The 144,179-nt window shown below is 38.2% G+C and overlaps 1 protein-coding gene across 1 annotated transcript; it reads right to left on the bottom strand.

Moving 5' to 3' along the window:
- Window positions 1-42,781: 42,781 nt before the first annotated feature.
- On the bottom strand, window positions 42,782-130,185 carry LOC131056772 (uncharacterized). The gene is made up of 18 exons (XM_057991031.2): window positions 130,069-130,185; window positions 122,997-123,245; window positions 122,693-122,839; window positions 122,377-122,491; window positions 121,557-121,744; window positions 121,325-121,444; window positions 121,139-121,193; window positions 76,348-76,514; window positions 76,084-76,174; window positions 69,755-69,813; window positions 69,541-69,645; window positions 61,889-61,997; window positions 45,260-45,372; window positions 44,886-45,084; window positions 44,517-44,645; window positions 44,280-44,308; window positions 43,892-44,181; window positions 42,782-43,082 (listed from the first exon to the last, which is right to left on the bottom strand). The coding sequence occupies exons 1-18, from the start codon at window positions 130,183-130,185 to the stop codon at window positions 42,782-42,784; spliced, it is 2,583 nt and encodes an 860-aa protein (XP_057847014.2).
- Window positions 130,186-144,179: the final 13,994 nt, after the last annotated feature.

Here is a 144,179-nt window from a genome sequence, read left to right as displayed (position 1 = left end):
GTCATTAAACTAGTTTAAAAATGTGTGCACATTTTTGTTACATAACACTTCTAGCATATGTGTCATGGCTATAATATTTTGTTCCCCTTCGTGCGTAATGGAGGCGATTGGATCTTAACTTCAAAAAGAATGGTCATTAATATACTATAAAGGCAAGTACTTCTAACTTTTGGTTTCTTCTTAAAATGGCATCATTCTTTTTGCTTAAGATTAAAAATTTGATGTAGTTAGAATAAGCAAATTGTGGCATTATATTTCTAGAACGTTCCTAGAATCTAAATTGGCTAGTTTCATGCAAGCATGCTTTATGGTTATGTTGTTGGCATGAATTGGGTGTTTTACTTAACTAGTTGACCTAGTAGGTCTTCTTCACATGTTAAGTTTACTTAGGTCGTAGGAATCTTTCTAGAAGTCTTAGTTGTCTCATGTTATGAGATCTTATCTTAAATCTCATTTAGTTATTGTGTCCTAGGTTATTTAATATTTGTCATGCTAGTTCTCTCATGCTATAGGATTAGGACACATGTCATGATCTTGTCTAATCCTATCTCTCACCCTCAAATATATAAGAAAATCCTGTTATATACTTTGTATCGTAGATCATAGACTTAAAGACCATAAGTCTCAATGTGGCTAGTATCTATTGTTGAATCCTAGTATCAACAAGTTACACAAGCCAAGCAAGTGCACACTCCATCTATGCTACTAAAACAACAATTCAATACAAATATTGTATAAATGAACAAAAGTATGTAAGTAAAATGTATAATTCAAGCTTGCCTATATAGGTAAGCTAGTTAAGGGAGGCAAGTAGTAAGCAATAAGTGACTAATCATCCAAATGTGGGAAACTTGTGAGCACAATTGAAAAATGTGTGAGAAAGTGGTAAATGACCATGCAGTAGGTGTTTCAATAAGTGAGTACACATGTCTCACCCACATGAGGTGATTACACGTGTCTCAACTAAATGAGTTGAGATGAAATATTAAAAGTCCCTGAGTGGAGACTTAATCAATGTGAATAGGACTCTCTACAAGTAGGCTAAGAGATAACTAGTTGGATAAAGTCAATATTTACACTAAGAGTAAGATTAATAAATCATCATTTTATCAATGGTGTATGTACTACAATTTGATCCATTATTGATTATTGTACATTATTGGAATCCCTATTCATATCAAGATATTGTGCAACCATACTCTATCGTAGAAGGTTAATTTGTGTTTTGTAGATAATCATATGATGTGTGAGCTAGTCATTAGCTCTTACATGGTGTCAAATTATTTTATACAAACTCCTACATGCTATCAATGCTCTAGCTTTGTGAACTCCTTGAACTTGAGGATGATTTTGGCATGATATTTTATGAGTGTATTTTGGTGACAAAAAAATTGGTATTTTTAAAATTTTCATGTGACTATCTTAAATTTGATAGTCAAATGACCCAATGACTAATTGACTTAAATTTAATGGTTAAATCACCATCTATAGATGTAGTATGGTCCAAACTAAAGGAACAAGGCAAAAAAATGGTAGAACAACTTTTTTTAAAACAATAATTGACAACACTAAAGATATGACAACGACATGTCACATTCACATAACAACATGCACACAAGTATCACAAGAACAATACAACATTGAAGAATAACTTCACAAGACCTTACCATTTTACAAGAAAGTTAGTACCAATGAAAGACTAACCGTCAAGGGACAACACACTACAAAGAATTGGAGATAGAGGAGAACACTTTGATGATAATCGATAAAATTCACAATCATGTTCTCTCACAAAATGACACCAGGATGGAATGAGGGGATCATCAACCTCCAATCCACATCAAAAAATGCTTACACTTAGCCATGACACTTACAAAAAGCTCAAAATATTGACTACAATGAAGGGTACTTAGGAGCCAACATTGCTTGACTAGATAACAACACTGTCAATTTCTAAGACAGGGAGTAGGATGAGGGTATAATCACCTCTAATCCTCTCAACTAGGGTCAATACAAGCATCCAATATGAGGTTCAACCTACACGATAGGTCAATCAACCAAGAGGAAACAAATCGAAATATGACAAGTCCCTTTGAAGCAATGACTTTCTTCTCAAGAAAAGGAGATGTCCTAAATCATAATGTAGGATACTTGTCAGCATCATGATGACTTGTGAAGGCTTTAGAGACCAAGGGGACCAACTCCCATACACTACTTCATCTTGAGGAGTGGTTGATAATAGGTTTCAGACAATTAAAATATAAATATGGAAACCCTAGGGATACTAGCACCCAAATAGAACATTAGTGCTCAAAGAGGACACTAGCATTCCACACAAGTGTCCCTATTTAGTATCAATGTCAAAGTTTAGCACTAGTGTCTAGTTCTAGTGCTAGAGTCTTGACAACATGTTGTAATCCAAACTATGTGCTAGTGTTCAAACCATTGGGCAATCTAGAGTTAGGTATTAGTCATCAGGACACCTCATACATAGAGGACATACCCCCAAGGACTTGTAATACCAAAAGAGTCTAAAAATGACAAAATTGACTCAAGGGAAGAAATTGACAAATAGACTTGACAGTGACAAAAAGTGATAGTGATGTTCGATGATTTTATCATCTTGACTTGGAGATAATGGTTTTACTTTAATATTGATATTTTAGTTGTATGTGTGTAGACTTGGATGATATTTAGGTGGTTTTACCATGATTCATAGAGAGATCAACAACACAATTTAGTGGGATCTTTAGCAGTGATTAAAAATCCATCATTTGGTGATGGATGATGTTCTTTAGTGTGAAAAATATTTTGGATGATCTCTTGGATCTTTTTGGTGTATAAGAGGGTTCTTTCACACTTGCATGATCACTATTTCACCCAAAAATTTCACAATGCCAATTGAAATGCCACACTAGGATACATGGAAAAGGCATGGTAGGTCTACAACACCACCCAACATGACATCTAAACACCTTAGATTCATTTTAACCCCAAAAACAAGTTCCTACATTCATTTCACTTTGAGCAACATACGTAATTTCACTAAATCCTAAAGAAAGTGTGCTTGGATCCAACACCGAGACATGAAATCCAATTCACATACACTGTCATGATCCATCCAATATGATTACATCCACCTTCATGAAAGGTTCATAAAATAAATTACATTGCAAGAGGATTCAAATTTCCTTTCAATATACAATTAAATTTCATTGAATCAATTGAAAAGCATAAGCAATACATGAGAAATGGATCCATTGAGCAAGTTCAGTTCACTATCCTTTAGACCCCAATAGTGGTATACATGCCACTCAACTATATGGAATCAAAATATCCACTCACTCTATGCTAGGAGATAGTCAGAAGGGCAAAAAAACTCACAAGCGCAAGACACACGAGGAGAGTTGTAAACACTCATCTAAAATGAAGCATACATAGCATCAAGGTATGTAAATACATGACATATAAGGACAAGGGATATAACAACATCTGAAATTTAAGAACATGTGGCATCCACATAAGCATCAATAAGTTAACACCAACAAAAAAGGTGTGATCATCTTTTAGGTGCTACCCAACTATTCAAGGGGTTATATATTAGAAAGAAAGAGAGTGAAATGCCATCATATAGATCAAAGGAATGACACACATGGAATTGAGTAGTCCTTTGTAATAGATGAGGAGAATTGATCTTACTAAACCAATGCCCCACTAATGGCTACCAAGTCATTCTTTGTCTTTACAATCACTCAATGCACGAGAGGGGCACACATTAACTTGGTTCAATTTAATCATGTTTTATTAGTTTTCACTTTTATCATAACTTCCCAATGAATTATCTTGAGGTCCCTTTTGTACCTTGGCTCCCATTGGAAGCCACTCCTAACATTGACTCTAATACCTACAGCCTAGGCTCGTCACGTTCTATAATGAATGTAGCACAAGAAATAATACAAAATACAAGATTATACCAATTTTAACAACACATTTCAATATATTAGTTTCCACATTTAACACATTTCAATATTAACTCAAATCATATGACATTCCTTTTTCTCATTTTCAAATTTTCTTAAGTACATGACACCAAAAACAAGTAAAAAAATTAAGCTTTGTCCAAAACTTACAACATCATTCCAATTGACTTATCTCAACATTTCATACATGAAAACCTAATTCCCCCATTGCAAAACATCCGCAATCTCCCAAAACATTCAAATTTTCTCAAATTTTTTCCAACATAAAAATCACAATTTTTTCAAAAACTCCATTCAAATTAAATTCAAAATTTCAAATTTCAAAAAATGAAGAATACCCTTTAAAAGGGCCCAAAACCCCCCTTTTAACATAAACTAGACATTTTCATCATTTTATAAAAACTAGGGATAGTAAACCCGTTTTGGAAGTTTTACAAAAAATTTAGAAATAAATTCCTACTTACCAAATTGAATGAAACAAAGGGAAATAATGAATGCTAACATTTTCTCAATGCAATTGCAAACTTTTAAAACAATTAAAATGAATTATAATGAAATATTTAACAAAATACCTCTTTTGAAATCATGAAATTCAAATGAAAAGAACTTTGAGCGCACAAAATGAAAGCATGCACAAATGAAGTAGCCACTTTCCCTCTTGATTCCTAACCAAATGAAGTTGATCCCATCCAATTCAGTGGATAATTGTTCCCATAGTGAATAAATCAAATTTCTTCTCAAAGAGGGTTTCTCTCCCCCCAATTTTCTTAAAAAAACATGCCGAGGATAAAAATGAACTCATTTGCTTTTAACCCCTGGAATACTTTTTTCATAATTTTAAATTACTAATAAATAAAATAATTCTTTTTCAATTCGTGATCGATTTATTTGTCCTAATTTCCCAAACACATAATAATTAATAACACATACTCCACATAAGCCCGAATGGGTAGGTGAGTTGGCTTGGACGGTGGGTTTGCTCCCCATCGGTCTCGGGTTTGACTCTCCTCCCAGATTTGAGAGGGGGGACCGTTTGCGGGCTATAGATTCTACCCCCTAGGGATTAGTATTGTCTCGATGCTCGCCCTTTAGTGGAAATGTTGGGCTGGGGCCGCAAGGATTGGGGATACCCCGGGTAACAAAAAAATAAATAAAAAAATAACACATACGCCACATTTCAATTTAAATTAACGAAAATATCAAATTGCATAAAAATACTCACACTCCATTTACCAGGCAACCACCCAAGGGTTAGGATTTCCAAAATGCTACCAACCATGGTATCCGAGGTAATCACTAAACATAATAACGTGAAATAGTACTCGAATTGAGTACAACAAGTTAGGGATAAATAGTTTGTAGCGTCCTAAAATTGCGACACTTGCAATTTCGACTACATTTGGGTCTTCACGATGGCAGCGCAACGTTGAACCTGAATGGAGACCCCGAAACCTGCATGCAACATCAAAAACTGCATGTTTCTGCACCTTGGCCTGATCCTTCCTTGCACCCTGCTGTCCCGGGAGGTGGGACCATGGCGCCCAGCGCCCTGGTCCTTGGCCCTATTTTGGGCCCGGTCTCTTGTTGGGCATCGGGTCTTTAAGTTTGCAATTCGGAAAACAATGCTTCTAGGTCGGCCTAAGGTCGGAAAAATCAGTCTCTCAACCCTAATTGACAAGTATATAAACTACTTTTCCTCTCCTAGAAAGGGAGGAAGGAAGAAAATAAGCAAGGGCAAGGCGCGAAAGCGATATTCAAGCATACAAACATTCAAGCATTCAAGCATTCCTTCAAGCAATTGAATATTCTAAGTCTCCATTCAAGGCTAGGTGTTGCATTCAAGACAAGGATTCAACCATTGAAGAGGAGATCACTTACAACGTACAACATACAACATAATTACACCTTTGCATGTAAGAATACAAACATTCTTACAACAAGGTATCAGTACTTGTTTACATTACAAACATTTACATTTACAGCATTCTCATTTCTTGGTTAATTCCAAAATCGGGGTTTGACCTAAAGTCAAACCCCTAATCCCTAACCCCCAATCGTCCTCTCTTTTTTGTGTGTAGGTTGCAGGTACACGGCTGCAATTGAAGATCTGGAATCCTTGTGCAGAGACGAGCAGGTCCACCTTCGTTTCGCGGATTTTTCGGAGGACCGTGTGCACTCCGGGCGCCATCGTCCCGCCAACTTTCGCTCAAATTTGCAGAACAACATCATCTCGACATTTTACTGCTAATTTTAGGTCCGTAGCTTGATCCTGTGTCCCTATCTCCGTTTATAAGCGAATCTTTCCTACTTTACATGCATTCCTAGTTCAATCTTTCTATCTACATTCTTTAGAAAAGAGGGTATCCTTGATGTCTTAACCCTTGAAACTCATTTAGAATCAAGTCTTGCATTGTGTGGGATTGGATCTTGTGAGTTTCAACCCCTCTTTTGAATGTAAAGTCTCTCCTAAGTGAAAACCGTCAACCCTAGTGACCCTCCTTTCTCTCTCCTTGGAGTGGAGTGGGGGGGAACAACTAGGGTTCGATTTTTCCGCTTTACATAGTTATGACCAATGTGACATCTCCCATACACCACATTGGGGTATAACTTAGGCCCATGGAACCAAGTGAAGAAATACCCTATATTTGTAATCAATCCACAAACCTAAAGTGTACCTATGCATCTTCATAATAGCCAAACCATAAAAAAAATCATCTAATGGGATTTAAATATCATGATCATAATCTCATCACATTAAATGGTGTAAATCACCTTATCATTTTATTTCAACACAAATATTAATGTCTCAAAACATCATAAATTCATAATTAAATTTTATCCATAGTTAACCAATATCTCATGCATCATTAAATTGAAACATAGGAAAGTCATGCATAATACCATCTCATACACATCATGTGAACTATCATCACCAAAGAATGCATTGTCTTTATAAGGAACTTTCCACAATAGTATACATGTATCTCAATGCAAAAACACCATGATTGAGATGTTGAGGAACACCATCTCGAACATGTGGGTAGTCCATATGCACCATTATTCATAGAGGTAGTGTAAAAATACTAAAATAGAGCATATAATGATCACCCAGGAGCAAAACACAACCATAACATATGCATCCCAAGATATATAGTTGAATCATTCCAATATCAACACATCTCCAAGCTGCAAATAAGAAGGGCGTTACAATGGAACTTAAACCCTCTATGCCAAAATTTAGTTACATGGGAACTCAACCCTTGGCCTTGAATGGAGCTTAATTTTGGCCCCTTAACCCTTAATTGGGATATTTTATTTTGAAATCCATAACATTTTACTCAAGTATTTGATTTTAGCAAACAATATATCATAAAAAAAGTTGATTCTAAGAAATTTCTAGTGGTTTAGATCTCATTACTAAATTTTATACTTGGTGATTTTTATTGTTGTTTCTAGTAAGATCTCCTTTTTGAACCTTCGAGCTCATAACTTTTTGTGTAGATCTTCAATTTTCATGATCCTTGCAATGTTGGCAAGCTATTGAGGAGCTTTATCATTGTGTTCATGCATTTTCTCTAGATCCACCCATAGTTACATTCCATTCAAAAAATTTCCAATATCATATTATGTTTGATTACTTAGTCATCACGGGTTTCTATTTGTTTTTAAGAGTTCTTATCTCTTTGTAATTTTGAAGATTTATCTAGGTCATTGTGGGTTTTTCATTTCATCCAAGTTCTTTGGTCATTTTGAAAAGGGAAAACTATTAAAAAAAGAGATGTTATCATTAACTTAACTGTTGGTTTCATTTGTTGCCACATTTATATGGTCTTGTTTCCCCTCCCAGCACACCCAAATAAGAAGTTTACTTGGAACTGCAAAAGGGATCATGCCTTAGGAGTTTCCTATGCATTTTTTTGATATATTTTTAATGGTCTTTTTCATTCAAAGTGTCTTGATGGTCTTTAGACTAAATTTTGGGAAATATATGACAATCTTGATGCTCAACCATTCCCAAATGATCCCATTTAAGACTATATTGTACCTCTTCATTTAAGAAATGATACCATATGACTGATACTATTCCAAAGTTTGATTCTTTAGAGTAATTTGAGTCTTTAGAAAACAAGGACAAGTTTTTGTTAGATTCTCCTTCTTCTTCTCTAGATACAATTAGTGTTCCTTCACCTTCATTGATTTTTTATGTGATGGTCACTTGTTTGAAAGCTTCCAATGATTATTTTCAATAGGTAAAACATTGTCTTTCAGATACATCTTTGTGGGATTTTTTTTTATGGGTATTTTAGATTTGCTTGCAGAGTCTTGAATTTCAGATTTGGAGGACATATTTGAGAGGTTATATCTCCTCATTGATGGATGACATTACACTATTATTAAATTATCATTATCTTCAGAGCTTTTTCTACATCAATTTTTGCAGATTCATAGTTTCTCACCTTTTTCTTTGATTGGGCATGCACCTAATTTGATTGTGGCATCATAATCTTTCATGGATAGCACATCACCTGAGTAGATTTTAGAGACATCATCATACTTTTTCATGCTTATTTCTTTCTGTATATGGTGAAAATGGATAACAATAATAACGATATTGAAAGGCTAAATGAATTCAACCACAAAAACCCTAGCCTAACAACAACAAAGATCCACCATAACATATGAAGACTACCTAAGACAATGCAAATCAAACGAAATCACAAAGATTATACCTTCACATGTCCAATAGGGTTTTGATCTCCATTCTTCCTATCTCCATTGATCTTGCTTGATATATTTGCTCTCAGATTTTATGTGCACAAGAGCTCAACAAAGAACGGAATGTGGTTGCAAGTAGGATCGTAGTGTAGTCAATTGCATAAATTGATTCATTAGGGTTTGATAATGAAGGAAGTATCTCCTTATATAGAAGACACTATATGAAATGGAGGGATAAGATTGAGAGGTGTAAAAGGAGGTCGGCTAAGATTAGAGGGTAGGTAAAAGAAATAATAAAATAATGAAAGGGGTAGGTAATGTATGAATTAAGAGATGAATGACATGTGTCATGGGTAGAAAAGGTTAATGAATTAATTAAATAAATAAATATTTATTTAATTAATAGAAGAAGTGGGATCAATTAAATAAATAAGATATTTATTTAATTTAGGAAAAGGATAATTTAAATAAATAAATGTATTTATTTAAATGAGAAATAAGGCTAGAAGAGGATAAATGAATTAATTAAATAAATAAAGATTTATTTAATTAATAGAAGAATTAAGCTTAGATAATTTATTTAATTAGACATGACAATTTTAGGTGTCTACATTTTGCCCCTCTTTGAGACAATGCGGCTTGTCGCGTTGTTTCAAAGAAGATAAGATGAACTGATACAGAGTTGCCCCAAGATGGGAATGATATGCCCCCTCGAGAGATTGGATGAAAAAATGTCTGAAAAGATTGCAGACAATCTCTTGATAAGAAAGAAAGGCTAGAATGGACTGACCGGATAAAGTGACAGAGTCACGGGATGATGAAGACTGACTCGGGAAACGAGGGCTAGGGCAGTCTATAAGATAGACCATGGGGGAAATACATCCTCATTGTCATCTACACATCCACGAGAGTAGAGTGCAGAGCGAAAATAGAGCAGCAGCAGTCAGCAGCGATGGCCTTCGTTCACAGATTCAACCGCGTTCGCCAATTTCAGAGGCCAGCAGAGGCAGGAGAGCTGGTAAGTACCATGAAACCTCCTCGTACTTTGACGCATTTATTATTGTCATTAATGCATGGTAGATAGGGCAATAAATGCGCTTAGAATAGGGTCCAAAAAAATGTCCAAAAACATCCAGGCGCGTCTGCGTTGGTGCCAGGCGTGTCTATGCTCGCGAGGCACATCTATGTTTGTGCCAGGCGCGTTTGAGTTTGAAACTGCGTCTGTGTCAAATGCGACCGCATTTGTGATGTTTAGGTGCGTTTATGCCAAGAAGGCATGTCTGTGTCGCCCAGGCGCGTCTGTGCAGAGCATAGGCACGTCTGTGTTGGTCAGGTGCGTCTATATTTTTTAGGTGCGTCTGTGAAGTCTTTAAACACGTTTATGTCAGGTAAGCGCGTTTGTGTTAAAAAAATGTGAATTTTTTTGTCTTCTAAGTCAAATCGACAGCTTTGTGATGAACATACGTTGTCGATTGGATAAACTGCTGAGAGGATACACTCAAGCAGGTCCTCTAGGGAAGACTAGGATAGATCAAGGCACTTTGTGATGAACAGTGAGTACCAAGATATAGTACTTTGTGATGAACAGGGAGTACTAAAATATGAGCAGCACTTTGTGATGAACAGTGAGTGCAAATGTGAGTAACACTTTGTGATGAACAGGGAGTGCCACACACGTAGTACTTTGTAATGAACAGGGAGTACCACTAGGATAGAAGCAACACTTTGTGATGAACAGTGAGTGTCACTAGGATAGATAGTCATATGCATTTAGATAAAAAGTAGCATTTTGTGATAAACAGGGAATGCCACTATGACTGACATGAGTGATTTGCTTGACTGCAGGAGTATTTGTCGATGCTGGAGTCACGGGAGAGATTCCCATCGACTCAGAGATTGCGACCTGAGCTGACAGCCAAGGAGCGAGCTGCTATCGAGGCTATGGGATTGAGACATGTTCTATATGTGCCTGAGTTTCGGGCAAACATGGGACTGTTGACTGCACTGGCGGAGAGATGGCACTCCGAGACATGTACTTTTCATTTGTCGATGGGTGAGATGACAGTCACCCTTGAGGATGTATATAGGATCCTGTGGATACCGATCGATGGGGAGCTGATCCCATACGATCGAGATGCAGATAGGGAGGCCCTGAGACGAGTGTTCCAGGACCTAGGACTAGAGATGAGGGCTGGACATGTGGCTTAGGATACGATGACAACTACAGGGCTAGCGCTGCCAGCAGTTATAGGAGGAGCAATCAGTGGGTTCCTGTGTCCAGATAGGGTGACATGGGGGTTAGCTGTAGGCTAGGGAGGAGCATTGGAGACACTGGTGACACAACACACCAGATATGCCTGGGGACCATGTGTGCTGGTACACCTATACTATGAGCTGCATCAGTTTGTATAACACGGATCAGTGGGATTGGGCTGTGGGGTGACATTGTTGCAGGTGTGGGCCTATGAGCATCTGCCAGTGACGAGGCCGATACACTTCAGAGGTAGAGGTCATGGACGCAGTTTTGTGCACTTATATGACATGATCACGTCACAGCCACGGATTGGCAGGTTAGAGCATTGGCGGCGAGTGATAGATGATATTGACATGGTCATATGGAGACCATATCTAGGATGTGAGCAGTGGGAGGATGATGCGGTTGAGCTTCCCTACACCTTTCAGAGTAGGTACCTAATTGGGCGGACGCCCTATGTGCTAGAGAGGCAGCTAGTGGACAGGGTTGGCAGGCAGTTTGGCAGGATCTAGAGGATGCCATGAGGCTCAGGCATGTATGCATGGACTGTGAGAGATCAGGCGCAGTTTGGACCCCTGCTATCATATGATCAGGCAGTTACGCAGCTGGTAGAGATGATGCCCCTACCTTGGGACATGTGGCCAAAGATTGAGGATGCCAGCATGGATGCCGAATATACAGCATACTGGGCGGAGCATCCATTTCCACGCCTGACGGATCCGGGAGAGGCCTTAGATGGAGATGGTGGTGGGGATGATGATGATGGTGGAGGTGATGGGGGCAGAGGCCGACAGAGGAGGAGGGGAGCAGTTGGAGAGAGGAGGGTTGCATCGTGGAGGGAGGGTGGAGAGGAGAGGCAGGCTCGGGTGGTGAGGGGTCGCGATGGATTGCCGCTACAAGTGCCAACAGCACAAGGTCCCAGACAGGTACAGGTATAGGGACAGATACAGATACAGGGACAGGTACCAGTACAGGCACCCGTACAGGTACATGCACAAGCACAGGGGCAAGCACCCATACAGGGGGAGCCACAGGGAGAGCCGGAGGGGGCTGATGCAGAGGAGGATGAGCTGATAGAGCTGAGGGAGATCTGTCAGGGATAGGCAGATGAGATCCAGGAGTTGGAGAGGGAGAGGGATTGGCTCAGGAGGAGGCTCAGAGATACTGAGCGGGAGCGGGATCAGGCTATTCGACGTTATACAGAGGCTGAGACAGCACTGAGGGCTGGGAGGCAAGCAACAAAGGATACAGGGGTCGGATATGCCTATGTCCTACGGGCAGGGGAGGAGATTGCCTACTAGCGAGATCTCTATTATGGTGCAGTGCCAGTGGATTAGCGGGCGAGGAGCTTCCGTAAACCGTCGCGTACAGCGACAACTACGGGAGGGAGCCAGAGGAGACAGGCATCGAGTGGTGGGGTTATGGGTCCTCCACCACCACCAGATAGAGGGGACAGGAGGGATGATCCTGGGGCAGGTCCTTCAGGGGCTCAGATTCCATCGAGGCCAGGCGGCTCCAAGGGAGGGAGTTCATCATAGCCATAGAGGACTCCCTATGTATCAGTATTGTACCATTTTTGTATGATGATGTAGACACCTGTGGGTGCTTTTGTAGCCATATGATTGTTTTGACATCATTGTATTATGACACTTTATATATATATATGAGATGATTCATCTTTGCGGCAGCTATATGCATGTGTACCTATATGATGAGATGTTCTTATGTGATGTTTATGATGTGGAGGCAAATATGTATATGATGCAATGCAATATTTTTGTTCTTTTATGTTTTATATGTTATGCAAATGCAAATGTGACTGTATGTGATGCAAATGAATATGATAATACAAATGTAAATTGTGCTAACAAGTGTTGTGTGTAGGATGTGATGCAATTGTGATATCTATATGTATGTATGAAATGCTTATATGTGGTAATGTAGGTGCAACTACATGAAATGCAAATATTTTTGGTGTGTCATTATACTCAGTCATGTGATAGCAGGCTATGTGGACTCGAGAAGGACGATGGAAGTCAATCAAGAAAGGGGATGAAAGTGAAAGAGCTTCTTGTGCGTTATCATCATTGAGCTTTATTATGGCAAGGAGGTTATGACAATCGAGGCATATGTTCGACCCAGAAAGTCATTGTACCTGTTTGCATGGAGATAAGACAGTCACAAACAAGGAATGCCCCAGTTCATACTAGACTCACAGTGTCCTCATATCCTTGGACAAGTCATAGCATTACTAAGAGACAATCCACAGACAGCAAATACAAATAGGTGATGATACCCCATCCTCGCCTTTCTAGTCAAAGACATCCTGGAGATAGAATCTCTAGTCAAAGACATCCCAGAAAAGCTAAAAGACATGTCACCAAAAGATAAAATCAAAAGAAAACCAAGACTCGACACCAACATCCACTGTAGTCCTCAAGTTTAGTGTCTCTTGTCACTTGTATAAAGTCATATTTGATTGTGGTCACAATGTTTACTTTCACAAAGAGGATAGATAGCACTGAACCATAATGTTGTATGAGTCTATTGAAAGATTTGATTTGTTGAAGCCCATTGTTGCTGCTGTGTCTCATCTGAAACTGACTGAATCCATGAAACTGATACTTTATTGCGGAGAAGACAAAACTTTATTGCGGATTGGCGATGCAAATGTTTCTTTATTGTGGATTGTGCGTGGATAGACTGAAGGAAGCTGGAAGAAACTGTACTCCCCGAAGCATGTGATTTTCTCAGTTCCACACCCATCACTAGACGTAGGATTTGCCTTAGCCACAGATAGGATCTGATTTATTATGGATGGAAAGGGAAGGTGAAAAGGGAGGTTTATTATGAATGGTGAACCAATCTTGGGTAGATCAATAACAAGCCATGATGGGAATGGGTAAGTTTATTATGGATGAATTGGTCGTGAGTGTGTGCAAAGTGAAAGGATGAAATGGAATCCTAAAGGAGGGAGGAGCAATGTCTCTACGCATGGCACTGGTGACCCAGTTTTCACCATGGTACTTGCCCAGGGCACCACCAAAGTGGTTTTCACCATTGGATGAAATTATTTCTCTTTACTTTTTTCAATTTTTCAATGTTTTTTGTGTCACAAGGCGCCTGTTTGCCAGGTTTTCACCAAGTAATGATTTTTTTGTTTTATGAATTTTTTTTGTATTTTTGAATTTATTGAAATTTTTTTTGTATTTTTCGAATTAGGATACTCTGAAGAGCTATGTGTAAAACTTACGAAGGTGCATTCTATTGATAGGATCCTCCAAAGGTTCACCTTCTGTAGTTGAGAGCTGATATGTCCCAGATCCATATGCTGCTGTAATGATGTAAGGACCAAGCCAATTTGGTTCAAACTTGCCCTTCTTCTCTCTGTCTTGCTGATTTTTGGGATTTTCTCTGAGGACCAAATCACCTACCTCAAATGTGCGAGGCTTGACCTTGTGATTGTAGCTGCGACTCATTCATTGTTGGTAAGCTTTGAGATGATTAAAAGCAATTTGTCTTCATTCATCCAATAGTTCCAGTTCTTGTAAGCGAAAGACCTTGTAGTCTTCATCACTGATGATGTTTTGCAAAGAGACTCGTAAAGAGGGTAGCTCAACCTCAATAGGCAAGATGGCTTCAGCGCCATAGACAAGTGAATAAGGTGTAGCTCCTGTAGGTGTGCGGACACTCGTGCGGTAAGCCCAAAGTGCAGGATTAAGTTGGATATGCCAATTACGGCCAGCGTCGTCGACTGTCTTCTTTAAGATTTTAAGGATTGTTTTATTAGACGCCTCAGCTTGACCATTACCTCAGGGATAATATGGCATGGAGAAACGATGAGAAATATGGAAGCGGTCACAAAGTTCACGAACATTCTGATTTTTGAAAGGACGCTTGTTATCAATGATAATGGAAACAGGAATACTGTATCGACAAATGATATGATTGAGGATGAACGTAGCAATCTGTTTTCCAGTGACTTGTGTGAGAGGCATAGCTTCAATCCATTTTGTGAAATACTCTGTGGCAGTGATAATGAATTTATGACCATTGGAAGAAGGAGGGTGAATCTTGCCTATGAGATCGAGTCCCCACTGAACAAAGGGCCAAGGAGACGCAAGTGGTTGAAGTTCTTTTGCTGGTGCATGTATGAGGTCTCCATGAATTTGGCATTGCTTACATTTCTTGACAAACTGATATGAGTCTTTTTCCATATTGGGCCAGTAATATCCAGTCCTGATGAGTTTCTTGGCCAAGGTAGGACCACTAGCATGTGGACCACATATCCCTTCATGTACTTCACGTAATGCAATCTGAGCTTCGTCGCTTTCTAAACATCTAAGAAGAGTGCCATCTAGACCTCGCCGGTATAGGATATCAGTTAAAATGACATATCGAGAGGATTGGCGAATAAAAGTGCGACGTTGGTTATTTGATAGATCAGGAGGTAGGATATTGTCACGAAGGTATGTGAAAATGGAACCATATAACTGGGACTCGAGACCGACGACACATATCATCTCAGTAGGCATGATCTCATATGAAGGAACCAAAAGGTTATCCACCAAGAACTCATAGCAGGTCTCGTTTGGAGGTAGATCAATCAGTGAAGCAATTGTAGCCATGGCATCTGCGGCGTGATTCTGCTCTCTTGGTATCTGCTCAAAGTCTATCTTTGTGAAATTTTGTTTCAGGTCATCCACCATTTGTTTATAAGGCATTAATTTTTCATCTTTTGTTTGGTAATCATCAGTTGCTTGACGGATGACAAGTTGGGAGTCCCCAAAAACACGAAGTTCCTGGATCTTCCACTAAACTGCAATTCATAATCCTGTTGTTAATGCCTCATATTCCGCTATATTGTTAGTGCAAAGAAATGATAAGCGGTATGATTTTGGTATAGAATCCCCTTGAGGAGTTATAAAGAGGATGCCAGCTCCTGCCCCATGCTGTGTGTATGAGCCGTCGAAGTATAGTTGCCATGGCTTTGCATGTGACATTGTCAAAATAGATTCATCTGGAAATTCTGAACTTAGAGGAACATCATCTATCATGGGAGCATCTGCTAATTGATCTGCGATGGCTTGCCCTTTTATTTCTTTTCTATCCACATACTCGATGTCGAATTCACTCAGGATCATTACCCATTTGGCTAGTCGCCCAGTAAGTGTTGCTTTATTGAGAAGGTATTTCAATGGGTCTATCCTTGCAACCAACTTGGTCTTATGAGTAAGGATGTAATGTCGTAATTTCTATGAAGCAAAGACCACAACGAGACATGCATGCTCAATTGGTGTGTAATTTAGCTCATATCCTACCAATGTGCGACTGATATAGTATACTGCTTTTTCTTTGCCCTCAACAATTTGTTGTGCTAAGAGTGCCCCCAGTGCTGTTGAAGTAGCTGATATGTATAGTAACAGAGGTTGATCTGGAACTGGTGGCATCAGAACTGGCAGATTTAGAAGATAATCTTTGAGCGTTTGGAAACCCTGTTGACAGTTATCATCCCATTTGAATTTGATGTTTTTATGTAGCAGGTGCTAAAAAGGATTACACTTATCTGCAAGTTGTGCTATGAATCTTCGTATGGACTGGAGTCTGCCTTGTAAAGACCAAAGTTGACTAATATTTCTTGGTGGTTGCATCTCCAAGATGGCCTTGACTTTTGTTGGATCAGCTTCGATTCCTCTTTTGGATACAATGAATCCTAGGAGCTTCCCAGAGGTTACTCCAAAGACACATTTCTTGGGGTTTAATCTTACTTTGTATTTTTCCAACCGATCAAAGACGACTGAAAGTATGTCTAAATGTGTATTTCTGTCTATTGATTTTCCCAAGAGGTCATCGACATAATCTTCCACGGTTACGTGCATGAGGTCATGAAAGATAGTAGTCATGGCTCTTTGATATGTAGCACCTGCATTTTTTAGCCCGAAGGGCATAACATTCCAGCAGAAAGTTCCCCAAGGATAATTGAATGATGTTTTGTGTTGATCCTTGGGCATGATCTTTATTTGATTATAACCAGAGAATCCATCCATTAATGATAACATTTCATGACCTGCTGTGAGATCAACAATTAAGTCAATATTTGGCAATGGGAAGTCATCCTTTGGACAAGCTTTGTTGATGTCTCTGAAACCTATACATATTCTGATGCTGCAATCTGGTTTACTAACAGGCACCAAGTTGGAGATCCATTCAGGATAATCAATTGGACGTATGAATCCGACATCCAATAATTTCTCAAGTTCTGCTTTGACCAGTAATGCCACTTGTGGATGCATCTTTCTTAATTTCTGTTTCACTGGTTTTGCCCCCGGTTTAACTGTCAAATGGTGCATTACCAAATCTGGATCTAATCCTGGCATATCAGCATATGACAAGGCAAAGTTGATTTGTCGTTCTTTGAAGAAACTTATGAATTTTGACCTTTCTGACTCTGTCAACGATTGAGCCAGGAATATGTTGTGTAGAACCTCTTCTGTACCAATGTTTGTTTTGATAGTCTCCTCTACCAACATGGATGACTTTTCCTCATATGATGCTGGGAGAATGTCGAGCCTTCCAGCTTCGGGTGCCTCAAAGAGGTTTTCGCCCTCATATACGTCCTTTCTTTTTACTTTTTTGGGGTCAGACAGTGCCACAGTGTGGTTTTCGCCATAAGACCCTTGATTTGTTCTTATTTTCACATTTTTGCGACTGGATGGTCCGACACCCTCACCAAAATATGCTACACTGTTGAGTTCTATAGTGTATCCCGCCTTATGGTCCCCAGGAGGAAGATCATCTCGTATGCCCAGATAGTTAATAAAAGCTTCATCATTTTGGAATGTGTCAAACTGTGCAGGTCTTTCATGATCCCAGTCAATGAGTTGGTGGTGAACAAGGGGAAGGTCGTTAATGTCTTCGAAGTTAGTGGGGCTAAGAGTGAAGATGCAGTTATATTCGGGTATGTCAAGGTAATTATCGAGGTCATCGATGGCACTCTCCTCATCAGTCTCGATCGCGAATGAATCCAAATTATCATCACTAGTAGCGCATTCTGGGACAAGTGTTCTCATCCTATGTGATTTCAACCTAGAACCTTGAGACAAGGATTGTGTGGAATCCTCATGGGTTGTTTCTTGACCAACTCTGAACTTGTTATAAAATTCCTCTTCTTCTGTTGGTTCATCTGGCTCTCTGAATATCTCAGTGAGCTCGTAGTCACTGGAAGACTTGTCAGAACCCCATTCCCATTCATTGGAATCTGTGGAATAGCGATCCTCTTGTTGAATTTTGGCAGCTTTTATTTGTAAGGCTTCTTCTATCCTTTGGGTGTGGACCTTGGAAGTTAAGAAACCAAGTCCTTTCGAGTGTTCCTTTTTGAAAGTCAATTCAGGTTGTAAAGGTTCAATGATGCCTTCCTTTCGTAACCCAAGAGGGCTTTTTCCATCATACCCAAATTTTTGTAGAATTTTGAAGCCTTTGCCATATTTCTCACATGGTAGACTAATGTGATCTTGTGTGTCCTCTTCATTGTCTTTGTGAAGCATTTTGTATAAATCTTCCTCTTCCAGTTCACCCCATCTTTGAAAGGTAGTAGGGTCCCATTTGAGTATCATGATGGATACTTGCTTGTTAGGATGTGGTCTTCCATATTCTTTTGGGGAACTCATGACTTGTCATAGGTACATGGTCTGATTTAAAGTATATTCCCCCATGCCCTTGTCTTGAAACTTGTCTTTAAGCTCACCTTGTTTTGATGTCAAAGGTTTTAATGACTCAGGATCAATGTATGCCGAAGAAGGAACAACTTCACTATTACTGGGAATGATGGTCTCAGTCTTTGATTTCAGGTTATTGCAGTATATGAATGGATTAGGATCGTCGTTAACTGTTACCTCCACTCCATTATGAGGAAACTTAATGCATTGGTGACATGTAGATGGGACTGCTCTCATTTCATGAATCCAAGGGTGTCCTAGCAATATGTAATAAGTGAGATCTAGATCCAAGACTTGACAAACCACATCCTTTGTAACTGGCCCAACTGTGGGAGGTAAGGTGACTGTTCCCTTGGATGAACGCTCTTCGTCATCATATGCCTTGATGGTGATTTGATTTGTAGAATTCACAGCTTTATCAGAATATCCCAATTGTTTAATAGTGCTTAATGTGCAAATGTTTAGACCTGCTCCTCCATCTATCAGGACTCTTTTTATTCGATGTTTGTGTATGAAGGATTCAACGTGTAACGGTGCATTATGTGGCTGACTTATGGAGGCGTCATCGGCTTCTGTGAATGTAAGGGAATGTGGAACGGAAAGGTATCCCACCATGGCTTGAAACTGGTCCACGTTCAGATCAGTAGGAACGGTAGTATCTCTCAAGATTTTGTTAAGAATGGCTTTATGAGCGGGGGATATGTGTAATAGCTCAAGGATGGAGATGAGCGCGGGTGTCTTCCCTAACTATTCTACAAGGTCATACTTAGGTTTGGTTGATGAAGAAGTAGTGTTTTTAGTTGGAGCACCTTGCAAAGTGATTTTACCTCGGCGGGTTGTAGCATGACATTCAGTGGTAGGTTCGGAAGAAGATCCAACGCCTTTTAGGACAATCCTGGGTCTCCGGGTAGAATTCTCAGACGTTTTGTCCTTGATGATAATGGTAGAGACATAATTGTCCATCGAGATGTGATTGATAGTTGAATCATAGTTGTAGGATATTCTGGTATAGTTGGTTTGGTCATCTGTGGCTTTAGCTTTTCCTTTGTCATGTTTTGGGAATGGTTCCTTAAACATCTCATGTTCTTGATTGGATGAGTGCCCTTCAATCTCAATGTCACCCCTATCAATGAGATCTTGTATGATGTTCTTTAGTCGATGACAATTTCCTGTCTTATGACCCTTTCTCTTATGAAATTCGCAATACTCATCATCATTCCACCAATTTGGCTTAACCTTTGGTTCATATGGAGGAAAATCTGGAACTGTGATTACCTTGTTGGCCACTAGCTTTTTGAAAACTGACTCAAGTGGTTCTCCCAATGGAGTGTACTTCCTTCGTGATCTGGAAGTTGTTTGAGTATTCACTTGATTGTTTGTAGAACTTGAACCTGAAAAGATGAATTTGGGTCGCACTATGTTGGCGTCAACAACACCATCATTGACTGTGTTCTTGTTTTTATTCCAAAATCTTGGCTTGTCTTTTCCTTTAAAGTCATCTTTGTTTTCCTTGAATATTTTAATGACTCCTTGTTCAATTAGGACCTTCTCTGTTGCTAAGCCTTTTTCAATGACATCCTTGAAGGTAGAGAAACAAGCTTTCCTTAGATCATAGCCAATGTCTTTGTTAACATTCTGGGTGAACATCTCTACCATTTGTTTTTGTGGAATTTCACAAGAGCATCTGTTGGCTAGATTTCTCCATCTTTGTAAAAATGATGCAAAAGACTCTCCCTCTTTTTGCTTAGTGTTGCACAAAGTAGTGACTGATATGTTTGTCTCTATGTTGTAGGAGAAATGTTGGATAAATGCCTCTGCTAGATCACTCCATGACTTAATACCCGGTGGGAGTTGGGAGAACCATTCCATAGCTTGATCACCTAGGCTTTGTGGGAATAATCTTATCAAATATGTCTCTTCTGCTGCTACCTCAATGCAAGCTGTGAAAAATTGTCTTATGTGTGCCTTAGGATCTCCTTTTCCTCTATACTTATCAAATTTAGGCGTCACAAAGTGTGTAGGAAAAGGAGGCATTGGAATGCTTTTGTCAAATGGATAGGGACATATGTCTCTCATTGTGTATGTTGGCTTTGGTGTATTTATGTCCTCCATTTTCTTTTGTAAGTCCCTGATTTGTTGTTCCAAATTGCTCTTAGGTGGAGATCGACTTCTTGGACCATATCCCATGCTTGAGGCACCAATTGGAGGAGGAGCATTTTGCATATATGGATGATATTGATCATACACATGTTCAGGTCTATAGTGATGCTGCGTATATGGACCACTTGGTATAGATTCATGTTGAGGAACACCATATCTATTTTGTGCATGTATACCATACTCTACAGGCATGTCATGTTCTAATGTGTTGCCCCCAAATTTGACACGGGGTTTCCTTGTGTCCAAATTTTGAGCATGCCTTTGAATATCCAATTGCTTTGGTGGTTGATCCTTAGCATTGGTATGTGATTGAGCATATTTGTCTACATAAGACTTCCATAATGGTTTGCGAAGGTGAGTATCATATGCTTGACCATGTGTGTATGGGACCTCTGGTTTTTGAAACAAAGATGATGGTGATTCAGGTACCATATGTGGTCCTCTATTGCCTCCACTATTAGGCCTCCTTTGATCCATGTTGGAGTGAGTTTGTTGCAAAGGCCGATTTTCCATTATTTGAGACATGTCAAAATCATGAGGTATCTTGGCCCCACTTTGTGCCATCATTTGTAAGAAGTATTGTCTATCCCTCCTCATTATTTCCTCAACCAATCGATTGAAGTGGGGATTCATAATGGATTCTTCCACATCTGCTGAATGTACAGAAAAATTGTCCATATTGTCATTATGTGTAGCATTGTTGTTTGTAGTGTCCATGTTCTCAACATTTGGAATGTTTCTATAGGCATCCATGTCAGGTAATGTAGTATGATCAGAATTGAAAAAGATATCATTGTCATACTCATAAGAACTCATGTTTGCGGACTCTTGAGCCTCTTTAGTTTCTCTCCTAGATTTTTGAAGATGGGTTTCAACCATGAACTAGGTATTGACCAAGACGTGTGAGACTAGATGAAAATGAAAAAAAGTATGGAAGACCAAGAGTTGAATGGAATGTAAATGAATCTAAGATGTACTTGCAATGTCCAAAGTGTAAGACCAAGTATGTATGTAGTAGAGTAGGTGTGACTTCCAAAGAGAGGATAGTTTCTCTTGATGAGGTAAGTTAACCTTGACTCTAAGTAAGACCAAATGAGACCCAAAGGTAAGAAACCTTGATGAGGGACCACTTAGCAAAGTGTTGTTGTACGTAGTGTGTTGACAAAGTATGATGAGGACAAGCAAGTGACCTTTTGACTCAAGTTTAGACAATTATGAATGTAAAGTGAGATGTGAAGCAATGATGGACTTTGTGAGACCCAAGGACAGGTTGACTAATAAATGAAACCCTGGAGAAATGACCTAGGAAGCTCAAGAATTCCGAAACTGACTGTGTTTGTTTGCTGGACTGTAAAGTTTTTTTTTTCCAATTCTGAACGTAGACGCGCCTGTATACTTCACAGACGCGGTTTCCTGACACTGACGTGGCTCTGTTCAACACAGACGCGTCTCTGAGATTTTTTTGCCAAGTGTAATGTTGATTCTGGGAACACAGACGCGTTTCTGCAAAATTTGTGCAATTTTTTCCTATCTGTGAAGTTGTTTTGTTGTGACCAAAATCTGACTGTTTGACTATTTTTCGTGACAAGAGGACATAGTGTTGATGAAGACCCAATGTTTGCAAGTGTCTAGACTCAAAAATGACTCCAAAAAGTGTGTTGTTTGATGTCAAAATGTTTTGCATACACTTGAAGACACAAAAGACACAATGTTTTGTTGTTTGGTCTTGAATGTTTTGAATGTTTAAAATAAGTCAAGCACAATTCTTATGGCTGGCCAAGACAATAGTTGTTGATCCCACATGGGGTTTTACACCCGAGGCTACGCTATTCAGAGCGGATACTTAGATGCTTGACCTCACTGGCTCCACCCTCGGCACTCACTTCTTAAGTCAGCCAAGCATCAGTCCCCACGAAAACTCCCCGTGGCGAACTTTGTATCTCTACTAAGAACCGTATGTGTGTGGGCCGCTACCAGAGGTCCGACCTCCTGCCTCAACAACTAGAAGGATTTGGGCTTCTAAAACAAAAAGGTGCTAGTAAGGGCATCCACTCATGTGGCCATACATGTAGCACTTTCAGCTCTGTAAATACAGAAGGCTCCCATCCGGTAGGGGTTACGCCCTACAACTGATCAAATAAATTTGATCAAACAGGTTTATGGGGAGACATAGTGTCGGTATGAACTAATCAGCACACGTTATCCATAGTTTTCACCATGAATACAGCTGTTTATGGTGGTTCGGAAGAGGTGGGTTTTCCTTGCTACCACTTGGGTCGTTCTCTTCTCACTAGTAGTCCTAATGACCACACGGGAAGACAGGCCCTCTAAAGATTAAACAAAAAGAGCCTATTGCTCAAGACACAAAAGACAATGATTCAATTTTAGTGCACCAATTGAAGTGTTTGCTAGTCTATGAAAACAAGGCACACAATAAAAATCCAAAAAAACCCTTGCCAAAGACCTGCAACAAAGATTTGTTAGTAGTTTGGATTGTTTCAAATAATCACCCCTTCCTACAAGCACACAAGTTAGGTAAATTTTAAATCCAAAAGACTTTGTGAAAATAGGGGCCTTCAACAAAAACGATTTTGCTTTCAAGACAAGCTGCACCAATTTCGTTAGCTAGATCTGAAAATGTTAGCTCAAAATAAACCAGATCTGAAACCCTAAATGCAAAATCCAAAACCGAATCAATAAAACCCAAAATTTGAAACTGTTGAACGCAGACGCGATTACCCTCAACACAGATGCAACTTCGTGACATAGACGCGGTTTTGTGAGGCACAGACGTGACTATAGAACGCAGACGCGATTTCTGGACACAAACCCGGTTAAAAACACCGAAGACGCGACTTAATAACACAAACGCGCTTTTCCGAAACTTGCAAAATAAAATACTACCAGTAACACAGACGCGATTCTAGATGTCGTAGAGGCGCCAGAAAAACAAAAACGCGATCTGAAAGTGCGCAGAAGCCGGAATATCAAAATGCTGCCGAAAACGTCAGATCTGTAACTTCAAAATACAAAATCTGCAACAAGGATGTTAAATGCAAAAGGGACAAGAGTCCCACCGGGCGTGCCAAAATGTATATGGTGAAAATGGATAACAATAATAACAATATTGAAAGGCTAAATGAATTCAACCACAAAAACCCTAGCCTAACAACAACAAAGATCCACCATAACATATGAAGATTACCTAAGACAATGCAAATCAAACGAAATCACAAAGATTATACCTTCACATGTCCAATAGGGTTTTGATCTCCATTCTTCCTATCTCCATTGATCTTGCTCGATATATTTGCTCTCAGATTTTATGTGCACAAGAGCTCAACAAAGAACGGAATGTGGTTGCAAGTAGGATCGTAGTGTAGTCAATTGCATAAATTGATTCATTAGGGTTTGATAATGAAGGAAGTATCTCCTTATATAGAAGACACTATATGCAATGGAGGGATAAGATTGAGAGGTGTAAAAGGAGGTCGGCTAAGATTAGAGGGTAGGTAAAAGAAATAATAAAATAATGAAAGGGGTAGGTAATGTATGAATTAAGAGATGAATGACATGTGTCATGGGTAGAAAAGGTTAATGAATTAATTAAATAAATAAATATTTATTTAATTAATAGAAGAAGTGGGATCAATTAAATAAATAAGATATTTATTTAATTTAGGAAAAGGATAATTTAAATAAATAAATGTATTTATTTAAATGAGAAATAAGGCTAGAAGAGGATAAATGAATTAATTAAATACATAAAGATTTATTTAATTAATAGAAGAATTAAGCTTAGATAATTAAATAAATAAAATATTTATTTAATTAGACATGACAATTTTAGGTGTCTACACTTTCAATTCATATCTATAATAGGAAGCATTCTTACATTTTTACTTGGTTTTGTTTATTTCAAAATAGAGACAAGTTGTTTGTTGATATTCCAAATCTTATTTTGTCTTTGGGTACTTAACCATTTTTTATAGGAGATTACACATTGGGGGTGGGGGTTGAATAGTCTCTCCCTTTCCCTCTTGTAGGGGTTATCAATTGTAACTCTATTGTTGGTGTAGTACTCGGGGGATCACGATGAGTCCTCCATCCACCACTTATTTTGTCACTTGTACATAATTATTTTATTACATTCTCTTTTAGAGAGGGTTTTTTCCCATGTGGCAATTTTCATTTTTTCTATTTGTGAGAAGATCATTTATACGTGGGTACCTAAAATGGCTTCATAGTTGAGACATGTTCTTGCATCATCATGTGTATTCATTTGTTCCTCCCTAAGTTGCATTTAGGGGAGGGTCTTGGTGTGAATTAGATGTTTTACCTCACTATTTCACCTATTAGGTCCTATTCACATGTTAAGTTTACTTAGGTCTTACAATTTTTTCTATAAGTCTTAGTTGTCTTGGTGAGAACTTATTTTATGTTAAACTTATATACTTATTATTTCATAGCTCATTTAATATTTGTCACGTTAGTTGTTGCTAGGGTTTAGGTAGACTACAAGAATAGAAAAAATAAAATTATAATGCAAAATATAAGATACAAAAATAACATTTCACAATAACAAACAAATTTAACATGATTCACCCAATGTGGGAAACATCAATGAAGAAACAACCCTCCACTTTCTTTCTATTATCCATGGAAGAGAATATTACAATCTCATAATTTTTTTACATTTCATCACCACTTATTTATAAAACCTTTTTGGCAGTTCACAAAGTTTGGTTTACATGCCAAAATAACAATAGACTTCTTTATTAAATAATAGGCAATATGTGATTCAGGGCCATTGTCTTGATAACCCTATCATGGGCTCCCCCTAATCCCCTATTGGGGGGACGAACCCATCAGGCCCCATCGAAGGAGCTTTGTCCCCCTATACTCCCCTTAAATTGAATCGAGGGAAACCCAACTAATAAAGTCACCATAATTTAAGCTTTATAACATGATTAGTTGCACAACCAACAATATTCCACTTAGAGATTGATCCAGAAGTAACATTGTTGCACTTGTATCTCCCACCAAATTGATGCACTTGGACTTGGCTTATTTCTCATTTGCATTATCATGTTTGAAGACCATCCAAAACTAAACAAGAAATCAATCTCTTGTATTATTTCCTTGTTAATATATCTACAAGATTATATTAACAAGATTTCCTTGTTAATATATCTTTTCTAGCTTCAACTATCCATCTTGTAAAACTAATCTATGAAATGATACCTAACCTATATATGCTTAGTATTGGAATGAAGGGATAAGTTCTTGGCAAGATGAACAACACTCCAACTACAAGTGTACAACCTCGTATTCCCAATTCCTCCATAAACCTTTGTAACCAAATCATTTCTTTATAGCCTATATAACAAAAACATACTAGATACTTTCATTGTTAAAAGTGCAACAATCTTTTGTGATTGTGAAATCCAACTAACTATTATGCTACATACAATAAACACATACCTTGAGGTGATCCTCATACTATCAATGTCATTTCCTAAATATGAATCAACATATCCCTATAGAGTAGAATTGAAACCTCCAAAACATAATACATGAGTAGTGGCACCTCTCAAATATTTGAAAATCTAATTTGCTACATTCCATTGCTCTTTTTTAGAATTATTTATATACCTACTCACAACTCCCATTGCATGTGAAATATATATCCTTGTACATCTCCTCTTATGTCTTGGGACATGTCTTCCTAGTCAATTTAAGATGGCTAGGAAAATGTGTACTAACTGGTTTTCCATCTTGCATTTGAAATCTTTTCAACACCTTCTTTATGCATTCACTTTGAAATAATGTTAATGTGTGATTTTTCTCATCTCTTATTATGCTCATACCATAGATTTATTTTGTTGTACCCAAATCCTTCATAGAAAATGACTTTGCTAATTTTTTCTTAAGACCATTTATATGATGCATATTAGATCTAGCAATATCAACACATAATAATAGGATAATATAGCTACCATTATCCAATGTCTTAATATAATCATCACGGTGATTATATTGACATGTATTGTAACCTTATTTACCCATAAAACTATAAAATTTTAAATACCATTGTTGAGTTGCTTACTTGAGGCCATTCAAATTCTTCTTTAACCTACACACTAAGTTATTACCTTTGACTTCATATCCTTGTGGTTGTTGCATGTAGATTTCTTCCTCCAAATCTTGATGGATAAAAGTTGTCTTTTCATCTAGTTGTTCAAGATGTAAGTATTTTGTAGCCACAAGACTTAAAATAGTTTTGATTGAAGTTATTTTGTTATTTTTACAATCAAAGAACATATTTCATCAAATGTATACCTTTCTTCTATGGAAAACCCTTGACAACAAGTCTCGCCTTTTACCTCCTTTTTCATCCATCTTCTTCCTCCATCCTATAAAGTCATTTTTTCTGCAATGCTTTTTTACCTTCAAGCAATTGAACCAAGTCCCGAGTTTGGATTTGTATCAAAGAGTCCCCTTTTCATGTCTTACTCCCACTTCTTTTTAGTTTTCGCTTTTTTTGCTTCTTAATATATTTTAAGTTCACTAAAATTAGTGAACAATGCATAATACAACGAAGGAGAGTATCGTTCAAGGGGTCTACTTAGCCTAGTAGAACTTGCATGATTTTGAGATACTTTTTGTTTTTTTGGTTGTTGAATAGTTCAATTATTTGACACCTATGGACCATATTTTTTGGGACTTCATCAAGCACCATATGTTATGCGTTTTCATTTTCCTTTTTTCTATACCTCTAAATGATCATTGTACACAACCTTCTCATTGAATATCACATCTCTACTCCTCATGATTTTATGATTTTGATAATCCCATAAATGATAACCAAAATCATTAACTTTTTATCTAATAAACGTACACTTATTTGATTTTTCCTCACAATTTGTTATATTTTCCATATCAATATGGACTAATGCTTCATAGTCAAAGGTTTTCAGAAATGAGTAGTTTACCTTTTTAGTTGTCTATGCCTCCTTTAGAATAACACCATCTAAGGAGTTTGAAGCCCCTCTATTTATTAAGTAAAAAATAGTATCCATAACATCTACCCAAAAATTGTAATGGTAATCCTTCATGCAATCTCATACTCCTTTCACGCTCCATGATTGTTCTATTCATCATTGCAGACACAACTTTTTCTTGTGGTGTTCTTGGAACCATCTTTTGTCTACAAATCTCATGATATGAATAGTAACTCAGATTTTTTGTTGCAATATTTATGTCCATTACTTTATATGAGTCACTTCAACTTATTTCATATCTCATTCTCAACCAAACCTTTTCATTTCTTAAAAGTATCATATATAAAGATTTTCTAGGAATGAATTAAACCCAAGTTTTTAAAGTTGTATCATTGATAAAAATAACATAATAATAAAATCCTCCAAGAGATGATACTTGACTTAGTCCCCATACATTTGAATGCATAAGCTCTAACTTTTTACTCTTCTTTGCCTTCCCAACTTTGGGAAATCTTACTTTCTTTTGATTTGCAATTTTTTTTTTTTATAAAATCCAAATCAACTTGCTTTGGAATCATGGCAATAAACCCCTTGAATGGAGATTCCTCATCCCCTTCTCACTCATTATCCCAAACCTATTGTGCCATAATATTGTTTTTTATTCCTATGGAAGTTAAGGAAATAGAAAAATCAGAATTACATTAGTACATCAATATAATGTACCTACCTTTTCTCACTTGTCTATTATCAATGATCCCTTAGGGATTTTCCATGAATTGTTTGTAAATTTAATTGTGCAACCTTCACTTCCCAATTGTATTGCTAAAATTTAATTTCTTCTCAAATAAGTAACATGACTCGCCTCTACCATTGGTTTCCATTTGATAATTTTATATGTCTTACCATTTCTAATAATTTTGCATGGTTCAACATCACCCAAATAAATTTGTCTAAAGTTACTTGAACATAGTCCAAAAACTATTTCCTATGGGGTGTGACATGAAATGAAGCCCCTAAGTCTAAAACCCAAGAATCAATAATATTATCTAAAGAAAGGATAAAACTATTGGAGTTGAGGAAAAATCAACTCTACAACTCCCAAAGATCACCTGTATGCAAACCTGTCACGGAAGGAGAGAAGCAAAAAAGCTACGGAGGCCAGAATTCAAGGATCCAGAAAAGAGGAGTCATATTGATTGTGCAACAAGAATGCAATTTAATAATTACATTTTTTATGAGAATACAAAGAGAGAATCCTTATAAGAGGATACTCGAAACCCTAAAGGTGAAAACCCTAAAGAATTATAAGATTCCTAAGTTTAGATTAAGCGTAGAGTATAATAGACTAATAATTAAATAAATAATTATTAGCTAATAAAAGATAACTCTAACACCCCCCCTTAAGATGAACTTAGGGAGTAGCTAAAAAATAACTAAGGACTAAAAAAGAATGTAAACAAAAATGCATGAAAGTAACAATTGGTCCTGACAACTAGGCCTGATGAGATACCCAAGTACAATAAAATCTCTGTAAAGTGGATAAAAAGGAGAAAACCCCATGGGAACAAAACTCCTCTCCAAGAAGAGATGAAAGCTCAAGTGAAGGTCTAAAAAGCCTCCAAACAAGAGTGTTCCAAAAGATAGGAACAAAAAAAAAGGGCAAGAAGAACACCACTAAAGCATGAAATAGCTACAAACACTGTCGAAGAGTAACTGCTGATTTGAAGAACCTCCATTGAAATAGAACATGACTAGGTAGAGAAGACTGTAATCTTCATGAGTGCCCTCAAATGACACTACTCGAATCAGATGGCAAACAAAGGCAAACAACTGAAGTCGAAGATACAGATGGCATAAAACACCAAAGCCTGAAGAGCTGATCAATTGAACCAAAGAAGTAGTAGAACAACAAGAGAAACCCCCCCACAATGCAAACATGGGAGAGATGACAGGTACACTAAAAAGGATGGCCAACAAAAACGACATGACGAAGAACCAGGAACATCGAAGGTGCAGAGAAAGTACTTAGTGTCGTGGAAGGAACACTCACTTGACACACATCATGAGGCTAATGTTGTGGAAGGAACACTCATGTGATAAAGTTAGATGACAAACATCAACCCCCCATGGCACTTTATAATGTAGTACATGTACAATAAGACACAAGATGTGCAAGATCCCAAGTATACAATGCATAGTGGTACTTTATCTCAGTGCGTTTGCAAAAAAAACTTACAAAATCATGTACAATGATCATAAGAGACATAAGACTGAAAATATAGAAAGAACAACCAAAGACGAGACATCCTACTCAAAGAAAAAGATCCCAAGACTTGAAACATCCAAGATATTCACCACAGTGCTAAAAAGCAAAAAACTGAATAAAATTTACCTGGAGAAGAATTTGGAAATAAAAATCATATGAATGGAAAGTTCACAGAACAAGATTTCCAACGATATAATTTTTTTCAAAAACGGAGTTTGGATGTTCAAGATATGTCTCTCAGAGTGCAAAAATGAACCTTTGTCTTTGACAGAAAAAAACACCATCAAAAAAGAAAAAAAAAAATGTAAACCTCTAGATCTGGATAGAGCTCGGAAAGAGCTTTCCGACGATATAAGATTTGTCGAAAAACGCTTTTGTGAGCCCAAGATATGGCGAAAAGACTGAAGGTGCTCTAGATGGGCCCAGAGGAGGCCTGAAGGCTGCCTACATAGTGCTGACGTCATCTCATTGCGGGCATAAATTTGACGCCCATATGGCCGTCACCACCAAAAAACCAATTTGCTTGGAAAAAATCGTCGAAAAAAGAATCTGGTGGTCGGAAAAAACCAAGTTGCCGAAAAAATGCAGGGGGCCGAAAAAGGGGTGGAGGCAGAAGACCGACAACATTGAGGCAATGGGGCCGCTTTGGTGGTCGGCAACGACGGTGGTCGGGGGGGGGGGGGGGGGGAGGCCGAAAGGCACGGGGGCCGAGGACGGCGGCCGAAGGCGAACGACCAGTGGGCGGGGCCTGCAGGGTACGTGGCAGGGTTCACGGCCTGTGCAGGCCGTACGAGCCTGCAAATGCCGCTGCCTGGGGACCACGCTTGCATAACAGGGGACAAGGGGCTTGTGGGGTTGTACCCTATGGGAACCCAAAAAAATTCCCCCCTTTTAAAAAAAAAATCGCCTCCAAAGTTATTTTTTTAAAATAATAAAAAAAAAATTTAATAAATTTTTTGCCAAATTTTGATAAAACGAAATTGGAAAAAAAATCTGCCTTGTTCTGCGTGCCCGAGGCCGTATGACCTGGGGCCTAAATTTTTTTTGCCTCACGAACACTTGACACCAAAATATATCGAATTTTATATCAAAATTCGTGGAATCGACCTCTTGAATCCAACCGTGAGGTCCTTTTGGCACCAAAATGTACCAAAAAATCAGCTACCACCAGAAATGGAAAAAAGCAACTACATAATCCCTCAAATACACAGATTTGTAGAACAAGGCCCAAAATCTCTCATGAAGAGAACAGGGGCATGCCGATCTGGAGCTCTGATACCATATTGGAGTTCAGGAAAAATCAACTCTACAGCTCCCAAAGATCACCTGCATGCAAACCTGTCACAAAAGGAGAGAAGCAAAAAAGCTATGGAGGCCAAAATTCAAGGATCCAAAAAAGAGGAGTCATATTGATTGTGCAACAAGAATGCAATTCAATAATTACAATTGTTATGAAAATACAAAGAGAGAATCCTCATAAGAGGATACTCGAAACCCTAAAGGTGAAAAACCTAAAGAATTATAAGATTCCTAAGTTTAGCTTAAACGTAAAGTATAATAGACTAATAATTAAATAAATAATTATTAGCTAATAAAAGATAACTCTAACAAAAACAATATTGCAACACATCACTTTCTACATTTGCTTCCTTATTATTTTATTGTTATCAATATCCTTGTTTTCCCTTTCAAGACCAACAATCTTTGTTCAAGTGTTTTTTCTTCCCAAAACACCAATTCTCTAACCTTACTCTAGATTTAGAGCTTTCCTTCTTAGTTTTTTCATGATTTTTTGAGTTCCTCTGTGTGTGTGTGTATTATGCCTAGACAAAGCATTATCTAATGTTCACTTGTGCTTTTTTGCCGAATTTCCTCACTAAGGATAACATGAACAATATCAAAATTTCAAGTGTGTGAACCAAATACGTAATTACAACTAGGATTAATCTATCATATCTTTCTAAAATGACAAAAAAATCAAAAGAGGCCTAATTCCATCATCAAGGATTACATTTATAGAACTTAACTGACTAGTGACATGTTAAACTCATTTAAATGATCTGCAACAACCCCACCTTTTGACATATTCACATTGAATAAACATTTCATAAGAAACACCTTACTTTGTAAGTTGAGGTTTTTTCATGTAGTTTGTCCAATGACGACATTACATCCATTGTTGTTGTTTCTTTTGATATATTAAAATACATAGACTCTACCAGACACAACTATATTGTTCCTAATGCCTTCCTGTTAAGAATCCCTCATTCTAAATTTGTCATATTTGTCAATTTCTTTGCTTTTGCATCCAATAGTAATAAAATATCCTTTCGATAATAATAGTCCTCCATTTGCATCTTTCATAGTTAATAATTTTGGTTTTTGAACTTTTCAACTTTAAACTTGCCTTCTTTTGACATTGCTTACACTTGAATCTAAAAACTCCTACCAAATGACAAAAACACATAGCTCTAACACCAGTTACTAGTTGTTGTTTCTGGATATGATTGATGCAAAAAAATACACAAAATCATATCCAGAAACAACTAGTAACATTATGGATTATGAAAAACTGATATCTTTAATCTAATACTAGTGTTTGGGTTTAGGTAGACCAAATAAATAAACAATATTAATTATAATGCAAAACAAAAGAGGTGAAAATAACAATTCACAATAACACAAATTTAATGTGATTCCCCAATGCGGGCTACATCCATAGAAAAAAAACCATCCAATTTATTTTTATTATCTAGTGAGGAGAAAATTACAATATAATCTCATAATTTTTACATTCTACAACCACTTATTTATCAATCCTTTTTAGTGGTTTACAATGGTTGATTTACCTACAAAAATAAAAAATCATTTATTAAATAATAGACATTTTTTCTTTGGGTGAATTGCCCCTATAAACCTATCATGGGTTCCACCTCCAGACCCTTGCTAGTGGGATAGTCCCCTAATCTCCACTAGAGGGGCTTTCTCCCCTGTACTCCATTAATTGGTTTGGGGTGGGGGGGAATGTGGCTGACAAAGTCATAAAAATTTAAGCTTGACAACATGATGAATCTCCACAAACCAACAATTAATATCATCTTATAGGATTATGACACAAGTCATGATTTTATATAATCTTATCTCTCATCCTTGGCTATACAAGAAAAGCCTCTTGTACACCTTGTATCATCAAATTATCATAATATTAATAGATCATCATTTGATAAAAGGTGTAGATCATAGGGGTATGTACTATCATTTGATCCATTGTTGATCATTATACATTATTGGCAACTTTAATCATAGCAAGCTATTTTGTAACCATACTCTCAAATAGAAGGTAATCTTTCTATTTCAAGTAGGCGATCCTAAGGTGCATGAGATAATCTTCAACTCCTACATGGTATTAGAGCATTCTATACTGACTCCCACCTGGTATCACAACTCTAATTTTTAAAATTCCTTGTCAGATTTGAGGGTGATTTGGGCAACATATTTTGCAAAAAAATTAAAAAGGAAGAGATAAAAAAACAAATTAAAGTAGAATGTGAATAAAAAAAGGAATATTAGATTCACTACCAAAGCAAAGACTAAGAGGGCATGCACTCTGAGTTTTGAGTTTCAATCTTAGCGATCAATATTTTTTAACTGGCTACACAGTAAAGTGGATCGCAAGGTTACAACACTATCTTTATCACGTTGCAAACCTACTCTTTACCATAAGTATCATAGGTGTATTTCTCTTATCCTTATCCAACATTTCTAATATACTATCAATTATTATTTTTGTATACAACACATCAAGATTCTATTTTTATTTTTTATTTTTAACTTTGTTACAAAGGATCAAGCAATGAAAAAAATGAAATGTAACATACTAGCCCAAGAAAGAATTATGTATAATTAGACATAAAAAATGTGACACAACTTCAAAAGATTCTAATTTGTGTAGAATTAGATTAAATTTCAAATAAAATCAGCACATGTCAAATACTTTTTAATTGGAATCATTGTAAAAAATAGGAAAAATATGTAGAAATAAAGATCTTGTATGATTAGTGTTAGTGTAGGTTTTTTTATTTTCCTTATGTTAGGGGATAATTCTTTTTTCTTACACATATATTTTAGCTCTATTAGGCTAACTATAATTTATTAATGAGACGAAGTGACATAATCTATCAGCTACACATGTCACTCTCTCCTACGCATAGGTAGTTGAGTTTCACACCTTCTTTTGGCAGTATTTACCAAGTAGGTAAAACCTCCCACCTATAATGGGTAGTTGGAGTTAATGCACCTCTTTGATGTATTTGCCCATTTTTTGGTATGTGTACAACATATGCTCTCCCCTTGACTAATTTGATGAGAGTAACGTGAGTATTCTCAAATTTTTCTTGCAATTGTCTCTATTTTCTCTCTTTCAAGATTCTCTCTCCATTCCACTATTTTGATATTCAATCACTTGTTGATTGGAATTGTGTGTGATTTATGATCAACATTAGGTCCTAGCTTCATACCCACTTATTGCAAAATTTAATAATTAGAAAAAAAGAAAAGTAGCATACACCTACCAATTTTCTTATTTATTAACTATGGTCATGCAATAAATAGTAGTCATTATATGTGCATCTTACAATACCAAGATAATCACCCTCTATTTTCAGCCTACTTAACCACATTAAGGATTGAAACCAATCTCTAATCTAAATAAATAATTATTTAAATGAAAAAATACAACTACTAAGTAATATTTCTATAATACAATATAAAAATAATAATTTTTCATTGAAAAAAATGCTCGAACCAACACTAGTTTTATAGTGAAGTGCGAGTTTGAAGATCTATTTCCTCAACCTAAACCCTAAGGATATCAAACAAGGTAACAAAAAAATAACTTAAGATGAATTTATAGGTTAACATACCTTAAGACATAACATTATTTGCATTATAGTTGTACAATAGTTGTATCATAGCACATTAATCTCACTTGCCCAAATAGAGTCGTAGAAAAGTTAATGGGAAAATAGTGGCAAGGATATTAAAAATGGCTGCAATATTTATTGCACTCTACTGGCTCAAAATCTACAAATATAGAAAAGATTGATCACAATAGACTACTTCACTCTCTCTTGCACACACTTTCTAAATCCCATGCTCTTATACACTTGCACTATGAAACCCTGGAAAAAACATTAATGTCATAAACATTCTCTTTTGTAGCACCACCATGGCCAATCCCATACTTGTAGACATTTCCTAGAAGCCTCAACTTGTATATAGAAAATTTCCTTATAAAGCCATGGAGATAGACCCAAAAGGTGCATTTTCTAAAGCTCTCACAAACATAATCTGCATAGAAGATATAGGGAAGTATATCCATGTGTCACTAACAAAAATAGAACATGTACCAATTTTGAATCCCTAAGGTTCACTCTACTACAATTGAGAGAACATATCTACCTTCCTTAGTATGATTGTATAACAAATAAGAGGTTATACTTATGGAAGGAGTTTCCAAATTTCACATGAGAGGAGGAGTGGATACTAATTATCTTAAGTCAGATCCATGATGAGTATATGTGCTTGTACCAGTCATATAGTATAACCACGGATGCCATACGACTATCATTGGTTTATTTACACAAAGGGAGGTACCACTGAAGAAAGCAATTGAAAACTTGGAGGTGACTAAGCTAACCGAGGCCACATATGATGACCTAATATTAGATGTAACCAAAATCACAAACTTTTTTGTGAATTATGACACCATGGGTATATCTTACAAGGTCTATTACACAAATCGAGAAGAATTTGCAACCATAACTTCAATCCAGATGACACGCTGGATGGTGGTTGAAGGAAAAGACATCAACTTGTGAGGTCTTATGGCAAGAACATTTAGAAAATATGGAGCACACAAAACAATCACACTATTAGTTCCAATATGACACCCTCATCATTTATTTGGCATTTTATTTCATGAATGAGCTATCAAGGTTTTTGGGGAAGATTTGGAATATCACCAAACTGGTAGTTGCAAAAATTCAGGACCAAGTGAATTTTTTTCAAGATGCCACTACCTACATGGCAACATAACAAGGATTATTTAAATCCCTCATATATAAGTTGTAGAACAAATAACATATCTCCTATATTATGGTTTGGAAATACATTAACATTATTACCTTCTTGATTGGCAACGACTTCACATTGATGGGGGTAATCGAAAACCTTAGACATATATATTGTTTATGCATATAAGGAATGTTTTTTTTTGAAATATAACTCACCCCTTCACATCCCTTATATCCTTAATGATCAAATGATTTATTTATTAAATATATTTACTTATTTATGGATTATGTTTGGCTAGCCTTCAATTATCAGATTGATGCCTACTCTTACAACAATATAGTCAAATTTGGAGAAAACCTCAATGACTATAAGAAATCACTAAAATACAAATGAACCTAATGTACTTTGATATGTGTTACAGAGATTAGATTCTCAAATTCCCTTCTATCCAAAAAATAAAACTCCACTTAATAATCCTAATATCCTTCAAATGCCTCACATAACAATCTAGAGAGGTTTCCTACATTGCATAAATTGTACAAAGTAAGATAGTCTTACAATATCCCTTAGGTGAAAAGTAAAACATAATTGATATAAAGAACAACACATGTGAACTAGAGAACTCCTTGAATTCCCTAAAACATTCAAACAACTATAGAAACAATATGCATAAATGGCATAGAAGATGTCTTATATTGAACGATTTTTTTTAAAACCAATGAAGCCTCATATAGAAGAAATTGAGATTGTATTTACAAACATTGATATTACAAATTACTCAAAATGGTAACAAAGACCAATAACCTTCTATAATTTTTTTTTTAAATTCTTATAGTTCCTATAGATTGCCAACATTGTCACCAACTAAGGAAGGGGGGGGATGAAAATCATCATTTACAAAAAATTATTCAAATTTATACTTTGCCAGTAGTTACCCACAACTCTTAGGGGTCCTTTTCTTTGATTTACACCTAAAATATTGCTCCAATCATCTTTGGAAGTGCATGTAGGGCATGTTACAAGTGTGGTTGTCATTGCACCAAAAGATCAACCTATTAATGCCCAATACAACCACTAGACTTATATAATCCATAGGAGGTGGTTAATCCATGTCACAAACCCAAGTGTTACGTTGCATAACACAAGCAGACCAAGGATGTAAGCGAGAGGTTTGAACCCGTGACCAAGCTTTGATACCACTTGTTACAAGTGCGGTTGTTGTTGCACCAAAATATCAACCTATTAATGCCTGATATGACCACTAGACTTATAGAATCCATAGGAGGCGGTTAAGCCATGTCACAAATCCGAGCGTTGTGTTGCACAACACAAGGAGACCAAGGGTGCATACCTTGCAACAGGGCATGAGGAATTTTCCTTTGGGGCTTGTAAAGTGTCTCATTTAGATCTTTGTTCATGTCTATTAAGGCCTTTAGTACAAGGATTGTCTAGTAGATGAAGGGTCTTTTACCACATTCATGGCACCTAGAAGAATGGATGTGATGTTTATGGCTAGTTGTGATAGTCAAAACCTTTCAATGCACTTTCATACATTTATAAACTCCACATATTCACCTCTTCTCCCTATCTGTTGAAAGTTTGACCTTTATGCATGTTATGTCGCATTTTCACATGGTTTACTAATTCATAAACTATGCAACATTTGAAACTTTTACCACTTTCATTCTTCCTTCCTTTCTTTCTCCTTTGTATTTTCATCTTAATAATTTCACAAAGGTAAAATAAAAAAGTTTGCGACATTAAACCTTCAAAAATTTCACCCGCTTTTCTTGTTCACTTTGATACATTTTTTGTGACATCTCAAGCCTCATCATAATTTTGCAAAGTTCACAAAATCACAAACTTTGTGACATCATAATTATTGCACTTTTTCATCCTTCCCTTTTTGCATTTTTACAAGGTTCTTGAGCCAATGAACTTTGGAACCATTTGAACCCAACTTAGTCAAAACCCTTAGAAAACTCTAAAAAATCATAAATTTTTGAATGTTTTGAGAATGAATCAAGCTTGGAAACATAGGGGTAGTAAATATACTATTTAACTAAAATTTGATTAAGGGAATGTCCATTCAAATGTTTATCATATTGGTTATCTTTGATGGACAAACAAACCAATTGCAAAAAGGTAAGTAGAAATACAATTTTTATATTTTGGAGGCATGTGAAGTAGCACTCTAACATATGTTATAAAAAATGGTGTAAGTTATAAGTATTATCATTTAAAAACTAATAATAAAAAAACACGTTACAAACAATATATATGTCCCTTAATAATTTAAGTTTAAGAAATCATGAAATTTTTTAATTTCAAATTTCATTTTTAATTATAATTATGCATTATAAATGAATATTTTAAAATTATTAACAAATATTCAAAAATGAAAAAATATTTTCTAAATTAATAAAAATTGAGACACCATTAGTCTGTCTCCTAACTTAATTAAGTTAATTAAATTAAATTACTTAATATATTCACAAAACTTGATCTTAATAAAAAATTCTATTTACTTTTAGTGGATTGAACATAATATAATTATAATATTTTAAAAAAAAAAATTTACATTATAAATATAGAAATAAAATATAAAACAAAAAAATTCTTTATATAAATTAAATCATTTTTTATTTATTTATTTAAATAATAAGACATTTTTTTAAAAATATAGAAAATAAAATTATTAATAAAAGATGTAAATGTTACTATTTAAACTTATATTTGTGAGACAATTTTTAATACTTTATAAAATTATTATTTTAAAGTTTTGCATTGTATTTTATATGTTTTGATTATATTTTACATATAATATATTGCATGACCATCACATTGAAGCCCTATTTATTCTTCTAATAAAAATAAATAAAAACTTAGGCACTCTTCACCATCAATGTTCTCTTAAGACAAAATCATGAAAACAATATAAATGTGAATGTGTAAAAATAATCATTGAATTGAGATAAAAATATTGCTTGTTTTTTTATAAATAATTATATTATTAAAATTATTTATTTAATATAATAATTATTAAAATATTTTAAATAAAAAATAATATTTTAATTTTTTTGAATATATAATAAATTATTTATAAGTATAATGTTATGATTAAAAGAAATCTAAAAATGTAAGTTTTAAAGGTTTTGAATATATTACTTCTTAAATAAATCTTTGTAATATCTTAGTCATAAATAATTTTGGCTCGCTCCAATTATCTCGTGTCTTACAAAATTGAAAATCTGTGTCATTTTGGATGTGCAATGTACGTGTTGCCATCGATGCTAAGTAGAAATAATACTGGTATCACCAAGATTCAATGAGTGTTGAGTGGACCATTCATTCTTATGAGACATGGGTTTCTGTGAACCACTACTTGTGAAAATTGGATCAATGAGTTAAGACTCCAAAACATTATAATTAAATTATAATATCAATATCATTACTATATTTAATTGAAATCCAAAGCCAAATATATATGACTATAAATATTTAGCAATTAAAAATAAAAATCCAATACATTTTAATCATAGATATGAATTAATTAGAACTCAAAACTCATTATTTGACCAAAAATAATAATTGATTAAAGTTTAAAATTAAAGACAATGAATATTGATTAATTAAAATTCAAAACCTAATGCATTGGACTTATAATTTAAAATTCAAAATTGAACACATGTAGCAGTTAATATTTAATTAGTTAAAACTAAAACCCCATACATACCTCATTTACCTAATACTAGTAATTGCACCTTGATGTGTGATGGGTATGCTAAAGAGGTGTGGAAGATCAATTAGAGAAAATTTCGTCTATTTTTTGTAGTGCATGAGCTCAATTGGTAGGCCATGATGTTGTATATATGGTGAGGTAGAGTTAGAGTTATAGAGAGAGGGGGAGAGGGAGATAGATAAATACATGGACAAGTAGAAAGAACTAGAGATAGACAAATAGAGATGGATAGAGGGTGATGGAAATAGGGGGAGATAGACATGTATTGGAAGAGAAAGAGAGAGATATGTAGAGATATACATGAAGAAAAAAGGAGAGAGAGGTAGATATAAAGAGATAGATAGGGGGATAGGGAGGGAATGAGGGAGGGAGAGATGGGGAGTAATAGAGATGAGGGTAAGATAGAGATAGGAAGGGCCCACAGAGAGAGAGGTGGGACTGGTATAATTAGAGTCTGAAATATAGATAAATAGAGAGGGATAGGGAGATATGTATAGAGAGAGAGAGAGAGAGAGAGAGAGAGAGAGAGAGAGAGAGAGAGAGAGAGAGAGAGAGAGAGAGAGAGAGAGAGAGAGAGAATTATAAAGAGATAGAGATAGAGGTAGGAAGATAGAAACAAGGAGTGTGTATACACATTGGAGAGAGCAAAAGTAGAGATATATAAAAAGAGGGAGAGGAAGGGATATATAAGGATAGAAAGAGATAGAGACATGGATAGAAAGGATATAGAGAGTAGATATAACCTATAAATATAAAGGGGGTGATAAACAGGGAGATATGGAAGGATAGAAGCAGGGTAAGAGGGAGAAATAAAGATAGAAAGAGGGCGACAATGAAAGAGGGGGAGATAGAGAGATAGAAAGATAAAGATATAGGAAGTGATATATGGAGAGTTAGAGAGAGAGAGAGAGAGAGAGAGAGAGAGAGAGAGAGAGAGAGAGAGAGAGAGAGAGAGAGAGAGACTATGTGAGTGAGAGAGATATATAGATAGATATATAGAGGGAGAAAGAGGGAATGTGTGTGTGAGTGAAAGAGATAAATATAAAGAAGGATAAAGATATATAAATAAATAAAGAGGGGGAGAGAGGGAGACAAAGAGGATATAGAAGTGAGAGAGGGAAAGAGAGAAGGAGAGATAGATAGAGTGGGAAGGATAGAAGGAGAAAAGAGAGTGGTACAGAGAGAGGTAAGGAGATATAGATAGGGGAGAGAGATGGATATGGAGACAATAATCAAATGACATGCTACCCTCAACATAACTCCCTAAGGACACATGCCATCCTCAAATTATTGGCATGAAATGAGTAATCAAAAGTTAGTTTCTCTTTCTTGCTCTCTTGCTGTAAACATTTAATTTAAGTTTTAAGTTGAAATTTATTTTACTATAAAAATTACAATAAAATTCAAATATAATTATTCTGCAATAAATAAAATTTAAATAAGACAAAATGTATAATTTAAATTAATTATAATGTATTTGAATTATTATTTGTAATTCCATAAGAAAGCATAAATAATTAAAATAAAATTTCAACTTAATCCTTAAAAGAAGAAGAAGTAGAAGAATTCAAATAAAAGAAGATAACATTAAAAGATATTCTTATCAAAAGAAGATAGTAATTTTTTTATTTTATTTTAAAATTTAAAATATAATTAATCTATAATAATTAAAATTTTAATAAGATAAATAATTATAAATATAACATATAATTTGAGTTGGCCTAGTGGTGGAAAACTTGTGCTCTTGAAATAGAGATCACAAGTTCAAATCCCACGAGGGGGTAGGGTATGTACACCTTATCAATAAATAATTTTAAACTTGATGAAAAATTAATATAAAAGATTTAGTTTTTAAAATTAAGATAAATTTAAACATACGTTTGTGATTAATTCTATACCTTCGACATAACTAATAAAATTGATAATACACAAGTAGTATGTAACACACATTCATTTCTTACCTCATTAATATTCTTTGCAATTAACAATTAATAATAATATTTAATATTCTTTGCAAGTAACAATTAATAATAATATTTTTTATTTCAATGATGCATAAGACAAATAGAAGAGAGCCTCAATACATGTAAACTAAAAGTGTAATAATAAATAATAAATAATAAAATAATGTTTATGATGTAGTAAAAAGTGATACAAAGATTTAAAAAAATGACGAATACTATAAATAAGTAATTTTGGCTCGCTTCAATTTTCTTGCATCTTATTTGTGTGGAAATTTGTAGGATGAGCAGTCACTAATGTTGAAGAGACACGAGAACAACAAAAGAAGTTCATACAAAATAAACAATGACTTGTGAGGTGGAGCCAAAAAATTGATGATACAAATAGGTCTTATATTTTTTCCTCAAAAATTTGAAATTACACTTATATAAACCAATAGAAATAAAGAAAAATGAATTTTTACAATCATTTTAAATAAAAATTAAACATAAACTATAAAAAATTTATTCAACAATTTTAATTCTTTACAATAATTGATTAAACTAATAAAAAAATAGAATTGAATGAATACCATAATATAACTTAAATAATAATTACATGAAAACTTAAATTTCAAAATTCTATTTTGACTTTATATAAAACCACGTTACATAAAATCACCCCTCACATCATGTTTTAAGATGATGATAACCTTAACTTAGCGGTCATCTTCTAAATATGGAGTTGTACATCAACGAATTACACACATTAAAATAAACAAAAGATATAAAATCTTTGACAACTTTGTATCGGAGAACGCAATGCGGTCCTCTACAGAACATGGAACGTGCAAGGCCCGGGTACGATCACGAAGAGCACGAAAGATTGTTCAAGATACAATAAAATTAGGGAAAACGACGTCGAGGATTCAAGCACCAGTGTTTGAACTGGTCGTATCGGTTGTTAGGATGGGCAGTTGGGAGAAGGTGGCGCTATTATCATCATCTGGCTTGTCGTGATCCGCGTGACCATATCCAGTCATGGGGTGGCCATCTGACGATGTTCTGTTTGTTCCGTCGATGGTGTCTGCGTGTTCTCTTTTTACATGAGGCAGCGGTGGCGGTCCCAACCAAGTGAGCAAAACAGGTAAGAGCACGAAACCATTCAGAAACCCTAAAATGCCCATGATCGTGAACATGGCAAAGTAATACAGCCTAAATGCATGGTATCTGCAATGCAATTGAAAGGAAAAAAACGTACATCACATGTCAGCTATTTTGATGAGTCATTTGGTCGAACTTGATCTTATAGACCTTACGCCATTAAATTCTAAAGTTAAAAAATGAAGTACTCGCCGAATTTTTGTACAAAATCTATTGTTAACGTGTTAGCACACAATAGATATTTTTTGTATTCACGAATGAAACATTAGCTTTACCGTTTCCCGGTTGTAAATATTTTTAACACCTACATATTCCCTCGCATGTCATATAATGCGGCTGATATTTTTCAAAAAAAGAAAAACGAATACACGATTTGCTTGTTTGAACTGAGTGTACTCAAAGGAGCATAGCAGTTAATTACCTTAGTACTTAGAAATGAGAGATCAACCCAGCAGAAATACACTCCTATTCAAAGTTATTATCAAATTTCTTCCTAGATAGAGAGAGAGAACGTTTTCCCTGTCCTTATTTACATATAAAAAAGTAAATATCACACAATATCTTTGTTCTTTGCCATGTATTTAAATAAAATTAGCAGTTAATTTCCATGCCACGATCTCTCTACTCCTTTTTCACGTATCAAAAGAACCTCAAAACCCAGTTTCATTAATACTTAAGAATGGGGTATATCCTAGTAGAGACGTGCGACAGAAATTTTCACAAGCCTTGAGCCAGAAAATCATCCCTTTTGGAGAGAGCTAAATATTTCGTATAGGAATAATTCGCATTTTTTCCCTAAGCTTCCCTAAATTTCAAAGAAAAGAAATCGAACAACTTGATCTCATGTTTATGGAAAATAGAGTCAATTGTCTTACTTGAGAAAAATGAGGGGCAAGGTAGCAGCAATTTGAGTCCCAAGGCCATGCAGCAATGGTTCAAATGTCCATTGTAATGCTCGTCCCACCCTTTCATTCTTTGTTCCATCTATAACGAGGAAGCAGCGAGCCAAATAGGTTAATTCTGATGACATGCCAATCTGTTGGTAAAAATAGGCCCTGTAAGCTTTATAGGAGGTATTTATTGCAGAAATCTCTGGTTTCCTTTTGAATATGTGTAAAATATGGAAAATCATGATTACAGAATTGGTAGCATTCAGAATCTGTTTCTAGTTACAGAAGACTAAAGTAATGCAATAATGGGAAATACAAAGTGTCATATGGAGAGATTGGTCTTATCAGATATCACAAATCAATTTTGACTTACCACAATACCCAGGTTGACCAGGGACAAAGCTGCCATCCATAAAATACATCTCATGTTATTTCTTGTCTCGAGAGTGACAGGGAATTTGTGCGGACACTTTTTTTCAAAGAAAAATTCAAATATGGGTACAGGTATATATAAAGAGCAATTTAAAAATTTAAAAGTTGGGAAATTAAAAAAGTAGAATAATGTTAAGTACGCTGTGCACTATAATAATATATTAGAGGATAAACTTACAGTTTAATTTGGCACCAATGACATATAAAAATCCAAATACTTCTACATCCACCATGAGCAGCACTACGGCTATCATTAAAGCTATGGTAAAACTGCATTGAAATAAGAGAACTGCTACAAAGACTCCAACTGCAGAGAAAATCAAAACCTTGGATTATATTGCTTCAGAACTTTAAGTGATGATGTAGCTATACCTATGAACATAGAACGGTTACCTCACACAGTAGTTACTTTTATGCTATTTCAAAACGGTGTGTGAGGTTATTGTCTGTGTAATGGTGTGCGGGAAATACACAATCAAACGCAACTATAATTAAGTTAAATTTGATATATATGCCTCTTTTTAAGTAATTTGTTTTCTGAGCACACCTAAGGCGAAACCCACAACGGTCAGCATGTCTTTAATGCTGTGAAGATACTGCTCAAAAAACAGATATGGATAGCCATATGCATATGAAAGTTTAGTTCCATTAAAATGTCTTCTATTGGCACTGTCAAGTGCATTCCTTGTCTGCTTAATCATGTCCAAGTTTGGCTTTGTCTCGGCACCCAAACCACTCGCAAAAAGCTGTACATGAAGTTTAACAAAGTTGAAATTATTATTGAATCAGTTTACAAGGAAAAATATCTCTTAACCTGCAAAATTCTCATGAATTCTCAATACAAATTCAAAATGTTTGACCATGTTCTGATATGCTATTTGATATTTAAAATTGCTGAATTAGGTAACATTAGAATCCTACCAATGATTTTGTGGCACTGATTCTGTAGTTTGAATTATTTCCTTCTGCAATGCAACTTAAAGCTTTATTCGTGCTACTATCATAACATGCCAAGTCCTGCATAGACAACAACCCTGCAGGAAACAGCAATCACATACTTTTGTTTCAGTATTTCTGAGGCTCTTGAGTAAGTTTTATGCTCTCTCCCTTTTTTCTCCTCTCTAATATGATCTAGCCTCCTGATTTGGTTTTTGCATCTTTATCTTTTCCGAGTTTCTAAATCATACTTGAAAAAGGCAAAAAGAAGTATACTGAAAAAGTAACAAATAAAAATAAATATATATGACTAGAATTAGATGCAATATTATATAAATCAAGAAGTAGTATATAAAGTAGCAACTAAAGGTATACCATATCTCCAACTTCAAAGGGCCTCTCACTCCTATGCCTATCTACATATATCTTTTCCTGATTTTGCGCTTGTTGAATGTTTTATTTAAGAGGCTTCATAATGTTTTGATGTTCTTGCATCCAATCTCTAGCCTCTACTATTTGCAGAAATCAAGTCCACAAAAGAGGTCGCATCAAAACCGTATAAAGCCTTGAAGGGTGTCATGCCAATGCTCATTTGATGACTTGTGTTATAGTAATGCTCACCCATATACAACCATTTGATCCAAGCCTTTTGGATGTCTAGCTACATAATCCTGTACATACCCCTCAACCCACTTTTTACTATTTCTGTCTATCCATCTGTTTATGGGTGATAACTTGTTCTTAGAGTCAACTTTGTACTTGCCAATCTAAAGAGCTCTTGCAAAAACACATCGAGGAATTTGTTGTCTTGATCATTGACCATTTTTGGGCAATCCATGGAACTTAGATACCTTCTTGTAAAACAAATCGACCACCTGTGGTGCCTTATATTTAGATGATATGGGAAAGAAATGCGCATATTTAGTCAACCTATCCACCACCACATAAATGCAATCTCTACCCTACACATTAGGAAGCCATTTGATGAAATCCATTGATATACTCTTCCACTTCTGATTGGGGATGGGTAGGGATTGCAATAAACCTGCTAGAAAGGTATGTTTAGATTTATTTTGTTGGCAAACATTACACTCCTAAATATCCCCAAGAATGTCATCGTTCAACCCTTTCCAAGAAAACTTCTCTCTACTTGTAAGTTTTAAAGTACCCCTAATGACCAGCTAGTGGAGTGCCATGAACAGTCCTAAGAATATTTTCCTTCATTTTTGATTTAGAAACCAAGTAGATTTTGTTGTTGTAGTATATGATGTCATCAATTACCTTATATCGGTCATCCTAAATCTTCCCATCCATAATCTCACAGACAAAATTGTTCTTAGAGTACTCAATTAGAAGACAAGACTTCCATTCGGTTGAAATCTCAGACATAGCAAAAAGTGGGTTTCCTAGATGAGGCATCTGCTACTAAATTTTTCTTCCCTTTTACACACTCTATATCAAAATCAAAATCTTGTATTTTTCTTTCCCACTTTTATTGCCTCTCATTTAGGTCCTTTTGCTTGAGGTAGTATTTCAAACCGTTGTGATTAGTCCTTACCACAAACTTCCCACCAGCTAGGTACTATTTGAATTTGGCTAAGATGTGTATGATTGCGAGCATTCCCTTGTTGTTGGTGGAATAGTGTCTCTCAACATCCCTAAGTTTCCTGTTTTCACAAGCAATTGGGTGCTTATCATTAATAAGCACAAATCCAGTTGATTCTCTTGAAGCATCAAACTCAAGCACAAAGGGTTGTGAGGAATTAGGAAGAGCCAAAACAGGACAAGTTGCTAATTACCTCCTTAAGACGATCGAACACTTGCTATATTGAAGGTTACCAAGAGAATGATCCCATTTTTGTCAAGTCTATGAGAGGTGCAATGAGCTGAGAAAACCCCTGCACGAATCTCTTGTAGTAACTACACAATCCAAGGAAAGCTTTCATTCTTTGGCGAGGTCCAATCAAGAATGACTAGAATCTTTACTTGATCCACTTTAACTCCATTAGCACCAATTACATGACCCAAGTAGAGCACCTTTGTCATCCCACACTCACACTTTGATGCCTTAGCAAACAAAGACTGAGCCCCATAATACCCAACACCTCATCAATGTGCCGAAGGTGCTCTTCCCATGTTTTGCTGTAGATCAATTATCATCAAAGAACACATCTGCAACTGCCCATTGAACACACAGTTCACGCAAGTCTGAAAAGTAGTAGGGGAATTAGTCAATCCAAATGGCATAAACAAAAATTGTAATGTCCCCAATTTTCAGGTTCTCTAGTAATATAGTAGTTGCCGACTTTCTAGGTTTGTGTCAACATGTTCAGAAGGGTAATTTGATGTTACCAGCAAGCTCAGAGGGTTAAGAGGAGCCATATGATGCTTTTAGTTGTTAGTTCCGACTTTTGGTTTGGGCTCCAAGATTCTTGGAGGGAGCATATATTTTTAGTAATTCACCTAGTTGGATCCGTTTGTCATCTTTTATCATCGGAAACACTCCTACGCAGTCAGATTTCAATTCCGATGCATTTCGACCATTGTCGCTAATTGAGTGCATTATTGAGCTATATTTAATTATTTCACTAAGGTTATATTTTTAATTAAATTTATTTATCTAGCACCTTTGTGTTATAGCTCATTGGAAAGAGAATGAAAAGTTTTAAATGCTGGAACTCTTTAAAAATGACTTAATTGTCAAAATGTTTTAAAAGTAAATTATATCACATTTTGGAGTTAAAAGTGCCTCTTAAGTTGGACGCCAAAATGGGGAAATAAAATAAAGTAAAACTTTTAATCCCACATTGGCCTGGAGAAAAGGGTTGACCCCTTTGGCAGAGCTATTAAAGCAGGTATGAGAGGCTCATTTGGGGGACTTGGAAGTTTGGTTTTCTAATTGGTTTATTATTCCTCTTGGAGGATTGGGAGCCTTGGCTTTCAGCAAGTTTGAGGACGGAAACCCTCGAGCTTGGAGGCAGTGGACGGAAACCCATTGTCAGTTGGAGATATCATTTAGGTATCTCACTTGTGTTTCACATTTCTGGAAAATAAGGTACGGCTATTGTAAGGTACCTTTTCTGTTTGTGCTGATCATTTTGCTAGGGTTTGAATATTGTGAAGGAGTTTGGATGCTAGACTCGTTGAGCTACATGTTGAACATTGCTGGGTGCTACAGTGACATGAACCGTGCATGAACATTGATGTGAACAGTGATGCTACAGTGACACATCAGTTTGCTGTCCACAAGATTTTGATGATCTACTTGGCACTTCATTGACACATCTTGCATCTAGGGTTTCAGCGCCCTATTCCTAGGCTTGGACACATCTTTGGAGGAGTTTGGGATTATTTTTAGCTGTCATAATCTTCAAACGAAGGGCAGAAAATATCAAACCTACATAAGGAGTTTCAGACATTATCTTCAGCCATTCATATCATCAAATTGTGCCTAAAGGACACATTGAACTTCGGGTATGTTGATGACCCGTCTATGTAATGCATTTGCATGTTGCTGACACATTTCTATAGGTTTTATATGTCTGAAAATTACTGTAACAGACTTGATAAACATTGTACTCAGATCTGATATGATGATAATAAAGTGAAGTTGATGGTGAGAAATTGTTGTTTTGGTTTATACACACTGTGTTATCAATTTTGTATGTTCTTCTATGTTTGGCATTGTAAACATACATCAAACACAATCAAAACTCAGAAATCAGACAGCAGAGAGCTAGCATGCCAAGTGTTTGACGAAATGTCAAATCTACTAAACAGAAAAAAACAAAATTGTGTGATAAATTGTCTAATCCATTAAAAATTCGGTTGCAAACCAGGGGTGGCCATTACAAAACTTCATGGTGTTTAGTGTGAGGAGGTTGGATGAAACCTTACCTTGCCTACAGTTATCATCTCCATTGCAATTTACTTGTTTAATTTGCTCATATCCTGTGCAGTGCTGAAGCAAATTGTGAACATCTTTGAATCAGGCACAATATTAGGAAGCCCTACATCTGAATCATTGGCAGGAAAGCATTGCAGATTTGAATGTCCTCTTTGAAAAAGAAACTCAGTCTGAGATTTCCATTGTCCAACAGTCACCTTTGCCATTGTCCATCATCCAATTGGAGGCTATTTTCCGTCATACGAGTGTTGGCAAATCAGCATCCATAACCAGATCCAGGGATTATGACTAGAATAATCACAAATTAGATAATTTAGGATGCAACAAAGTGCTAGGCCCTAGTTCATTTCTAACTTGGTGCCTATAAAAAGGACAAACTGAGTTTTAAGGGCAAGCAAGATCAGTAACAAACATCTATACGCCCAGATTTGAATCTATCAGGCCTGACCACAACAAGAAATTTCAATCAGACCAGCAAAAAAACTTCTAATCAAAAGGATTCTCCATTTGAGGTGTGAAATCCTCAAGTCCAGTGCTAAAGAGGACAAAGGATCTGATCTCTAGGTTGAACAGTGGAGTTAGTGCTCCAAGCAAAAGGGTGAAGACTTGACAAAGTGTACTATGATTTCCTAATAGTTGGGTTGTCACTACCAGCTCTCCCAATTCTGGGCTTGTAACAACAAAAATTGTAAGATTTGTTGGTTTCTTTCAATATTCATAATTATATTAGCAAATGCAAACTTTGGTTATTTGCCACAAATTTCATGTGTACTAAGCAATTTTTCCGGATTGTTAGCTGTTGATGGGGTTTTAATACTGTTTGCTTAAATTAATTGATTGTTCTAATATTAGTTGGTGATCTGAAAATTGGTTAGAGAGTCCATTCAACCCAAGGGTTATCAGATTGGTATCAGAGCTGGCAGTCCTGCCAGTTTGCTAGGTGATTTTTGTGCATGCAGTTAAGTCAAAGAGACCAGAGAGCCTTAGAGAGAGAGAGATTAGAAGCAGCCACACAAGGAAACAACAGTAGAATTGGAGGTAGAGGTAAGAAGAAAATGGTTGATCAGGAAGATGATTTGAAGGCATAGCTGAAAAGGCAAGAAAAAATGACACAAATGCTAGTGCAAACAAACCTAACCAATAGTGTCACTCATACCAGATCTACATCAAACAATGCTGGAGAAGGAAGTGATTCAGATCCGTATAGGGCTAGAAATCACATTGATAACTGCAGAAACCCAGCTTGATCAACCCTCAAACCCTTCTAGCCCACCTTTTTTCCTAGAGTGTAATCACCATAGGGAGAAGAAGAGCAAGATCAGGCTGCAAATGACTTTACTACCATTGTATATGAGTATATGAGACTTGATGCAAATGCCAGAAGACAGATTCCATTTGAACAGTACATAATGCTAGATCAAGAAGTGGATCAAGGGGTGATAGGAGACAACTTATGCAACAATTTAATAGATATCTTCAACACAAAGTGAGTAAACTGACACTTCTTGCTTTTGATGGCTCCATAAATGTTACTACATGGGCTTGGGTTAAAAAATTAGATACTTAACTTTCACTCAGCCCTATGATAGAAGATGAAAACTATCAAGTTTGCCATTCTACATTTGGAGGGCTTGTCTCATGAGTGGTGGCGTCATAGTTTGATAACATAAGGGCTTAAGTATGCTGTGACATACGTTGATGCAAAAGCTCACAGAAAGGTTTGATAGAAGAGATTCAGAGGTGTATCTCAAGGAGTTGACACATTTGAGGCAGCATGGTTCACTGGAGGATTATGTAGCAGAATTTCAAAGGTTTTTAGTCATGCTTCCAGATGTGACAGATAAGAGACTCATGTTCTTACTCAAGGGATTATTAGTCTTTTTGTGGTTTGGTGGGAGCTTTTGACCCAATGACCTTGGAGGATGCTATCTAAAGAGCCTTGAGCCTAGAGGACTCTGTAGTAAAGAGTAACTATCTTCCCAAGAGTGCACCATTAGGGCAATAGAGGAAACTATTTCATAAGAATGTTCCACAACCTAAGACCTAACCTCCAAATCCTAGTAGGGTGGATGAAACTAAAAATCAACTACGAAGGAAAAAACTGTCCCTCACTTGTAGAGAGCCATGGGTACTAGGGCATAGGTGTTTGGAAAAAGGACAAATCCACTATATAGAGGTAGTTTTTTTTTGAGGATTTTGAGGTAGGAGAATTTGAGCTCAAGGATGTTGCTGAAGAGGTTGAACATGAGAAGGTAGAGGGAGAGCATTTTGGGGGTAAACTTGCATCACTTTCAGGAGACCTAAATATCACTTCTTTTATATTAGAGGAGTCCTACAAGAGTGATAGTTTTGATAAATAGTGGTGCCACCCACAATTTCATTGATGAAGGATTAATGACTAAGATGGGATTGAAGACAAAGGACTTTGAAGGGTTTAATGTCATAGTGGCAGACAAATATACTATTACATGCAATTGAAGGTTTCAATAGTTGGAGTTGACTCTAGGAGGACACAAGATGTGAGATGACTTCTACGTGATAGGCATTGATGAGATAGAGTTGGAGGTGCAATGGCTGCACTCACTTGGTGAGTACACAATTATCAAACCTTGGAGTTGAAGTGCAAATCCTTTGGGAAGGAGGTAATTCTTTGTGGCCTTTCGAATGTGGGATCCTATAATGGCTTCAGCCAAGAGGATGGAGAGAACTTTTCGTAGAGACTAGGTGGATTGTGCAGAAGAGTGCTCAATCCTACGTGGATATTTTATCCATCTTGGATAAACATAGCAAAGTATTTGGCGAAATTCCTCTTGGTTTACCATCTGATAGGGGTTTTTAGCATGTTATTGAGCTTGAGGAAGGAGCAAAACCCATCATCACTACTCCTTATTGGCACCCTAGGAGATACAAGGAAGAGATTGAGAAGGCATTTAAAGAGCTATTGGGCATGGGGCACATATGACCTAGTTCAGCTCATTTGCTTCGTTCATGGATGTGCATTGATTATAATGCCCTCAACAAAAAGACAATCAAGAATCACTACCCCATACCCATGATCAATGAGTTGATAGACGAGTTTCATGGTGCGGTATACTTCTATAAGATTGACTCACAATCATGTTATCATTAGTTTAAAGTTAGAGATGAGGATTGCAGAAAACAACTTTTAGGTGTCACTATGGGCACTATGAGTTCTTGGTCATGCCATTTGGGTTGACTAATGCCTCCACCACTTTTCAATCATGCATCAATTGGGAATTTATTCTACAGTTGAGGAAATTTGTGCTAGTTTTCTTTGATGGAATTTTGGTTTACAATGAGACATGGGAGGACCATTTGAAGCACATAGATTAGGTGCTTGGCATACTTGAGCAACATTCATTCTACGCCAAAGCATCCAAATGTGAGTAAGATTAGTGCCCAAGGGTTTAGTGTGGATAAGGAGAATCAAGATTGATCAAGACTAAGGAATTTATTGCATTTGAGGGATTTGTAGGAATTTGCAGCCGCATTGACAGATTTGACGAAGGAGGCTTTCACTTGGAGCACTACAACACAACAAGCTTTTGACAAGCTTGAGGTAATGAGTTCTATTTTGGCTATCCCCAATTTCTCACTTCCTTTTGTTCTAAAATGTGATGCTTTAGGAGACGCGATTGGAGTAGTTTTGATGCAAAATAGGCACCTCATAGCATTTAAGAGTAGGAAGCTCAAGGAGACATAGAAGAACTTCTCTATTTATGACAAGGAGATGTTGGCCATCATGCATGCACTAGTCAAATTCAAATAGTACTTGTTTTGTTGGAAGTTTATGGTTAAAACAGATCATAACAGTTTAAAATCTTCCTCAAGTAGAAGGATTTGAATGATAGACAACAAAAATGGGTAACTTAGTTACAAGCCTATGATTTTGACATTGAGTATGTTAAGGGAAAGAATAATGTGGTGGTTGATGCACTCTCTAGGAAATCTTCTTTCTGCTCTATCTCTAATATATCTACTAATTGGGAGGCTTCCATAATGGTTGAATATATTAAGAGTACAGTTGCAATTGACATTTTGGATAGAAATTTGTAAGATGATAGGTTCAAGGTGGTAGATGAGCTCATCCTCTGCAAAGATCAGGTGTATCTTGTAGTGGAATTAAAGGTTACGGAAATAATTTTGAGGGCATGTCATGACACACCACTTGCTGGTCACTCAGGTTACTACTAGACATAGAAGCAAGGGAATGTTTTAATGGAAGGGGCTAAAAAATGATGTGTTGATGCATGTTAGGGAGTGTTTGGCTTTTCAAAAAATAAAATAGAGCATGTATTTTCAGCTAGTTTGTTTCAGCTCCTACCCATTCCATATCAAAATTGGGGAGCATTTCTATGGGTTTCTATTAGAATAATATCTTTCTCTTTGTGTTATTAATGGTCATTTAAGTTGTTTCTAATTTCGCCTCTAGTTAATGATAGTTTCTTTTAGAAACATCATCTTTGTAACTCTATTTAAAGGAGCTTTGTCTCCTTGATTAATTGAACAACATAGATTCTTTGAAATCCATATGCTTTTGCATCTGTATTATGGTATTAGAGTAGAAAGAAATTTTTTGTTTTTTCTAAAAATTTTCGAATGAAATTTTTCATCACTGAAAAAACAAATCTAGGGCCTGTGATTTTTTCAGAATTCGAAATTCAATTTTTGTTTTCTAAAGGGTTTTCTTTTAGGCGGTTTTTTCTATTGTTCTTCATGTTTTTTGTGGCGGATTTCTTTTTAACCAGACTTTTGTCCCGCGACGCCATTAATCCTCTGCGCGTGATGCAATTTTTTTCACCTGCAAATTTTTTTTCTGCCATTTTTTGACGGAAATCTGCATTTTCGATTAGGGTTTTTACCCTTCAGATCAAGTCGAATTTTTTTTCAGATTGTAGATTCTTGGTGGGTTTTTCGAGAGATCAACTGGGTTGTTTTCAAAATTTTGTGGGTGCATCGTTTTCCGTGCCTCGAATTTCGTGCCAGCGGATTTCAATTCTGATTTCAGATTCTTTCTGGGTTTTTTGCAAGGATTTCTGGGTTGTCTTCATATTTTTTTAGGTCAGCCATAAATTTTTCTCGAAATCTGTGCCAGTCGTACTTCATCTTTTTTTTGAAGTTTGTTCCTGTATCTGCCTCTATTTTCTGCATTGGAATTTGTGCCTGGACTTATCTCAGTGCATTGAACCTCGTACCTCAGGTTTTGTGCACTTCGCATCTCAGTACCTTGTTTTTCGTGCCTCGAAAAGCGTGAAGATGGCTTATGGGCATCGATGTTTGTTTCGGTTTTTAATATTTTTAAACCTGAAAAAAAATTCTGATGGGTTTTAATATTTTTTTCCCTTAAAAAAGTCTCTGGGTTTTTAAATATTTTTTGTCCCTATAAAAAAATCATGGGAGGGTTATGATTTTTTCTTCAAATTGTACTTTGCTGTAGTCTGTTTTTAGTCGCACCTGGAGTTGTTGTGCGAACATCTGCACTAGTCTCTTGTTTGCAGTCTATTTTCGGACATCTTGCTCATTTGCAATAGTTTGGAGGGTTTGCCGATTTTTTCCTCAAAATCGTGACAACTGTTCTTGGTGTGTCTCTAGTTACAGGGAGGAATAGTTCTCCAACATCAGGTTGGACGGTTGGTGTTGTTTTGGGTATCTCCAGAAGTTCTGCAATTTCTAGGAGGGTTGGTGGCAAACCCATCTCAAGAGGCAGAGTTAGTGGCAGGCTCTTGTCTTCAGTTGTAGCGTGTTCTGAGAAGAAGGGGGCAACCTTCTCTGTTATTTCTCTTGGTAGTTAGAACGATGACCATTAAGGGAGGGTATTAGAATAATATCTTTCTCTTTGTGTTATTAATGATCATTTAAGTTGTTTCTAATTTCTCCTCTAGTTAATGATTGTTTCTTTTAGAAACATCATCTTTGTAACTCTATTTAAAGGAGCTTTGTCTCCTTGATTAATTGAACAACATCAATTATTTGAAATCCATATGCTTTTGCATTTGTATTAGTTTCATCACAGGCGTCCCAAAGGTGCAAGGTTTGCATCTATGTGGCTATTGATAGGCTCACTAAATATGCTCATTTTCATGCTATATCTTCAAAGTACAAGGCTCCACAAGCTGCTTATCTATTCTTTAAAAAGACTTTTAGACTTCATGGGTTGCCAAGGAACATGGTAAGTGATAGGGGCAGTAGATTTATTAGTTTGTTTTGGCAAGGCTCTTTTGATTAACGGGCATAGAATTGACCCCAAGCACTAGCTATTTTCCTCAAACTGATGGACAAATGAAAATTTGGAACAAATGGATAAAGGTTATTTAAGGAATTATGTTATAGGGCAACAAACAACATGGGTCAAATGGCTACACCTTAGAGAGTATTGCTACAATACTAGTCACCACATGTTTATATGTATGACTCCTTTCAAGGCACTCTATTGTTATGATGCAATTTCATTCGTGGATTTGATTTTTTTTAGATAGTAGAGTGCCGAGAGCTAAGGATTTAATTCAACAAATCTTGGATATTGTGAATGCACTCAAAGGAAACCTACAACAGTCCCCAAATTAGCAAAAGCTGTATGCTGATTACCACCAAACTGAGAGGGTTTTTGAGATGGGAGTCATGTTATTTTTGAGATTTTATCCCTATAGACAATCTTTTTTCAGGGGAAGTGGTGCTGAGAAGTTGAAGCCACGATTTAATGGACCCTATAAGATCATAAGGAGGATTGCTGGGGTAGCATATGAGCTGGAACTTTTAAAATTCATAATATTTTTCATGTGTCATGCCTTAAGAAGGCTCTTCGACAACATGATACTCCTTCATTATAGCTGCCACCACTTGGTGATGAAGTGAAGTTGATTTTGGAGCTCAAAGCCATCATTCATATGAGGGAAAAGAAGTTGAGGAATAAGGTTATTCCAAAATATTTTGTGAAATGGAAGAATCTTCCACTTGAGGCTGCTACATGGGAAGGAGATATTTGAGCATCCAAGTTTGAAATTGCTTGAGGACTGGCAATCTTGAAGAGGGAGGACTGTCATGTCCCATGTTCCCTAAGGCCGATCGACAACAGTTTTTTGTAAAAGTTTTTTGAAACACTACTTTTGAAAAGAATGTTTAATAAATATTAAATATAAAATAATATAAATAAAAATTTAAAATTTAAAATTTCAAAAAAATGGTTTTGTAGTTTATTTTTAAATTAGGCGCTAAAATCTAAAATTCAAATTTGGGTGCCCATCTAGAAGAACACCTCTTTATTTGCCCTTCTAGGTCATTGGTGGGTATGCAAGAAGTTCGGATAATTTTACCAAGTTCGGTTACACTTTCAGGACAAAACCCCATTGCCTACATTTACCATCTCCATTCTGCAATTTATTTTTTTAATCTACTCATATCCTGTGCAGGGCTGAAGCAAATTGTGAACAACATATTTGAATCAGGCACACTATTAGGACGCCCTAGGTCTGAATAATTGATGATCAAGCATTGCAGATTTGAGCTTCCTCTTTGGAAAACAAATTCATTCTGAGCATTCCATCACCCAATTCAGTTGCCTTTTCCCTCAGACTACTAGTTGGAAGCCATTTTTAGTCATAGGAGGGTTAGCAAATAAGCTTTCATAACCAGATCCAGGGACTGTGACTGGAATAATCATAGATCAGATCATTTAGGAGGCAAGAAAACCCTAGGTGCTGGTCCAATTTCAGACTTGGTGCCTAGATAGGGGCAAGCAAGATCAGTGATAGAAATCTAAATGTCTAGATCTGGATCTATTAGGCTTGACCACAACAAGAAATTTCAATCAGACCAGCAACAAAGTCCAAATCAGAAGGATTCTCCACTTGAGGCATAAAACCCTTAAGTCTCACTGCTAAAGAGGATTAAGGATCTGATATCTAGGTTGAACTGTGGAGTTAGGGCTCCAAGCAAAATGGTGAAGAGTTGACAGACTATGTTACCATTTCCTAATAGTTGAGTCATCACTACCAGCTCTCCCTATATTGGGCTTGTAACAATGAAAATTGTCAGATTTGTTGGTTTCTTTCAGAATTTACAATTATACCAGCGAATGCAAACTCTGGTTATTTTCTACAAATTTCATGTCTACTAAGCAATTTTCAGGGATTGTAATTTATTGATGGGGTTGTCATACTGTTTGCTTAAATTAATTGATTGTCCAATATTAGTTGGTTATCTAGAAATTGTTTAGACAGTCCATTAAATGCTAGGGATATCACATCCATGCCCCTAGATTAAGTAGTGGGTTTATTGTTTGGGGAAAACTTCAATCACTAGCTTTTGATAGATCAAAGAGAAACATTTGCCATTGCCTAATTCCTGACTTGAATTTTAAAATGTGAAAATTGTGTCTAGAAATGCAAAAAGAGCCGTGTTGATGTGAGGAAGGCCAATATATTATCACAAAGCTATTCATGGAAGCATTAGTGAACTTTCCCAGCTATGATAAGGAGTTGAATGTATTGGTTCAAACTATTAACAAATGGAAGCACTATTTGTTGGAAAAGGAAACTATGATTCATGCATTCAATGTAAGTTGTGGTTGGTCCATCACTTCAAGTGGATTGGTTTGCTACAAGGGGTAATTGTTTGGTTAAATATAAGAAAGGGACAACAAACAAGATATTTAATGTTTGGTTCTTAATTGTGTACTTAAGCTAACTAATGTATTAATCAAGAATAGTTACATCCCTATTGAAGGGTTATATCCCCTTATTCATATATTATATTCATTCACCTTTCATCATGTCATCATCACTTATAATGTGGATTTGATGACTCTTGCAAGATCTCCAATCATACAAGCCATAGTTTCTACAAAACTTGTTTACATCATGAGTTATGCTCCCTCCTCAATTAAAAAAATTAGGTACCCTTGATAGTGTGCTCTTCGAAGAATTTTTTTTTCTTTTACAACCTATGAGAGCTGAAGCAAATCCCTTTTGTGGGCTTTATATTATATTCCATATGTGCTAGCAAAATTTTATAAAGAAACTTGACTTGGATTGAAAGAAAGAGGGTTAAAATTGTTTCACTAGGTTGAGAATGCAATGTTTGTTCAATCTTTCTAAAGTACAACTAGTAAAATCTATTATATATCTTATTGAATTTTTTTCCTAATTTTTTATAATGCAAAAACTATAGGAAAAAACTTTACAACACAACTTTGGTTGGTTGCTTTACTTCTCGCTTCTATGCCATCATGGTTATGCTCTATGGCATACATTCAAAGCCATCCATTTTGTTGTACCCATATAATTTTTTTCATATCGAGTCAAATTCTAAGTATAAAAAAATTATTGTTTGTTGCTTGTAATCTATTTCTAAGTCCTTGTGGCTAGTATTTGCCAATGTAGTCATCACCAATTCTAGTTAGCCTCATTTGATAGGGTTAAGGAAAAGAAATGAAGTGCAAAGGCAAGCAAATGAATGAGAAAGCTTCCAAAACATGTTTTGATGAAGCAAAGGTACCTAGGGTTTATTTTAGGTCAATAAAAAGGTATGTTTGTGATTCAAGATGCACAAAAGGAAGAAATGAAGTGCAAAGGCAAGCAAATGAATGAGAAAGCTTCCAAAACATGTTTTGATGAAGCAAAGGTACCTAGGGTTTATTTTAGGTCAATAAAATATTAAAAAGGCATGTTTGTGATTCAAGATGCACAAAAGGAAGAGAAGATTATATTGGAGGTCCAAAATTATATGAAATGATTCCAAACTTCTTGGGATGCCCCTAGGGGTGCAATGTCATGTTGCAAGGTAAAAAATCGTATAAGTCAAAAAGTTCTTGCATTTCTCAATGTTAATGGAGAAATGGTTCACTTCAAAGTTTGAAAACTTGGGACTCGACATAGACTCGGCAAAAAAACTCGACTTGCAGAAAGAACCTCATAACTATACAAAAAAAGAAATCAAGGCATTTAGAGAATATAAAAGTCTAATTTGACTATCAACTTGTGATAATTCAAAGATTGCACCTGCCATACGACCCTCAAACTCTCAAAATTTGAAATTTCAATTGCTATTTCTGTTATGTTCAGGTGCTAGAAGAGTCTAGGCTTAGGAATTGGGAGTTTAAGCCTAACACTCGGTAGTCTTGGAGTGGGACTTGACCAAGTACAGCTAGACTTGGTTCGGGAGTCTTGGTCGACTTGCCTTGGCCACCCTAAGGACTCATGAGTTGGGCTAGTCATACCGATTACTCGGCAAGTCTCGAAACTATGGTTCACTTAAATGACCCAAAAGCTCTTTTTCACTTAAGTAGCAAAACTCTAAGTTACTTAACATCAGATTAGAACAAATATTCTTTTTCACTTACAAGGTAAATGCCAATTAAGAATTGGAATGAAAATGTGCACATTTTGACATTTAAGGTACTAGGGGCTCCCATTATGACTTAAATGTCAAATTGTCAACTTAAAATTAGATCAAAAAGTTTAAGTGCTATAGTCTACCCATAGACCTCCTCATTCAACTTGTCAATTGGAATTTAGATGATAAAATGCTCTAAGTTGCCCAGGCATGCCCTTGAGGCTCGTTGCCAATTTTTTAGTTATTGTTGATAGATAACTCAAGTTCCATCACAGTTGCCCAAGGATTAACATTTGTCTTTATCATTCATACTGTCCAGCTATAGGACATTGAATTGCATAATTTTTTGAGGAGGGAATCAAATTCAAGTCACCAAGATTGGTCATTAGGTATTAGGGCTTCTTTAGAGGATTTGCCATGGTTGGAATTGAAGATCTTCGTCAAAATCATTGCTAGAAGCCAAGTGTCAAATTGACAATTTTCAGCCCAATCTATTTATATCTCATGCTATTTTTAGCTGTCACTATTCTTATATGAGGAATCTATTTTTAGACTTAGAATGATTATTTATAGATTGGCTATTTTTAGACTAATTTCTAGAATTTTTTTTAGTTTTTATTTATCCTTTTCAAAACTCTATTTGAAGATTTTCTCATTTAGCAATAGAATTTTTGGACAAAATTGTATAGTAAGCTTGCTTTGTGCACAAGCAAACTATTTATTAGTGTTCCATGGGGATGCATCCCCCCAAAAAAACCTTGTGTTCCTTAGACAGGGACATTTTTGGGATGTGGGGACTTGTGGGAAACGTCCCCCCCAGCACTGCCACCTCTATCAGGGATGCCGCTGGGTCGCTTACTATACGACATAAACCATTACATACTGTTTGCGACCTTTAACTTCATGAAAACTATTTTTCCTTTCATGGGGCACTTGTAGAGATCTTATATTGCAGATTTTGCCTCAAAGATTTCAATTCATCTCAATTTGTATATCAACCCCCCCTCCCCCTCCCCGTTCATCGTTGCTCCACTACTGTCTCCCCATTGTCCTGTCACCATCCCCAAATTTAGGCCCTTGGTCCCCCGTTAGGAAACTTTGTGGAACTATGCTATTTATAGAAGTATTTGTTAGCTTTTTAATTATTTCTCATGCAAAACTTTGTAAATGCTTATAAATAAGCACTATTTGCACTTACTTTTTATGGAGTAGTAATTTTTTTATGCTTACTTGCTGTTAAGATAGCTGTTCAAGAGTTGTTTTATGTTATCATGTTCTCTATGAAATTCCGCAAGCTTTGTTTTGTTGTTTTCACTAATAAGATAGTCAAAGCTTTGTATGCAATTTTTGTGCTCAATTTATTGTTTTATGTGTATGCTGTCCTAGATTTGATTACAGTGTGTATATATCCTCTTTTAGTCTCTGATTTTAGCTTTAGAAGTGAGTTTATCTTTGCTTCCTCTAGATTAAATTTTTGCAATAAGAAGAGATATCAAAGGCCTTTTGTCTATTGGCAAAGTGCTGAATCACCTTGTGCTCTAGCTTGAGAACAAAAATATAGGTTTGCTTTTAGTTTGTATTAATGCACACTCAAAGAATTCCCTGTTAGTTCTAAACTTCTAGGTATTATTTTTCAATTTTCTGGTTAAGGAATATATCATTTCCTTGACTCTTTGTAAAAGTGGGGCTTCCCCTATGAATTTGAAGAAAGGCTTTACGGTTTACTTTACATGCTGTTACATTTGTGTTGTACCACAAGAAACTAATTAAAATGCTAACCCATGCCAAACTCATTGTTTACTCACTCTATACCTGTTTTTAAGCTATGCCATGTTTTCTCACAAATCTTGTGCACTATGCACCTGTGGTTTCAGTGCCATTGAAGAGATTATTGCTGCTATATTTAACACTAAATTTGTAAATAGATATTATCGTAAATTGGCATAAAATTTATTGATCTTCTCTTCATAACATTTATCTATAATGTGTATAGGGGAGTTTTGTTCCTGAAGAGATTATGAAGTTTCAATAATATTTGCCAATCTTCTCTTTACAAAATTTTTTTAAAAAAAGAAAAGATTAAAAGGTAGCATAATTGTAAGCACCATCGTTAAATAAACAGTATAGTGCAATATGATTTATAGTTAGTGTCTTAGAAAGGTTCTCTAAGATCTAGATTATACCACTCTGTTGTATCCTTTAACTAAAGCAAAATATTCTCTACACTTGCAGCTTCAGAGTATAAATTTCATAATTAATTCCTTATCAAGTCAACCATTGATTTAATAAAGTAACATTTATATATAATTTTTCTACTATATCAAACGATAGAATCATTTTCTTGTTGCAGATTGTACCATATGGAGTTTGAGACCACTCTTGTATTGCTGTGTAGAATTGCTGAGGAGGTATCACTGATTGGTTTCTTGCAAGATACAAATTACCAAGCCAGGAGAGCTCAAGTACCTATCACAAAAAAGAAACAAACAAATGCAATCCATTTTGGAAATAAGTAACAGCTATATAGTCAATACTTACACAAATTAAATGTGAGTGACTTGTTACAAAAAGAACTGCATAGATATGGATGAATTTTGACATGTTGAGGGTTATGTAAACAATATTTGAATAGCAACCTGTGAAGAGAAGGGAAAATTAAGCTTTATTGGTTTCATTGTTTTTACAGTATGTCAACTGTGCTTACTCGTCTAGGATACTGAGCAAAGTAGGTCATCGATATTTAATTTACAGCTCCAGACTTCAAATAGTAATATTCTGATATCGAGTTACTGACTTGAATATAATTAGTCTGCTTCTTTGTCTGATTCTTGGTGGGAGACTGACTTGTTTCGAGGAACAGGTAAATCTAGGAAGGTGCTTAACTTCTCATTATCCATGTTGACTTTTTAATTGAATGCACATAATTCAATAAAACAAACTATAAAATATAGAGTAATGTACTCGGACTGTCATTTTTTTAGTATTGACTGTTGGATGGTTAATATGGGTTATTGTGCCCAGTTGATGTACTTAACAATATTTTGTACTATATGAATTGTTAGATTATCATTCAAGTGTAATAAAAGCATTCTTTTTCACAATTTCAACATGTACTGTTCTTTTTTAAATTATTATTCTTCTATTGTACATGTTAAATGATTGTAATCTTGAAGTTTTTATATATGATCATTTGTGTTTATGTTTACAATTGAATCATCTTCAAAATGGATTATTTATCTATAGTGGACACTTTTGGTATCATGCCCCTTTTTTTAATTAAATTAATTGGGACTTATTTCTTCATTTCCTGTAAGCAAGTTAGAGAAATGCTTAATAATCATATTTTAGGTTGGGCCCAATAACTCTATCTTATAAAGACAACTTAAATATTATTCTTTTAATAAAGTAGCTGTCTAAATGGGACATCATAAGGCCTCATGTAATATTTAATTAATTTTTTTTAAACACTTTTGGAGGGAATTTTAGGAGGGAAAAGAAAATTCAAAGTTAAGGGAACCCAAAAGGAATCTATGAAAGGAGGGCAAATGGATTAAAAGGATCATCCATTTGTTATTGTAATCAATCCTTCTCTAGAGCTTGAGCAGTTGTGTTCATCTTCTCATTCAAGGACAAAAAGCCTTTGGTGTGTAGGAATTTGGAGAATGAAAATGGTCTTAGTTTCCAATTTTGGAGTACAGAAATTTTTCTTATACAAGTGAGGTGATTCCATTTGTGATCAGATAGGTGTTGAATATTGTAGGTTTCATTCTAGATTTGGACGAATAAGGAGTATCTTGGAGGATTTTATTTGTGCCAAGGGTCATAGACAAGTTTGAGATCTGATTGAGAAGGGAAAAATGTTAAAATCAGCAGGATTATTGTTGTCTTGCTGTTTTGTTGTGGCTAAGTCAGTCCTTGCAGCAGTTCTACCATCCCTTGTCATGGCTACAACTTGTTGTGCGTATTGCACACACACCCCGTCTGTGACAGGGGACCCCCATTGCTCAGAGAGAAGGAGAGGGAGGCATTTAAGCAAGGTAGATCACAGCTGCACTTTCAAACCTGACCTCTGCAAATGCCTCCTAAAGCCTGAAATCCATTAAGAGGGGGGGATTTAAATAAAGTTAAAAGTCGCTCAAAGAGGCCCAAATACCTGAATTTGTTGTGTAAACCAAGTAAGGCGACAAAGATGAAATCGTGAGTCTTCTTCCAAATCGGCCTCTAGGGCCGAAAAGCAAAGACCTAAAAAATCGCATAGAATCATCAGTTAGCCCGAAATTGCCATGAAAGGGCATTTGAACGAAAATGAAAATCGAGCAAAAATAGCTTAGAGGCCGAAATTGAAGATAAAAGACCAGACGTCTTGCATTTCGCCAAAATGGCCCAAAGTTGCTTAGAAGAGATAAAGGTAAAATCTCGCAAATACTCTCCTAACATTGAAAAGGAGATGAATATTAAGTTCACAAAATGTCTCTCTAAGCCGTAATAACTTCAAATAGTTTAAATCGCTTAACTTGCCTGAGAGACATTAAGTTTGAAATCTCCCAAAGTCCCTTCAAAGGCCGAAATAAAGGCAAGTGTCAAAATAGGCTTTTTAGCCGAAAAGATTAAGGAGTTCGCATTCACGCAAAATAATCATTCAAGCCAAAAAGTTAATAGAATCCTAAATCGCACAAGTTCATGAAAAGCCCGAAAAAGCCTTAAGTCGAAAATCTCGCAAATCTCCTCATTTGCCCGAAAATCTCATTAAAGTTTCAATGGCTAACAACTCGCAAAAGAGGCCTTTAGGCCAAAAACCAAGCCATTAAGGAAAATTGCGCATTTCAGGCTTCTGAGCCGAAAATTGGAAGGTTTCAGTTAGGTATACAAGTTCCCGAAAATAGCCAATAGGCCGAAATTCATTAAATCTCACGAAATCATGAACTGAGCCGAAATCATTTATTATGGGTATTTGCTCGAACTATTTCTATGCTTTGGGCGATATGTTTTGTAAGTTTGTAGCCCCTAATTTGGAGTCTTTGATTTTACAATGCAAATTGTACTTTTCCAGCTTAGGCGTGGGTTTTTGGGGTGCATTGGGATGCGTGCTAGGTGTTTGGGGGTGTTTAGAAGCTCATTTACAGTTTGTTCTTAGTCGCTTTGTGCCTAGTGTCAGTTTGGGTGAGTTGTGGGGTGTTTTGAGTGAGTTTGAAGCGAGTTGGAAGTTTTTTAGTGTGATTTTGTGTTGCTGGTTATGCATTTCCAGCCTGCTGTTATCTATATCAGATTTTAGGAAGTTGGTGTTTGAGCTGTTTTGGCGTTAGTTATCCTCTGTGATCAGCATTATTCTTCTATTCTATCTTTCCTCTCTTTTGTAAGGTTGAATAGTAGTACTATCAACCATTTCTGGATTGTAGCATACCCGCTGAAAAATGGAAGAGGTTGGCCTGCCGCCTATATTTAATATTTGTAACTCAGTCCTCCCGTTGCATAAGTGGTTGAGTGATATTTGTTGTAATGATCCTCTTGCTGCATAAGCGATTGAGTTGAGCTTAATTATGTGTGTTCAGTCCTCCCGCTGAAACATTGTGGTGGAGTGATTCGTGCTTTGGAGTGCTTGTTCACTTGGCTGGTTTACCATCAAGTTCCTTTGTTCACCCGCTGGATAAGTGGAAGGGGCTGGCTTGCCACCCATTATTGTATTCAGTACTTCAGCAGTTTACTTTTAACGATCCCTTGCTACCGTATGCTCTCACCCTCCTAGTTTGGGCTCTCGGTGATCAAAAGGTGTAGGGTTCCTTCTTGCTGGTTTTGGATTTCTTATTCTAACCCTAACAGGTGTGGTTGTGTGTGTAATCTTCCTAAAAAAAAATAAAAAATTAAGGGTGTTTATTGCATTTTGGACACATATTCATGAATGCAGAACCATGGTATCAATTGGGTAGGCTGAAGCGAATCAATTTCTTATGATAATATGTGGTAAGGACCAGTTATTTTATGGTATCACAATGAAGAATGATAAGAAAGGATTAGGTCCATGAATACTTGCATTGAAAAGTTAAATTTTATCATTGAGAATCTACTCATTGCTCCTATCTGAAAATTCATGAAGGAGGATCATAGATATCATACAAAATCAAACAGATCCTTTCCCTCCTCGAAAGCATCAAGTTTTTGAAGAAGCATGTTCCACCCATGACACCATCTAGGGAGCCAACTACAAACAATCTATCATGCATTAGCAAGTCAGCATGAACCTGAATCCTCAGCAGCTGAATATTTCTCAGGAGGAAAGTTGCTCAAATCTCACTTCTGTAACGTTAGCCTTTTTCAGCAAAAATATGCAAGTCTGTTTTTGAAATTGTCTTTGGTTAGCCTTTAGATTGGTTGAAGCCATGAAGTCAAAAAAGTTTGTGCTGAAGGCACCCCTTTCACTTCAGAGCTCGAGGGAAAAGAGGTTGATGCTCTGAAGTGGTCTGATGGAACTTGTAATCAGGATTTTCAGTAATGTTGCTGAAGGAGGCCTCTTTGAGATAAGGTTGCTGTCAATGCGCATGTGGACACTTTTTCAGAGAAGGCTGATGTAGAACACAAGATATCACTGAGAGGGGGGTGAATCAGTGATTATAAACAATTTCAAACGGTGTGTGCAACTGGTAGAATAATGAAAACACTAACAAGCAATCACACACGAGCTCATCACATAACATTGGATATACGAGGAAAATCCAATGTGGGAAAAACCTCGGTGAGAAATGTTGCTGGAGATCTACTGCTTCAATCTAGCCTCACAATGAAATAACAGTTTTACAATGTTTAGGGCACCAACCCCTAACAATTTATGGGCACCTACCCAAAGGAGCACCAACCCCTGATCTATCCTGAGCACCAACCCCTACATTGAGCACCCACTCAGTGAAATACAATGAGATATAAAATCAATACAATGATAAACACTTTGTTACAAATGAGTTTTGTAACCTTTGCAAAGTATTCATTCTACCGGTTGAACTATTTTTTGTCACACTACTTCTCTACCGGATCTCAGTTCTCTCTGTCTGAATCCTCTTTAACTCATCTTTTGCCTAGCCGGATATCCTCTCACACTCTCTGTGCTCTCCTTCACTCTCAGTGGCTACCTTACCGGTTCAATCTTTGCCGGTTTGATAGATTGTTATGCTCTGTAACAGTTTACCAGTTACCTCAAACATTGCCAGTTAAACCCTTCTTGCCGGTTCTTCTTCTAACACTCAGTCACTTCAATATTTTGCTATCAACACTCAGACTAATCAGCTCTCATCTAGCATGATCACACTTTCTCATCACTCATCCAAACTGCTTAAGTCTTTGATCTGCATATTTATACACATGCTTTCCCACCAAAAACAAAGTTCAAACTTTACACGCCTAGGGTTTTCTTCACTGACTTAGTCTGTATCAAATCAAATCAGATCTTATTTTTTGGATTGACAACCTACAACAAATCAAACATCACTGCCATTTTTGATCCTTCCAATACACGTTCACTATATTTAGCAAACTGGATCTTGTTCATCGGCCTTGATTTTGTCGATTGCAATAAATGATCTAGCTGTTTCCTTCTCCAGATCAAGAAGACGATCAGATATCCTGCTTCGATCATAACACTAAAAAATCTCCGCCTTTCGATCTGCTTTGAGCTGCAATCCTCTGCAATCGATCCGTGATTTCCACAATCTTCATTTAATATCGACCTAATTGGCAACTACCTCACCGATGCACCATTTACCTACCACTGCATGTTCGCCACCTGGAGTCCACGTGACATCTCTGTTAGCATCCATCTCACTAGATTGTGTTGGTTCAAACTCGGTTACCGACCAAACATACTACTGGTATACACCAACCAATTAACCTTCATATTGTGCACTTCTCTGTTCTGCCGGTTAGGACATGTTATCATTTACCAGTGACAGTCCTCAACCGTATTGCCAAAGTGGCAAACACTTCTCATCCTTTCATCTTCTTATCCGGGTCCTTAAATTTGTCTCTTTGCTTGCTTACCAGTTGACATCAACATGCCAATAATCTTCAATACTCCTACTTGCATATAGGTAACATCAACTTGCATACCGATTGACATCAATGACAACACGATGCCAAAAGATGATGGGGACTGTTCTGTTTATTCTCCCATTTCTATAATGATGTATCTAGGATGGTGGCTGAGGGAGTGTGCGGATTTCAGGGTCTGGTCTCTTGAGAATTAGATTAATCAGGTGTTAGACATTGTGGATAAGCAAGAAGCGGCTAAAGGGAAAGGGAAGGGAAGACAGCCTTGATGCTTTGATGTTGTGTCTTTTACTTATAATGTGTTTTTGTTTTATTGATTATATACTGTAGGTGACTTCTTCTTCTCCTTGTGAGCTATTTTATTCAAAATTAACTTAATTTTATGCTCTTTGGGATCTTTGATTTGTTAAGATTTGTACTTCAGCTGCTTGTGTGAGCAATATTTGTACACTTTTTGCCCATTAGTCCTTTTCTGTTACAAATCAACTATCTTATCAGCAGCATGTCAATGGTGTATGAAGGAATTTATATAGTCCTATATACTATTGGCAACCACCTAGTCTTCAATCGTTAGTTTGTTGTTTCCTCTAAAAAGGTTCCTTTTCAGGTCCTTTATAGTAATATCCAGCTGGGCTGATGTCTATGTTCTAGATATCTCCATTTGTAGTCTTAGGCAGTGGTCTTCCCTAGTACATCATATGCTGCTGGTGGAATCTTTTGTAATCCTGATGCTGGCTTGATTTTGTCCTTATCAGGCCTTTTTATTTGTATCTTTTTTCGCTATCAGTACATTATTTACTTTATGCAATAGAAAAGGATAAATAAAGTACTGGTATATTTGTATGCCTACTTGTGTTCAGGGGCATTTAATAGTATCAAAGTTATATTTAGCCATTACTTTACCTCAACAAAAAAGGATAAATAAAGTACTGGTATATTTGCATGCCTACTTGTGTTCAGGGGCATTTAATAGCATCAAAATTTTGTTTAGCCATTACCACAGGAAATCTAGTGCCTTCTGTGACATGTTATATGCCAGCTCAAACTACCTAAAGAATCACTCTCCAGTGGTGAATGACATATGTTCTAAATACTATTTTCCTTTGGCACATAGGCAGACAATCTCTTGTATAATTTTCAGTTCCATCACCAGTTGATATTAGGTACAACTTACAAGAACGATTCACATCTCAAATCTTTTGCTTCTTGTTTGATCATGACTCAATCGTTTTCAGTTTGCATAGACAGAAGTATGGCTTCTACCAAGTAGCCTGTAATACTAATAACATAAAAAAATGTAAAAACGGATCGTAGAGTGTTAGTAAACCAATAGAACTTATTATGGGTTTCTTCAGCATGCAACCTTGCATTTTGGCAGTCCATCTATCTATGGATCTAGATGTTCTGAATTTTTTTTTTTTTAACCGCACTAGCAATTTTAAGTGTTGGAAGTGGTTTGAATACTTATAATCTCTTTTTAAGTATCTATAACTGTGATTAGGGTCACCATAATGTTGTGACAAGATCAGAAATGGATCACTGGTTACTCGTTAAACATATCTTTTGGCATTTCTTTCTTTCACTTTCAAGGCCTAAATTAGTGATGCAACATGCATGATTATTAGTTATCTATTATATGATATTTTTTGTGCTGGATATTACTCTAAATGTGGTTTGCATCCTATATGGTATTGTGTATGTAATGAACGACACAAAGATTTTCCTATCTAGATTCTTCACGATCACTTATTTATTGAGAGTTATAGACTTTATGAAAAGAAAAACAAGCTTGCTTTTATATCCTATTCAAGGATAGTTCTTAATGGATTTCTTGGCACCAAATAAGAGGTGTAATAAGTTAATAACTACCACCTTTAAAGAGACAATAAATCATGAAATTACAAGCACAAATATCATCCTCATCATTACATGCATTTTGAAATTTTATTTAATCGCTTTAATAAAAAAACTGTCATACTTTTGGTTGTGCTGGAGCCCAAGGTTTCAACTCTTGCATAGTTTTATAAATGTCCAAAAGTTGTGGCTGAGAATTTGCGTAGTCAAGTGAACTTGTGACAATCCACTACAATGATCAAATGCAAAAAATAATCAGAAAGCCAATTTACAAACCAGAAATCTAAAAATCTAAAGATGTAGAAAAAGAGTAGTGTATGGCATAAAATTATTCTTACTATATCATAAACTGGGAATCCATTTTCAGTCACAACTGCATAATCATGCTGGTAAGAACCTGCCATATCCTCAGAAGCAAGAAGGGTTATCTGACTGAGATAATTACAGTGGATAATTTACATTTAGATAATAAAAAATACAGGATATGCTATAACTGTCCAAAATATTTGATAGAAATGAAATGTGAATTATATTAAATGTTCATAGCTGACGAAAATAGATGAGTGGGTTTGAGAGTACATGCAGTCAATATAAAAAAGCTAAGGTAGGTTACAAGAAACCTTGGCTCTGGAAAGCAATGAAACTCTAGATTACTAATATAAATTAGTCCTATAGTAGAAAAAGGCAAGAGCTTAAACAACTGGCATTTTATGATTGTTTACATAGAGAAAGGGTCCGTTTAATTTGGCCTAGAACCTATAGTAATTATGTATAACCTATCATGTAATATCCCCTCCTCAGACTGATTAGCAGGTGGCGGGTGGTTGTGTTAGGTCCTGGAGACAACTGAGAGGGGGGGGTGAATCAGTTGTCAACTAATTTCAAACCAAAAACAACTTAACCAACTTAATGCTTAATACCAGTAAACCAGTTAAGTATGCCGGTAGACAGTTTTAACAGTTAATTGCTATACCGGTAAAGATTAATGCATGAAACATAAACAAAAAGTCATCCACAACACATGACACCAATATTTGTACGTGGAAACTCTGTAAGGGGAAAAACCACGGTGGGAAACCTTACCCACAATCAGATGATACTACTGCAGATAGTAAGTGTACATAAATGGGGTTTGCACATGCAGAAAGGCCAACCGCCTAGAGCTCACTGCTCAATCACAAAATGGGAGTCACACTAACTACAGTTGGATGGTTAAATCCAATAAGAATGTACTGCACAAAATAGCATCTTCATATGCTGAATTCAGTACCGGTGTAATGCTGATATGCTTTCACAAAAACCTATCTTCACCTTCAAATGATGTCTGCGTGTATTGCACTGCTTAATCTCGCATATACCTTCACACAATTCTTTTTCGCATTCCACACCTGATCTTACAAATAAGATCTTATCTTTATACCATAACCTAAGACCAATTTTAGTAGGTCGGCTCTACAAGATATTACAATAAAAACATTTTACAAATAATATAATATCCGATGCAATAACCGATTGAACATGTTGGCTTAATGCATTTACAACAATAATTAATCATTTCCATAGCGTGCCATGCTGATCTGGAAAAGATAAACCTGCCGGTGTAACCCTAGGTAACCTTGGACCTATTTGCCGGTAAAAGCAAATATGCAAATATGAATATACCAATGATTAATTCATTAAGATAAGATGTCCACACGATGGCTTCGATATTACCAAGTGTCTTCCATATCATTTCAAGTGCCGGTGATCATTATATCCTGCCGGTCAACCATATACCAGTAACTGTGCAATAGTTACTTGCTTGCCGGTGAATGCTGTTGGATCTCCAAAGTGCTAGTGATTTAGTAGGTGTTGACATCAATGACAAAACCATACCAAAATACCAATGTGGTTGACCTATTAGTCGAGTTCCCATAGGTCAACAGTTTGGACAGGGGACTCATTCAGAGGCTTTTGGAGCATTGTAGGGGCTTTGTGAGCAGTTTATGACGGTTTCCTAGATTTTAGTGTTAAGGAATCTAGATCAGAGATAGAGAAAACAATAGTCTAATACTATATAGTAAGAATAGACTTTCAATGAGATCACTGATATGAATATATTGACCACTGATGTATATATATGATTCTGTCAATTAATATTTGATGAATATTATTGACCGCTTGCTGGATCATGAAATTGCCACTGTTATTGATGTCATTCTCAGCAAGTGTCGATGTCGCTGTATATGTATAGTAGTGAAAGGTCATGTCTACGTAGGGGCATGACTTCTACGTGGCTTATGCCACATAGAGTCATGACCCTACGTAAACATGACTCTTCGTATGCATTAGTCACTGTTATAGTTATTGGTTATGCATAAAAACATTTACGGTGCTCGATACTATCGGGTTTAATAATACTTCGACTTTGACTGTCATCGGATAATGCAACAATGTCAGTCACTATATATATATTTCGACTTCGACAGTCATCGGGTTTAATTTGTCGTAAGCAATCCGAATGAGGCTACATCCTTAACATTTAAGAGGGGTCCCTATTTTTTTAGGGGTTGATTGAGAGTTGACCAGGATGCATCAAAGGACCTCTAGGATCACTCTAGGCACTTTGGTGGAAGTTCCTACATTTTAGGGTGGATCCCTATTTTTTAGGGGGGGATTGTTAGTTGACCTGTAGGACTCCGACATCATCCATGATCAGGTTTTCTTCTGTCAGATTTCAGTTCTGAGTCCAGATGAGCATTTTATGGATTAATTGGGAAATATTTAATATTTCCTAAGTTGGATTAAAATAAATAATTATAAAGTGAATTACTATAATCACTTTATATAATATAATAAAGTGCCCCTTGGCATACTTCCCTAGGCGCCTAAGTGATAAGTTGTTTTTAAATAAAAGGTGGCCACTTATTTAATGGGTTAGAGGTTTCATGATGGGTCAAATTCCTAGAAGAGAATAAATTTAATTAAGTTTATGAAATTTTTAAAGTGGAACCCTAACCTTGGGTCGAGCCTTGGAGAGAATAAAAGGAGTTTTTGATGTCAATTTCCAGCATTCTATTCATTCATTCTTCAATTTTATTACAGCATTCTGGGTTTGAGCTCTGATAAGGGTTTGAGCAGCAGGTTTGATCTCCAAGAACAGAAACTCTTGGCAGATTAAGTAGTTGGATGGAAACCCAGCTTACCAGGCTTCAATTGCATTTCACAATTCAGAAAATCATTCCAAAAAGAAATCGAATTCTGTGCACATTGACTGGTTTCAGATTGGATAGGGGTGTATTCATTGTTTCAGATTACAGATCCAGGCTTGGGGTGGCAGATATCATTCAATTCAGACCTCCAGTATCAGCCATACGGCCTATATCAGGAAATATGCCCTCCTACAGTCCGGCGCTAGGGTTTGGCAGGCACTATCAGCATTGGATCAGACAAATTTGGAACACCATCAGCAGATCAACAACCGCTGGGCATAGAAACAGAGGACGGCAGGTTAAATCAGTCCATTTTGGGTGCTGACAAATATGTCTCAGAACCGTACAGCATGGTACGGGTATGTTTGATAATTAATTTGAATAAAGGTAAGCAAATCGGTATTTATTACCACTTCATGATATATTATGTGTTAATTTCATTTGTATAATTCCTTTCAATATTCTTTCAATTCAAGTATTGCAAATTCATTATCAGCAAAATCCCCAAAAAATCAAAAATCAGAAAACAAAAAAACAAACAAATACAAATTCCTTCATTCGCTGGTCAAAGACAATCTGGAAACAAAAAAAATCAGAATTACCAAAATCAGAAAAATTGGACCAGATTTGGCTAGGGATCTTTCAGGTAAGTAGGCTTTAGAGCGTAAGGATTATCAGGTGCATTGTTAGTTACAACCTAGTGAGTGCAGCCAGTGTGTATAGTAGTGGTAATTGTGAGATTTTTCCAAGATCAAGAGGCAATGGAAAGCACAAATAAGAGAGACAAAATAGATGATAGGAATAAACTGTATTCTATCAAGATGCAAAATATGATCAACTGGATCATTACAAGATATAGATTGATTGCCCATACAAACAATGTAGATGAGCCTGCTTATATAGGCAAGGCTATATGGATATGTAAGCACACAAACATGACATGTGGCTCAATAAGAAACAAGGGTAGGTAGGAAATAGGTGTGGGTAGGTAGGAGAAACCATAAAATATTCCACATGAGGTGGAATGTAATAACAAGATAAGATCAACACCATAAAAGGTGGAAATTCTCCTACACACACTATCCCAATGTGGCACAAACACCCAAGTGTCTCATACCCAAACTACTATGAAATGCATGTATCTAAGTAAACTTAAGTATAGTGTAATAATATCCAAGATGAATAATTATTTACACCAACACCCCCCCTTAAGTGCAACTTAGGGGAATGCACTAAAGTCTACAATGCAACTAAGAAATGCAAGATGGGTCCCGACTACAAGGCCATGTTAGGTACCCATGTACAAATGCAAATGCAATCTCCCATAAAGCGGGGAAAGAGAGAAAAACCCAATGGGAAAAAACCCTCCCCCAAAAGAGAGATGATGAAAGAAAACAATGCTCTCAATGATGAATGAGAAGAACAAAAGATGTCCCCCCCATAAGAGAGAAGAAGAAACCATGAAGCTCCCCCTCAATGTCGAATCTCCTGCAAGGATGGTCCAATGAAGATGACCAAAATACCTCCTCCATAAGGAAGAAAGAGAGCCAATGCTGCACCAATAATGTCAAAGTGTGACAAAACCAGGTACCAAGTCGATGACGATGAATCACTCGCTGCAACAAAATGAAGATCAGGCATGGAGACAACTTGCTGTGAGCATCATCTGGATACTTAGAAATAACAGAAATAACGGTACAATCCATGTCTCACGGGAGCCATGCACAAATGTGTACAATCTAAGTCTCAACTAGAGCCATGCACCAAGTCTCACAAGATATTCCTAATCTATGTATACAAGAGGATTACATCAAATAGTCAACGATGACAAGATACAAAGAGGTGTGGCACTTTATGATAGTGCGAGTACAACATTGCTCAAGCAAGAGCATACATCATGATAAAATATTCAAATGTGGAAACATGAAAATGATGCTGCCAACAAAGAAGCCCTGTAGAATACTGCAGATGAAGATGCCTCTGAATGGAATTTCACCAAGAGATACAAATGAACAATTGGCCCCCCATAAAAAGATCATGTTGGCACTTGCAAATAATAGCAAAATGGACTTCTGATTTCAACTTTACAACTTCTCAAAATGAGATATAAGAGACTTCAACAAATACTGTTAGTGATCTAAACTGAGATCCAAGCGAAATACAAGTACCAAATAGGCCAAAAATAACCAAATACTGAAAGTACAATTTCTACTTAAAATCATTGCAAACTAATGGCAGATTATGAAAGTAGACAAAAAATTATGCACTCTCAAAAAAAATGGCACCTGAAAAGGAGTCCATATGAGCCCAAACGAAGCCTCCAAAGTTGTAAAAATCGGGATTTCATGATTTTTGAAAAACCTGTATCCGAAAATCCGAAAAATCCTGCACCATTGTACAGATCACGAAATTCTACCCCAAAACAAAAAAAAATTGCTTGAAAAAAGGAGTCCGGATGAGTGAGATATTGCTATTTGAAAATTGCTTGCAAAATTATAATTTCTGGAGAATTTCCGTCGTGGCTTCAAACTTCAAATGGTTCTAGATTTGGCCTCCGAAGTCTGATTTGGATGAAACAAAAGGCAAAACTGACTTTCTTGGACCTCTTCAATCCGATGGTGACCTCATATTTCACCCATCAAGCTTCAATAATAATCTGCAATAGAAAGCTCCAAAATGCAAACCCCAAATAGCATCAAATTTCTCTCAATTGACAAACCAATGACACTCTAATGGCTCTGATACCATGTGAGACATGGACCAACTTTGATACCATGTGAGATTTTGCCAAGATCAAGAGGCAATGGAAGGAACAAATAAGAGAGACAAAATAGATGATAGAAAAAAATTGTATTCTATGAAGATGCAAAATATGATCAACTGGATCATTACAAGATATAGATTGATTGCCCATACAAACAATGTAGATGAGCCTGCTTATATAGGCAAGGCTATATGGATATGTGAGCACACAAACATGACATGTGGCTCAATAAGAAACAAGGGTAGGTAGGAAATAGGTGTGGGTAGGTAGGAGAAACCATAAAATATTCCACATGAGGTGGAAATTCTCCTACACACACTATCCCAATGTGGCACAAACACCCAAGTGTCTCATACCCAAACTACTATGAAATGCATGTACCTAAGTAAACTTAAGTATAGTGTAATAATATCCAAGATGAATAATTATTTACACCAACAATAATGAATGTTAAATGGAATTGAGCATAGGAGGGAGTTGTGCTAGAGGTTTGCGAATATCATAACATTTTCCCTAACCATATCAATTCAACCAATAAATGGTGTAAGCTCAATTGTTATTTAACACTAAAATAACTAGCGACATTGTCTGCAAGCTCATTGATGATATGTTGCATCACAATGCATGTTGATGATAATGGGAGACTGTTTAATATAGATTCTCTTATATATGTATATTGGATAAATTGTATGATGAACAAATGTTTCAGTACCTGTCACTGTCACCTCTGAAATCTTCAAGCCATGTTCAACCTTTGTCCCCAAGTATATCATGGATCCCAGTAATCCCGAGAATACAATGACCTGCAAATCAAAATAATAATACTTAACATATATATATTTGAACTCAGAATGTACTTTTCAGTTCCTGCTATAAAAGTTGTTTAACCTTTTGATAAGTATGTTTCCACAATTTTAGTCTTAAATACACCATCAATTATCTTTTATATGACACAGAATCAAAAGGGAGACTGTACCACTCCAATCTTGAAAACGTTGTTGTGGAACAATGGGGTATAATATTTGGTGACAAGGCTAGATAATAAAGAGCTTCCCTCGTGCCCTTCAAATGTAACATGTACATCATCCTTAATTGACTTGGTGCTGTGCACAAGTGGGTTGTTATTAATATTACCATTTAATCCTGTAAAAAAAAAATTGCTTTGGTTAGAAAACCTTAAAAACTCTGTCTAAGTTCTAAGAATGAGGACACACTAGGAATTGAAATTTAATCAATAGCTGAAGAACTAAGTTTTGATAAGCATTTTCAAGAAGCATTGGTAGTATCGGACAAACTACATTGCCGTTATATTTTTACATTTAGCTTGATATTTTTCACGTTTTAGTCAATTATCAAGAAAACACAGTATACTGTTTGAAATAATGTAAATAATTGGATTAAATGAAATTAGCCCAAGAACTAAAGTATTTCTTTTGCCTGGAATTATGTACTAATAAGTGAGTAATAAGAGAGATCTTATACTTATTGCATTTTAAATTTTAACTATGTAAGGAATCAACAAGCATGCTTGGAAGACTCTTATTTGATATTTCCCTATTGTGTCATTTGGTTAGTTTTCGTTGATAATGAGAAATCAGGACAATGATGTCATTTATTGATAATGATTGTCTATGTTGTTTCTTTTTCTTTGCTGCATGCAATATGTCACTTCTTACTAGTATGTCTTTCTAGTCTGCGTGTTTTAGTATCTTATTGGAATTAATAAAGAAAATAATTTCCTATTTATCCCAACACCTTTAAGGCTTTTGTCATCATTTATTTTGATTCTGTTTGTATGAGACTTCTTCGTGATAATATGAGTGGTAGCTTAGCTAATACGTTTAGGTTTGAAGGTGGTTGTTTACATGTTTATTTAATCTTCATTGGTGTGTGTTGTGCTTTATGAAAAACATAGAGAGAGTTGTGATTATTTTACATTTGTTTGAAATTTGTCATCAATGTAGTTTCTTTTTCTTCCCTGCATGCATTATGTCACTTCTTCCTGGTATGTCTTTCTAGCCTGCATGTTTTAGTATCTTATTGAAATTAATAAAGAAAATAATTCCCTATTTATCCCAGCACCTTTAAGCCTTTTGTCATCTTTTATTTTATTCCTGTTTGTATGAGACTTCTTCATGATAATATGAGTGGTAGCTTAGCCAATAAGTTCAAGTTTGAAGGTTGTTGTTTACATATTTATTTAATCTTCATTGGTGTGTCTTGTGCTTTATTAAAAACATAGAGAGAGTTGTGATATATTTTACATTTGTTTGAAATTTGTCAGAAGAATCATTTTTGTATTTGTGTCATTATCCTTTAATTACATTATGTTTTTGTCACTCTTTTAAATTAGAATAACAACATGTGAATGACCTCTATCAGAAAAAAATATTTATTTAATTCCAGGAATGCTCACTTATTGCAGTATGACATTCATCACTCTAGCTCAGATAGGATTGTCAGAACAGCTATGGAATGAAAATAGCATTTGCTTTTGGGAGGACCATTGGAATAGACACAAGCCATTGTCTTAAGGCTAGTGCACAAGAATTACAGAATATGCTGAACGAACAAGGATATAGCATTCCACTGAGTGAGGCTTTGAAACAATACAGAAAATAAGGGTTGAACAATAAGAACAATTTGATCAACTGATCAAGGTATTGTCCTCAAGATTTGTTCTTCTAAACAATCAGTAGAATACATTAATATAGCCACTAACCATGGAGAGTGTGTAGTGACATCTGCCTATCATAGTATCACTCAGAAAATCAATCAGAGTCAGGGAAAAAAGGGAATTCTTATCATTGCTGATATGACTGAAAACATTCCTTTAGTTGGCTTCTAATTCATGGAAATTTTTTAAGTATGAATCATTTATAACATAGAGGTCAGATTGGACGCACAATTTGCATCAATTGGCACAACAATGGAGATAAAATTGATTTACTCTTTTGTTCCACAGTAATTTGCTCAACAAATTTGGTAAAAAAAGGGTGCAATTTTTGGACAGCAAGATCCAATGTTACAGAAACTTTCTGGTTCTAAATTTTCTTAATAATGTTTTTAATAATGCTACACACCATGGACCTGGGATTCATTTAATGGAATATTTGGAAATAATGCAAGTAATGGTTTTAATAAAATCCAACAGGATTCCAATCAGATATTAAAGCTTAAGACATAAAATCACAGGTTTAAAGTATTACTTGTATCCTGAATACTTAGAAACAACGGTTGTTTTTTTCATCAAATATAGAGTATTGCAACAAAGCTTGGGATTGGCTCTTGCATTTCATTCTCATTTTTATAGTTCATTATAATTATGACAAATAAATAGGTATATTATAATACTGGTTTTTCCAAGCAAAATTTAAGAAGGCATCCAGAAACAATCTGGTTCAAGCTGGAATAGGGGGAATTATCAGAAACAACAAGTTATTACCAATAACTGCTTTCAACAATTGATAGAGATTGAGTCAAACAATTTGGCATTGATGTTGCCATTCCACATAGGTATTCAGCTACCAATCAAATATCAAATCAGCAAACTATACATTGACGAAATTCAGATCATAATCGACATCATCAAAAAATACCAAAATCAAGGTAGAGCTCTCAATTATAAACCACAAGAATTTAGACCCATTGGAAAATCAGTATTATAATGTGTCAAATTTACAATGATCTTGGGCCATTTGAATGAATTTCAGTTGACATGCATATAACTGTTGAGAATTTAGGTATTATGCTATGCTATATTTATTTCAGTGGTGTGTAATGGTCTGATTAGATAATCATATTAGGATTTCAATTGTTACACCCCATTGTGTTATTACCTATTTACTGTTAGTTAAAATGCTTTAATGCATGATTACATTTTGAGTATATTTATTTGGATAGGAAAATCTAATGAATTAATGTGCAACCATTACGATACTTTGAAGATGAAAATCTATGATGCACATGCATGTATTGATAACGGCTAACTATTGTTGTAATGTGCTAACTTGGATGCAGGAAATGATCAAGCCTCCGGAAGGGAGGAAGAGTATCACTCAGGAGAAGAACTTGGTTCGGTAATCTTTAATTTGTGCCTAATTGAGCTATCACACACTCACATCCTAGTTGGCCAAGTTAGTCGGGAAATGGTAAGTAACTTTCTGTCGGAGTCGGTGATGTTTTGTAATGTTTTGGTTGATTTGGAATGGGTTATTGAATCTTTATGATGGGTTAAATCTTCGTATGATCATATCTATTTATTAATCGATGAATATATATACGTTTAATGCATATATGCGGATTGATGAATATATAAATAAAAGAATAGTTTATGATGGGTTAAATCTTCGTATGATCATATCTATTTATTAATCGATGAATATATATACGTTTAATGCATATATGCGGATTGATGAATATATAAATAAAAGAATAGTATGGAATTAAAATAATAATAATAATAATATACATACATACATACATACATACATACAATATATATATATATATATATATATATATATATATATATATATATATTATATTAAGTTGATTATGAATACATTTCTTTAATTATTCGAAATATTGGGTTATATATTTTTATAATTTTCAAATTAGTTTATAATGTCAAATTAAAAATACAATATTTAATCAACACACACACATACACACATACATTATATATATATTAATATGAATCGAATTAATTATGGCATGAAGCACCACGTAGTGGTGAGAGATAAAATCGAAGTGATAAACCATGTAGTGGTTAGGGCTGTGTTGTGACCTAATTCACACATCGCCCCATCACAGATGGGGACCCCCTATTTTTGCTTTTTAGGGTCCTGTCTTAGCTCTGCATTTTCATAAATCTTCATTTTGAGAGAGTTTAAGAGTTAGAGTTTTGAAGTCATCCCGAGGCAAATTGAGAAATTTTGCTCATAATTGCATTTAAGTGTTGTCAAAGGGTTCAGAAGGTTTGAAGGACGAGGATTGCAATTGCTTTCGGTCATTTCTGACAACCTGCTATCTTTAGAAATTTTTTCTTTTTCTGTTTTTTTCTGCTTTTTTGAAAGTAGCATATGGATTTTGTTCCTTGAATCATTCTATTACTACCCATTTTGAAGATGAGATAAAATAAATTCAAGGATTTGAAGAAAATAAGTTTGATATTTTCTTTAAATTTGGCACTGACAACAGTTTGAAGGTGTAAATTCCACCTTGATACTCTCCAAAATTCGCCACAAAAAGGAGAAGTAAAGCAGGTCCAAGGGTTTGAAAAGGGCAATCAAAAGTTCAAAGTTAGCCATTAACAAGGTTTGCTGATAAAATAATGGAGTTGCTGACAAAATTCTAAGTTCACCATTAATCATCCTTGAGTTCGTCTTGGAAGAGAGAATCCAAATCTGTGCATAGTCTTCTTAAGAATCCTTCAAACCTGCACTTCACCTTGTGTAGAAGACTATCAAATCTACCCTTGATGAGAAAACAAGACAAATATGGAGGAAGATACATATCTAAAACTCATCCAAGATCATCATAGACAACAAATTGAAGGTTTGCTGAAGATAAATCCTTTGACAGATTCCTTGATGATCTTCCAAGTATAAAATGAACTTGCCTAAGGAAGAGTAAACTCTGCCTGTCTAGAAGAAAGAAATCTGAATTCACATATTCAAGGGTTTGAAAGCTAAATAAAATTGTCTAACTGCTGCAATCCCAATGTGCCATGATTAGCAAGGTTGAAGATAGCAGATTGAAGCTTTAAAAGCCATCCAAATCTGCCTTGGAAAGGAATGATTACTCAAGTTTGATCCACATGACCTTCCAAGCATAATACAAACCTGTCCATAGCATGTAAATTCCGCCAAGAAAGAAAGCATCCAATGTTGGAAGTTTGTCTCACAAAACATGGCTTAACATATTCTCATCCAAGTCCGCCTAGGGTTGGACAACTGAAGCATCACACAAAAATGAAATAAAAGATATGACAGGAAGAAAGACAAACTGTCTGATCCATCTTGAAACTCACCATGGAAAGCAAGCACAATATTAAAACAACTCCCAAAATTCACTAAGTACGAGAAGGATGGTTCATGACAAAAGGACGTATGATTGTCCAAGCTCACCAAGACATGAATTGGCAAGACAAACAAGATTCAAGTCCGCCTAAGGGAAAAGAAAGATAGGATGTGCAAATTGAAATAAATTCCTTCCAAAATCACAAACCCAAAGGCATGAAGAAATTATCCAAACCCTTGCAAGTCAATCATACACCGACACATTGATTCATCCAGGCATAAATGGAATATGTGAAGATACCTAGCCAGAGACTTAAAATTGAGAGCAAATTTGCCATGCCAGAAAGATGAAATTTTGATCATAATTCACAAAATATTTTTGATTCCCAACACATTGTCCTGAAGAACATTCTTCTAAGTGTCAAGGGTCTAGAAGTTAAGCTCTTTTCTCTGATTTTAAGGCAGAATTTCAGAATCAGAGGTAAATTTCAGTCATAAAGAGGATTCAAAAACTCAACTTGATTGAATTTCCTCATCTTTCTGTCTTATTTTTCATTAATTTCTTGACCAAACTCTTCAAAGACTTAATCTTTAACAAGTTAAAAGTAAAATTTTCAAAAAAGACTTTAAAATCAGAATTGAATTCTGAAAATAACATGGAGTTTTCATGTGTTTTTATAGGTAGCAATGAAGTTCGCCAGCAAGGGAGTGCAGTTGAAGTCCAAACTCAAGTCCAAGTGGAAGAATATCACTGACATAGATCTTGGGCATGTTGATATGGAAGAATTTAAGAAAAGAATGTATGGACATGATGGACACATTCCTACACCTATTGCTCGCAGGATGATGCAAAACAAAATTGTCTAGGCAGCTGGATTTCCACCAGCCAAAGAGTGTGTTGAGATGATTGTTGAATGTGCCTTGCACTATAAAGCACAGTCTAGAGAAATCATTGCACCAGATGGAAGGGTACTGGCTAATCTTTCAGAATTGTCCATCCAAGAGACATTTGGTATACCAAAGCACAGTAAAACCACCTACAAGACTAAAGGACAAGGAGTTGATATGGAAGAATTTAAGAAAAGAATGTATGGACATGATGGACACGTTCCTAAACCTATTGCTCGTAGGATGATGCAAAATGGAATTGTCTAGGTAGTTGGATTCCCACCAGCCAAAGAGTGTGTCGAGTTGATTGTCGAAAGTGCCTTGCACTATAAAGCATAGTCTAGAGAAATCATTGCACGAGATGGAAGGGTACTGGCTAATCTTTCAGAACTGTCCATCCAAGAGACATTTTGTATACCAAAGCACAGTAAAACCACCTACAAGACTAAAGGACAAGCCTAGAGGGTCTATGATAGTCAGTTTGAACTTTGTGCTACGAATGTAAACAAGTCTTGGTTGGAGAAGAAAAGACCTCAAGGAAAAGTGCCAAAGTATTTGTTGCGTCCATTCTTCAAGGAAGAGTATGGTGATATCATCCTACTGTTGAATAGAGTAATGGGTTGTAATGTCCCCTTCCAGCCAATGATCACTCCTGGTGAAGAATAGCCTTATTTAGGAGGCTCGTAGGCTATTTTTAGCACAATTAGGGTTTCCATCTTCCGGGAGGATTTTGAGTGGGAAGCAGTTGGAGTTTGGGACTTTTGATTGTGGAGTTTTTCTGGGTTTTCAGAGAGCTTCGCAGAGGTGATACATGCATCGCGTTTAGTTGAGGTTTGCATACTTACTATTTCTAGTAAGTAGGGTCAAAATAGCACATTTTTCTGGGTTTTTCAGGAGTTTTCCAACAGTATGACATGCAACTTCATCTGACTATTCTTTAGTGGACTTACTATTTTTAGTAAGTAATAGTTGGTCCCGGTTTGTGCCCTAACGGAGCTGTTAGTCACTTACTATTTTTAGTAAGTATGATTTTTTAGGGTTTCAATTGAGCCAGGCAACACCGACTATTTTTGCTAGTCTTATGGGATGACTCAGCGTTTCCGTTCTATTTCTGGCAGGCAGAGTGGAGTTCAAAATGCAGTTTATTGGACTTAGTCATTTATCATTTAAAATGACTTAAGTTAATATTTTATTTTGGCGTCATATTCTATTGTTGAAATAATGGTGTTATTTTGGCATCCCATTTGGGAAATATTTAGCAGAACTTTAGCCTATGGTTAGAATAATTTTGACGCCACTATGGAGAGATAAGGGGTTGAATTCAAAGATAAATTTATCCTAAATTATGTCTCCACTTGTGTTGGATGCCCACTTTGAGAATAGATTAATGTTTTTATTTAAAAATTTCTAAGTGGTCTTTTTTGCTTTTGGTGCCCATACATGAAATGAAGTTCCATTTCATTTGGTGAGGAATTTGAAGTGAATTTGGAGAGTTATACTCTATAAATACAGGGCGTGGGTCTCGTTTTGGATCATCTAAGAGAAAATTATATTGTTATGCTGTCAGATTGACTCCAGACTTCTTCGAGGGTGAAAACCTCCTAGTTCTTTTGGCAAACTTCGAGTGTGAGACATCACTCCTAGTTGTGATTGGATCTTTTGAATGCTTGGTTCAAATTTTGTGGGCATTATCTTGTTGGGAAGCTTTTTTTGAGGCGACTTCTTCCTCAAAAGGGCGCCTTTTTTGGTGTGGTGTGCGATTTTACAAGGATGTACCTACTTGCTGGCCGTATCCTCCTTGCTGGCCGTATTTCTTGGTGTGTGTGCTGCTGGGCATGTTTCGGTGTGTTTGTGTGGGCGATTGGTGGTGTGTGTTAAGTGTTTGTTGGCTCTTGGGGCATTGTGCGAGTCTCCGGTGTTGCTGAAGCTTCGTGGGAGTGATTTGTTAGGCCCAATATGGAAAGCTAATTTACTGAGAGGGGAGGGGTGAATCAGTAATTCAAAACCTTTCTTCAATAATAACCTTACTGTTATGCATAAACAGAATAGTGCAGTAACATAAAATAAAGTTAAAACAAACAGATAACAATCATACATGATTCACTCCATAACACATATATTTTGGTCACGCAGAAACTCTTGGTTAGAGAGAAAAACTGCGGTGGGGATGGCACCCACAACTTCACTACTGCAATAATAAAGATTGCTCGGTTAGAGCTACATTTAGCTATTTTTGATAGCTTACCTTGTTAGGAGTATCAAGATCTGTTAGATCTACCTTACTAAAGGATTTTACAACACTATAAATGCTGCACTTGGTTAGAGGATCTACAATTTATAGACTTGGTTAGAGTCTTTTACCCTGTTAAAGGTTTCTCTTATAACTTCAAAATATTACAATAAGACTTTACAAATATCTGCAACTTTACATCTGAAATGCTATAGCAGATTCTATGTGCTCAGAATAAGATTACCTAGCTTGTAGCATATCTCGGTAACCCATATTGTAACTCGATAAACCCTTTTGTTTACTCTGTTCTTCAATTGTTCACTGATAACCTTCTCGGTGACCTCTCTGTGTCTTTGTAACAGTCTTCCTTCATGCATACACACACATATCTCACATCTCTTATATCTAACCCTAAAATCATGCTGTATAAATAGATCTCTTACAGCGGTGATCTAGTTCATTGCTTCGATCTTACAAAAAGATTCCTCGAATGAATAACTAAACAAAATATTTCATTGGTTAGATTGACCTTGCAATCAAACATAATCTTCTAGTGCAATTTCCAATGTAAAAACGGTTAGATGTGCCTCGATCTTGTAACACATTTTCATGTGCATGTCTAGGTTCAATGTATCTGGTAAAACGTTTCACTCGGTGATTATCAACTCAGTGAGTTAACTTTACAGCTCGGTAGCCATGAAACAATACTCGATAAACAACTCGGTGAATACTGCGTTCTGTGACTGCTTTCTTCTGTAACCGACTAGACTATTCATACCGACTTCTCTGTGTGTGCCGACTGCATGATTCGGTAATACTAACCGACTAGAATATATAGTATGACTTTGGATATAAAACTAATGGCAATTTGATAAGTAGTAACATGATTTTCATTGTGTTTGCTGTGGTTCGTGGTGGCTGTTGCGGAGTTGCAGCAGGCTGTTTTCTATAAAAGCAGTTTGGTATAGTGGTTTCTTACATCTTGTATTGTACTTCTCTCATAGTTCAGTATTTGTATTAGCTCCTCTTCTTATTCTCTTCCATCTTATGTGATGTTTATTATAAAGCTAAATGGTAGTACTATTAGCTATAGCTGTTTGCATTTCTCTATGTAATTCCCTCTGCACAAGTGGAAGAGGCTGGGTTGGCCACCTTCAATGTTTGAAATTCTGTTTGTTTTGGTCCTCCCGCTGCATAAGCGGTCGAGTGATATTTTGTTTGTAATTGTCCTCCCATTGCATAAGCGGTTGAGTTGAGCTTTATTGTAAGTGTTCATAATCTCGTTGAGATATGTAGTTGAGTGATTCGTGCTTGGTTATGTTCTTGTTTCTCCTTGGCTGGTTTACCGCCAAGCTTTCTAGTTTTCTATTCCCGCTGGAAAGTGGAAGGGGCTGGCTTGCCGCCCATTATTGCAATCAGTACTTTCAGCAGTTTACATCTAATAATCCCCTGCTACTGTATGCTTTCACCCTCCCAGCTTGGGCTCTTGGTGTTCAAAAGTGTAGATTTTGTTGGCGGCATTATTGTACACGGGAATAACATTAGTTAATTATGTGTAATTGTTTTGGTTAGTTGGCAACCGAGGGGTGGAAGTCGTAGTGCGACGGCGGTGTCTGGTCCGCCAAGCGGGCGTGGAGCTCATACACCTGCTGAGTGCATGCAGCCACATCCCGTTCCGCCACCAGTACCTTCTCTAAAGCTGTCTTCACCATGTGTGCGGCTTCCAGCAACTCCTTCTCTTTTGTATCCATTGCCTCCGTCGCGCAGACCAACCGAGTCTGCTCGGCTGCCAGACAAGTCTCTACCTCGGCCTTCGCTGCCCGGGTCTCAGCCGTCTCTGTGCAGGCCATCTCTAGCTATGCCAACAACTGCGCCCTCTTGGCTGCCCCTGAGGCCTGCTGACTAGCCACCTCCTTCTCCAACGCTACTTGGGCAGCCTCCCTGACTGCAGACTCCTGCTGTGTACGCCTCAATGTATAATAGGCCTCCCGGTAGACTTGCTCGATCTCGCGGACAACTGCCGTCACCCGGCTCTCCACAACGGGTTGACGCAGCCTCCAAGCCTGGAGCATCTCCTCTGTCTCCACAGTCGGCCACCCCTGAGACTCAAAGCAGGTAGCAAAGGTTGTCGGACAACCCACCCGCATAAACTGTAAGACCTGCTGTAGCTCCACCACCACCTGCTGCAATGCTTGCATCTGGGCAGCGGCCACCACCCGCCTACCCCTCGTCACCATATCAGCCATGTCAGCTAGATAGGTCTCAACATCCTCCCCTGTCTGTGCCGAAGGCTATGAAGTCCTTGGTGGAACGGTCACTACTGTATCCTGCAATGAAGGTACCGCCTCCGCCACCGAAGGTGCACCATCTCCTGGTGCCTGCCCAGCAGAGGCGACCTCCCTCGCCTCGTTCCCAACTGTGAGTCCATGTGCCTCCCCTGACGAGTCATCCAAGTCGACTACCTTTGCTCAAGTCTCTCGACACGGTGAGAATACAACAGCTCCCTCCAGCTGTGCCAGTGCCATCTGAAACCGCTGTGTAAGCCAACTCTACATAGCCTCGAGGTCAGCACGCATCTCTGTGACCGGGGGGTGGTTCGCTGTCGTCGGCTCCTCCAACAAGGAAGCAGAAACAGTCACCACTGTGTCACTACCCACGACGTCCAACCGTACGTCAGGCTCGGTATCCACCACTTCCGTCAGCCCCTGCTCCTCAGCAACCACTACTCGATGCGGTGACTCCTCTGTCCCTGACTTTGCCATGTCCTCGGTAAGTGCCGCCGTGGTTGGGCTCGGTGATTCTCCCTGTTGCCCGTGCTGGAGGGGACCAAGTGTAACAGGCGTATGGCTTTGCCCGAAGGCCGGAATACAGGTGCCGCCCACTCTAGATGATGGCACAGACGTGCCCATCGGTAACAGGGGTGGGGGAAACAGGACTCGTACAGGCTCCTCCGTCGCCTGGCTGCTATCGTCCGCCTCTGAATCCTCTGCGCTGCTGGAATCCCTCCCGCTGTCAGGCTCCCCTGAGGCCAAGGCCCTATCTATCGCCCGTTTCTGCTTAGCGGAAGAGTGCCCAATGTCCAAGTGCCTCCAATACATTATTGGAGGTTCTCCTGCTGTCAACGATCCTTGCGGCCGTACCTCCAACTCGTCCTCCGGCACTGCTTCCCGCGTGGCCTCTAGGAATAACCCTATAGCGTAGTGAGGCATATAGAATGTGCGATGCTGGAGCGTCAAAAACTCATACATACGCTCTGCCAGTAACGCGGCCCAGTCATATACGATGCCATTCATCAGCCCATTCATCAGCATAATCTGAGGGAGGGCGATGTCCTTCGCCCTACCCAACCCTGTCAATCTGCTCTTGATGACATCCATAATGCATCTCCAGTGGCCCTCCGCAACAAAAGTCTTACGGATTCCGCGACCCTTCGTGGCTCTAGCCACGCTGTCCAACTCTGCTGTCGTCAAGTTCCGGGAGACTAATTTAATCCACCGCTCCTCCTCTCGTGTCATCTTTTTGGCCTTCAAGTCTATTTTCTTGCCCTCGCTGCCCGGAATGCCGAATACCCTCGTGAAATCCCCTGCTTTGAAGGATATAGTAACATCCCTTCGGAGGTATTCAAACGTGCTGGTGCATGTATGCCTGTCGAAGGTGTCCACCATGAAGCGTAGGGCACCCTCGTACTCCCGGATAGGGAACACGGGCATCCGAACAACCCACTCTACTTGTGCCTTACGGAGGTTTTGCTTTACCAGGTCATTATCAGGGGTGTTTTGCCACCATTTTCGGCATTCCAATCCATTCAGGCCTTCAAAAGTAACATTCTGTGGCGTCACTGTGTTTTTCGCACTTATGGCAGCCTGTGGTGCCTTCTGTTTTTGTTTTTGCTGGGTGCTGGCATCCATGGTGCCGCCTGTAACACGTACTCCCGATGCTAAAACCCTGATATTGCTATCCCTATTCCTCTGGCTGCTACTGGAAGAAGCGTGCAGCTGTTTCTTCCAGCTTCTTTTCCCTGCTGAATCCATCAATCTCTGTATAACTGGTTTCCTGTAAAACAATCGTACCGTCTTAGGCACCTTCGTAACGACCTTCTTTTTCGTGCGGCTGCTTGGTCTACCTGTGGCAGTCCTTTTGCCCTTCCGTGGCTGTGTGGTTTACTTTTGGCGTGCCTGCATGGGATTGTGCGGGCTTGGTCTCTTTTTTTTTCCTTTGTGGCTGCTGCGCGTTGGTGTGCGTAACCGTTGCTGTGCGTGTTGTGTGATCGGGCTGTGCGGTATGTGGTCGGGCCGTGCGGTGCGTCTTCCTCTTCCTTTATCTCTTGCTGTGCGGTGATGTGCCTTCGGTGGTGTTCGGTGTTGTGCGGGGGTTTGTAATGCCGAGGCGGTGCTTTAATATTGTGCGGGTTGCTTGCGATGACCACCTTCGGTGGCCCCACCGTTGGTGTGACCACCGCACGGTGGTGCCACCGTCGGTGGTCCCACCGCACGGTGGTTCCACCGTACGGTGATGCCACCTTCGGTGGTCCCACCGTACGGTGGCCGCTTTCTTCTTTTTTCTTTTTTTTTTCTATTTCCCTCCAATTTTTCAATTTTTAGCGGGCTGACTGACTGGAGGGTCCCGGTTCCCTTCGTTCGTGATAGATTTTTAATTTCGACCCGTTGACTGCGTTTGGTACCTCCTTCCCGTCCAGCGTCCACAACTTTATCGCCCCTTTCGTATTGACCTCGCATATCCGGAAGGGCCCTAACCATCGGACTTTGAATTTTCCGGGTTTAATTTCGTTCTTCCCGTTGAATTTCAAAACCAGTTGTCCGGGAGTAAACTTCATTCGCTGGAGATGCTTGTCGTGCCACGCCTTCCGTCTTTGCTGGGCTGTTTCTGTCGCCCACTGAGCCATCATCCTTCGTTCGTTCAATTTGTTCAAAGCGTACAGCCTCTCCCTCAGGCTTTCCATGTCGCCAAGGCGATTATCGATGGCAATCCGTAGACTCGGCACCATGAATTCAACTGGCACCACGGCTTCTTGTCCATACATTAGCTGGAAGGAAGTCTGTCCAGTAGTTACCTTGTAAGTTGTTCGGTATGCCCAAAGTACTAACGGTAGGTGCTCCTCCCAGTCATCCTTCTCCACTCGGCAAGACTTATATATCACCGACATTATTATTTTATTTGTGGCCTCCGCCTGGCCATTGACACGTGGGTAGTACGGGCTTGATAATGAGTGAAAAATCTTGAAGTCTGATGTCAATCGCCGTATGACATGGTTCACAGAGTGGCCTCCCCGGTCACTGGTCAACTGAATAGGTATACCATATCGCGTAATGATTTGTTCATAAATAAATTTCGTTGTGCTTACTGCCGAATTATCCTGGAGAGCCCTTGCCTCCACCCACTTGGTCAAGTATTCTGTCGCAACTATAATGTACCGGCACCGTTGTGTGCGGCTGGCCTTAAGAGGACCCACAAAGTCGAGTCCCCATCGTTCAAAGAGTTCTTGTGCATGTGACGGGTTGAGGGGCATGAAGTCCCGCTTTAGAGGTTTGCCCGCCCGTTGGCAAGTGTCGCACCCCACGACCCACTCCCTGGCGTCGTGATGTACCGTTGGCCACCATAGTCCTGCGAGAAGCACCTTGCGGGCTGTAGTGTCTAGGCCCATATGTCCACTTGCGGGCCCTTCGTGTGCCTCCCTTAATACACTCGAGACTTCTTCCTCCATGACACAACGCCTTAATATCTGGTCCGGCCCCATTTTGTAGAGTAACCCGTTGATGAGCGAAAAAGTCCTGCTCGTTAATACGAGCTTTCTTCGTTCCCCTGGAGGCATATCCTCCGTAAATCGGGACGTCGATAGGTACTCTCCAATCTTCCTGTACCACGAAGGGAGTACGGCTATTTGGAACAAGTGTGCATCCGGAAAATCCTCATTTACTCCCTCTGGAGGTTCCCTCGACTTAATCTGGGACAGCTGGTCGGCTATGACATGGCTTCGCCCTGGTCTTACCACAATTAAAAATGTGAACTCCTGTAGTAGCAATAGCCAACGACTTGTCCTCCCCTGGATAATGGGCTTGTTTACTAAATACATGAGTGCCTGGTGGTCTACGTAAAATGTGAATGGTGTGGCCAGGAGGTAATGACGGAATTTCTGTACGGCATAGACCATACCGAGTGCTTCATGTTCTGTGGTACTGTAGTTCTTTTCTGCGTTCGAGAGCAACCTGCTGGCAAAATAAACGGGGTGGTCCAGCCCGTGTCCTCCTACTTGGGCTAACGGAGCCCCGATGGCATAGTTTGAGGCATCCACGTGAACGTGGAATTCCTTATCCCAATTCGGGTATGCCAGTATGGGCGCTCCCATCAACCTTGTCTTCAACTCTTCAAAGGCCTTGCTCTGTGGCTCTGCCGAAATGTATGGTTCCCCTTTCCTTGTCAACTTATCCAACGGGTGGGACACCTGAGCGAAGTTCTTGGTGAACCTCCTGTAGTACCCCACATGACCAAGGAAGGACTTTATCCCCGTGACGTCCGTAGGAGGTTCCATTTCTACTATTACCCGAATCTTGTCCGGGTCCGTTTTCAATCCTTCTTTACACACAATGTGTCCCAACAATCTTCCCTGTGGTACCATGAATCTACTATTAGGTTCCATTTCTACCATGGTACCACAGGGAAGATTGCTGGGACACATTGTGTGTAAAGAAGGATTGAAAACGGACCCGGACAAGATTCAGGTAATAGTAGAAATGGAACCTCCTACGGACTTCATGAGGATAAAGTCCGTCCTTGGTCATGTGGGGTACTACAGGAGGTTCATCAAGAACTTCGCTGAGGTGTCCCACCCGTTGGATAAGTTGACAAGGAAAGGTTCACCATACATTTGGGCAGAGCCACAGAGCAAGGCCTTTGAAGAGTTGAAGACAAGGTTGATGGGAGCGCCCATACTGGCATACCCGAATTGGGATAAGGAATTCCACGTTCACATGGATGCCTCAAACTATGCCATCGGGGCTACGTTAGCCCAAGTAGGAGGACACGGGTTGGACCACCCCGTTTATTTTGCCAGCAGGTTGCTCTCGAAGGCAGAAAAGAACTACAGTACCACAGAACGTGAAGCACTTGGTATGGTCTATGCCGTACAGAAATTTCGTCATTACCTCCTGGCCACACCATTCACATTTTACGTAGACCACCAGGCACTCATGTATTTAGTAATCAAACCCATTATCCAGGGGAGGATAAGTCATTGGCTATTGCTACTACAGGAGTTCACATTTTTAATTGTGGTAAGACTAGGGCGAAGCCATGTCATAGCCGACCAGCTGTCCTGGATTAAGTCGGGGGAACCTCCAGAGCCAGTAAATGACGATTTTCCGGATGCACACTTGTTCCAAATAGTCGTACTCCCTTCGTGGTACAGGAAGATTGGAGAGTACCTATCGACGTCCCGATTTCCGGAGGATATGCCTCCAGGGGAACGAAGAAAGCTCGTATTAAGGAGCAGGACTTTTTCACTCATCAACGGGTTACTCTACAAAATGGGGCCGGACCAGATATTAAGGCGTTGTGTCATGGAGGAAGAAGTCTCGAGTGTATTAAGGGAGGCACACGAAGGGCCCGCAGGTGGACATATGGGCCCAGACACTACAACCCGCAAGGTGCTTCTCGCAGGACTATGGTGGCCAGCGGTACATCACGATGCCAGGGAGTGGGTCGTGGGGTGCGACACTTGCCAACGGGCGGGCAAACCTCTGAAGCGGGACTTAATGCCCCTCAACCCGTCGCATGCACAAGAACTCTTTGAACGATGGGGACTCGACTTTGTGGGTCCTCTTAAGGCCAGCCGCACACGATGGTGCCGGTACATTATAGTTGCGACAGAATACTTGACCAAGTGGGTGGAGGCAAGGGCTCTCCAGGATAATTCGGCAGTAAGCACAGCGAAATTTATTTATGAACAGATCATTACGCGATATGGTATACCTATTCAGTTGACCAGTGACCGGGGAGGCCACTCTGTGAACCATGTCATACGGCGGTTGACATCAGACTTCAAGATTTTTCACTCATTATCAAGCCCGTACTACCCACGTGCCAATGGCCAGGCGGAGGCCACAAATAAAATAATAATGTCGGTGATATATAAGTCTTGCGGAGTGGAGAAGGATGACTGGGAGGAGCGCCTACCGTCAGTACTTTGGGCATACCGAACAACTTACAAGGTAACTACTGGACAGACTCCCTTCCAGCTAATGTATGGACAAGAAGCCGTGTTGCCAGTTGAATTCATGGTGCCGAGTCTACGGATTGCCATCGATAATCGCCTTGGCGACATGGAAAGCCTGAGGGAGAGGCTGTACGCTTTGAACAAATTGGACGAACGAAGGATGATGGCTCAGTGGGTGACAAAAATAGCCAGCAAAGACGGAAGGTGTGGCACGACAAGAATCTCCGGCGAATGAAGTTTACTCCCGGACAGCTGGTTTTGAAATTCAACGGGAAGAACGAAATTAAACCCGGAAAATTCAAAGTCCGATGGTTAGGGCCCTTCCGGATACGCGAGGTCAATACGAACGGGGCGATAAAGGAAGGAGGTACCAGACGTAGTCAATGGGTCGAAATTAAAGATCTATCATGAACGAAGGGAACTGGGACCCTCCAGTCAGTCAGCCTGCTAAAAATTGAAAAATTGGAGGGAAATAAAAAAGAAAAAGAAAAAAGAAGAAAGCGGCCACCATACGGTGGGACCACCGACGGTGGCACCACCGATGGTGGAACCACCGTGCGGTGGTCACATCGACGGTGGGGCCACTGAAGGTGGTCATCGCAAGCAGCCCGCACAATATTAAAGCACCGCCTCGGCATTACAAACCCCCGAACAACACCGAACACCGCCGAAGGCACATCACCGCACAACAAGGGATAAAGGAAGAGGAAGACGCACCGCACGGCCTGACCACATACCGCACGGCCCGATCACACAACACGCAGAGCAAGGGTTACGCACACCAACGCGTAGCAGCCGCAAAGGAAAAAAAAAGAGACCAAGCCCGCACAATCCCACACAGCCATGCCAAAAGTAAACCACACAGCCACGTAAGGGCAAAAGGACCGCCACAGGTAGACCAAGCAGCCGCACGAAAAAGAAGGTCGTTACGGAGGTGCCTAAGACGGTACGATTGTTTTACAGGAAACCAGTTATACAGAGATTGATGGATTCAGCAGGGAAAAGAAGCTGGAAGAAACAGCTGCACGCTTCTTCCAGTAGCAGCCAGAGGAATAGGGATAGCAATATCAGGGTTTTAGCATCGGGAGTACGTGTTACAGGCGGCACCATGGATGCCAGCACCCAGCAAAAACAAAAACAGAAGGCACCACAGGCTGCCATAAGTGCGAAAAACACAGTGACGCCACAGAATGTTACTTTTGAAGGCCTGAATGGATTGGAATGCCGAAAATGGTGGCAAAACACCCCTGATAATGACCTGGTAAAGCAAAACCTCCGTAAGGCACAAGTAGAGTGGGTTGTTCGGATGCCCGTGTTCCCTATCCGGGAGTACGAGGGTGCCCTACGCTTCATGGTGGACACCTTCGACAGGCATACATGCACCAGCACGTTTGAATACCTCCGAAGGGATGTTACTATATCCTTCAAAGCAGGGGATTTCACGAGGGTATTCGGCATTCCGGGCAGCGAGGGCAAGAAAATAGACTTGAAGGCCAAAAAGATGACACGAGAGGAGGAGCGGTGGATTAAATTAGTCTCCCGGAACTTGACGACAGCAGAGTTGGACAGCGTGGCTAGAGCCACGAAGGGTCGCGGAATCCGTAAGACTTTTGTTGCGGAGGGCCACTGGAGATGCATTATGGATGTCATCAAGAGCAGATTGACAGGGTTGGGTAGGGCGAAGGACATCGCCCTCCCTCAGATTATGCTGATGAATGGGCTGATGAATGGCATCGTATATGACTGGGCCGCGTTACTGGCAGAGCGTATGTATGAGTTTTTGACGCTCCAGCATCGCACATTCTATATGCCTCACTACGCTATAGGGTTATTCCTGGACGCCACGCGGGAAGCAGTGCCGGAGGACGAGTTGGAGGTACGGCCGCAAGGACCGTTGACAGCAGGAGAACCTCCAATAATGTATTGGAGGCACTTGGACATTGGGCACTCTTCCGCTAAGCGGAAACGGGCGGTAGATAGGGCCTTGGCCTCAGGGGAGCCTGACAGCGGGAGGGATTCCAGCAGCGTGGAGGATTCAGAGGCGGACAATAGCAGCCAGGCGACGGAGGAGCCTGTACGAGTCCTGTTTGCCCCACCCCTATTACCAATGGGCACGCTTGTGCCATCATCTGGAGTGGGCGGCACCTGTATTCCGGCATTCGGGCAGAGCCATACGCCTGTTACACTTGGTCCCCTCCAGCGTGGGCAACAGGGAGCATCACCGGGCCCAACCACGGCAGCACTTACCGAGGACATGGCAGAGTCAGGGACAGAGGAGTCACCGCATCGGGTAGTGGTTGCTGAGGAGCAGGGGCTGACGGAAGTGGTGGATATCGAGCCTCACGTACGGTTGGATGTCGTGGGTAGTGACGCAGTGGTGACTGTTTCTGCTTCCTTGTTGGAGGAGCCGACAACAGCGAACCACCCCTCGGTCACAGAGATGCGTGCTGACCTCGAGGCTATGTAGAGCTGGCTTACACAACAGTTTCAGATGACACTGGCACAGCCGGAGGGAGCTGTTGTATTCTCACCGTGTCGAGAGACTCGAGTAGAGGTAGTCGACTTGGATGACTCTTCAGGGGAGGCACATGGACTCACAGTTGGGAACGAGGCGAGGGAGGTCGCCTCTGCTGGGTAGGCACTAGGAGATGGTGCACCTTCGGTGGCGGAGGCGGTACCTTCACAACAGGATACAGTAGTGACCGTTCCACCAGGGACTTCACAGCCTTCGACACAGACGGGGGAGGATGTTGAGACCTATCTAGCTGACATGGCTGATATGGTGACGAGGGGTAGGTGGGTGGTGGCCGCTGCCCAGACGCAAGCATTGCAGCAGGTGGTGGTGGAGCTACAGCAGGTCTTACAGTTTATGCGGGTGGGCTGCCCGACAGCCTTTGCTACCTGCTTTGAGTCTCAGGGGTGGCCGACTGTGGAGACAGAGGAGATGCTCCAGGCTTGGAGGCTGCGTCAGCCCGTTGTGGAGAGCCGGGTGACGGCAGTTGTCCGCGAGATCGAGCAAGTCTACCGGGAGGCCTATTATACATTGAGGCGTACACAGCAGGAGTCTGCAGTCAGGGAGGCTGCCCGAGTAGCGTTGGAGAAGGAGGTGGCTAGTCAGCAGGCGTGATGGGCAGCCGAGAGGGCGCAGTTGTTGGCACAACTAGAGATAGCCCGCACAGAGACGACTGAGGCCCGGGCAGCGAAGGCCGAGGTAGAGACTCATCTGGCAGCCGAGCAGACTCGGTTGGTCTGCGCGACGGAGGCAGTGGATACAAAAGAGTTGCTAGAAGCCGCACACATGGTGAAGACAACTTTAGAGAAGGTACTGGTGGCGGAATGGGATGTGGCTGCACGCACTCAGCAGGTGTATGAGCTCCGTGCCCACTTGGCAGACCAGACACTGACATCTCACACTTCTGCTTCAGGGACGCTTTCTCAGCCCCCTCCCTAGTCTTTCAGATATATTGTATAGGTTGCATTATCTCCATTTTTGTAAGTCGCCTAGAGATGACTTTTCTTTTTGGGGGGATGATATTGGCGGCATTATTGTACACGGGAATAACATTAGTTAATTATGTGTAATTGTTTTGGTTAGTTGGCAACCGAGGGGTGGAAGTTGCGGTGCGACGGTTGGCGCTCGCACCCCCTCGGTACCCTTTTATACTTCGGAATGTAACTTGTAAAATACACTTGTTATGAATTGAATATCTGATATACTTTGTCTGATATTTACGGCATTATTCTGCATTATGTTCTTTATGTCTTAAGTTATTCACCCGAGAGGGCAAACAGATTTTAGGCAATCAGATGTTAATCTAGTTACTTAAATTATAAACAGACTGAGAATAAGCAGAAATAATAATAAAAGCACACAACACAAGACACAAGTACCCTGGGAAAACCTCCCTCTTGGAGGAAAAACCCAGCCTCAAAGATTCAAATTAGTTCCTTTATTCATAAGCAGATTACATGAATCGGATTACTTATTTGATTGAGTGCCAATCTAGAGCAGACTAAACCTAGTATATACAACTGTAGTATGTCTTCAGAGAGAGTAGAATATCGACACCACTTGAAGAAGGAGATCACTGAAGTATAGAGCACCACCTTGCCCAACAAGTTGTCCAATGGATTCGCTCAAGGATCAGATAGATTTGCAGCAGCATGAAGATATGGATCGCTCTCTACCTCCAAGTTCGCTGACTGAATTTGCATAAGGCTAACGGCACTTGATAAAGATGTTTGTTGTGTAGAATGAATCTTGTTTATATATGTTGTGCATTCTGCACACACACCCCGTCTTGTACAGGGGATCCCCGTGTCTAAGGTCTTCGTATGAGAGAAAGCCCGAGGCAAAATCCAATCCTTTCGTTGCCTCCAAATTCTTCCCAAGTTCACCATTTGTCCTCAGGCCGAATTAAGTTTGTAAAATCGACTTTTAGGCCGAATTTGGAAAGCAAAGGGTCACGATTTGTAAAATACTCAAGATGGTCGAGTTTGTAAACCAGCCGAGCTAGGAGGGCAATTTAGGGAGTTTTGCAAAACATCCCAAAATCCCGAATTTTTGCCAAGACGAATTAGTTAAAGGAAAATCGAGTTTGCATTGACCATTTAAAGAGCTAAGTGTCTAAGTTTCAAAGCTCACAAAACTCTTTCATGTCGAAAATTAGGGGGCAAAAATCAAGAATCGCACAAATTCAGGACATTACATAGGTTTATTAGATCAAAGAGAAAACGACTTGCATCTCCCCTAAAAGCGGAACTTCCTCCCCAAGTCGGCAAAGTGAAAAGGCGTTTAAGAAATGAGAAAATCGCACATTTTCTCTCCAAAATCGCGTGTTTCTAATACAATGCCCCGAATTGCAAAAGGAGGCCAAAGGCTGAAAATGAAGAGCTGAGAGAGTGAAAGTCGCGAGGTCTACAAGCAATCAAAAATCGCGCATTTCCTCTATTATGCCCGAAGTTCGCTCACAAAAAGGGCAAGTAAAATCGCTCATACCCGAACTTGCAAAGGGTCTTCATAGCCCAAAAATCGTCAGGCTTGCGAAATGACTCCTTAGCCCGAAACCTATAGCTAAGTCCAAATCATGTCGAACACCTAATATGCCCGAAAATGTGAAATGCGTTGAGGCCGAAAAGCTCTAATTCTCACAAAACCCTTCTAGAGCCCGAAATTCGCCAAAGGAAAGGGAGAGTTTACGCGAAATGGGTCATCTGGCCAAAAAACTTGAAAAGGCCAAAGCACACAAAAGCCTCATAGAGCCGACAATGAAAACCAATTCGTGCAAAAAGGGATCATTAAGCCGAAAAGTGGAAAATAAGAAAAGTGTAAAATCGGCTCATAGGGCCGAAATATAAAAGAAAACCTTTGGAAATGGCCAAATGACCCAAATTTGCAAGGCTCATGGATCAAGATTCGCATTTTAATCATTTCGCCCGAATTTCTTGCAAATGGCGTTCCAAGTAATGTCGCACCTTTTTGGTTATTTCGCCCAAAGTTGCTTGGGAAGAGTGGCGTTTTAAAATAAAGTTTAATATTTTAGGCATATAAAAGGGTCGCACGTTTAAAGCTTTAGGCCAAATTTCATCATTTGAAAGGAGACGTCAAAACAAAATCGCCTAACAAGTTGAAACTCAAAATCGGCTTTCAAGCCGAAAAGGGAAAACAACAAAGTCGCTCATGTAGCCGAAATTGTAAAGGGCCGAAAATGACTTAAGCTTCCAAAAGCGGCTTCTAGGCCAAAATTGACAGAGCACAAGCTCGCAAAATAAAGAGTCCAAGTTCAAAAAAGGCTCTAAGGCCCGAAAACCATTCATGCCTGCAAATCCTGAAAACTTTAGAAGACAACTCAAAGCATAAACTCTCAAAATCGGCCTTTAATCCAAAACAAATAGAAAATAAGCAAAACTCGCGAAAATTGGTAAGGCGTTTTAAAATAGAACTTTGCAAAATGGCCAAAAATCCTGAAAATTCGATATAAAGGACGTTTTAACTTTCAGACCGAATTTGAAAATGAGGCGAAGTGTTTAACAAAAAAAAAACTTTTCAAAATGCCTTCCAACCCGAAATTGCTAGAGGGGAGGTTAAAACTTAAAAGGTAAATCTTGCAAAACCTCCAGTATTCTTGAAATTTCAGGACTTAGGTGATTAAAGGTGAAATCACACAAAATTTCGTGAGGATGGCATTAAAATGGAAAGCCAAAATCTCACATTTTTAGGTGAGGCGTTCGAGACGACATTTAAAAGATACGTCTCACAAAGAGCTTCTTGAGCCAGACGTCGTAAATAAAATTTAATATTTGTTAAATTAAATTATTTAATTTTTCAAATTAATTTATTAAAGTGAGATTGATTGTTCGCAGGGCATCGTCTCGAAGATTCAGGAGAAAGCCTGAAACGACAAAGCCAGGCGCTGGAAGCTGAAGAAGAAGATGCAGGAACGCGCTGTAGGAGTGCGAGATCTGAACCGAGCATTGGGAAATGTGCCGCTGGACGACAAGCTAAAGTTCACCACCAAAGACTAAAGAACACTCCGAATGCAGCAACTATGCATTCTCGAGAAATACACAGCTGGATTTAATTCAAGAAATTCAGTTTTAAAAACTGAAATTGTTTTAAATGTAAAATTGCTTGTGGGCCTCACTCAGATATTTTGAAACAAAGGGGAAACAGGTCAGTTGTGGACAGTTATGTCCAACTACTGGATAAACTCAAATTAATGCCAAACAACTGTGGGCAGCTGAGGATAGTGGTTAGGTGGATGACTAAGAGTTTACTGGGCATGAGTTAAGGCTGCCAACTTCTGGATGGCAGATCAGAGCCCAGGGATGCAGTCCATCTTAGCCTCTGATTCATATTGTAAAATCTATAAAAAGCAGAGGCCTTTCTTTTGTAAAGAGTTAGACTTTGGTTAGAATTTTTAGCAGTTAGAGTTAGAATAGGTTAGATCTTAGCAGTAGCATAGAGATGCTACAGAAATTGTTGTAATAGGCAGCTGCAATCAATGTATAGACATTGATTTGGTGTTTATTGTCTTGTTTTCATCCTGTTTGCATGGTTTCTTTCAACATTTTAGATGGATCTTTTTGTTTTGGGTGTGCAGGTATTTGATAAATTCTGGCCCACACCATTGAGGATATACTGATTGTGTATCCCTTTGTATGGGAGCCTTTGAATTGTGCTTAGTTCAATTGCAGGTGTCCGTCTGAGCTGCTCCAGAATTGGGTGCTTAGCCGTACGTTTGCAGTCTGAAAATCTTCCAAGTCCCTTTGAATATTGCACCGTTCCTACAAGGTTGTGAGCTATTCTGTCCAAGCAGGGATTGGTTATGTTGAATATGTCTACCTGCATACCAGTCTTGTCTTCAGGTCTCCTAAACCCTTCCCTTTTGATTTTATTTCGCAGTCCGAGAATCGCAACAGACTAGCTTATTGCAAAACATAAGTCCCCTTTTGTGTTTCTAGCAAAACATATCAATCACTAAGCTATCCTGCAGTCAAGACCTGACAACCAAAACATTGAGGTCATCCCCATTGATCAAATTCACACAGCATTAGGGATTTCCTTATCTCAAGAGAGGATAGGATTCTTACTATTTCTATTTTGCGTTGGCCAGATGAAGTCGTAGTTCCGCGACTTTAGACACGTCAACAATATACAAGATTCATGTTCAAGTTTTCCAAGTCGGCTTTAACCAAATTTCCTTTATTTTACATATTTTAATTTGCACTTTTGGCGCCCAATTTGGGGCCTACATAACTTGCAAGTTGTGACACGTTTCCTTTTGGGCCTTGCTCTATTAGACATGAATTGCTTAACCACACGTTACATTTGGGCCCAACCCTATTAGACATAAATCGCTTAATCCTTATTACAATAAGATAATATTTTAATTGCCACAAGGCAACATTAAAATATGATCCGAACTAGCTAACCATTTCAACAAAAAGGTGTAGGGTTCCTTTCAGATGGTTTAGTTTTCTTATTCTAACCCTAACGAGTGTTGGTGTGATTGTAATCTTGTTGAAAAAATAAAAGTAAAATTGTTAGGGATATTACACGAGAGATTCACTCTCAAAAGTGGAGAAATGGATTGACGATACGAAGAGACAGACAGATGATTTCCTTACCCATTTTGTCCAGGCTTTTGACAGGACAACGACACTCATGTTCAGGATACAATATCTAGAGGGAGTTTGGGAGGAATTCCGACCTATTTAGGAGAAGACTATTCCACGCCTTAGAGCTTTGAAGAAAATTCTTACGTCCACATTGATTAGGGAGAATATTGTGTATAATGGAGACAGATACGATTTCCATGGCTGGTATTGTTCATTGGCCATGAAGAAATAAACTTATGAGAGTGCACAAAAGAATTGTGCAGAGACGGAAGGATCAATTCATGATATTCAGTCGAAGATCTTTGCCTCAATTGAGGAGTTATTGGGAGTTGATGTTAGTGAAGCCAATGGTTTACACTTTAGCAAAATTGAGAGACAAGATGAAGTTCATGTACTTCAATCAGTTGGACTCTTTGAAGAAGAGTCAGATGAATGACTTGGTCTCTTTGTTAATTCATGTTCACAATTCGCAGAACCTCATGCTAGATTTGGAGAACACCTTGGATGCTTGCTCAAATGCGTTGGACGTGATTGATTTACAACAAGATACCTTACCCAACATTTCCATGGAGGAATTAGATTCTATATTAGCTAGATTCTTGGATTATGCCGTGAGAGAAAGAGATGCAGGACAAAATCTTCTAGAAGATTCCCTATTTGATGACTAGGTGTCTTTCTATTGGGCCATATGTTGGTGGATCCATTTTTGATGTAAACCCTAATTAGGGCAACTCTAGGGCTTTGTTGGCATGATCTTGGCCATCCATTTTGTAGGAGACTCTATATATAGCACATTGCCTCTCATTTGTAAGAGAGAGATCTTTGAGAATTGTTGGTAGATGCTGCAGATTTGAATATAAATCATTGCTCGACTTGATGGTGATTTTTGTTTAAGTGTTGTTTTGCATTCAAGGTTCTCAATTCCTCCAAGTTAGATTAGAATTTGCTTTCAAGTTGTTAGATCGAATGAAAGAATTTGCTGAATGTATTTGTGTGGAATCTATTTGTCCATAGTACATACCACTAGCCTCTCGCTGATTATAAGTGTGCCTTGCGTGGTCAATTGGAAGTTTATGCAAGCTTGACTTCGATTATTATACGTCCATTGTTATGCATCAACTTGGATGGTATCAATGTTTGATGGTAGTAATTTGAAAATCTATGAAGTACACCTTAGACGATTGCACTAAGCTTGTGTCAAAAACTGTTCGACTTGATTGTTGGCAATTTGGCACTAAGTTGTCATTGATGTCAACTGGCATGATGAATATTCACATAAGGGTGAGCATAAAGAATGAAGGCCTATCGGTAAATTTCAAACCGGTCTGAAGGATGGTTACTTGTTTATAATGAAGAGGCAGAATGTTAAAGTTGTCTCACACCACCGGAGGTGAAGATGTGCTATCGGTATAGGGTGCTCTACCAGTTAACAGAAGAAGAAAGCTCTACCGGCAAAGAGTTGTACCGGTATGTGTTTTCCGGACCAACTGTGTGTTGGTGGGCCATGTCTTGATCGTTGTGACACCATGTGAAGTAGAGGTGGCAAACGTGTTGTGGTTGGTGAAGCCTCATCGACAGGGTCGATGAAACAGATAATCACCATTAATGAAGGAGCCACAAATCACGGGATTGTATCTGACTGATTGCGGCTCGAGGAAGGAGGAATGACAGAGGAAGATCAGAGAGTAGTTGGTGCCTGAATCTATGCAAAGGAAATCCGATTCAGGAAGTCCTCGAAAAGAAAACTTCTAAAGCGCTTTATGTGTTGACTGATTTCGTGACAGAAGATCTGATTCGAGATTGCCATTTCCAGAAAATGTGCATTGGATAATGGAAACCGTGTGCAGGTGCATCCTTCAAGGACAGGTGATCGACCGAGATAGGGAGGATTGGATCTCATGAAGATTGTGTCGAAAAGAGGAAACCCTGACCGCTCAAGTTTTTGAATTGCGTTTTGGCGGGAAATCACCATATAAGAAATGAGAGCTCAAAACAAAAGTTTTCGATGCTGTGAAAGAGAAGTGTAGAGAGAGTAAGCAAAGAAAAGGATTGTGAGCTTTAGAAAGAATTCTAAGAAAGTTGCAGTGTGTGTGAGCAAGCATACCAGTGAGAGGATTCTACTAGTAGTTCTATAGTCTTGCAGTTGAGCCTAACCGGTAAGGTTTGGTAGAGCAGACACCATCCGAGTGTGATCTAGTGTGTTGAGAGACTGTGTGTGAGAGGGAGAGAAAGATAACAGAGGTTGAGAAACAGAGACAGTAATTCCACAACCGACAGTGTGAGTTTCAGTGGAGGAGAAAAGACTGTCAACCGACAGAGTGTTTTTTGATCAAAGAGTTGCAGAATTCATTTGCAACAAGAAGCCTTAATTGTATTCAAATGGTATTTCAATATACATCGCCAAGTTGAAGCTTGGTGCAGGGGTTGGTGCTCCTTGGGTTGGTGCACAAAATCTTTGTAAGTCAGCGTTTTACCTATGAGGCTAGATTGGAGCAGTAGTCTCCACCAGCTTTTGTCACCGAGGTTTTTCCCATATTGGGTTTTCCTCATAAATCTGGTGTTGTGAATCACTGGTGTGTGAATGATCTCTTTGGTTCTCTTTCTTGTATTACTGGTATGATTGCTTAAAAGTTAAGTGAGTAATTGATATTTTGAGATTAGATTAGAAAAGCGAAAAAGCCAGAAACCACTGATTGACCCCCCTCTCAGTTGTATTCAGTGTTCAACAATTGGTATCAGAGCAAGGTTCCCGGTTATATTTAAACCTTGGGTTGATTCTGGACTTTGAACACAATGGCAAGAAGTGAGTCTGCTTCCTCAAAAGCCCCCATGTTTGATGGATCCAACTATGCCTTTTGGAGCAAAAGAATGGAGACCTATATTTCATCTCTTGGGTTTGATGTGTGGATGTCAGTCAAGAATGGGTATGTTGTTCCTAATACTCCTCCCTTTGATCCGGATGCAAAAAAGGAGTATGAGAATAATGCAAAGGCAAAACATGCTATCTTTAGTGGATTGTCCGATAATGAATTTGTCAAAGTCATGCACTGTGTTTCAGCAAAGGAGACATGGGACAAATTGCAGAGGTTGTTTGAGGGAGATGCAAAAGTCAAAGAAGCCAAGCTGCAAACACTAAGAGGCCAACTTGAAAGCATCAAAATGAAAGATGATGAAAAGATTGCAGACTATCTTCACAGATTTGATGAAACTGTGAATACCATTAGAGGACTTGGAGAAGAGATTGCAGATGAGATTCTTGTCAAGAAGATAATTAGATCTCTTACTCCCAAATATGATACTAAGGTGTTAGCCATAGAAGAAGCCAAGGATCTGAAGACTTTTAGAATGGATGAGCTATTTGGCTCTCTGACAGCCTATGAGATGAGAACAACCGGTGATACTTCCTCAAGGAAAGAAGCAACATTCAACATCACCAAAAAGGGCAAAGAAGCTGTTACTCATAAAGAATCCAGTGAAGATTCTGATGCAGAAGTAGCAAACTTTGTCAAGAAGCTCAAAAGAGGATCCGACCGGTACAAAGGAAAGCTACCACTTAAGTGCTTCAACTGTGGAAAGGTAGGAGACTTCGCTGCAAATTGTCCTCACAAAGAAACTGGTGGAGATGAGTCAAGAGAGTTCAGAAGATCTGCCGGCAAAGACAGTGAAAGGAATGACTACCGACGGGGAAAGAGAGGCTACCGGAACCAGAATAGATTATATACCATTGAGGATGACACAACAAATGATGAAAATGCATCATTAGATGATGACCATGAGAACAACAGAAAAGTCAATCTCTTCATGGCACTTGACATACCAGCTGATGAAGATGAGGAAGAAGAGGATATTGAGGCTGAAGTGGATTTGGAGAGCGAACTTATCAGTGCTCTTGAAGAATTGAGTAAAACAAGAAGAGAACTCACGAGGGTTAAGCTTGTTGCAGTAGATCAACAAGATCTTTTGAAACAGTCTCTAGAAGAGTCTAGTCAAGTCATATCTGACTTGAAGCTGCAGCTGGAAGAAACTAAGAGGATTTGTGAAGCTACAACCTTTGATTTGACAAAGAAAGAAAAGGAGCATCAAGAGCTGGAAGCAGAAATAATAAAGCTCAGAAAGGGGCTTGAAGAAATCAAGGAAGAAATAAAAATAAGGAGCAAGCATGAAGGCAACACTGAGGCCTTAGATAAGATGTTGAGCAAACAAAAGCAATCCAAAGACACCGGTGGCTTAGGCTTTGCAGAAGGTCAAAGTTCAACCCACAAAGATAAATCCGACAAAGAAATAATGTTCACCTCTTCAATCAAAGGTGAAGGAAAGAAGACATTCACTGTAAGCAAGGATACTGGCAAAAAGACATATGCAGATGTTGTTGGAAATTGTCACTCAAACCGGTATGCATAAATAAACCGGGGGCCACACTTCTTGCACCAATATGCAGACCCAAGGAGGAATGCCAGAATTGATTGTGAAGGATTCACCAAACTTAACAACATGAAGGGAAGACCCTCCATGAGGCCGTTCCATTCAGGACCAAGACAACCTAACCGGTATGTTCCAAACTTTAATGGTTACTGTTACCGGTGTAATAAATTTGGACACATAATAGTTGACTGTAGGTTAAACAATAAGCCTTCTATAAATTATGAAAGTAGAAACCCATTTAATACACTCTGGAATATGAATGTTGTCTGCTATTAGTGCAATGGATATGGTCATAAGAGTTTTGATTGTAGGAAGAATAAACCAGTACCCTACAATAATTTTAAGGATGTCCCCTTTAATGAAAATGTAAAATGCTATAATTGTCAAGAATTTGGACACAGAGAAAAGTTATGCAAAAACAAGAAGATCAAGCAAATGAAGCCAAATCCAGATCAAGGGCCGGTAAATGAACCTGAGCTCAATGTAGCAGCAGACAAGAAGAAAGAAATCAAACCAGTTTGGGTTGAGAAAGAAAAGGAACAGGCAGAGTCAAGTCTCATAGTACAAACGACCTTGCATGCTGAAAGGAAAAATCTATGGGTGGTAGATAGTGGTTGTTCAAACCATATGACTGGTGACAAAAAGAAATTCATCAAACTTGAAGACTGGAATGGTGGATCAGTAAGGTTTGGAGACAATTCCTCCATCAAAATAAAGGGAAAAGGAACTCTAAGCATTGATGGAAAACTGAAGGCACATGATGTATATTATGTGGAAGACCTCAAGCATAATCTGTTGAGTGTGAGTTAGATGTGTGACAAAGGTTACAAATTCACCTTTGAGTCAACCGGTTGCCAGATAAAGAAAGACAGTACCGGTAAAATTGTGGCAAAAGGAAAGAGAACCGATGGAAATGTTGATAATCTGAAGGAATGCTATGAGTCCTAATGTATGTTAGGACAAGTAGATGAAAGTTGGCTGTGGCACAGAAGACTAGGCCACATAATTTGGTAACTTAGTTGCAATAAGCAAAAAGGCGTGTGTGAGGAATATTCCCCCCATCATCAAACCGATAAACACATTTTGTGATGAAAGTGTAAAAGGTAAGCAAACAAAAGTGAGTTTCAGGACAAAGGAGCACAACACCTCAAGACCACTTGAAATTGTGCATGCAGATCTGTGTGGTCCAACTCGAACAAGAGCTCTTGCCGGTGAAAGATACTTTATGGTCTTCATTGATGACTACTCAAGAATGACATGGGTCACCTTTCTACAAGATAAATCACAAGCATTTGAAAGATTCAAGATCTTTCGGAAAATGGTGGAAAAGGAAAGTGGGTACAAATTAAAATGCCTAAGATCAAATAGGGGTGGAGAGTTCACATCAAATGAATTTGAAGATTATTGTGAAAAACATGGAATTAGAAGACAATACTCTGCTCCTAGAACACCACAACAAAATGGTGTGGTAGAAAGGAAGAACAAGATAGTCAAGGAGATGGCCAGAACCATGTTAAATGAGGCCAGTCTGCCGGACACATATTGGAAAGAAGTTGTTCATACTGCTACATACACTTTGAACCGGGTTCAATTAAGAACAAACAACAAAATGACACCTTATGAGTTATGGTATGACCGGAAGCCATCAATCAAATACTTCAAAGTATTTGGAAGCAAGTGCTTCATCAAGAATGATATGGATGGTTTAGGAAGTTTTGACTCTAGGAGTGATGAAGGAATCTTCCTTGGTTACTCATCTAACAACAAAGCCTACAAATGCTACAATAAAAGACTAAGAAGAGTCGTTGAGAGTGTGCATGTAAAAGTTGATGAAGATATGCACAAAGGATGTCAACCACAGGTTAACCGATATGATGACTCCGGTGATGAATATTGTGAAGTTCAGACAGATACTGAACCAGAGGTAGCATCCAAGAAGGTCCCCAACCAGTATGTACAGCGGAATCACCCGGAAGAGCAAATTTTGGGAAATGTGAGTGATGGTGTGCAGACTAGAAAAAGACTTACTCGGAATGATGAACAAGTCAACCTATGCCTCATGACTGAAGTTGAACCCAAAACGTTCATTGGGGCTAGTAAGAGACAAGAATGGATGGATGCTATGGAAGAAGAACTGCACCAGATTGAGAAGAACAAGACTTGGGAATTAGTTCCTAGACCGGAAGACAAGAATATCATTGGCACAAAATGGGTCTACCGGAACAAGATGAATGAAGAAGGTAAGATTGTAAGGCACAAGGCTAGACTAGTATGCAAAGGATACTCTCAAGTAGAGGGGATTGACTTTGAAGAAACATTTGCACCAGTGGCTAGATTAGAAGCAATTAGAATGTTTCTAGCTTACTCTGCTTGCAAGGGCTATAAAGTATACCAAATGGATGTAAAATCTGCTTTTCTAAATGGAAATTTGGAAGAAGTATACATGGAGCAATCAGAAGGGTTTCTGCTACATGATGATGAGACATTTGTGTGTCGGTTAAAGAAGGCTTTGTATGGTCTAAAGCAAGCTCCTAGAGCATGGTACTCAAGATTAGATTAGTATCTGAAGGAGCAGGGATTCAAAAGGGGAAGTGCTAACAACAATTTGTACATAAAGAAAGATGGGAATCACATGATTATTGTGGTTGTGTATGTAGATGACATCATCTTTGGAGGCAACAAGGATACCCTCTGCAAAGAGTTTGCTGATCAGATGCAGTCAGAATTTGAGATGTCAATGCTTGGTGAATTGACTTACTTCCTTGGTTTGCAGATATTACAGCAAGATAAAGGAATCTTTATCTCTCAAATCAAGTATGCAAAGGAGATGTTGAAGAAATTCCAGCTAGAAGATTGTAAACCTGTAAGTACCCCCATGGTGATCGGCAACAAATTGAGCAAGAATGATGAATCACTGGTGGTGGATCAGACTCTGTACAAATCCATGATAGGCAGTCTACTGTATCTAACCACTTCAAGACCAGATATAGTTCAGGCAGTGTGCATGGTGGCCAGATTCCAAGCTGCCCCAAAGCAATCACACATGAATGTTGTTAACAAAATTTGTAGGTACCTACAAGGAACACTCGGCTATGGTTTGTGGTATCCTAAACAAGGAGATTTTATCTTGGAAGCATACACTGATGCTCATTGGGCAGGATGCATTGATGATAGAGAGAGCACAAGTGGTGGTGCATTCTTTCTTGGTGACTGGTTGGTCTCTTGGCATAGCAAGAAGCAGGACTCAGTCTCTCTATCTACTTCTGAAGCTGAGTACATTGCTGCTGCTACATGCTGCTCTCAGGTGCTTTGGATGAAGCAGACTCTCAAAGATATACAGGTGGACATCACTGATCCTATTCTCATTCGGTGTGTGCAATCAACATAGCAAAGAATCTTGTCATGCATTCCAGAACAAAGCACATTGCTATCAAATATCATTTTCTTAGAGAGAAGGTTGAAGGACAGGAGGTAAGAATGGATTATGTTCCTAATGGTGAACAAGTAGCAGACATTTTCACCAAACCATTACCGGTAAGCAGTTTTGAGTACCTCCGACACAAGTTGGGAGTTGTGTCATCTGCCTAGGCAGTTTTTATGTGGCTCAGGGGGAGCTGATAGTGGTCAAAGGGGGAGTTTGGTATGAATCAAAGGGGGAGTGCACAATACCCTTTGTCATTGTGTCAAAGGGGGAGAAATGTATCGGTATGGAGTATCTCACTAGAAGTTGACATCAATGACAAAGGGGGAGATTGTTGGCAATTTGGCACTAAGTTGTCATTGATGTCAATCGGCATGATGAATATTCACATAAGGGTGAGCATAAAGAATGAAGGCCTACCGGTAAATTTCAAACCCGTCTGAAGGATGGCTACTTGTTTATAATGAAGAGGCAGAATGTTAAAGTTGTCTCACACCACCGGAGGTGAAGATGTGTTACCGGTATAGGGCTCTACCAATTAACAGAAGAAGAAAGCTCTACCGGCAAAGAGTTGTACCGGTATGTGTTTTCTAGACCAACTGTGTGCTGGTGGGCCATGTCTTGATCGTTGTGACGCCATGTGAAGCACAAGTGGCAAACGTGTTGTGGTTGGTGAAGCCTCATCAACAGGGTCAATGAAACAGATAATCGCCATTAATGAAGGAGCCACAAATCACAGGATTGTATCTGACTGATTGCGGCTTGAGGAAGAAGGAATGACAGAGGAAGATCAGAGAGTAGTTGGCGCTTGAATCTATGCAAAGGAAATCCGATCTAGGAAGTCCTCGAAAAGAAAAATTTTGAAGCGCTTTATGTGTCGACTGATTTTGCGATAGAAGATCTGATTCGAGATTGCCATTTCCAGAAAATGTGCATTGGATAATGGAAACCTTGTGCAGGTGCATCCTTCAAGGACAGGTGATCGATTCGAGATAGGGAAGATTGGATCTCATGAAGATTGTGTCGAAAAGAGGAAACCCTGATTGCTCAAGTTTTTGAATTGCGTTCTGGCGGGAAATCACCATATAAGAAATGAGAGCTCAAAACAAAAGTTTTCGATGCTGTGAAAGAGGAGAAGTGTAGAGAGAGTAAGCAAAGAAAAGGATTGTGAGCCTTAGAAAGAATTCTAAGAAAGTTGCAGTGTGTGTGAGCAAGCATACCGGTGAGAGGATTCTACCAGTAGTTCTATAGTCTTGCAGTTGAGCCTAATCGGTAAGGTTTGGCAGAGCAGACACCATCCTAGTGTGATCCAGTGTGTTGAGAGACTATGTGTGAGAGGGAGAGAAAGATAACAGAGGTTGAGAAACAGAGACAATAATTCCACAACCGACAGTGTGAGTTTCTGTGGAGGAGAAAAGATTGTCAACCGACAGAGTGTTATTTGATTAAAGAGTTGCAGAATTCATTTGCAACAAGAAGCCTTAATTGTATTCAAATAGTATTTCAATATACATCGCCAAGTTGAAGCTTGGTGCTCCTTGGGTTGGTGCCCAAAATCTTTGTAAGTCAGTGTTTTACCTGTGAGGCTGGATTGGAGCAGTAGTCTCCAACAACTTTTGTCACCGAGGTTTTTCCCATATTGGGTTTTCCTCGTAAATGTGGTGTTGTGAATCACTGGTGTGTGAATGATCTCTTTGGTTCTCTTTCTTGTATTACCGGTATGACTACTTAAAAGTTAAGTGAGTAATTGATATTTTGAGATTAGATTAGAAAAGTGAAAAAGCCAGAAACCACTGATTCACCTCTCTCTCAGTGGTATTCAGTGTTCGACACTGATGGTGAGACCATGCCTAGTTTGATTCCACTAAATTTGTTCATCATTTCTTGCATTCTAGGCTTAGAATAGATTTCCTAACCCTATTCCCTATTCCCCTTTTGCCTTTTTTAAGAAATTCTTGTTAGAATTAAGTCAAGAGATTCATTGCCAAATCCTAAGTTATTGGCACACCCATTCCATATTCATGAAAAGCGAAGTTGATTTGAACAATTGTGTAAGTCCCCAAGTGAAAACAACAATTCACATCGACCATTTGAGTTACCCACTTGTCAAGACCCGACTGTAGAAACCTTGGAATCATTTTAGTTGATCTTACCCTTAGCATTTGAGGTGATCTTGTTCAAGAGAGGGTAAAGTACTTTGGTATTTTATTCTGATGCTTGGATGTGCATAAAACACACATCAACGGGTCCCAATGCAACTGATACTCACATCCATCCGTACTGTGGAAATAAGAACTCTTGAAGGTATCTATATCATAACCACTATCTCCATCCTCTGCTAAACTGCCATGGATGTACTGAATTTGCAAGTAGTACCCCACCAACTTCCAGCTGCTGATTCCATCTATTAAAGATGGTGAATATGCATCCCACCAAGGATGGTATAATCTCGGAGCCAATCCACACCGATGCATCATCAAGTCCTCCACATGTGGATCAAAAGAAAAATGATGAGCACTCCTCATTGTGTAGTTACGGTAGAAAGCTCCAACCTCTGTCAATGGTTCATCACTGACAACTTTGGAATTAGGAGATGACTCCAATCTTTGACCCTGAATAGTTGATTGGGCAAGGGCTCTGGTAACCCTCTTTGCAAACCCAACGATAAAATCTTTATGCGGAAGCATTGTAATTAGAGTATCTACAATCGTTCCCACCACATGTTGAATGCTGCATGAACCTCGGATGAGAGTATCCTTAGTGACTCCAAATGGTCCCTCCTGAAACTCTGGACTCTCAAGAAGGTACTCGATAAACGAATTCGTGCAGTAAAAACAATATGAGGCAGAATCAACCTTTTCTTCTGCAATGTTAAGATGATAACATTGACTTTGCGACATAACATGCTAGCGTTCAGAATCAGCTACGTGGGATGAAGTAACAGATTTGCTTCCAAGAGAGGGAAACAAATCTACATGAGAACCATATTCCCAACTAGATGACACTTTGCGAATCCCCTGTGAAGATGATGGAGTAACATCGTGAACTAACACACAACTCTCAGAAGAATCCACCACTGCCACACAATAGCTACAATCTAGTTCTCTGCTGCTCTTAACCAAAATACTCATCCCATCCGAGACTACTGCACCTATATCTGTGATGGATGTAGCCACATCCCCACTACAACTCGTGGATATCAAATCACCAACTACCACTGTAGGAAACTGTACTGTAACTGTAGATGGTGAAGACTGTGCTCAACTCAACTCCATGACAAACTTCTCTAACCGTGACTGTGACTCTTGAAGGGCCAACTGGGCACTTTCTAATGAATCCATAGTCACCTCAAGCTCATGAGTGAGCTCGTCAACCTCCTCTTCCTTCCCCTTCAATGTATTGTAGCAAATACAATCCCACTCGAGAAGAAAGTCCCTATTAGCAAGTAGCTGCAAGTAATTATGTTTCATTATCCCTATGGCTTCTCGTAGTGAATGGAACTCTACAAGGGAAAGACCACTATCACCATGCTCATCTGTCACGAGAGTACTCCAACCATAAGTTGCCAACATCTAATTAGCAACATCAAAATGCTCAATGGCTGTGGCAATCATACTATCATTCACCTTTAAGATAAGATAAGATAAGATAAATTTATCAATGTCCAACAAAAGACCACAAAACAGGTCAAAGGGACTGCCAATAGCCAGACAAGGGGGCCCACCCGCAGCAGGACACCAAATGGTGCCCGAAAAACAGCAACAAAGGAACAAAGACAAAGACAAAGAAAGCAAGAAAGCCAAATGAAAGGAAGGAAAGAGAGAACTCACCATAGAATCCGCCATACGGTCATGGAAGGGGGACTGAGCTACCTGAGTTCGTGCATTGAAGTCACCCAAAATGAGCACACCCCCCTCAATAGAGAACTTGAAGATGCTGTCATAGAGATCTGTGAAAGGGTCACCATCGGGACCATTATGAACTGCATACAGAGAGGTGGCAGGAGGAAAGTAGCAAACCCCAATAAAGATGTCCCTTAGGTGGGAAGCAGACCGGCAAACCCGAACCCACATGAATCTAGCCGACTTGTTCGTGAGATCAACTGAAGTCTGACAATGAAATTGTTTGTTGACAAGGCAAGCTGCACCACCCGAACCACGGACCCCACCAGAAGATCGGGCTCCCGATCTAAAGGTAGAGGACAGGCGGAGCTCTCATGAGTCTCGGTAAGGAATAGGAAGTCGGAGGAATCAATAGCATCCTGCAGTAAGCCCGATGAGGACTAGTAGGACCCATTACCATTCTAACAATTGATCAGCACCAAAGTCCTATTAGAAAAATATCTTCCCACACCCCGCTGCGCCTGTAGGCGTCATTTGGTAGCAGCAGCGACTTCTCGGGGCTTCCACCTTGGGGGGAAGGAGTCACGAATAACATCTTTGAGGTTCCTAATGACAATCCATTTGCCATCGTGTCTAGTAGCAACAACTAGCACTCTAGCCTGCTTCAATTCTATAACCTGAGATTTAGTAAGATCTTCGTCAAGATAGATTTTTGTGGGCAAAGGAAAAAGCTTCCTCCAGGCTCTAAGAACACGAAGCCTATCTGTAGCAGTAGCAAAACGGAGAAAAAGCGTTGAGTCATACCCAACCCAGGCCCTGTCGAGAGAAATGTTAGGAAGATCGAGCTGCTCACGAAGGAAGGAGTGGGCCGCAGACAGAGGATTAGGAGAAAGGGAGGAGAGTCCTCATCATTTAGTTGCCTAGCCAAATGATGAGGACTCTGTAGCTTATGATTCCCATACAAGCTTTCTGATTCAACATCCGCACTGTAATATGACGTTGTATCCACATCACTCACCTCATGATTAGCAACAACTTGTGTGCTATCATCAGTGCACACATCAACGTCCAAGGTACTGCTGCTAAGCACCTCATCGAATGGCTAAACTGGCAAGGTAGAAGCTGCTGATATGACAGTATCTTCACACACTTCCATTTCCAATATAAATTCATGTCCATCCAACTCATGATCTTGGGATTCATTGCCATTAAATAAATTTTCTGATTTGTTTTTGAAGGGTTGATATGAAAAACCAGACTCGTTGTGGCATGAATCTTCATCATAAATTGCATCATTAGTACCCAAATCTTGAGTACCAACATTCGACATCTCCATCGAAACATCATCCACGTGTGAAATCTCTGTTGTCTCATGCTGATGCAAACATAAGTCACTGCTGTCATGAAAATCAGAATTGTTATAGGTCATATTTTCCAAGCAATCTTCATGTTTGACACTCCCACCTTGCATGTCAATACTCAAGGTGACTCCCACAACATCTTCTGCACTTGCCATGACATCAACGCCATCAATACGCTCAAGCAAAGGATTGCTGCCATATAAATCAGAATTTTTATTATGACTGATAACAACTTCTTGAGTGCCAGTAATGTCAACATTCTCTTCAAAGTTCACCTTCTTTTCCATTATTTCCTTTGTACCGATAAGATTATTTGTATTAGTGTTTGCTTTCTTTTTCTTTGCAAACAAGGGATCCAAAATTTCTGGATGTTGTAGAAGCCTTGTTAAATTCCTATCATAGTCTTGAAAGGCCTGCAAGAGCTCTGGCATGAGTTCCTATATAGACTTCATTTTACCCATACTGAAACAAAAACAAGAGTGCTGGTTAATCTAATATCAACTGTGGGAGCTCAATGATTTCCAACCCCAGTAGGATGGCAAGAAACCGCTCTGGTACCACTGTAATATCCCTTGACTAATCTGACCTCAAGTTGCTTATTAAACCCTCAAGGAATATTGTCGAACACTTTGCATACAATGTGTGAACTTTCTGTTATGAGTTTCTGTTTGTATTGTTTTGGTCTTGTATGCTGCAATTGATGTTTTTGAACGCCTCTAACCATGAAAGATTGACTAACAATGTCATAGAAACAATATGCCAACTGATTTTGACTTTTAACATGCATATAAGTGACTAAAAATAATAACTACAGCTGCTTGACAAATCATCAAACACCTGGCATGCAAACTAGAAATTATATGGCAACAACATAATGAAGTCTTTTATTAATTATTCTCACGCCAAATAGTTACAAAGATATAGCATGTAATTCCTAAAACTTATGACAACAGAATTAGAGAACCTGGTATGTAAAATGCCTGCTGCAAATGATGGTCTCCACTCTACAATGTATATAATCTGCCAATTAAACACGTCCTTGCTGTAGCTGTATATAATCTGCCAATGAAATGATTGATTTCTTGATGTATAATGGCAGCCAATATGAATCTCCAGGTCTGTTGTAAATATACCTTCCAATCCTTCAAACCCTAGATGAAATCTTCCAGCTGTTAGCACAAATTGGACTCCTAGATGAAGCCCACAATCAAGCAATAATCTGAGTTGGTATCTCACAGCCTCAAAATTGCACAAACACTGAAGAGTTTTCGTTCTCCAATGCTTGAAATGACTGAAACCCTTGTGTATTTCTACACAACTCTCATATCAAAAAGCACAAGTTTATAATCTTCAAGAATGAAAAAGAATTTGCTTTTTGAGTCCTTTTATAACCTCTATCTCCTTAATAGCATTTAAATCCACTTCCAAATCCACTTTAGGGTTTGCATAATAACTTTGTTTAATATCCTTATAAGTGGGCACCCAAGACTTGAATTATTAGATGCACATTAATATCATTTAAAATGATATTTTATATTTATATATTGACTTTATCAAATGCATCAATAAATAGGCCTCAAATATTAAAAATGATTAATTGCATTTTATGTCACTTAATTGAGGGTCATGGCCCCATTGCACATAAAGTGACTTTAGTAACTTTATTATATTCCTTTAATGATTAATTATTAATAATTAAAATAACATAACTCCATAAATACTCGTTATTTATCGATCCCGTCTGAACCAGAGAGTCAACCATTGCATCCATTGTGCATCCATTTGCCTTACTAAAAATAGTAAGGGTCCCTCTCAATCATCCACTGACTTACTATAAATAGTAAGTGTGTGGAATTGAGTCCAATGAAGGCCAAACGTGAACTTTGGATGGGAATAAGCCTCCTGCTCTGATAACTAAGTCCCTCTAACCAACTGCCTTAGCCTACGAGGGCCAAGAATAGGCTAAACCATCCAAAAACAACAACAAGCTAAAAAGGGGACATTACACTATATTTGCAAGAGTATGCGAATTCTATGATCCATGGTGTATGAATTCTTAGTAGATATGTATGTCTAGCTACAATCAATGTAAATGAAGATAATATATTTGTGAACTTCTGTATCACCCATTTATTTAGTAGAAACAAACATATTATGAGTTTTATGAATTTTGTGAGTATGCTATAGTTTGTTTGAAGGCTGTTATAAAACTTGTATTGAGATTATTGCTTCAACTAAATTATTTTTCAAGTTTGTGAAAGTATTTTGTTTGTTATCTTTCAGCATCATTAGAGCTTGCCTTCCTGCCAACTTGTGGATTAATGAGTTGTAGGGATCAAAGATTCTAGTAGAGAGAAAAGAAGGCGGCCATGGATGACAGGGAAGAGGTAAATCCTCAAGAATTCGTTAGGGAGATCAGAGAGTTAGATTCTAGCATGAGGGATGCCATGATGGAGATGGTTCAACTCTTAAGGGGAATGAACCAAGAGCTCAGCAATGGAAGACCTATACAATATGGTGAAGAAGGAAGCAACTCGGCTGGTGTGAAGGCATTAGCAAACACAAAAATGTTTAGGGCCAAGTTTTTGGGAAAAGAGGGAGCAACAAGTAGTGAGGAAGAACAACCTGATCAGGAAGGTGAGATGACAAGGCTTCATTATGAATACAATGCCTTAAGTGTTTCCATATGTAGGGACATTACCTTCATAGATATTTATGAGATGAAGGCAAGGAATGGGTATAGGAGTAGAAGGTATGAATAGAGGAAACACATTAAGCACTACTTGGAAAAAATCACCACTTCTACTTTTGATGGTCTATGTAATTCCTTGACAAGGGCTTGGTTGCAGAAATTAGACACATATTTTTCCTTCAATCCAATGTTTGAAGAAGAGGCTATCAAATTGGCCACATATGTTTGAAGGAGTGGCTCACAAATGGTATTATGGCATGGTAACCCAAGGGCATGATTCAATCACCACCTTGGAAGACTTCAGCCAAAGATTGATAGAGAGGTTTGACAGGAGGGATCCAAAACCTCATTTTAGAGAGTTAGCATAGCTGAAGCAAGAGGGTAAGGTGGAAGACTGTACAAAATTTTAGAGGCCTCCAGTGATGATTTCTGATGTGTCAAAGAGGCTTATAGTTTTCTTCGTGGAAGGCCTAGCCAAACCCCTTAAAGGTTTAGTAAGGGAATTTGATTTGAGCTCATTGCAAGATGCTATCAAAAGAGCTCTGAATTTCGAAGATTCAACGACTAAGGATAGATTGAGTTCCAACTAAGCATTTCCTATGCTATCAAAGAAATCTTTTCAGAATAGAACACTACCTCCCAAAGAATTACCTTCCAAAGAATTACCCCCTTAGCCAAATCAATTGAGGTTTTAAAAAACAAAGGAAAAAGCTGTGTTTCACATGGCAGAGAATTATGGCCATAGGTTTTTGGGAAAAGGACAGACACACTATATAGAGGTAATCTTCGATGAGGACACACATGAGGTGACATGGGAAGGTGAAAGATCCCCAACCCAATTCTAACCAAATCTGATCCAAATTATGAGGTTATGTGCATTGTTTGTTTGCTGATAAATCTTTGGCTAGTGTATTTTGGAAGGGGTTTGACTGATTTTTGTTTTTTGTTTTGATTGGTTTTGAAGTTTATGCAAGATTCTTGAATATGACATATAGAGATTGCTGATTTAATCTAATATAATGCATAACACACAAGGAAGGTAATTAAGAAATTGTCATTTGCTTAAAAGAGTAGAGTACATACCATTAACATGAACTCATAAGTCTGATGCAAGTTTCCAGCCAATAGAAATATAGAAATCAGCTTCAATTAATGTCAAAACCCTTAATACACTCTAGGGTTTGAAACCCTTCTACCCAAAATGGAGTGGCTAGCTGAAACAGGGCTGGAAAAAGTTGGAAATGACCTCTAGAAGGTCGACCTTGCAATTGATTGAAGAAAACCCGCTCTCTAACTGATAGATCTTCTCAAAAAACCCCCAAGAAGGCTGCCATATGCACACTGAGACTGAATTCTAATGGAAATTGACACCCAAAGAGATGGGTTTTCGTCCAAATCCCCCAATTCTTCCAGAAGTTGGCGTTCCTAGAATCCCAAAGCTGCTGAAACCCTCATGCAAGCTGTTGATCTGAAAATGGAGATGTAAGAATGAATCCAAATGATAGGCAAAATGCCTTTTTATCTATTTTGGGGTTACTATTTGGCTTTAAAATCATAAAATATCCTTGAGGGTCTAATTTCTCATTGTGAACTTGGCCCCTTTTAAAAACAACTTAAGTTACTAGGATGGGGGGCACTTTTTACTATTCATCTTATGTTTCTCTGTTACTTTTTACTTTTTACTATTCACATAAGGCCAACTTTAATATTTCAATTTTAATCATGGATTCAACCCCAGAACTCCAATCTGAAAGGCCCGAAAAGCTCCCTGCTGAGTTCCACAACTCCCGGTTGGGTCCCCAAACCACATTGCTCAAGTCTAAGATGCCTAAGGAAGGGACATTACAAAAGGTGTGGATCCAAAATTGAAGTTGCTGGAGGACAAGCAACACCTAGGACAAGCAAACTGTAATGAACGCGGTTACATGCCAGGTTGGCTAGGTTGTTTGGTTGAATTTTTGTTAAATTAATCACTAAAACATTAAAGAAATAAATTATTAATAAATAAATTTATTAAATATTTGTAACAACAGTTCTAGGATGACCTTGCTCTTTGTTATAGTTATTTCTTTTGGGCCAACCTTAAAAATCAAGTATTAATATTGGTGCAGAAGAGCTCGACAAATTTGAGAAATTGCTTCAGGCACGAGGGTACTTTGGGATGACAATCTCAGAGACAAATTGCAGGTGGGATGAAATCCCCATTTGCAGCCTTTCCAATGTTCTTTTCCATTGCCATTCTATCTCGTCTATCATTCCAGGTGATCAAGATTGGGGCACTATGAGGCTTAACAAGGAGCATGACAACTGCTAATCCCTGCACTTCTGAATGCAAGTCATTAATTTGCCATTGGCTGCTATCATATTGACTAGTGATACAGTGTATTAAGGGAAAGGCAACATTTCAGGTAGTCTGAGGATTGCGACCACATCATGCAAGGTTAACCTTGTGTGTCTGGCAAACAAGCTAAGCTGACAGTGTACCAGTTCGGTGTGCACTGGGCATTTAGTCATCTATCGTTGGCCAGGGAGATGGCAAGTTTCCAATCTCCTGCACATTTCATCAACAACCAACTATATCTGCAATAGTATGCAAATTCTGTGGCCCATAGAGTATGAATTCTTATTAGATCTGTATATCTGGTTACAATCAATTTGAATGGAGATCTGTATATCTGTATATTTGTGAACTTTTGTATCGCCCATTTATTTATCAAAAGCAAAGATACTATGAGTTCTATGAATTTTCTGAGTATGCTACAGTTTGTTTGATGGCTGTTATAAAACTGGTATTGAGATTATTGCTTCAACTGATTTATTCTTTAAGTTTGGCCAAGTATTCTATTTGGCATCTTTCATACTACATGAAAACTTTGCAACCTTCAGTTGGAATATAAAATAAGCTGTAATCCACTATGAGCTCAAATTTGACCCTTGTATGAAGCCAACAACGAGAACTAGAATGTTTTTGTCTTTCGATTCTTGAATAAATTGTGAGGGTTTTCATCACCTTGGTATAAGCTGAACCAAAGTTCAAAGCTCTTCAAAACAAGGGTTTCTAGAAATTGAATAGATATCCCATAACCACAAACTATAAAGCTCAAATTCTAAATCCTAAACCCTATATCTGAGGGCTGAAGTGACCTGTTAAGCTAGACAAAACACCATTTATTGCATGAGGAAGATGTCAGTTAACCACAGGCATTTTTTATCTCATGATAGAGTTTTCTGGTATTTCATTCCTTTGTTATACTGTGTGTTTTATTTAATTTTATCAAATCCGGTCTCTTAGGGTGCATTCCTATTAGTTCTATTAATCTTTAGGATGGTTATTGTTCTTAGCTGCACTTTTTCTTTTGGCTTGGCTGTTGCAAACTTTAAGTTATTATACTGTACGATGACTTTGTGGATGCCCATGATTTTGTTTCTTCTAAGCTGACCCACTGATTGTAAAAATTCTAAATATAGCATAAAGAAAGTCCTTGAAATTTATAAATAAAATTATAATACGTTATTCCTGTTACAATTGTTAAATGATGTGCAATTTACAATTCAATATGCAAGATGTATTCTTAATGTATTCTCTATATCTATGTAGTTTTCTATCTCTATGTCTATGTAGTTTTCTATCTTCTTTATTTGACAGGTGAGAGGAGTATTTTTTGATTTCAATATCCTCTTCACAAATATCAAATGATACATATATGCAAGAGGGAGGATCAAGCAGTGCCTTGACCGGTCATGTCTTATGGACATGACCGATCAAGACATTACTTGATCGCACCCCTTGGTATATGTTATCAACTGGTGTTTAACTTATTACCAGTCCGATACTAATCGGGGTTCACATAACATAGAGTATATGCTAATCGGTATTTACGATGGGGTTGGCGTGGCATATTAACCGATGGGAATCGGTGTCTATATTTAATTGACACCGATCACTAACGAACGGTTATACATCCCAAGTGGTGCATACTTTGCCACCCGAACGCACTTGATAATTATTTGTTTATCGCAGGGAACACATCCGATGTAAATCGGAATACATAGTTAACCTGAATAACCATCAGTGATCACCGATATACCATGCTATCGATATTGATTGACTAAGTAGATTCGATATAGAGAGGAATGATTATCAGATGAAAATAGCTTGATGTTTTCTTGATGGTTATTCGATATGATAAATGATTGAATGAGAGACTTCATTTATCTCTCATTCAATCATTTATCTTACCGAAGCTATCATGCATTAACAACAATGAGTAGCCCATAAGTATAGTTTCCAAATGATTTTGCTAACCAATTTATCCTTAGTGTATCCATTGAGACTTAATTATTGTCAACTTACTTACATTACTGTAGACAATATTGCACTGTGGTACAAAACTGCTTGTAAAGACTTAGATTTTAAAAGTGTTAGCTTGCAATAAACAGGGAGTGACACTCAGATGCTGTATTATGTATGGTTCTCTTCTCATTCTACGACATTAATGAGACTACTTTGAGAATACTGTCTGTGTGGTTTTCTCACCTTTGTTTCTGTGTAATCCACAAAATGGCCATAGACATGGGTCAACAATGCCTGCCTGTAATACATAAATGATAAGGCCAGAATCAGACAACGTGAGTGACAACATATTTAGTTTATCAATTGAAATAGATTTCTAAAATGCTATCATGTTTTGAGAATTGCCAGCAGTAAAGGTGACTGTTATACCTTAACACGCCGTGCATCTATTGACATGAGTGGAATAAAAACAAGTAGCATGCCACATGTATGAATTGAGGCAGTGATACCCATTTGCCAGCAGAACCATTGAACAATAGGCATAGGATTCTACAATGCAAACCATACAGTTTAGTGACACATACCTGGAATGGGCCAAATTTGAGGTCTGGAATTTTAATGAACATCATATGGAAAATCTGACAAAACTTCATTAACATACCATGGACGAAATGAAGAATGATGCCAAGATTGAAAAGGTTGTAAGCACAAGTGAAGGTCCTGCTAGGGCTACAGTGAATCTCATCTCATTTTCAGGTTTTGATGACCCAGTGTTGTTTATGAATTTCAACTTTGGGTTTTTGAGGGAGCTTCTCAGAATGTTTGTAAGTACAAAGATGTCATCAATTCCTGCACATGCATTAGCCGACAATTAGTTTCTCATATTATGAAATCCCCATGAGTTTCCAATTGAAGGTTTGATGTGTGCTGGATCTCATGAAAGCTACCTACTAGCTATAATTCTGGGATGGAACAAAAATCTTAGCATCAGCATATGCTTTTCATATTTATGGCCACAGTACAGTAATGCGTTCTGTTTTAAAATTCTGGTGAGCCAAAAAAAGGGGATATTTAGTGAAGCTTTTCTTAAGATAAATATAAATTGTGGAATAATGTGCTGGATGATTAGTCTGTGATACTAAGACCAATATATATTGCATCTCTGTGGCATGCTGCCTGCATATGGCAATTTGCGATCTGTCTGTGTAGAACAAAACAATATGCACAACAGATGTTGCCACTCTGAACAAAACCCCTCAAAATAACAGTGTGGAAATGACAGTTTGCACATCTTGCAAACTTGGGATAATGATATTTGTTATCATCAGTAAGAAACGCTTCTAGTAAAATGAATTGAGGAAGCAAACCTTGTAGCTACACTCAACACGAGAAGATCACTAAATTTATTCATTTTGAAAGAAATATTTAAGTTTTGAATTAAGCATTGAAGTGCTAATCAGTCAATGGAGAGGCCATTTTACCTAGACCAATGGTAAGAAAGGGTACAACTGAAGCAGCCAGTGGTGTAAATTTAATGCCAAATGCTGCTGTCAATCCAAAACCAGCCAAAATTGAAAATGACACGACAACCATGCCCTGTAAATTTAATAAATACAGGTTACTAAATCTTTCACATGTGATTAAATTAAATGCACTGAAATTGAATTATCTATACAGGCACAGTTAAAGAACTTGCATAGCTGGATAAGTGATAAAATATGCTCAGTCCAATATGATTGTTTTGAATTTGATATCAAAAGCTAGGGGGTAAAAGATGCTGATAGAGCAATGTCTCACCATAAGGACTAGCATTGTATGAGAATGAACCGGATCTTTAATATTATTGAAAGCAAGTACTGAATATAATGAAACAAGAGCAACACTCAAAACGAGCTCCCATTTAGGTGTGTGATTGGCATCCTTAATGACGTCTTCGGCTGATTTCTGCATTAATTAACAGATGCATTAGTATAAGGCATATATTCTTACATGTATAATTAGTCAAATTTTAGTGGTTTGATAGAAAGTATATGACATTTTCCTTAATATTTTTTCTCTTTGAGTGCAGACCCTGTAAATAGATATATGTATTACAACCCACTTCTGTTCCACTCACCCACATGCTGAACTCAACTTGTAGATCAGAATTTGACTCGCCTGATCCAAATGTGGTTTTTGGCTTGTTTTGTCTCAAAGGAGTCACATTTTTGACAAGCTGGTCTTCCCACTTAATAATAAGATCCTTTCTCTGATCTTCTGTATAGCTTGCATTTACTTTTTCTTGGATATAGTGAATCCAAAGTGGGTGGTTGTGATGGAAATGATTTGCAACCCATCTTATTGCACCTACCTGTATTTCAAAAGAAAATTATCTCCATGTGCATACAAACAAAACTTGTGCATAAGGTACCTCAACTATTATGCTGTGAACTAATATTGATTAATATGAACTTCATATCCTGAAAGTACATGTGGAGAAGTGCAAAGAAAGATCAAAAGAAATAAATTGTATTACTTCAAAACAGATATACAAATTGTATAATGTCTATGGATGTAGGTCAATGATATTTGAGAGTACATCGGTTTATAGAGGAAGTTCTAGGAAGAGATTCCTAAAGAGGCCCACAAAGGGGAAGAACAGAAACAAAAATATAATACAGCTGGAGCTGCCAACACATGTGGTCAAGAAACCAATAGAAATATAGAAATAGCCAAGTAGGGGAAATGAGAACCCCAAAGAGCATAAGTTGAGTAGTATTGGAGAGAGAGGCAACTTTCTTCAAGTATCACAGTCCAGGCCTGAAATAGACTCACCAATGTCTTTGTTGATCAATTTGCAAGTACTGATACAAGATCTAATGGTGTGCATTGGGGAGTGCCTAAGGCTGGAAATAAATGTGACAAATATAAAATCTTTTTGGCAATTGAAGATGTATAAATATCTTAAATGAGGTAAATCTAGAGGCTTTGAGCCTCCTAAATAATGCTTACATCACTTGTGTGAAAGAGTGAAAGATTGACATTGTAATTTTGAAGGAAACTAGCAGATCATATTATGTGTTCTACCTAGAAGGAGATTTCTTATTATACTTTTTGTTCTTAGCAAAATTTGACACTTTCAAATTGAGTCCAAACATGGTGCATGGTGGAAATGTGAAGTCAATGCAATGCACCTAAGACCTTTGTTCATATGAGGCTGGAGGCATTACCATCTCTGTTCATGCTTGGGATAGCTGCTAGTATTGATGTTTTTTTAGGGCAATGTGTATTTGGGCGTTGTAAGTCCCATTGAGGTTATGTAAAAACCATTGTAACTTGTTGATTACTAAAACGGTGAGCATAAGCTCACTCTTCGTAGAGTTTTATTACCATTAAGAAGGTTTCTCCAAAGGTATATTGTGGTCCAATTGTATGTGTATGATTGTTTTCCCATTTTGGTTAATATTTTTGAGCATTCTATAGATTGATATGCACATTTTAATTCATCTAAGCTAGCTAGTAGAATACTCATTTCAATCTATATGTTGATGGATTGGAGTGCATCCTAGCTGCCCTAGTTTATGGATCAATCTCTTATATCATCTAGCAGTATTTGTTAATGCAATACAAATATCTACCATTGTGCAATTGCTCGTGTTGGTTGGATTTGTAGGTGTAATCCATCTTGGGTGAGATAGTGCTTCCCATATTTGGATATTTTATTTGTTTTTCAATGCTTTTTGCATTTGTTTCTGTACTTCAAGTAAGAAAAACCTTAAGAGGTATTAGAGCATTACTTAATTTTTTTGTTGCTTCCAACATGCCTAGGATGTGCTTTTGAGAAACAACTTCATGGCAAGGAAAAGCTGAAGGGTTTGCTTATTGAATTTGTTGATGAGGTTTGAAGCGATTTAATCTTTTAGAAAACGATTGGAAGAGATAGAGTGGAAGCATTCAAACTATTCAAGTACCATTTTGGATGATTTAAAAGATAATGTAAGCCCTTGGGGTGATCTTGATTCTATTCCAACACATGGCAAATAGGAAGAAGCAAAAAACTCACAATGATCCTTCTTTTACTTGTAAATGAAGATTTTGTATTGTGCCTTAAGTGTACAGAGGTCCACACGTTGGCCAAGCTAAAATTTACCTTTCTAGATAGAGAATAGAAGGCAAGTTAAGACTCAATCTTTCCACAATCTATAATAGCGATAGAGACTGCTTTTCGATATAATTGTGTAATAGTTTTTACATTGATGTTTGGATCACAGTTTTTGATCCTTAATCAAGAGGAGGAAAAATAGAGTTAGATTGTAGACAATTGTTTTTAAAATAGTAGTGGGGAGAGATATTTAAAGTCCTCTTTATAGGAAATATTCTTCTTTACCTCAGAGATATTCCCTGCATTATGAACTACATTTCCGAATGAAGCTTCAATTGGAGTGTGAACTCCAAACCATGATAAGCAACAACTTTGCCCATTTAGAATGCAATCCAAAGCCTGCACAATATTTCAAATTTTTTGGATGAGATTAGTCCTTGTGGAACATTGCATATTTAGAAATCTTTAATTTTTCCTTCTCCATATTTTGTGTGAAAGCACCTAACAGAGGATCTGAGCCATTAAGCTATTAAAGAAGGATTTCAAGAGAAATAAACCAAACTAGAACAAAAATTTCTGTATTTTGTATGTGTACAATATTGAAAAAGAAATGTTGAAAAAGAACTTGTCCAATATTCCGAAGTAAAACTCATTAAATATAATGTCATGGAGGTCCATAGAAGGAAATACAAAAATTTAGATTGGATATTCATTTTATGACCACTAACTTTTTACTTTAGAAAATGGGCTATTCATTCATAAGGGAATGCGTTTAACTCTCCTATGCCACAACTATTTCTGTTAAAGAATTTAATAAGATACCTACAATGATAATTGCTTATCATAATCTCTTAATCAAATCTTAACTGATTTATGATTATGGTTAAATGGATAATTCAAAACCACACAAGCATATGTGAAATGCATTGCTTTTGAAGAAAAAAAACGAAAATTGAAATAAAATGTTAACACAAATCACATATTATAAAAAGTTCATAGTGATAGTTTCAAACATCATTTATAAAAATGCTGCAAAATCGTAAAACAAATTAGTTATTTCCGTAGTCTAACTCATTAGGAAAAATAATAATTGTAAAGTATCTCCTTGATAGTAGTTTTCTTTAGCTAACAAGGTGTTTAGATGTTATAATTTCTGTACATGTTAGATTTGGTAACACTATATAGACAATCAATTTAACTTAGGAGTTACATTTGTGAGAAAACAAAGATTGCATTTTGGATAAATTGTTGTGTATAATCATTGTATGAGGATCATGCATCCTCTTAAAATCATGTTGTCCTAGAGACATGCATATGTTATCATTTTCCAAATTTTGAGCTTCATGAAGTGAGTTGAACATATGAGGTGGTGCCTAATTCAAAAATAGTTAGAGGGCAAATTTTGGTTGTTAGGTGGGGTTCATTGTTAGCATGCACATGGCGATTTCATCTTGCTCAATTGTGTCTCATAACATTTCAATCAAAAGATGGATTGGATAGCTAAATTACTAAATTTGTATTTTCCACAAAATTTCTAGAATAGGGATGTGTTGGTAAGATTGAGGAAATGAGATTGAGAGAAATTGGTGTCCATCTCATTAAGAGAGTTCCACATTATATATATCCAAGAAACCTTATATTATTGGAGTAATCAGGACCTTATCTAATTAATCATCTAATTAGGTCCTTTATTACTTTATTCACTTAAGCTAAACTTAGGAGTGCATTTATCTTTTATTAGATTGAGCTTTAGTTAGCACATGTCTCATTCATTATGATGTGGACACTTGTCAAGCTCTCTTTTAATCTTCCTCTAGAGTTTTATTATTACGCTTTTATAAGCATTCATTGTAATCTATCCAGTTTCATTACAAGTTAATCTAATTATCAAATTCCTCTTTGGATCAATTCTCTCTCCAGGTTGCATATCTTCAATCATGACTTTTTCTCTTTAGATTGGATAGGCGTTTTGGTTGTAGGTAAATTATGGGAGTTGTAGGGTTAGCTATCAACTCCAACATATATTAAAATCGACTTATTAAAGAGCTACAACCACCTTACAACAACCTTATTAACAACCTACGACTAATCCGTTACTTATTGAATACAAATATTCTAAGAATGCCTCCTAATTAACTAATTCTCTTAAAATCATGTGGTCCTATGACTTGTATAGAGAAGTATATGTTATTAGATTCTAAATTTTGAGCTTCATGGAGTGAGTTGAACATATAAGGTGGTGCTCTAACTCATAAGGTTAGATGGAAAATTTTGGTCCTTAGATGGGGTGCATTGTTAGTATGCAATGGTGATTTCAACTTGATCATTGTATCTTAGAACATTTCAATTAAAATATGGATTGGGTAGCTAAACTACATAATTTTTATGTTCTACAAAGTTCCTAGGATAGGGATGTGTTGGTAAGACCGGCCGTAGAAATGAGATTGAGAGAACTTGGCATACATCTCATTGAGAGAGTGCCACATTTTATAGATTCAAGAAACCTTCTACTACAACCAACTCATTAAATAGCCACAACCACCTTACAACAACCTTATTAATGAACTACAACAACTAACCCATTACATATTACATACAAGTGTGAACATACATTATTCTAATATTATAAATTATAATAACCCTCTAAATGACTAAACTAGAAGCATTTGAAGGTAATTATTCATTAAATTACAATATGGCTCTTGAGATGTGCAAAAATGGGGAGAAATATGTAATGTGCCCAATTTTGGTTTCCCTAGCACTATAGTTAGCTCTGACTTTATCGGTGAGTATTAGCTTTGTCTGAGGGGTTATTTGATGTTGTTAGTGAGCTCACTTAGTCTTAAGGTCACTTATGCTACTTTTCGAAGTGAAATTTGGCTTTTGGTGGGTTCTCCAAGATTCTTAGAGAGAGCATCTATTTATAGTAAGTCACTCAGTTAGGTTTGATTCTCACTTTTCATCATTGATATCACTTGTGTAGTGAGATTTCAATTTTGATGCTTTCTAACATTTTCTACAACTTGGGTGTATTATTGGCTATAATTTATTTACTTAATTGAGGTTGCTTAATTTAATCAATTTAATCAAATTTATCAAATTTCCACAGTCCATGCTATTGATTGTCATATATTTCTAGATTCAATTGTGTAAGAATTCTTGCATCAACATTTTGGGTCACGCTTCATGAACCATCATCAAGATGAAAGAGAATAGTTGAAGGAGAAAAATGATGGTTCACGGAGCATGACCCGAAATGTTGATGCAAAAATTCTTGCACAGTTGAATCCAAAAAATATATTAGAATCATTAATTAAATTAACTTAAAAAAGTACCTTATTGCTATAGCTTATTGGAAAGAGGATGAAAAGTTTTAATTCATGGACGCATAAAATAGGGACCTTGCATATCAAAAAATATCATTGTTTTAATAAAAGGTCTTTTGGAGCTAAAATGGAGTTTTAATTAAAAAGTTGAATTTTAAATTGTGCTTTTCACAAAGTTTGGCGAGGAAAAGTAAATAAGGCAATTCAGGAAGCTCATTTGTATTAGGCGTATTATTACATTTTCTTTGGTGGAACCCTTGTTGTTTGGGGATTGAACTTGGTTCATCTCAGCCTTCTTGAGGACGAAAAGCCTTTAGAAGAAGATCAATTTTGGTAGTGAAACTATCTACTTTAGTTGGTGATTGTGGAGCCATTGCAAGTTTCATATCTGGAATCAATGATTGTTAGTCAAGAAATTTGTGAGGTCTTTAACAAAGAAATTTTTTTGGGTTTATGATTTTGGATTCCATGATAAGATAGAAGGAATGAAGATGCAATCTCATGCTTGAGCGATAGCTTTGTTGAAGCAAAATATTGTGGCCATTGAAGTCTAAGGGTCAACTCATCTTATCAATGGGTGACTGAATATATTTAATGACACAAGTATTATAAGGTAAAAAAGGTGGTAAAGTTTGCAGCTAATTTTTAGATGTTATTCCTTGATTGTGGACGATAGGGAACCACTATTATTGGCGCGATTTTTAGTGTTGATGGGTCATGAAGTATACAATTTGTGTGTGGCAATATAAGGTATGATTTTATTCATTTAGGAGGTCCCTCTAGCTTATCGACTTCATATTTGCTGAATTGTGGGAAGTTTTAGAGGAGTTTGTTGTGACGTTTTCACACATCACCCCATTGCAAATGGGGCCCCCCACTTCTTTCCACTTTCTAGGATAGTTTTAGAGTCTTTAGCTATTAACCATTCACTTGGAAGAGGTGTAGTTGGTCAAGAGTTGATCAAGTCAAGTCTCTCTGTATAAATGAAGTGAGGTCAGTTAATTCTCAAGGTTTGCGAAATGAATGCATGATGATCATTCCATTTGATCATCATCTTTTGCTTGCAAAATCAGAAATGAAATGCTAAATTTGGCTAAGGCAAATTATTTTTGATGTTTGGAAAGATAGTAAAGAAGTCCAAATCATCATGAAAAGTCATAAAGAAATGATTAAATTATCAAAGTTTCCATTTTAAAATCACTTCCTTTGACCCCTCCAATGTGCGACCTAAGACTCCTGGCACCCAAGCAAGAGCGCGATCCTTCCTTCCACTTCTCCCAGCACTGCCAGTGGGTGCTCAAGCCCGATCACTCTTCATTTCCTTTCCCTAGCATTCCCATCTCCCTTTTCACCCTTCCATCTTTCTATCTCACTCCTCCTTCATCCCACAACCCTTCCATCTTCTCTACCTTCCACTTCCTTCCTTCCATACCTCTATGCCTTCACCACATTCTCCTATCCTCCATCTCCCCTTCCATTTCCATTTCCATTTCCATTTCCATTTCCCCTCACTTCCTCCCATCTCCACTTCCTTCCTCATATTCCTTATGCCTTTCTTCCCCTTCACTTATCCATCTTTCCTTCCTACCTTTCCACTTCACCTTTCTCCTCCCATCTCCTTCCATTTCCTTTCTTACCCTTCACCTACCATTACCACCTCACCTACATCTTCTATCCCTTCATCCTCCATCACTTTATCCTTCACCTCCCACCCATCCTCTATCTTCTATCCCTTATCCCTCCATCTTCCTAACCATGGCATTCACCTTCCCATTTCCTAACTTCCCTTTCGTCCACCCTCCCTTCCTTTCATATTTACTACCCTTCCTTCCATCATCCCCACTTCCTACCTTTCTTCCACCTCTTATACCTCCCAACTCCATTTCTTACATCCTCTAACCCACATCCCACACCCTTTACCCCCTTAATCCCCGTAGCTTACCTTCCACTACCCCGATCCCATCCTAACCACCTTCCTTTCCTAGGGCACCCCCTTACCCTTTTACTCCCCTTTGCCTACCCTCTTACCGCCTTCCTTACCACTCACTTCCTCTTCATCGCATCCCTTCACCTCTTATGACTCCCACCGCAGCACTCATCGTACCCCATCCTTCATCTACCTTCCCCCCGCAGCATCTCTTTACCACGTTCCCTCATCCTCTCTTGCCACGACATCCCTTCCACATCATTATCTTCAACTCCCCTCCACTGACGTGTAGCATTGTTTGGGCCCCACAAACCTTACGATGGAGATTGAAAGTTTTAAAGGCATTTACAATGCCACTTCACAAACCGACATCAGCTCTTCCAATGCCCAGCCAAATCAGCAACTCAAGGATAGTGTGATTTCCATTGCTGTGTCAAAAGTGTGACATAAGCATTTTTGAGTCATTTCCTTTGCCCCTTGAAAAGCGCGACATAAGCCTTGTCATTTCCTTTGCCATGCTTGAAGTGCGACATAAGAGATTAATGATTTCCTTTGCCATCTCAGATCAGCGACTTAAGAATCGTGTGATTTCCTTTGCCTATAAAAAATTGCGATTTAACAATTGAGTGATTTCCTTTGCCTACCAAAAGGTGCGACTTAAGAGATGAATTATTTCCTTTGACCATTCAAAAGTGCAACATAAGGATTTGTTTATTTCCTTTGCTATGCTGAATGTGTGACATAAGAGCGAGCGACTTCCTTTGCTATCCCAAAAGTGCGACTTAAGGGATTCGCTTCATTGCCATTGCCACCCCAAAGATGCGAGGAAAATGCGATCTCATATGAGGAAGGGAGGGACACTTAACATTAGCGCCAGCTAAGATGAGAAAGCCGATTCAGGTAAAAGACATCTTATTTAAAACACAACCGTTGGAATTTATAAAATATTTCAGAACAAGTCGGCCCTTCACATTAGAAAAGAAAGAATTAAAAATCTAAAAGCTGAGCCGACCTTTGTCAAAGAAAAAGGTAATTGCCTTTAAGTGCTTATAAAAGGGAGAAGGAAAATCATTTCAATATCAGTTTGAAACAAATCAGATCGAATTTAAAAGAGCAGAAAATCAGCGAACTCCAGAAGAATATATCAGCTTATAGTGAATGGAAGCAAAGGTGTGAATTCCACTCTAAAGGAGTGTTGTGACGTTTTCACACATCCCCCCATTGCAAATGGGAATCCCCACTTTTTTCTACTTTCTAAGATAGTTGTTGAATCTTTTAACGGTTAGCCTTTCATTTGGAAGAATTGTAATATCCCAGGTGGCTACGATGCAATCAGAACAAGACTCGCTCTCTTTAAAATGAAGTCGGACACAACACTCCCTTCGCCCAACCAAGCTTTCAACCGGTCTCTCCCGAAACAAACAGTGGGTGTCCAAGCCCAATCACTCCCATGACCATCTTCCTTTCATCTTTACTACCCCTCACCTACCATTTCCTATCATTCATCCCTTCCACTTCATTCCATCTCATTGACCTTCCCAATTTCCTAACATCTCATCTCTTCTACCTCTCCATCATTTATCCCTTCCACATAACCTTCCCCACTTCCTAACTACATCCACCCTACCTTCCCTTTGCTTCCTCTCACCCTCACTTCCTACCTATCTTGTACCTACCACTCCCTACCTATCCTAACCTCATCCCATTTTCCTTCCCCTTTTTATTTCCTTAGCATACCCCTCACTATACCCATCCTATATCTTTCTCCCTTTAACGTGCCCATCCACTATCCATACCTTCTTTAATACCCTTCATAACCCCTATCCTCCTACTCCATCCTATCCTAGCTTACACCCGACTCACACTTACTTATCACCTAACCCTTCCTTATTCCCCTAAGCTTACCTATCCTAATCCCCATCCCATCCTAGCGTACCCATCCTTACCTTCCTCACTATCCTCACTAATCCCTCACTAACCCCAACCCCACCTTAGCCTACCCCTATCCTACACCCTACACCCAACACCCAGCCTCTTGTTATCTCCTTATAACTCCCCATCTCCCCGCAGCTCCTAATCTACCCCCTTACCGCCTTCCTTACATCTTTATTCCTTTTCCTAACCCCTTATGTACCTCCCACACTTCTTTCACCTAACCCCACGGTATGCCCTACCCTTTCCTACATCCCCCACATCCATATCCCTTATGTCTCGCTTTCCCCAACATCCTTTACTTCTCTTTCTCACGTGGCACTTTTCCTTACACTCTTCCCTTCCCCACAATACCTTTTATCACGTGGCACTTTTCCTTACACTCTTCCCTTCCCCACAATACCTCTTCATCCCTCCTTGCCAAGTCATTGCTTGGGCCCCACCGGACTCTAAGATGGAGGTAAAAGTTTTAAGGCATTCTTAAAGCATCCACCTCACCATTTCCTTTGACTCCTAATATCCCTGGCACATGCCTCAGCCCCTTAAATCCACCATGAAACATAAGGCAAGGTGTGGTGCTAAGGAGATAGGAAGCTGGCTTCTTAAGTAAAAGACGTGTCAGTTAAACAAAACGCTAGAGATTTAAATTCAAATAAAATAAAATCAGACATCAAAGGGGCTCTTTTTAAGCATTGAAGCCAATGTTGCAGGCCAAAATAAAGGCAAATTTCTGCCTGATCAGATCATAAAAAAGAGCAGAAGTAAATAACAACACAAAGATGCAAATTCAGGGCAAGTGCGATGAAAATCAGAGGTCAAATAGGGAAAATCAGATGTGACATTCATTTCCAGATTTGCGAAAACATTGTTTTCTTTCTAGTATCTTGATCAAAATGTGTTGTTTGTTTTTCAGGTTTAAGGGAAGCAGTAGGATGCATGGAGCATGGAACAAAAGAGACCTATCAAGGATTCAAGTTTCACATTCAATAAAGACTGTACGAGAGATGGACTCTATAATGCAATGAAGAATAATTCAACCACTTGGAGATCTTCATAAGGCACGTGATCAAAGCTATCAATAAGAACATGAGGACTCACACTAAGGAAATCAAGGAACCCTACAACATCAAGATAGGATGTAACACAAGGAAAGATAAGATAAAACGATGAAGAGGGCTCAATGATGAAGCACAACATGAAAAAGGCAAGCTTGGGATAGCATTCAAGGATTACTTTACATGAAGGAGAATACTACAGCATGAAGGAAGCAAATGAACCACTAAACACCGCCTTGTCTTGGTCCAATGAAGTGATCAATATTTGATCAATCAAACTTGCTTGAGCAAAGGAACAACTAAGAGCCGATTAGCTGGTGCAAATGAGGCATTGATACCCGCTCAAACCAAGGTGGCCTAATACAAACCAAGGGTTTAAGGCCATCTTAATTGTGCGATCATGAGGCAAAATTCTCCCTTAGCCAACATCAATCTGTGCAAATGACTGAGTGAATACCGATTTGCATTCAATTGTAAATTTATCATTGGTCAAGCATTAAATGCTTTGCAATGGGTTTCTATCTTTCTATCTTGGACATTGATTGTGAATCAATTCGAGCCATTCAACTGTAATGAGAGCACTACATAAGGCTCCACTCCTTCATTTGTAAAAGTTAATAGCGAATAGATAGTAGTTGATCAATAAGTAGTGAGCAGATAATTAGAGTAGAGTAGAAAGAGAAGGCAAAGATTGTTGCCAAGACTTTGTTGCAAGAAGCATGTAAACTTCATTGAAGATATGGTGAAATTGATATGTTGACTCAACAATTTGCATGGTCTGTACTTCTCATTTGATTTTCATGTTGTTTAGATGAATGGAAGACTTTGTGTATGATCAATGGTGAAATTCTTATATCCATACTACTAACACCTTGCCGATGGTAAAGTGCCTTGCGTAGTCAACTGGATCTATTTAGCCAAACTTAACTGCAATTATCGCTCCTTCATTGATATGCATCAACTTGATGGTATCTATGCTTGTGGTTGTGATTTGAAAATCATAAAGCTATCCTTAGAAGATCGCACTAGCCTTGTGGAGATGTTCGTTGCATGTCGAAGCAAGACTTGGTTGAATTTTCATCAAAGATTGTCCATTGCTCCTACATTCTTAAGAGTTAGATTATCCTTCTCAACCCTATTCTTTTTTCCTTTTTTAAAACCAAGTGAAATCCCACGCTCCAAATTGGAGCATTCAAGCATTCAAGAAAGTCCACCTTGTGATCCTAGCAACATCACATCATATACAATTGAGTCTATCCAAGGGCACGTCAAGACTTGACATTCGAGAACCTTGGATTCGTCCCACTTGATCACACAGCTTAGCATTTGGGAGTCTTTGTTCAAGAGAGGATAGAATACTTAGTATTTTATTCTATGTTGCATAGTGTGTAAACACACCATCAATAAGGAGGAAGTAAGTCATGAAAGAAAACAGGCTGTTTTGAAATATAAACAGCAGTAACAGCGGAAGCAAGGATGAAGTGAATATTGATAGAGAGAGTTTTATGGAGCTGTAGATGGTGAAATCAGATCTGAGATCTTATGGAGGAAGATTTAGATTGATCCAATATCATAGCAATAAAGTATACATTCTCAAATGCAAACATAAAATCAAATATGAAGTAAAAACGCTTGCAATCAAAAACTTTTCACTCTATTGCCCTCCTATCAACCAAGATTCTTGTACTCAATATTTTGTTCTTAGATTTAAAAGCACAAATGCACAAGAAAGCTATGGTGAATGGAGAAGATCAACCAATGCAAAAATGATCTCATAAGGAGACAATCAAAATATAAAAGATTTCAAAATGACATTACGACAAGATGTTTCAAGAAGTGAGAGAGAGAGAGAGCCCAATGTGAGAGGGGCAAATGGCTTATATAGGTGTCTTCATAGGGAAAACAAGTTATAGGGAGAATGTGGGATCAAAGGAATTAGGTGGGGGAATAAGCATTTATCCCACATTCGCTAAATGGTTGTGTTTGATGGGGGTAGGAGGAGATAAATTGAATGAGTAGGATGTGGTGGAGATTAGAGATTTATTTAGAGGATCTTCAATTACACTTGCATAGCATTGCTCACTACAAGAGAGTGAATGATGCCTTCACGATGCATATTGTGAGAATGTTGCAAGGAGGTACTCACATGAGATTGTCTAAGGAGGCTATGAATCTGATCCAAAAGTATGGTTCATGGTACATTCAATTCCCTAAATTCACTTATCTAAGGATACAAGGATTCTCATCATATGCATACCGTCTTCCAAGGTATCCTACAGATAGGATGGTGCTACTAGAGTTATCAAGGCAATTGCTGGAGTATGATAAGATTCAGGGAAAAAAGGAAGCAAGAATGACTTTTCCCATCATGATAGGGAAGTCCATTGAGACATGTTCTACCTTGCAAAAAGCACAAGGATTTGAAGAGGAGTTGCAATATTATAATCTCAAGTGTGACACACACTGCCAGAAGCAATTTTGATCCTTACCAAAACGTCTAGCTAGTAGATGGAAATTCATTCATTCATCTCATGCACATTGAAGATCATTGGGCCAATGCAATGGATGACTATGAGATAAGGAAAAGAATGTATTCAAGGCTATCACTTGAATTGATCAGACTTACAAGAGTATTGCATGTGCTTGATCAGCTTGAAGAAGATCATAGGGTTACATTACAACATTTTGACGAGAAAGGTAGACCTCTTCCTTCATTAGACTGGTCTATTCCTGAGATTACTCAACCTGAAATAATTGATCAACCAGTGATAGAAAACACTAAGAGATGGATACTTTAGCAAGTTGACAAACTAAGAGAAAAACACATCTCTTTGACCTATGAAGATGGACAAAGGAGAATCATCCTCTTCAAAGTATGAGTATTTCAAGGAATCCGAAGATGAAATCATAGAAAATGAACTAAATACACAAGAAGAAGGGAGTCATGGCAAAGATAGAGATGTTCCCAAGAGTTCACAATCTCAAGGAAAGAAAAGGAAAGGAGTACATGAGGAACTAGCCTAGCAAAAGAGACATAAGAGCAACTACTCAGTCCACCACCGACACCTCTTTTGTGAGGGAAGTAGTTCTCTTTGTGGATATGAATGCAACATATCGAATGAAAGATCCCCAACTAGAATTCTTATCCAAACTGCTGATTGTTTACAAATTCAAATTCTTTGACCAGTGAAAAGTGTTTTTGGAAGTTTATTGTATTTTCAATTTTTTTGTAGTTTTTTTTATTTTTGACAATATATAAAAACTAATAAATGCAATACAATAAATATAGAACTGATAATAGTTTCCAGACTTCTGATTATTAATTGCAGCAAGTACAAATAATTAATAAAGAGGATTCTTGATAGAAATAAGCCGTTCAAGGCCTACTAGGAGTCCAATGCTGGGGTTTGAAGGTAGAATTTGAGCTTGAATTGAAGCAATGGCTGCTCTAAGCACCTCCAGCTGCTACTGAGGGTTGCAAATGACTTTATTTAACTCTAGCATAATTACCAAAAACTAATACTTAAGAATTATTCAAACCCAGTTGGAATTCCAAATTCTTGCCTGGCAAGATTCCCAAATTATGTCCCTTTTCCTCAATGAATTGCTTATGTAGACCACATGTACTGGAATTCCTCTGAATAAACCATGGATCTGTTCTTCCTTATTGCTGACAATAAAATTAATCCCACTTCCAACTCCTAAATACCCCTAGTTTATTTATTTGGCAACCACACCTCCAAGTTAGGGTACGACTGGCTGCAAAATGGTATGGCTGGCATTAATTACTAATGATCTGCAAAGAACTCTCTCCAAAACTGCCCAGATCTGATCAATTCCACTTTCCCTTAAATCTGATGTCTGAAACAAAAGAATTCGGGCCCCCAATGGCCCGATAAGTGCATAAATATGAGTGCTGGAGTGATGTAGAAGGCTGGGGTAACGTCCAACCAGTCCAGGATTGAAGGGTTTCGTCCTCAAAAAAGCTTCCACAAGCTGTACCTGCTATGGCAGACTGCTGCAGAGACCAAATGAATAATTTCCAAAACAAAAATGATGCCTCTTTCCAACTCCAAGCCTCCTTTTTACCCCTCAAACCCTCATCGTACTATTTGGCATCATTTAAAGATTCCAAAGGAATCTTTTCTCCTTAAAGAAGTTCGATCAGCAATGAGGGGATAATTAGTCATTAAGAAGGGGCCATAATAAAGTTACTTTACCACCTAGGGATGTGTGCAAGGTAACTTAATAAAGTCTTTGTTAAACATCTTTTAAATTAACTTTTTATATTTTTAGAAAAAAGTAACTTATGTAACTTTATATTATAAAGTTACTTTATTATTTCCACCAAAGTCATAAGATGACCAAGTCTAGGTCCCATTTGGCTAGAGAATTCATCTCCCAACACCGAACTTCACCTGTGGAGATGGATGACAAGTGAATTTGAGCAATTGAATGGCAACTAAAGAAGAGGGGACATTATAGTCCTCCCTTCCTGGAATTGCTTGTCCTCAAGCAACTGAAGAGCGGGATGCTGTAGAATAGATTCTCCTTCCCAAGTGGCATCCTCTATGGGCAAATCCTTCCATCTAATAAAAAATTCTCTAATCACCCTGTTCCTCAATGTCCTCTCACGCCTATCCAGGATCTCAACTGGATCCATGATCAACTTCCCTTCCTCATCCAAGGGTGGTAACACTGAAGAAGTCATTGTGTGCTATCCAATTGCCTTCTTGAGGCAAGATACATGAAAGACATTATGAACCTTGCTCTCTGGTGGAAGCTCAATTTCATATGTCACTTCCCCAACTCTCTTCAAAACACGGTACGGACCATAGAATCGGGGCTTAAGCTTCTCTGCCCCAGTCATCTTCATAGAACTCTGTCGGTAAGGTTGGAGGCACAAGAGTACCATATCCCCAACCTCAAATGTTCTCTCAGTCCTATGGCGATCAGCATATAACTTTTGCTGATTCTAGGCTCGCTGAATGCTCTCCTTAAGTGCTTTGAGAATGTCTTGGCTTTCCTGGAGCCAATCTTGTGCCAGTGGTGCTCTACTATCTCCAAGTGCCAAATCCATGAATGTCATAGCATCGTAACCATATAGTGCACGAAAAGGAGACATATCAATAGACATGTGATGTGTCGTGTTGTAGCAAAACTCTCCCAAATATAACCAACGAACCCATGTACGGTGCTATCCTGACACATAGTTGTGTAAATACCCCTCAAGCCACTTGTTCACAATCTCAGTCTGTCCATCAGTTTGAGGGGAATAGTTGGTGCTAGGTGTCAACTCGGTGCTAGTAAGTTTAAACAATTCCTGCCAAAAAGAACTCATGAACCGTCTGTCACGGTCACTGACAATGGTCTTTGGAAGACCATGGAGCCTAAATACTTCTCTGAAAAACAAATCAGCAACCTGTGAAGCTGTATATGCTGTTGCTATGGGAAATAAATGAGCATATTTTGTCAACCTGTCCACTACTACATATATGCAATCTTTCCCTTGCACCTTGGGAAGATCCATGATGAAATCCATTGAAATACCAGTCCATTTTTGCTCCGGAATGGGTAATGGTTGCAGCAGACCAGCAGGGTGTGTATTTTCAGTTTTATTTTGTTGGCAAGTAATACACTCCCTTACATGCTGTAAAACATCATCTTTGAGGTCTTTCCAAGAGAACCTCTCTCTAATCTGCCTGTAAGTCTTACCATACCCTTGATGCCCTGCTACAAGAGTGTCATGAAAAGCATGTAAAATCTGATTTTTTAGTTTAGATTCCGGGACTAAATAAATTCTCCCCTTTTAGTAAATCACATCATCCACAACTGTGTACCGGTCATCCTGAATGATTCCATCCATAATTTCACATGCATGCTGATTTTTGGAATACTCTACTAAAAGTTGAGATTTCCAATCAGCTGAAATCTCACTCAATGAACAAAGGGCAGCAATGGATGGCTTTCTAGATAATGCATCAGCAACTACATTATTTTTCCCCTTGACATATTCAATGTCAAAATCATATGCTTGGATCTTACCGACCCATTTTTTCTGCCTCTCATTAAGATCTTTTTGTCCTAAAAAGTACTTAAGGCTGTTATGATTAGTTCTGACAATGAATTTTCTCCCCACTAAGTACTGTCTGGATTTTGTGAGAGCATGCATAATAGCCAACATTTCTTTATCATAGGTAGAGTATAATTTCTCATTGTCTTTCAGTTTTCTACTCTCATACACAATAGGATGATGATTTTGCATGAGTACTGCACCCACACCTTCTCCAGAAGCATCACATTCAAGCACAAAAGGTTGGGTGAAATCAGGAAGTGCCAACACAGGACAAGTGCTCATCACCTGCTTAAGCCTATCAAATACCTCCTGTGCTTCCTGAGTCCATCTGAAAGCCCCTTTCCAGGTGAGATCTGTCAAAGGTGCTGCAAGCTGAGAATAACCCCTTACAAACCTCCTGTAATAAGCACATAAACCAAGGAAACCACACAACTCTGAAATATTCCTGGGAGGTGGCCAATCAATAATAGCTTGGATCTTTTCCTGATGGACTTTGACTCCATCAACTCCTATCACATGACCCAAGTATAAAATCTCAGTGAGCCCAAATTCGCATTTGGACATCTTAGCATAAAAGGATTGAAATTCCATAATGCTCAACGCCTCATCTAAGTGCCTCAGATGTTCCTCCCATGATCTGTTGTAAATCAATATGTCATCAAAGAATACCAATACAAACTTACGCAGATGCTTATTAAAAATGTGGTTCATACATGACTGAAATGTAGCAGGGGCGTGTTGACGTGTCTGAAATCGCATTACTACGGTTCTATCCGGCCAACACAGAATAGAATACTAAGAATCCTATCCTCTCTTGAAATAAGGAAATCCCTAGTGCTATTTTTTAATTGATCAACGGGGATTACCTCAATGTTTCGGTTGTCAGGTCTTGACTACAGGATAGCTTAGCGGTTTGATGTGTTTTGCTGGAAACTCAAAGGGGACTTAAGGTTAGACGGACGGCTTCGAGCGAGTTCCCTAAAGTTTAACAGTTCTATATCATTTGATTTCACTTGGATTGATATTATCTCAGCTTGACTGTATGGTTTCTTCTTGATAAAAAAGGGGAAAAGGAAAGGGGAAAAGAGATAGAGAATATCTGATTAATTTATCTAAGATAACATATTCAGGAAAACAGACAGAAACCTCAAAAAACCATATTTAACATTATCAGCTAATAAAGCACAATGTTGTAAAATCTAGTGCAATCTTCAAAGGGAGCTGAATTTTCATGCTACTAAACATAAATGCAGAATTTGACATCCATTCACTTGATGTTTAACAACCAAACTAAGCACACAAATGGGTTTAGACTAACCATGCAGGGGGAGTGACAATCGGCCAATCCTTAATGGTATGAACACCAAGGTTTCTATCAAATATTATCCTAAAAATACTATTTGAAAACAAAATGCACAACAAGAATATTAAATGGTGAAGGCGACGACCATGCACTCACAAAGAAATGAAACAACTTTAATTTCTATTAATTCTGCATGAATTTTGCTAGAGTTTCAGCAACAATCTTAGACTTCTTACCAAAATAAGGGAAAACCAACCCCTTTAAATAGAGCTTCAAAACTCAAATGAATGGCCAAGATTAAAACAAAACAAGTTGCCCAGATTCATCCATACAACATAGTACCCATGCCCATAAATAGGAGACAAAATATCAACAACCACCCGAGGAGAAATAATAACTACCTAAAAAGCAGCTCAAAAAGTGCACATGCACGGAGCTCAAATTTTACAACTGACTTGGCAGTTAGAAATGAACTTTATGGCCAAAAAGTGCTTTTTTAGATTTTAAAAGAATTCTGCACTTTATGAAGGCACTTTTTCCTTTTCTGTTGTAGACCCCTTTTCTAGAAATTCATCCTCGGTGTGCAAATATTCTTTCTAGAGGTCCCAACCTGCTGCACGTTTTGCTCGAACATATTCTTGAAATTTGATGCACAACTGGAACAACACCATGAACTGAGGCATAGGAGGATGGCGTATCTTATATTGCATGCCCTCCAAATGATGATCTACATGCTTTAACCCATCCTTCCAGTCGGACTGATGAGCTTCAAAACACAAAATATCTGAATGCAATCCACTGGTAAAATCTAGGTCCTTCGTGGAATAGGCGACCTTATCCATTCTCAATCTATCCTCCCAGTCCGGCTGCACTAGGTCATCGGACAAACTATTTTTCCAGCCCAAAACCATGAATCGGAGGATCCTCTCACCAAGGTCCCTCATGTCTTTCAAGATTTCCTCGCATTCCGCCTGCTCTTTATTAATGGTATCTTTTATTTCGCTCTTCATGGTGGCGGTCCAGTACCATTCTTTAAAAATGCTGATGTCATAGGGATCTAGGATGGCGGACAATGTAGGAATCTGCGCATGGGTCCAGAAAAGAGCCCTCATGAGGGGAAGAGTTGTAGCAACAACCTCATGAACCTTGAGGCATTCCCTCTTTACCTCGAACAATTTGACCAAAATGGTCTCTCGGTGGTGGGGCATTTCCTTTACATCTTCAATGATCAGCTCTCCTGTTTCTTTAATGTCTTGAATCCATTCCTTGACAGCCTTGTCGGTATCCCGTACTCCTTCGAACTCTGTTGTAGTCTTTTGCGCCAATGCTGATGGGGGAACATGGGATTCGGGGGCATGATGCAATGGTCTCAGCAAGTGATCAACGTACCCCTTGGCCTGCTCAACATGAACTCGGTACATGTTTTTCTTAGCAGTTATCTCGTCGAGTTGCCTGAGCATATTTTGTATAGAGTCCTTGAACTCCTCCCTTTCTTGTTCTTTGGTGGCTCGCCCTATCGGTACGGTTGTAATGCTATAATTGGCCAACGCAATTTGATCTGCTGGCTTATCGACAGGCGGGGTATTGATATGGATGGTGCGGTTCCTTTGCTCATCCTTGGTGATTCGGGAGTAGGTCTTAGGCTTTTTCTTCCCTTTGGACTTTGTTTCCCCTATGCAAGAGAAAATGTCCTCCAAGTCGATAGGTGGCTTGGTGGCTGCCTTCCGCTGTGCACGAGCAACTAACCAGTCTCAAGGTATAGTCTGCCCGGATGTTATGGCCAAATTTCCACTCTGCTCCTTAGAGGTTTCAGCTGGTTCATTGCACATCTGCAATTGATTTGTCATAGGAGGAGCAGAGGCAGTATCCAGCCCTTTTCTTATAGCTGAGTTCTCCCCTACCTCACTGAACAACTGTCGGGTATCCCCATGTGATGGTTGCTCCTCAGTTCTGTCGGGCTCGTTGGTCTCATCCGCCTTTCGTTCTCCTTCGATGGTGGTGTCATCTTTGTCGGTACTATGCAGTTGCAACTCATGTCGACTCCCCTGGGTGAGTTCATGAGCATTAGCTTCTCGATTGGACAAAATTTCTCCTTTCTCAACTTGATTTTCAGGTTCACTAGAATCAATGATTCTCACCCTTTCAATTTAGCTCATTTTGTGCCAGAGGATTATCAACCTCGAATGCATCGACATCGCTTTGGGAAGGCGGAGCAGGTATATAATCAAGTTCAACTACATCATCATCGAAAATGGGGTCCTTGGATGATGAAGTGACTTCTGGTCTTCTAATAGGGATCTTTCCCTTCTAGTCCTTTTTGATATCCGAGTCCCTCTATTAGCTTTGACTTTCTTCCTTTTTTCGGGCTTCCAACCTCTTCCTTTGGTGCACTTGAGGTTCCCTCATCTTCCGAGGATTGAGAATCGAGACTACCCATCATATGGTAAGTGAATTGAATTCCCTCATGGGTTAGTCTCTCAATCTGCTGGTATAACCATTGATTGGTGTACCTTCCTGTTGTGACGTTTTCACACATCGCCCCATTGCAAATGGGGACCCATGTTTTTTTTGCTTTTTAGGGTTTGTTCTTTAGGTTTTTTAGGGTTTTGTTAGCTAGCCTTTGCATTTTGAATGTCGGGGAGATCAATAGGATAGCAAGTCCTGCTTGAGTGAGGTCCTGACCCTGAAATTTGGCTAAGTCTGGAATGTCCTGATCCTGAAATTTGACTAAGTCTGGAAACTGAAAAACCTCAAAAAACTAGATTTTGCAATATAACTCCTGGAGGTCTGAAACCACTCTCAAACATCCTGAAAGTATATGTCACTTATACTTAAATGTTATATTCCATAAAATTTATCCTGATAGAGAGTTCGAAAAGTCAAATTTCGCTCGTGTCCTTCTCCAAGGGTCCAGAGCGAAAAGCGTTCCTGTCCCTCTCCAAGGGACCAAGGCGAATCGCTCGTGTCCCTCACCAAGGGTCCAGAGCGAAAATGCTTAGTTGAGCCATTCCTGACCTTGTTTGGACGAATCGAGACATCAAAGGCATGGTGAAGGACGAAATGAGCATGATAGAGCATCCAGACTTGATCAAAAACAATGAAATGATGAAGTTTTGGCCTAGAGGGTCAAATTCGCTCCTGTCCCTCACTGAAGGACCAGAGCGAAATTCTTCATAAGGTACGATCTGGGCAAAGATCAAGTCAAGTTTATGTTTGAAGGCAAGGAAGGAGGTGAAATGAACTCATTGAAGATAAATTGAAGATTACCAAATGCCATCAAAGGACCAAAATGCTTAAGTTCGCTCCTGTCCCTCAGGAAGGGACCAGAGCGATTTTTGTTATAGATGATTTTCTGGCTAAGTTACAATCAAACCCAAGGCATGGATGAATGGAATGGAATGTTACGAATCCGTTGAAGATAATTTTAGAGGTTAGCAATATGATGTGGAGCCTACAAGAGCAAGATCGCTCCTGTCCCTCTCCAAGGGACCAGGGCGATATGATGATTATATTGCCGTTCCTCCAAATTCAAGACACTCCAAGACAAAGAACAAGGTGGCAAGGACATTTTGAAGCGTCCCAAT

This window comes from Cryptomeria japonica, chromosome 1 (assembly GCF_030272615.1).
Source record: "Cryptomeria japonica chromosome 1, Sugi_1.0, whole genome shotgun sequence".
Taxonomy (NCBI): domain Eukaryota; kingdom Viridiplantae; phylum Streptophyta; class Pinopsida; order Cupressales; family Cupressaceae; genus Cryptomeria; species Cryptomeria japonica.
This window is presented reverse-complemented; position numbering and strand designations above follow the sequence as displayed.

What these genes read in the sequence shown, in the direction of transcription:
- LOC131056772 (XM_057991031.2), bottom strand. Translation starts at nt 130,185, where the DNA reads ATGGAGTTGGGAGGTATAAGAGGTGGAAGAAAGGTAGGAAGTGGGGAT. An exon ending in GGAAGTTAGGAAATGGGAAG is followed by an intron (nt 123,246 to 130,068) that starts GTGAATGCCATG and finishes TTTGAAATACAG; the next exon opens with GTAGGTGCAATAAGATGGGT. An exon ending in TTGCCCCTCATTTTTCTCAA is followed by an intron (nt 43,083 to 43,891) that starts GTAAGACAATTG and finishes ATTGCATTGCAG; the next exon opens with ATACCATGCATTTAGGCTGT.